The following is a 138,095-nucleotide window of genomic DNA, read 5'->3' as shown; positions in this document are numbered from 1 at the left end:
GCCTAATATATAGCATTAGCATCGTCGCAGTCCGTAAAGGTCGCGGACCCCCCATTACTTATAGACGGAACCGACCCTATATTTAATAATTAGAAGCTTTAATTATAGGATAAGCTTAAAGTTAATATAGACTACTTCCCTACTACTTAGGCTAAAATGGCCTACGTCTTTGGCCGTACCGGCGGGGACGTATAGACGCACCTACGTCCGCGGTACACATAGGACTTAGTAAAGCCCTTCCTCTCTAAAAAAGAGATAATTATTTACCTGTCTTCTATTTATAAGGACCCCTTTAAAGTATAAAACGCCCAACTTAATTATAAAAGCCTAAATATAAAAATAACAGAGACCTTCTTAGCCTTTTAGACCCGCTTTCTACACCTAGCCGGCTAGGCTTAAATTCCCTAAGAAGATTTAATACTAGACCTATTTAACAAGCTTACCCTAGACCTACAGCGAGCCATACTACTAGTTTTTACTACTATATAGACGCTAAAGGAACTTATAGACTAGTGCTTAGCTATTAACTAAGGCCTCCGCTAAATTAAGGCATACGCCAAACGGTATAAAGCTAGAAACCCTTTAAATCAGACCATAAGCAATATAAGAACGGCCCGCAATACCCTAGCACGATCAGCAACCCCCGCAGCACTACCCATATAGCCTACCGCCAATTTAGCAGCTAGCTATACGGCTAGCCCTACTATAGGTTTAGCAAATGCTTGGCCTATATATAGCAACCCCTATATACAGGCCCTTAGTAATTAAGGAGCTTGCTTCTCTTATAGATAGAAAGGTTACTATATAAAGGATTGCCTAATAAACGCAAAAGCGGACAAGGTTTTATTAATCCAGAAGGATAGCGCGAAGTTAGAAAAAAAGGAACCCTAGAGGAAGACTCCTCTTTAGGGTTAAAAGGGATTAATATATTAGATGTTAATCTAGGTCGGCTAGTTAGTAGAAGAAGCTGCACTATCCCTTATACTTTATTCCGTAATAAATACCAAGTTTTAACCTCTGCTTTAGCTAACTCTAGAGTAAATACCTTTACCTTAATAGACACCCAGTATGCCGTAAAGCTGGCTAACTTTCTAAATATACCTATTAAAGAACTACCCAAACTAATTCCTATTTGTGGGTACAATAGGCGGATAGAACCACCCATTACGACTATCTTGCGGATTTACCTCCGTGTTAACGGATAAAGGCAGTATAATACCCCCTTCCTTATTACGGACCTAGGTAGCTATAATATAATCTTAAGGCGAAAATAGCTAGCCTATTTAGGCTTATAGCTTAATATATGGAGTAGACGGCTTACCTAGCCCGAAATCCTACCCCCGACCCCTTTCTTTATAAAAGAAATCAGCATTACAATAGAAAACCTCGTACGGCCCTAGATTAATACTATTTACTAGGCCAATGCTATACGTAGGGACCAGGCCTTTAAGAAAGATATATAGCTTAATTCACAACGGATCTATATACTATATTACCCCCAGACTACCTATATTACGCCACCCGCATTAAAGACCTAGGAAGTCAGTAGTGACCTAAAAAAGCCCCCTATGGAGAGCTTAGGCCCTATACAGCCATAAAGAATAGTAAGGGATATCGGACGTTACACTAAACTAATAGATCGGAGAGATAACCTACGGAAGATAGAATAGGAGCTAAGAAAGATTATAAACCCTAAACCGCAAAATACGGTCTAGAAAACGGCTATAAGGAAACCAGCGGACCTCCCACTAGTTAATATCTACTATATTAGTGCTATAGGATTCTACCAGAACTTAGTTTAGCCTAATACCGTCGCCTTTATAACGAGCTTATACAAAATTAATTAAATAATTAAGAAAAAGGGAAATAAGCTTAGCGGATAAGAAAGTAAGCTTATAAATAAGGAACTAGTAGAACAAAAGCTGCCCTATTAATACTAGAAATTTAAGGACGTATTCTCTAAAACAGCGTTTAATATACTTCTACCTTACCGACCGTATAACTATAAGATTAAGATTAAGTAGGGCAAAGAAAACACCCTTAGCTTTAGCCCCCTTTATAAGCAGTCTATTACCAAATTATAGGCTATAAAGTAGTATCTTATCAATAACCTAAATAAGGGCTTTATTAAGCCTAGCTAAGCCCCTTTCGCCTTACCTATTCTCTTTATTAAAAAGCTAAATAGAGGACTCCGCTTCTGTATTGACTACTATAAGCTAAATAACATAACCCGTAAGGATTACTATCCGCTGCCCCTACTTAATAAGACTCTGGCCCAAATAAGTAGAGCTAAGGTCTTTATAAAGCTTAATATCTACTAGGCCTTCTACTAAATTAAAATAAACCCTAGGTCTAAAGATCTTACTATATTTCGGACCTGTTACGGAATATATAAGTATAAAGTGCTCCCTTTTAGACTAACTAATGGACTAGCTACATACTAGCGGTATATAAACAATATACTTTTTAACTACCTTAACAATTTCTATATAGCCTATTTAGATAATATTATAATCTACTTTAAGAATAAGCTAGAACACAAGGAGCATGTCTATAAAGTCCTATAACGGCTCTATAAGGCTAGCCTCTAGGTCAATATTAAGAAGTTAGAGTTTAGTATTAAGCGTATAAAGTACCTAGGTTTTATTATTAGTATAAACAGAATTAAAACTAACCTAGAGAAAACGGCCGCAATTAACTAGTAGGCACCCCTACGGACCGTAAAGGGGGTATAATCCTTTTTAGGGTTTTGTAACTTCTACTAACGCTTTATTAAGAACTACAGTAGAATCGCCTAGCCTCTTAACCGTCTTACTAGAAAAGACCAGCCCTTTTACTTTAACGCCATATATAGGCAGGCCTTTAATAAGCTTAAGAAACGGCTGGTATTAGCTTCCCTACTTACCTATTTTAACCCAGAACGGCCCTTAATACTAGAAACTAATACCTTAAACAGCGCGATAGCTAGTGTTTTTTCCTAGAAGTAACTAGACGGAGAGTAGCACCCTATTATATACTATTTAAAGACTATAATAGATGCTAAGCTAAATTACCACATCTATAACAAAGAAATGCTAGCTATTATCTCTAGCTTTTAGCACTGGCGTGTATAGCTAGAGGGGACCCCTAAGCCGATTAAGGTAGTTTTAGATTATAAGGCCCTAGAATACTTTATAATAACTAAGGCCCTTATAGCCTAGTAGGCACACTAGGCGGATACCCTATCTTAGTTTAACTTCTTAATTATATATAGACTAGGCGCTATAAACCGTGCGAACGCTCTTATAAGGCATAAGCAAGACCTAAATAACTAGATAGCTGTGAAGATCTTACTATAGACCTAGACGCTACTATAACTAAAACACTTTAACCCCTAAATACGGGCAGAACTAAGTACAGACTCCTTAGGCGCCAAGATATATCCTATTAACTCCTCCGAACTTAACCTTATTAATAAACTACTACAGGCCAACCAAACGACCCCCTCTCTACAGGAATACCGTAAAAAGGTAAAGAACGTTACCAGCCTATAGTCCCTTAAAAATGGACTACTTAAGCACTAGGAACGGCTAGTAGTAGCTAAGGAACAGAACTTACGGACCCGGCTTATTACCAAAGCTTATACCTAGGTCTCTACAGCCTACCCTAGAAAAAATAAGACCTATAAGATTATTAGTGACCGCTATTACTAGCCCGGAATAATTATAGATATTAACCGTTATATACGGAACTGCGACAGCTGCTGTAGATCTACAATTCCACGAGATAAGACCCCAGGACTATTAAAACCTCTCCCGATACCTAACCGCCCCTAGTAGTATATCTTTATAGACTTCTATAAGCTACTAATAGACCGCAACGGATATAATATAGTTATAATTCTAGTTAACCGCTTTAGCAAGCGCCCGTTCTTAATTCCCTATTATAAAAATATTAATGCTAAGGAGGCGGCCTAACTATATATCTACTACGTCTACCGCATTTACGGACCACTAGATACTATTATATCTAATTACGGCCCGTAATTTATATTAGCCTTCTAAAACGAGTTTACCCGGATCCTAGGTATTAGGCTAAAGCTCTCTATAGTATACTACCCCTAAACAGACGGCTAGACAGAGATTATAAATTAATATTTAGATTAAAGACTCCGGCCTTTTATTAACTACTTCTAGAATAACTAGGGTAAACTACTACCCCTAATAAACTACGCCTAGGCAACCCTACCCTATAACTCTACGGGATTTGCACCTATCTAACTAGAAATAGGGTATTTACCCTAAATAAGCTTTAACTGGGATAGACTAGAAGGACTATAGACTATACGCGAGAAACTATCTTATAAGGAAGCCTAGTAGTACGCCAAGCGCTTAGAGGAAGCCTAGACGGTAGCCTATATAAATCTAGAAAAGGCCTAAAAATTAATAGAATAGCAGGCAAATAAGTATAGGCGCGAACTTAACTTTACTATAGGTAATATAGTCTAGGTTATAATAAAGAACTAAAAGACGGAACGGCCTAGCTGTAAGCTAGACTATTAGATAATAGGACTATATAAAGTCCTTAAGAAGATAGGTAACTCGTATAAAGTAAAGCTCCCAGATTTAATTAAGGTTTACCCTATTTTCTCGCCGGATAAGCTACGGAAAGCTATAAATAACCTATTACCTGGATAAAAAAACAAACCTCCCCTACTAATTTAAGTTAATAGCGACAACGAATAGGAAATTAAAGAAGTACTAGCCTATAAACTAGTAAGGAAAACGCTAAAGTACCGCGTTAGTTAAAAAGGCTATAACCTAGATCCTACCTAGTACCCTATATAGAACTTTATTAGCAGTCCCTATAAGCTTTAAGAATTCTATAACTACTACCCTAATAAACTAGGACCCCTAAAGTACCTAGACGAGTAGATAGAGTGCTAGTATAGCGAAGACGATAAGCTACCGGAAGAATATAAAGATAAAAACGCCCTATAAGTATAATACGGACTATAAAGCCTAAGGGCAGGCTTTTGCGGAGGGGGGGGTAATGTTATAGCACTGGCAGAACCTAGCAGAACTTGGCAGAACTTAGTTGGCAGAACTTGGCAGAACTTCGCGGTTACGTGACTAGAAGACCGTATAAAAAGAACCCTACTTCAACCAGCGCTGCTCTTCTTCTCCTTTCCTTTCTCTAGCTTTAGATCCTCGTTTATAGACTACCAATCGTACAGGCTTGCGCGTCCCTCTTGCCGTGCTCGTGCCTCGATTGACTAAGTCGCTAACATATTGCTTCCCACCTTATTAAAAGTTAAGTTTTTAACAACTTGTGTTAACTACCCTTTCTCCCTCCTTATAAATACTATAAACACTCTCTCTCTATAAATACCAACACCCTCTATTAATAACCTCTTTATAACTAGATAAGATGGCTATACCTATAGACTAGAAGGCAGAGGCAGAGTAATAGAAGAATAGAATTAATATATAAACTGCGACTAATAATAATATTATAGACTATATTTAGTTTAAGATATAGGAATATAATAATAATAACTCTATTAACAGCGCTTTATAGGACTACTTTTAAGAAGACTTTAAAGAGTTTATTATAGATATATTCTCTTAAGCTAGTACTAAAACCCTTAAGAATCTTTTCCTCCTTCTTTATAAAGGAGGAGTATATATATATAAGAACGATAAACGTACTAAGCTTATATAAGTTTTGGCTAATATACTACTTAAAGAAACTTAACATAAATGGAGCTAAGAAGAATTTAATAAAGCCTATAAGGAGCAATCTAATAGCACCTTTAAGTTTAATGTACTTACTAACGTATTTATACGCGGCTTAAAATATAAGACTATATAAACCTTTATACCTTAATTAATACCTAAAAGTATACCTATAATAACTCCACTAATGTCTTAAATAACTCCGCCTTTAAGTTTACTACTTCTACCTCCGCAGGCCACGACACCTATTACTATTATACCTATTGCCACAGCATCTACTTCTATACTAGGGTATAGAAAGGAACTAGTAAATGTAGCTAAGTTATATATAGACGACTAGAAATATAGTAGTACTAGCGGAAACTTTAACTTTAAGTTAACAATTTTTTATAATATCTATAATAGAGCAGATGTTCTACCTAATGCCTACTTTAAGGCTCTCCTACTTATGCTATAAGGCCTAGCTCTAGATTACTACTATAATGCTAGACTTACTATACTTATATTTGAGGACGCTTATAAGTTACTTTATAGCTTTTTTAGAGGACCTAGTTCTAAACACAAAAGCCTTAATAAATGGAATTTAATATTACTATAGATAGTTATGTAAAAGAATGCGGACAAATTAACTAGTTAATGTCTTTAGATATTAGTTACTAAACTCTCTTAACTATAGTATAGACCGAATTCAGAACTATAAGGAGTCCCATTCCTCTATAATAAGCTTATTATATCTTATTAGGGGATTCCCGCATGTTAAATTGCTATATTAGATCTACTAGATAAACTAGGCCCCCTTATTAATAAACTGCAATCCTTAATTACGGCTTATAAAAAATAGAACTTAGAATAAGTTTAAGCCTATTATATAGACCGCCGATACCTTAGAAGGAGAGACAACTATAACCGAAATTGCAATCGTAATTGACCTTAATTCCCTCCTTAATATAAACCACGTTGCTTTGTATGTAATAAGGAGGACTATTACTTATAGAAGTATAGTAAGGAAGAATAAGAAGAGGCGAAGGCTTAGTTTAGAAGTATTAATAAGGATAAGTTTAACAAGTTTAATAATTGCTTTACTTAACGCCTTAATTAATATATCGCCGACTATAAGGACAATAATGGTATTGACTTAAAAGAAGAGCTTAAAGAAGTCTTTTATATACTAACTATTAATGTAAGTACTAAGATAGTTAACCAGAATAATTAGTTGCACATTAATTACTTCTATATATCCTTTAGTTAAGTTAAATAATAGGAAGTAATTTTTATGGCTGCTAACCTAGCAAACAAGGCCTTTAGTTATTTAGTTATAACTATAGATAGTGTAACTTCTTTTATATAAACACCTTTTGTAACTAATAAAGACCTATTTACTTATAATATAACTACGTCCCACTATACTATAGACCGCTTTTTAGGTATTATAATTAATATAGGAGCCTCTAAACGCTTTATAGTAGGATATAGTTAATTCTTGGTATTTTAAAGACTTAATACTAATGTATAACTTAATATAACTACGTAAGGCATAGTTAATTCTTGGTATTTTAAAGACTTAATACTAATGTATAACTTAATATAACTACGTAAGGCATAGTTAATATATAATTCGGTATTAGATTAACCTTATTAATTAGATCAGCCAAAGTGGCTACCCCTATTGGCATAATCGAGTTTTATATTATTAAGGTTGATACCCTATTTTTGCTTTACTTAGTAGATATAGACTACCTATAAGTATATTTTAACAACTTAAAGAACTTGCTGGTTATATCTCGCAGTATAGTACTAGTTATACGTTATTTCGGCCACCCTTTCCTACTTTAGAATACATCCCTACGTACTTATTTAACTGAGTTATTTAAGCAAAACCCTTACTACTTAACCGATGTGGAACTGAAACGACTATATCGCCGTTTTGGCTACCCTTTAGTTAAGCGCCTTACGCGAGTACTTAAGCGCTTAGGATATAACGTTAACAGTAAGACCTTAGACTATCTTACACGCTACTGCTATTATTATTAAAAACATAGAAAATTACCCGGTAGATTTAGATTTATAATATATAATAATGTTAATTTTAACTACTTAATCGTGGTTAATATTATGTATATTAACGGCGTACCCCTTCTATATATTATTAATAAAGGAATATAATTTTAAGCTAGTAGATAGCTATAAAGCATTAGCGCTAAATATATATGGGATGTACTACGAATGTGCTAGATTAATATATATTTGGGACCTCTTAATATAATTATATATAATATAGGCAAGAACTTTATAAGTAAGGAATTTAAGTAATATACTATAACATTTAGAATGATTATAAAAAGTGTACCCGTTGAAGCCTATAACTTAATTAGAATGGTAGAACGCTATTACGGTCCCCTTTGCCGTATATACCGTATTATTACCACGGAACTACTAGATATTAATAAAGACATGGCTCTATAAATAGCTTTTAAGGTAATTAATGATTTAGTAGGCCCTAATGGCCTTATACCTACCTTGCTGGTATTTAAAGCTTACCCGCGTATGGTGGAATCTAATACACTTAACCCTATAGTTGCACAACGAGCTATAGCCCTTAGGAAAGCCATAGAAGAAGTTAAGAAGATTAGAGCCGAACGTTAAGTAGCAGATGCTCTTAATATGCGTAACAGCCCTAAAATAACCGCAATTTACGACCTACTACTTAACTTACTTATACTGGCATGGAGAGAAGGACCTATAGGCTAGCCTGGTTTCTAGTTAGGTCCCTATAATCTACTTAGTATTAATAATAAGACCTATACTGTATAACTCCCCCACGGCCCTGTTAACTTTTGTAGTATAGTTATAAAACTATACTTATAAGAATCTGGAGATATAGAGGACGTATAACCTAATGACGAGAACAAACTACCTTAGTTAATTATGGAATTACCTTAGGAACCTTAACTAGTTAAGTAAGGATAAGGCAGACCACGTAAGTATCCTATCGTAGTTAATACTGCAAATATATCTATATACCTATAAGATAAGAATAAGACTAATAGTTAGTTTATAGCCTTATAACAGAAAGAGGTTAAAGGACTACTTAAGAAAGGAGTCTTTAAATTGGTTAATATTAAGGACGTACCTTAAGGCAATAGAGTATTTAACTCTAGATTTATTAATAAAATTAAGAATCCCGGTATTAATAAGGCCTTTAAGAAATTAAGACTAGTTGTATAGGCCTATAATAACTTAGAAAAAGACCTCGTACTAACCTAATTACCTATAATTTAACGAGTTAGCTAACGCCTTATTCTCTATATTACGGCTATAACCTAGACTAATAATATATACCTTTACTTACGAGATATCTTATAAGCCTACGTTTAGTTAATTACGAAACTAAATCGAGACTTCTATATTTAAGTACCTCTTAAACTTAGTATAGCACTTAGAGTCTTATAAGGCATAATCCTTAAGGTTATTAGACCTTTATACGGCATCCCAGAAGTAGGTAATTATTGGTTTAAGACCTATTATAACCACTATACTAAGGAGTTGAATATAAACTAATCTACTTATAACCCCTACTTACTCCACCTTAATAATTCTATAAGCTTTGGAATAGTTGGCCTTTAGACTAATAATACCCTCTTCTTAGCTAATTTGGTTTTTGCAGCTTTAAAATAAGAAAAGATTAAGAAAGTAAAGTTTCTAACTAAGGAACGCGAGTACCTTATACTAGAGCACCCAATTAAGTTTAATAGAGGCATTATTTAATAACAGGACTATGTAATTATACTTATATAGGAGCGCTAATGCTAGAACCTAACCCTTGTTAATATTAAGGAAGCTATTATAATAACTAGCTTTAGAGGTACTATTTGTACGGTACTTATACCTAAGGACTAATATGTCGCCTAATGAGCAAGAGGAGCTTATATTGCGTCTATATACCAGCCTAAAGCTTTTTTTAATTTATTCTACGCTGCCTAGGTAATTAACCCTAATGAAAAAGATATAAAACTACTTAATAAGAGAATTTAGTGGCAAATTAAAAACTTAATAAGAGGTTTAAGCTTTGTTAAACTTGATATAGAGATACTTTAACTGCTTGTATTTACCGATTCCTTATTTATAAATAATAAGGACCTTTTATTATAAATTGGATATATCCTAGTACTAGCAGACTTATTAAATAAGGCGAACATTGTCTACTGGTCCTTAGTTAAGTATAAGAGAGTTACTAGAAGCGTACTAGCCTCTAAATTATACGCTATGGCCTATGGTTTGACATTGGCGCTGCAATTAAGGCTATAGTTAAACTATAACTTAATATTAGCCTACTGCTTATCCTTTGCACTGATTCTAAGTTAATCTATAAATGCCTTGTTAAGCTAGGAATAACATAGGAGAAGAGACTTATAATTGATATTATATGCCTATACTAGTTATATAAAAGACGTAAAATAGCTAAAGTTAAGTGGATTAATGGAGATAGTAACCCTACGGACGCTATAACTAAAAGTAAACCGTTATTAGCCCTTAAGCGACTTATTGATATAAACCAAATTAAGTTGGAGACGGTAGAATGGGTAGAACGTTCTACCAATAATAGTGTTAATTTAGAGGCATAGGGTAGGGAAGGAAGGGAGGAGAAGTGCGTATATAGATTTCTTAGACTACATAGTTATAGCCTACTAGTTCTTTATATTTTCTAAAGTACTCTTAGTGTAGCTAGAAGCGTTGGATATATTATAAGGACGGTTAACGCGCTAGTAGTAAGTAAACTAATAGTGTAATAGCAGAATATGGCAGAATATGGCAGGACACAGCTAATACGCTAGTGGTAAGTAAGCTAATGGCGAGGTGGTAGAACATGGTAGAATATAGTAGGACGCGCCTAATATATATATGTGACGTATGTCGTAAGTAGAAAAAGAATAATTTACTAATAACACCGTATAGTATATATTATTGTAATATATATATTCTGTACGTTATTAAAGTATACCAATAAATATATAAAATAGCTAGTAGTAAAGGCTCTAAAGGCTCTATTTCTATATTAGATTTAATTAAATATAAAGCTCTATTAAATATATCTTACTAAGTTAGCCTTTCTACCTCTATAGTTAGCTTATAGCTAATAAGATTAATATTTAAACTTATTAACTAGGGTATAGTTAAAGCTCTACTAGAGTTAATATAGTTAATTAAACCACTTAATAAAAGGCCTTTAATTAACCGCTACTTCTAATATTAATCTACTTTAATTATATCGGCTAATAGTCTGCTATACTTATTAATAATAATTCTTTTATCTTAATTAAAGGCTTAGTTATATATATAGAGTTTATTACTAGTATAGAGAATATATTAAAAGTAATTTTAGTAAGTATTAGATAAAGAATTTAACTAATTTTAAGCTACTAGTTAAGTGTAACGGAATCCCCCAAGAGGTACATATCCAATGAGACGGTAGGAGGTTTTATCTATATCCTATCTATGTTCTAGAAGACATAGTTAGACAGGTTAGGGGCGAAAGGTTTTACTAGCGTCTTAGAAGAAATATATAGGAAGCTAGTTCCCCTCTAGAGAAGAACTAGCGATTAGTCTCTAAATAGAGGTAGTTAGAAGCATTTGTCCTTTAATATGTGAAACTTATTCTACCTTTAACTTACCTTTAACTTACCTTTGACTTACCTTCTACTTACTAGTAATACTATTGATTAGATAATTATATGTTCCGGTTAGGCTGGCCTTTTATAATTCTAATCGCTTATAATCCGTTAGGAATGTACGGCTATTAATTAATAATAACGAACTATACTCCTATACCCTACGAAGCAACGCCCTTACCGTAAGAGGCTTAAAGAGTCTCCCTAAAGGAGCGTATTCCCTCTTCCTATAAAGAAGCTACGGCTGGTCCGTCTAACCTTGCGAGACCCTTAGGAACGATTACCGCTAAGGAGTTATTGGAGTGGTTGCTATATAAGACTCTATAAAAAACAAAGGAGTTAGAGATACAATTAAGATAAGTATATTAAGACTACTAAGAACAATTATAAGGATAATTGGGGGAAGTATAGACACCCTAGACACGAAGCGGACTCAAAGGGGTAACGCTATACTATGCTGTAATGTTAGAAAAACCTAAATTCCGTATAAAGGAACCTGATGAGTACTATAGTGATAGTCTTTAGAACTATAATCGTTTTATCCAATAATGCGAAACTAAGTTTTGGCTAGATCCGAAACGTTACTCTAACAAGTATAATTAGACACTAATTGCTTCTACCTTCCTACGTGGCACTATTAAGAGTTTATAGACACGCTATAAGAAGAAACTTACTATACCCCTTAAATTTAGCGAACTTAGGACCTAGTTAGTTAATTAGGTCCAAGACCCTACTAATTAAGGGATGGACTATAACTAGTGATACCATAATGCTAAACAGCGGGATAGTTAGATTGTGGTCTAGTTTATAAACTACTTAGAAGAACTAGAAGATAATATACCCTACTTAAATTAGTAGGATGACGCTATACGACTTTACTAGCTACTCGCTAAGCTATAACCTAAGATTTGACAGGCTATATAAGAGAAGGGCGAAATTCCTACCTCTTAAGAAAAGCTTATNTNTAAAGCTACTNAGATTAAGAGTACTAAAAGAGACNATNTAGGNAAGTAAAAGGAACGAGACGCTAACGATAAAGAGCGTAGGACTAGACCTAGCTTTAATAATAGGGGTAGATTCCGACTTAACCGCTCTATAAAAGGATAACGCAAGTAGGCCTTATAGCCCTAGAGTAGCGCTAGTTAACCCTAAAATAATAATAGGCAGAGACCTAATCTATAGGAGGGGAACTAGGAGACACGTACCTATTATAACTGCGGCAAAAAGGGCCATATAAGCCGCTTCTGCTGGTAGAAGAAGTAAGAGTTAGCCTAATTAGGAAAAGAGACAGCCTAGTAGATTTTTACTCCCTTATACTAGGCTAGTAAGAGAAGGAGGGAGTAAACTACCGTATAGTTATTCCTGTCTCTATTTAAGTTAATAATAAATAGGTGACGTAAGACTGCCTTATAGACAGCGGCGCGAGTATAGGGTTTATTTCTTAATTACTAGTAAAAGAATTAGATTTGGACCTTAGCGGCTTATAGGTGCGCACTATTTAAAGTATTAGAGGCTACCGGATTTTATACTATAGGGAATAGGCTTTTTCCATGGCCAGCTAGGACCGCGATAGTCTATAAAATACGTAGGAGATGCGCTTCTATGCCGTAGAAATTAAGGAGTACGACCTTATTTTGGGATACCCATAGCTTCACTAAGTTAATCCGGATATTAATTAGCCTTCGGCCTTATATTAACATCGGAAGTCTTAACCGCGCATTATAGTTAAAGATTAAGAGACTTTCTTAAACTATATATAAGAAGAAGGGTAGGCATATGCTATATATGCTACTCTTAACACTAAGAATAGGGACATAGGATATTTATTTTCGGATGTCCGGCTATACGCAGTTAAGGAACTAGAGATTCTATAGGAATATATAGACTTAGAGGATGTTTTCAGTAAAGAGACTATATAAACCTTACCTAACCCTATATTGGTTAAGCATAAGATAGATATAGGGGATAAACAACCTCCTTTTAGACCACTATATAACCTGTTAGAAAATAAGCTGGCGGTACTACGTTAATATATAGTAGACAATCTTTAGAGAGGATGGATTTGGCCCTCTATAAGCCTAGTAGGGGCACCGATTATATTTATACCTAAAAAGGACGGGACCCTTCGCCTTTATATTAACTATTAGGCGCTAAATAAGATTACTATAAAGAATTACTACCCGTTACCTTTAATAGGGGAGCTTATTAACAGGCTGTTAGGCGCAAAGATATTTACGAAATTGGATCTAAAAGATATATACTATTAAATCCGGATTAAAGCCGGCGATAAGTAGAAAACGGCGTTCTAAATACGGTACGGCCACTTTAAGTACCTAGTGATGCTATTTAGGCTTACTAACGCACTAGCGACATTTCAGGCCTATATTAATAAGGTATTATTAGGCCTATTAGACACAATATATATAGTCTACCTTAATGACATTATAGTCTACTCTAATAACTACGAAGCATATACGCACCACGTGTAAATAGTACTAGAAAGACTACGGGAATATAAGCTCTATATAAACCTGAAAAAGTACACGTTCTATACTACTAGTATTAATTTTTTGGGCTTTATTATTAGTGTTAACGGAGTGTTAATAGAGAAAAGTCGGGTAGACGCTATTAGGGAATAGCCCTACCCTACGACATTTAGAGAAGTATAGGTTTTCTTAGGCATGGCGAACTTCTACCAAACGTTTATTATTTACTACTTACAAGTAATACTCCTAATTACTAATCTATTAAAAGGATCTAAGAATGGCAAGAAGTTAGGACCCTTTATATTTAGGGAAGCTGCTAAGTAGGCTATAGACCGGTTAAAGGATTTATTTATATTGGCGCCTATTCTAATACACTTCTACTAGGAGCTATGTATATACCTTAAAACGGATACATCTGGCTTTACCCTAGGGGCAATTATATCTTAATTAAAAGACGGAAAATGGCATCCTATAGCGTTTTGGTTAAGGAAAATAACCCCTATAAAGCAGCGTTATATAACGTATAACTAGGAGCTACTTATAATAATTACAGTAATAAAGCACTGGCGATATTATTATATAGGAAGTAATTATCCTATTAAAGTCCTTACAGACCATAATAACCTAGAATACTTTATAACTATAAAGGTGTTAAGCGGTTAATAAGCGAGATAGGCAGAGGCACTATTATAGTATAACTTTAAAATTACGTACTACCTAGGGAAGACAAATCCTACTAATAGGTTGTTAAGACGTCCGGATTATAAGATAGGGAGGATCTAGAATAGTATAGGGGAAATAATCCCCATATTGCAAAATTTGCTTAAGAAGAAAGAAGACTCTTTCCCTAGAATTATAGAATTTTATAGTAGGGCAAAGGTCCTAGCAATACAGCTATAAAGTAACATAATTATAGAGCCGCAGGATATAGTTATAGACTAGGTTATAGACCAAGCAGACGTTATAAAGTTGGCGTACCCTAGAATTAGCGAGAATTCTACGGGATGTGCTAGAGGTATTACGGCACCTTTAACTTAACGGCGTATTAGCTACAAGTTTTCGGATCTAAGGGGGATAGGCAAGATACCTATCTATAGCATAGCATACTACATAATAGTAAGAGAATCTACTGGCACTAATAGTTTAAAACGTCTTATACTACGCCTTAAGTCTATAATAGCGGTAGGCGAAATAAAAGTAAGCAATCTATACAAAACCTTTCTAGATCTTCTTCTTTAAGCTTAATAAAGGGACGCCTTCGCCTCTAGGGAGAGGTAGAAAGATATAGTAGAGACTAACTTAGCCGGAGTTACTAAGAAGCTATAGTAGCAAGACTAAAAGGGTTTATTACGCTTTAAGGGTGCTTTATATATCCTAAAGGACTAAGCAATTTAAGACAAAATTTTAAAGGTCTTCTATAATAACCCTCTTAGGGGTTACTACGGTGCCAACAGAACCCTTAAGGCCGTTTAAAGGAAATACTTTTAGGATAGAATGTCTAAAGAGGTTAAGGACTATATATTAAGGTGTAATACGTACCAAAGGATATAGATATCCAGGCATCGCCTATACGGCGAGTTATTAGTGCTTTCTATTCCGTAGGGACCTATATTAGAATTAATAATGGATTTTATTATAGGCTTACCCCCTACCAAGATAAGAACTAGAGAGGTTGCTAACGCTATCCTAGTAATCGTTAATAGGTATATAAAGTTTTTAGGATACTTTGCTATTATAATAACAATTACGGTAGTAGAACTAGTAGACCTGTTTTTAGAACGGTGGCTCTTATTTAGCACGCTAAGGGGAATTATATCTGATAGAGGTACCGTATTTAAAAGTATATTCTAGTCTTTATTTTATCTTTTATTAAAAATACGGCGAAGGATAAGTACTACCTTTTACTTATAAACAGATGGGTAAACAGAGCGTCTAAATACGTTGTTGGAATACTACCTCCGCTACTATATTAATTATTAACAGGATAATTAGACATTATAGTTAGCTCTAGCGTAGCATGTATATAACATAAGCATCTATAGTAGTATAAAAATAACCCCTTATAAAGCATTGTTTGGGGTAAAAGTAAATAACCCCTAGAATATTAAGGACATCGTTCCCAAAAGAGAGGTACTAGTAGCGTCTAAAAGAATTAAGCAAATAAGAATTCGTAGAAAGGAACTTAAAAAGCACTTATTAGACGCCCAGGCCGTATAAAAAAGGTACTATAATAATAAAAAATATACCGAAAGAATTTAAGATAGGAGACGAAGTCTTACTATTTATAAAAAATATCTAAATAAAACGCATTAAGAAGAAGCTGGATTACTAGTGGCTTGGACCCTTTAAGGTAGTTAAAAAAAACTAAAGGAAACTAAGCCTATAAATTAGAATTACTGAAATCTTATCTAATATATCCTATATTTTATGTTTCCTTACTAGAGCTATACTGGAGAAGAGATGGTGTAAAACCGCCCCTACCTAGCGAAATTAATGGGGAACTAGAATGGAATATAGAAGATATTCTAGACTAAAGATGGCGCTAGAAGAAGCGCGAATTTTTAGTTTATTAGGAAGGATACTCCTAGATATATAATAGTTGGGAACCTAAGGAGTACCTTCGGCTAGAATATAATACCGTAATTAAAACCTTTCTAAGAACTAAAGGTAAAGACTTAGAAATAATTCCGGATATGCTATAGGTAAAGTAATAGGGAAGACCCTATAAATTAAAACTATAGGATTAAGTATAGGCATTAAGAACGGAAACGTTTCGCTATTATAATAGGGATCCTAGAATCCTATAAAAGGAAGCCTATAGGGATCTATAGGAGAACTACTAGGGATACTATTTAAAGAAGACGCTATATAAGAAGGAGTAGTAGTACTATAAGAAGTGGCCTTGGGGATTTAGAAAGATCCCCTAGGGATAAAAGGAGAGTATTTAGCCTAGCACTAAAGATATATAGTAGAGTTAATGGTACGAAGAGGAGTAAAAGGACAGCCTATAAAGAATTAGAAATTTTAAGGAATTATAAGGCATCTATAGGAATACTACCCGTTTATTATATATAGGGATTATAGTAGTGCACTATATTTATATAGATTATTACTAAAGCTTAGAATAAAGGCATCCCTAAAGTATAAAGTTAATTCCTAATAATAGGGCATCCTAGAGGTACCTAAGAGGCACTATATAAAGCTATTCTATAAGAAGAAGGAAAGAGCTAGGTAATAACTTAAATACTAGCAGTAGTAATAGGAGCCTCCTCTTCCATCTTAATATTATTATTAACGGTATTATCGGCTCCTCTATCCCTAGAAGTATTAGCACTTCTACTAATATTTTTCTTAGAATAATGGGTACTGGAAGGACTAGCACGGGCAGGAGATTGGCGAGGAGAACGTTTATCTTAACGTTTATCGCTATTTTTAGTATTCCTAGGTTCCAAATTAGCGTCTAGGTAGGAATTAGAGAGATATTAGCTAAAGGAGTTAGTATAGTTCCTAAGTAAGTTACTAGAGAAACTTACCTAGCTAAAGTAGCCCGTATAAGAGTACGAATATTATCATTAATAAGGACGAGCTGTTTATATATACGCTCCTAGACACTATATATCTAAGAACGTTGCGTCTTTATAGCAGTGGAAACCCTTATAAAATTAAAGAGTCTATAAGCAAGGGAAGATAACTTCTATCCCCACCTATTACTATTAGGATATTAGCGGAAATCTTAGATGGCGCGTTAGAGCCTATAAGTCTTATATGTATAGATAGTGGGGATCTAGTATAATTAGCGAAATCTAGAATAGGACGGAATGGGAAATACTAGGACGTAGGTCTTTCTCCTACTACAATAATAGGAGTACTTAGATTTATTTTTGCTGGAGTAAGGCATCTTATAAACGTAGAAAGGATCCTATATAAGAGTATAAACGCAGCAATAATAGTATTTTAGGGAAACTACCGTAGAAGTAATAGACGCTGTTTAGGGCGTTACCGGGAGATTAACGACACTACTACCGGTCTAGGGATGCGCAGAAGAACTATAAGCTATTATAAGAGAATACTCTAAGAAGTTAGCATTATTATAAGAGATAAGGTGGGGATCTTATTGCTTATAGACGTGTTAAGAAAAGATAACAAGGCAGTAATAGAAGTACGGCTAGAGATATAGAAGCTAAAAGGCGAGATATAATAAAAACAGCCTATTTAAGAACGAGACAAATAGTGTTATTAATGGAAGGATAAGAGAGAGACAATAACTTATAAATAGAAAGAAATTAAAATAAAAGACGTTATTATTAAGGCCTATTTAGGTAAATGGGAATAGTAGTTAGTTAATATATTACACCGGATAACCTCTAGATCTATTTATAATAAACTCCTAAAATTAGAGAGGTAAATCCCACTAAAATTTTATTACTATTATTAAAATCCTATTATAAAAACACTATAAGAAGCTAGGGTAAAAGAAGAGTAGAGAAATAAAAGATAAAGTAAAGTTCCGCGCTAGTAAAGAGCTGGCGATAAGTCGCATTATAGAGTACCTTTCTACTAAGGGTTTCCCTAGTGGTTTTAGCCGGAACTCTATAAAAGCTTAGTAGAGGCGAAGTCTTAGAGGACTAAGACCCTAAAAGGGGAGGTAATTGTAACGGAATCTCCTAAGAGGTACATATCTAATAAAACGGTAGAAGGTTTTATCTATGTCCTATCTATGTTCCAAAAGATATAGTTAGACAGGTTAGGGGTGAAAGGTTTTACTAGCGTCTTGAAAGAAATATATAGGAAGCTAGTTCCCCTCTAGAGAAGAACTAGCGATTAGTCTCTAAATAGAAGTGGTTAGAAGTATTTGTCCTTTAATACGTGAAACTTATTCTACCTTTAACTTACCTTTAACTTACCTTTGACTTACCTTCTACTTACCGGTGACACTGTTAATTAGATAATTATACGTTCTAGTTAGGCTAGCCTCTTATATTAAGAGGATTAGAAATAATAATATTCCACTTATTACTATTATTAAAATTAATCTTAATAGACTTAAAGTATATATTATAGTAGCGGTTAAGCTTACTAGTAAGCTTAATACGCTTTTAATTATACTTTAAGGAAGTAAAACTCCTATCTATCCCTTATCCCGTTAATTCGCGTCTAACCGTTATCGATAAGATCTCGCCAATCAATTGAACTGAATTCGATGCGCGCTCTGGGCTAAACACTATAGTATTTTAACACATAAGCTCAATCTTAGAGTCGAGTTGCTCTATATGAGGTTGCTAGCAGTTGCCCTTCTTGCAGGACGGTATTTTATATATACTGCAGCCAAAATAAGTCCTTAAAGCACGCTTACGCGTTGTTTTTGATTCTGGGGTTCGCGCACAGGCCACTTACTCGTTGGACGCTAACGGGATAAGGGATAGCTAAGAATTGTATATTTATTATTTAAATTATTATTTAAATTATTATTAGATTTATAAGGAACCTTTTTACATTATTGCTTAACTAGTTCCTTATCTCCCTTATTTATTTATTAATATAGCTATTAAATAGAGTCTCTGTATACCGCTTAGCGTACTTTTATTACTAGGGTTACTATTTCTACTTAGTAAAAGTAGGCGCGTCTAAAAAATAGATAAAGAATTACTATAGTAAAATAGTAAGGGCTCTTTGCCTTTATTTTATTAAGATATTTATTAATCTTTTTAATAGCTATATTAACGCCTAATTTAAAGAAAATGTTATACTTATTTTTAAAGCTTTATATTAGTAATTAACTTATATAAAGCGTTATATAAGCTATTACCACTAGGAATATTAATATTGCCTTTTATATACTTAGTAGCTAATATAAAAGGCTTTAAGATTTTAATAAGCTACTCTAGTTACTACTAATTTTTATTAGTAAACGCGTCCTATAATAGATTATAGCTAATATTAACTAACTTTCTTTAGGCTTAAGGCTAATAATATAACTAATATACTTAAGCTACTCCTTTTTAGCTACTAAGAGGCTTTATATAATAATAATAATTCATTGCTTAATGTCCGATTTAGATCCCTATTGGGCCCACGCGGACTACTCCTTATGTACATATAGGGAGAAAACTCCATTTAAGAAAACCCCGTAATCCATCTCCTTGCCTTTTGGGACTCGCCTATAAGGCGCCTATAAGGTGCCTGCGAGTTACCTATAGTGCTCCTACTACCTTACTTTTTAACCTCCTTAGGAACCACTACTGCCGTAATAAGCCTATAGACGCGCTAGTATTATAAACTTTNCTCTACTACTATAGAGTTATTAGGGGACGCCCGTTGCTCGCCCCCCTACCCATTATTACTATTTCCCTTATAACCCGGAACTGGTTTAGTATATTTTAGCTAATAAGCTACTAGGTAACCGCCTTAAGGCCTTTTTATATTAANAGCAGTATATTATAGTTCTCTATGCTAGCTACTAAAAGTATTACTTTTTAGTTAGTGTGTAAGGGGCATAATAGTATTACGTATTTTGGTGTCTATCTTAGCTAGCTATATTTATATCTTAGGCTACCTACTAGAATATCTACCTAGTAGAGCTAGTCTTTTAGTCCTATTATTCCTATTCTTAAAAGTGTCGCTATTATATTTTTTTACCTTTATTAGGCCTTCTTGGAGCCCTAAAGTATTTACCCCCTATAGCATTAACTATACTACAGCTTAGGTTCCTCTTACCTTAGTTAGCCTCTATACCTTTAACTCCTATATACCTCTTTAGCGTTAGTCTAACCAGTATTATATTACGGTAGATAGTTTCCTAGCATTCTTTTATGCTCTGCTTTAGCTCCTTTTTTTCTCTTATTATTATCTTTACTAGCCTTTTACGCGTCTCCCTTTTTCCTCTATATAGGCCTAGGCCCTAAAGTAGTACTATTTTTCTTTTACTTTCTTTACCTATTTCTCTAATATATCTTCCCTACTTTAGGGTTATTAGTTTATTCTCCTATAGGGCGCTTTAGGGTCCCTCTATAGTTTATTTAGGCGTGTCTTAATAAACTTTATAATATTAGAGTTATATTTATTTTAGGCCCTTTATATTACAGCGGCTTTAATATATAGTTATAGGGGGGGAATATTAGCTTCCTTTTTAAGCAGTGCTGTGGCCGTTCGCTTATATCCGCCTGTTATACTTTAAAGGCAGGCTGTTTAGACCTTTTAGAGTAGTTTAAGGAACAACTTAGGGGGGCCTTTCTTAGATTCTCTAATGGCCTAAATACTGGACCTATATGTTATAGTTAGCCGGACAACTGCTATATATAGTAGGCGTGACCTTTAAAAGCATAGGCCCTATATAGAATTAACGATCCTAGATAATGCGATATACTATACTTAGCCCTTATAGGCCGCTTACGCCGTATATACGCTTTATCGGAGCTTACTATCTACCTATACTCCTAATACCCTTAGGCCCTAAACTAGTTAACCCTTAAAGCCTTAAATGCGGATTATATGCTAGAGATCTATAAATTGGTTACGTTTTCTTATAAAATAGATTAGCTGGTATTTCTCTAGTAAGAATTAGACTCTATATTGTCTTACCTATTTTATATAGGTATTATAAGCTTTCTTTAGTATTCTGCAATTCTCTATAGCTAATAGCCTGTATATAATTAGGTTTATATTATTAACGAAGCCTATTTCTTAGGTCGCCCCTTCTTTAAAGAAGTTAAGCAGGTTGCTTATAAAGAAAAGGAAGAGTATAGGCGAGAGGGGTAATCCTTATAGTATTCCTATTATAACTGTAATAGGAGGGCTCTGGTATCCGCTAAAGACTAGTAATATTTTTTTTAAACTTATAAACCCTTAGACAAATTATATAATCCATTTTAGGAAGCCTTTTGACTTAAGAATATATAGGAGATACTTATAGGGTACGTTATTATAGGCGCCACTAATATTTAGGCTAAGCATTAATACTATAAAGTCCCTTTACATCGCCTATATAGATTTAATGGTGGTAATAAGTAGCGTAAGTGCTAATAGTGTTAAGCGGTTCTTTCTTACCCCTATTTAGTGTTAGCGACTTAATCAATCGAGGTATAGGCACGGCAAAAGGGACGCGCAAGCCTGTACGATTGGATTGTCTATAAACGAGAATCTAAAGCTAAAGAAGAGGAAAGGAAAAGATAAGTAGTAACGCGAGGAGTTATATACAATCCCTAGTCATATAAGCTCTACGTCTACCATAGCTGCCGCTTTCTACCAGTGCCGTAACATTACCCCCCCCCTCCAAAAAAGCCTGTCCTCAGGCTTTATCGCTAAAAGTTTTAGCAAGAGAATCTGACCAATTAGACAACTTTAACCGCTGGTTAAAGTTCCTGGACATCTTAAGACCTTACATAACTAAGAAATTTTTTTAGGGCATTTTTGTCCTTACGTTCTTCTGGTAGCTTATCGTCTTTATTATACTAGCATTCTATCTACTTATCTAGGTACTTTAGTGGTCCGGGTTTATTAGGGTAATAGGTATAAAACTCCTAAAGCTTATAGGGACTACCTATAAAGTTCTATATAGGGTACTAAGTGGGGTCTAAGTTATATCCTTTCCAACTAATATAATACTTTAATATTCCCTTTATAAGTTTATAGGCTAGTATTTCTTTAATTTCCCATTTATTATCGCTATTAACTTAAATTAGAAGGGGAGGTTTATTCTTTTGTCTAGGTAGTAGGTTATTTACAGCTTTCTATAGCTTATCTAGTAAGAAAATAGGGTGAACTTTAATTAAGTCTAGGAGCTTAACCTTATACGAGTTACCTACTTTATTAAGAATCTTATATAGTCCTACCATCTTATAGTCTAGCTTATGGCTAGGCTATTCTATCTTCTAGTTCTTTATTATAACCTAGACTATATCGCCTACAGTAAAGTCAGGCTCGCGCCTATGCTTATTCGCCTATTATTCCATTAATTTCTAGGCCTTTTTTAGGTTTATACAGGCTACTTTTTAGGCTTCTTTTAAGTGCTTAGCGTACTACTGGGCTTCCTTATAAAATAGTTTTTCGCGTATAGTCTGGGGCCCTTCTAGTCTTTCCTAGTTAAAGCTTATATGGGGTAGGTAACCTATTTCTAGTTAAATAGGGGCAAATCCGGTAGAGTTGTGGGGTAAGGTCGCTTAGGCGTAGTCTATTAAGGGCAATAGTTTGGCCTAGTTATCCTAAAAGTAGTTAATAAAAGGCCGGAGTCTCTAGTCTAAGTATTAATTTATAATCTCCGTTTAACCGTCTGTTTAGAGGTAATATGCTATAGAAAGCTTTAGCTTAATGCCTAAAATCTAAGTAAACTTATTCTAAAAGGCTAATATAAACTGCGGCCTATGGTTAGATATAATAGTATCTAGTAGTCCGTAAATTTGGTAGACGTAGTAGATATACAGTTAGGCCGCCTCTTTAGTATTAATATTCTTATAATAGGGAATTAAGAACAGGCGCTTACCAAAGCGGTTAACTAGGATTATAACTATATTATATCCATTATAGTCTAGAGGTAGCTTATAAAAGTCTATAGAGATATTATTCGGATCACGGTAGGGGGGGTTTTTGGTCTTAATTAATTTCTTTCTTTCTCCTCTCTACTTCTATAGGTGGAATTTAATGGATCTCCTAAGCTTGCTTAGCTTACGTAGTTAACCCAGTTAGTTATAAGTAATTGTGTCTACTATATTATAGAACCTTATTTAGACACTGGCAATAACTAGGAAATAAGAAAAAGAAATAAAAAGATACTAGTAAATGGGTCTATAGTCTCTATCCCTATTCCATCCTCCTTATCTCCTATTCTCTCTACCTATTTAGTAGCCTATAGCCTAATCGTATTCGTGCCGTTTCTAGGGGCTTTAGCTACTAAAATTGCTGAAGCTACTATGGTTATTGTGGCTGTTTAGGAGGTCTTATATATGTAGAGTACTAGGGGTACCTAGGAAACTTAAGAGTAAGCCTACGGAGTATAGTTGGGACAGCAATAATATAGGCCTGCTTAGGGACGCCGGCTTAGAGGTAGTAGTTTTTAAAGATCTTAAACTTAAAGTTAAAGTTGTCTTGTTTATTAGAGTACTTAACTTCGTCCGTATAGAGCTTAGCTAAGTTAGTAATCTCTCTTCCGTAGCTTCCTTATAGGGCGAGCTGGTCTGTAGCTTGGGTCGCAGTCGGTAGTGATAGTAGAGCTAGGGTAGGGTCGTCGGTAGGGTCGTCGGTAGGGCCGTCGGTAGGGCCGTCAGTAGGGTCGTCGGTAGGGCCGTCGGTAGGGCCGTCGGTAGGGCCGTCGGTAGGGCCGTCAGTAGGGTCGTCGTCGGTAGGGTCGTCAATAGGGTCGTCGGTAGGGTTGTTGGTAGGGCCGTCGGTAGGGTCGTCGTCGGTAGGGTCGTTAACAGAGTCGTCGGCAGGCCATTTTGAAGGAGTTAGTTCGTGAATAACTCCTAAAAAACCGTCTGTAATTGACTTCCTTGCCTCCTTCCATATATATACCCTATTTTTACGGAGGTAATCCCTAATCTCCTTTAATTAATCCTTGCTAAGGTTATTAAGTATATCCCTTATAAACGACTTAAAATTGTTAATAAAGCTCTCCTATAGGTCGAATCCCTTCTATCCCTTCTCCTTGTATATCGATAAACGCTAATTAACAAATGCCTTAATTTCCTTAATGTTGGTTGCGGTCGTATCGATTTCAGTCTCCTATTTTTTAGTTTTCTATTTTTTAGTATTTAACGCGGAGGTAGCTATTACGTTAGTATTTGTTGCGGAGGTAGCTATCTTTTTAATTCCGTAGTTAATTTAATAGTTAGACTAGAAGCGTAGATATACCTATAAACTAGTTGCTCTAAAGGCGTAATAGACGTAGGTTAAAAGCGCGAGTAACCTTATAAACTGGCCTTTAGGCTTAGTAAGTAATACCTTAATTTTTAGCCTTTAACAAGAGGTCTAGAGAATTAAATAGTGCCTTTCTTTATTATACCTTGCTAATCTATATAGCACTGATTAGTGTTTAGATTACGGTAAAGGGGGTTTTTAGTCTTAATTAATTTCTTTCTTTTTCCTCTCTATTTCTATAGGTGGAATTTAATAAATCTCCTAAGCTTATTTAGCTTATATAGTTAACCTAGTTAGTTATAAGTAACTATATCTACTATATTACAGAACCTTATTTAAACACTAGTAATAACTAAGAAATAAGAAAAAGAAATAAAAAGATACTAGTAAATGGGTCTATAGTCTCTATCCCTATTCCATCCTCCTTATCTCCTATTCTCTCTACCTATTTAGTAGCCTATAGCCTAATTATATTCATGCCGTTTCTAGGGGCTTTAGCTACTAAAATTACTAAAGCTGCTATGGTTGTTATAGCTATTTAGGAGGTCTTATATATATAGAGTACTAAAGGTACCTAGGAAACTTAAAAGTAAGCCTACGGAGTATAGTTGGGATAGTAATGATATAGGCCTACTTAGGGACGCCGGCTTAGAGGCAGTAGTTTTTAAAGATCTTAAACTTAAACTTAAAGTTGTCTTATTTACTAGAGTACTTAACTTTGTCCGTATAAAGCTTAGCTAAGTTAGTAATCTCTCTTCCATAGCTTCCTTATAGGGCGAGCTAGTCTATAGCTTAGGTCGTAGTTAGTAGTAATAGTAGAGCTAGGGTAGGGTCGTCGGTAGGGTCGTCAGTAGGGCCGTCGGTAGGGCCGTCAGTAGGGTCGTCAGTAGGGCCGTCGGTAGGGCCGTCGGTAGGGCCGTCGGTAGGGCCGTCGGTAGGGCCGTCGGTAGGGCCGTCGGTAGGGTCGTCGTCGGTAGGGTCGTCAATAGGGTCATCGGTAGGGTCGTTAGTAGGGCCGTCGGTAGGGTCGTCGTCAGTAGGGTCGTTAACAGAGTTATCGGCAGGCCATTTTGAAGGAGTTGGTTTGTAAATAACTCCTAAAAGACCGTCTGCAATTAACTTCCTTGCCTCCTTCCGTATATATACCCTATTTTTACGGAGGTAATCCCTAATCTCCTTTAATTGATCCTTGCTAAGGTTATTAAGTATATCCCTTATAAACAACTTAAAATTGTTAACAAAGCTCTCCTATAGGTCGAATCCCTTCTATCCCTTCTCCTTGTATATTAATAAACGCCAATTAACAAATGCCTTAATTTCCTTAATGTTAGTTACGGTCGCATTAATTCCAGTCTCCTATTTTTTAGTCTCCTATTTTTTAGTATTTGACGTAGAGGTAGCCATTACGTTAGTATTTGTTGCGGAGGTAGCTATCTTTTTAGTTCCGTAGTTAATTTAATAGTTAGACTAAAAGCGTGGATATACCTATAAACTAATTACTCTAAAGGCGTAATGGATATAGGTTAGAAGCGCAAGTAACCTCACAAACTGGCCTTTAGGCTTAGTAAGTAATACCTTAATTCTTAGCCTTTAATAAGAGGTCTAGAAAATCAGATAGTGCCTTTCTTTGTTATACCTTGCTGATCTATACAGCACTAATTAGTGTTCGGATCACGGTAGGGGGGGTTTTTAGTCTTAATTGATTTCTTTCTTTCTCCTCTCTACTTCTATAGGTGGAATTTAATGGATCTCCTAAGCTCGCTTAGCTTACGTGGTTAACCTAGTTGGTTATAAGTAACTGTGTCTACTATATTACAGAACCTTATTTAGACAGATATATTACTAGGGGCGGTTAGGTATTAGGAGGGATTTTAATAGTCCTAGGATCTTATCTCGTAGAATTATAAACCTATAGCAGTTATTGCAGTTCTATATATAGCGGTTAATATCTATAATTATTCCGGGCCAGTAGTAGCGGTCGCTAATAATTCTATAGGTCTTATTTTTTCTAGGGTAGGCTATAGAGACCTAGGTATATGCTTTAGTAATAAGCTAAGTCCGTAAGTTCTGTTCCTCTGCTACTACTAGCTGTTTATAGTACTTAAGTAGTCCACTTTTAAGGGACTATAGGCTGGAAATATTCTTTGCCTTTTTGCGGTACTCCTATAGAGAAGGGGCCGTATAGTTTGCCTATAGCAGTTTATTAATAAGGTCTAGTTCCATGGAGTTAATAGGGCATATCTTAGCATCTAAAAAGTCTGTATTTAGTTCTGCCTATATCCAAAAGTTAAGGTACTCTAGTTATAATAGCGCTTAGGTCTATAATAAGATCTTTACAGCTATCTAGTCATTTATATCCTATTTACGCCTTATAAGAGCGTCCGTACAGTTAGTAGCGCCTGGCTTATATATAATTAGGAAGTTAAACTAAGATAGGGTGTCCGCCTAGCGCGCCTATTGGGCTATAAGGGCCTTTATTATTATAAAATATTCTAAGGCCTTATAATCGGAAACTACCTAAATAGACTTGGGGGTGCCTTTTAGTTAGGCTCATCAGTGCTAAAAGCTAGAGATAATAGCTAGCATTTCTTTATCGTAAATTGGGTAGTTTAGCTTAGCATCTACTATAGTCTTTAAATAGTAAGCAATAGGGTGCCATTCTCCGTCTATCTACTTTTGGGAGTAAATGCCAGCTATAACACCATCTAAGGCATCGGTTTCTAGCATTAAGGGCCATTCTAGGTTAAAGTAGGCGAGTAAGGGAGCAAAGATTAGTCGTTTCTTAAGCTTGTTAAAGGCCTGCCTATATACGGTATTAAAGTAAAAGGGCCGGTCCTTATAGGTAAGTAGGCTTAGTAGCCGGGTAATCCTACTGTAGTTCTTAATAAAGTGTTGGTAGAAGTTATAGAACCCTAAGAATAACTACACCCCCTTTACGGTCCTTGGGGGTACCCATTAGTTAATTATAGCCGTCTTTTCTAGGTCTACCTTAATCCCATTTATACTTATAATAAGCCCTAGGTACTTTATACGCTTAACACTAAATTCTAACTTCTTAATATCGGCTTAGAGGCCAGCTTCTTAAAGCCATTATAGGACTTTATAGATATGCTCTTTATGTTCTAGTTTATTTTTAGAGTAGATTATAATATTATCCAGGTATACTATATAGAAGTTATTAAGGTAGTTAAATAGTACATCATTTATATATCGTTGGTATGTGGCCGGTCCGTTAATTAGTCTAAAAGGCAGTACTTTATATTTATACGTTCCGTAATAGGTCTAAAATATAGTAAGGTTTTCTAATTTAGGGTTTATCCTAATTTGGTAAAAAGCCTAGCAGATATTAAGCTTTGTAAAGATCTTAGCTCTACTTATTTGGGCCAAAGTCTTATTAAATAAAGGCAGTAGGTAGCGGTCTTTAAGGGTTAAATTATTAAGCTTATGGTAGTTAATACAGAAACGAAGTCCTCTATTTAGCTTTTTGGTAAAGAAAATAGGTAAGTTAAAAGGGGCTTAACTAGGCTTAATAAAGCCCTTATCTAGGTTATCAATAAAATACTACTTTATGGCCTATAATTCGGCAGTAGATTACTATCAGAGGGGGCTATAGCTAAGGGTAACTACCTTATCCGGCTCGATTTTAATCTTATAGTTATATAGTTGGTAAGGCGGAAGTATATTAGACGCTACTTTAGAGAAGGTGTTTTTAAATTTCTAGTATTAATGGGGTAGTTTCTGTTCTACTAGCTCCTTATCTATAAGCTTGCCTTTCTCTTAGGCTAGGGCTTTTTTCTCTTTAATTATTTAATTAATTTTGTATAAGCTAGTTATAAAGGCAACAGTATTAGGCTAAACTAGGTTTTAGTAGAATCCTATAGCGCCAATATAGTAGATATTAACTGGTGGGAGGTCCGTGGGTTTCTTTACGGATATTTATTAGGCCGTATTTTACGGTATAGGGTTTATAGTCTTCCTTAGCTTACATTCCATTTTCCGTAAGTTATTCTTTCTATCTATTAGTTTAGTGTATCGTTTAATATCTCTAGCCTCCTTTATAGCTGCGTAGGGCTTAAGTTCTCTATTAGGGACTTAGCTAGGCTACTACTAACTTCCTAAGTCTCTAGTGCGGGTGGTGTAACATAGGTAGTCTGGGGGCGGCGTAGTATACGGATCCGTTACGGATTAAGCTATATATCCTTCTTAAAAGCCTAATCCCTACGCGTTGTATTAGCCTAGTAAACGGTATTTATCTATAGCCGTATAAGGTTTTCTATTATAATACTAATCTCTTTTATAAAGGAAGGCGTTAGGGGTATAGTTTTGGGCTAAATAAGCTGCCTGTTTTATACGTTAAGCTATAATCCTAAATAGGCCAGCTATTTTCTCCCTAAGATTATATTATAGCTTTTAAGATCCGTAATAAGGAAGGGGATGTTATACTGCCTTCGTCTATTAACACGGAGGTAGATCCGCAAGATAGTTATAATAGGTAGCCCTATTTATCCGTTATAACCGCAAATAGGGATTAGTTTGGGTAGTTCTTTAAAGGGTGTATTTAAAAAGTCAGCTAGTTTTATAGCGCGCTTTATGTTAATTAAGGTAAAGGCATTTACTCCTAAGTTAGCTAAAGTAGAGGTTAAAACTTAATATCTATTACGGAATAAAGTATAAGGGATAGTATAGCTTCTTCTACTAACTAGCCAACCTAGATTAATATATAATATATCAATCCCTTTTAACCCTAGAGAGAAGTCTTCCTTTAGGGTTCCTCTTTTTCCGGCTCCGTACTATCCTCCTAAATTAATAGGACCTCGTTTATCTTTACCTTTATTAGGCAGTTCCTTATAGGGTAACCTATTTAACCGTATAAGAAGCAAGCTCCTTAATCGCTAAGGGCCTATATATAGGGGTCGCTATATATAGGCTGGGTATATACCGGGCCTATAGTAGAGGTAGCTGCGTGGCTAGCTGCCAGGTTAACTATAGGAGTTGCCGATTATGCTAGGGCACTATATGCCGTACTCGCCGTACTTACGGCCTGGTTTATAAGGTTTTTAGTTTTTAGCTAATTAGCGCGTGCCTTAATTTAACGGAGGCCTTAGTTAATAGCTAGGTAATAGTCCATAAGTTCCTTTAATGTCTATACTATAGTATAAGCTAGTAATACGGCCCGCTATAGGTCTATAGTAAGCTTATTAAAGAGGTCTGGTAGTAGGTCTTTCTAGGAGATTTAGGCCTATTTAGCTAGGTATAGAAAGCGGGTTTAGAAGGCCGAAAAGGTCTCCGTTATTTTTATATTTAGGCTTTTATAGCTAAGGCGGGCATTTTATACTTTAAAAGGGTTTTTATAAATAAAAGACAAGTGTTTAATTATTTCTTTTTTAGAGATAAAGGGGTTTGCTAAGTCTTTAGTATATCGCGGGCGTAAATATGTCTGGGCGTCTTCGCCAGTACGGCTAAAGATATAGGCTATTCTAGCTCGGGCGTTAGGGAAGTAGTCTGTATTAACTTTAAGCTTATCCCGTAATTAAAGCTTCTAATTATTAAATATAGGGTTGGTTCCGTTTATAAGTAGCGGGGGATCCACGACCTTTGCTGACCGCTTTAGTGCTATATAGGTCTTAGTAAATCCACTAAGGCGCTAGGATAGGGCCTAAAGGACTATAGTAAGTCTTTAGTTGTCTAATAATAACTTATTATTAGATATAGGGGTATCTCTAGCTTTAAGCAGCTCTTACAGTCGTTTAATTTCGGCATTAGTAGCCGTAAGCTCCGCCTAGGGGGTTAAAACGTTAATTATTTCTTTATCTGAAGTATTTAAGGGTCCTATAGCTGCTTTACCTGCTACTGTGTTTTGTGGCATAGTGGTAGGGGTGTTAGGTAATTCCGGGTAATTTCTTTAGGGGTTCTGGTCTGTGTGTGTCTTATAGGTCCTTTCCTTAGGGTTCTGTTTTTTTCTTTTAGGTTCTGTCCTGTGGTCCTAGCGATGTCCTTAGGGTTCTATTCTATGTTCTTATCCTGTTTATAGTCTTATAGATATATTTAAGTTCCTTCTTAGGAAGAAAGAGTAGAGTGAGCTTTAAATAATATTAGCGACTTAGTTAATTAAGGCATAGGCACGGCAAAAGGGACGCGCAAGCCTGTATGATTAGATTGTCTATAAACGAGAATCTAAAGCTAAAGAAGAGGAAAGGAAAAGATAAGTAGTAACGTAAGGAGTTATATACAATCCCTAGTTACGTAAGAGTTATATAAGCTCTATGTCTACCATAGCTGCCGCTTTCTGCCAGTGCCGTAACATTTAGCTCTATAGTAGTAGGGCGTGTTTCTTAGCCGTGTCTGCTATATAGTCCGCTATTACCTTTTCTAAGATCTTACTAAGGGTGTTTTTTAAGGTAATAGGGCGGTAGCTTCCTAGGATTAAGTAATCTGCTTTACCTTCTTTTTATAGGATAACTATTATTATAGATCTTCCGAGTTATAAGTAGTAGCCTATAATAAAGTATGCTCTAGCTATATCTGTAAGCTAGGGTGCTATAAATAGTCTATAGGTCTTTAAGGCCTTATTTAAAATCCTATCTGGACCTAGTACTATATTATTAAAAAGGCGGCTAATAGTTCTGGCTATTTCCTCTGTTATTATATCGCTGTTAACCCGTAGGCGAGTTACCGGTACTTTACCTATAATATTACTAAGGTTTGCTAAAGCTGGTTAGGGGAAGAACCTCTTTATAAGGATCTTTGCCTTCTTATTGTTATTATTAATAGCCTATAATTCCCCTGCTCTTTATAGGGGTAGTAGGTATAGATCTTCTACTAGTTACCCTACCTTTTTTTTTACCTATTTTACTATAGCCTACAGGCCTTTATTATAGGGGAGGCTTGGGTTAGAAGTATACTTATTTATAAATTGTCTCCAGTTATTCCTTACTTCTTTTTTAGGGTATTCTTTAACTAGTTTCTTATGTCTTTATATTATCTCTCATCTTTAGGGTTATAGCTACTTAAGTATTTCCTTTTTACTTGTCGTTGGCTAGCTATAAAAACTGCGCATTATATAGACTATATATATCGCGTATACATCAGGATTTTTTTTTTGTGGCTGGTTGTTGCGGTTTGCGGCAAATTGCCGCAAACTGTACGATCGCGGTGGTCGTATATGGTCCATAGCGATTCGCGTAAACCGTACGTTTTATAACAAAATTGCAGCATCCGATAGCAAATTGCGGCAAAACGCTTAACTACCAAATAAATGCTAGCATTTTGCTACCTTATAAATAAATAGCGCGTAAACTGTATAAACTATACAAACTGTACGAACTGTACGAACTGTATAAACTGTATAAACTATATAAATCGTAACTATATCCCCACAGGTTGCTATAATATACTTTTAAATATATTTATATTATAACTATATAAAATACAGAGCTATCTACTTAGGAGGGGGAAGCCTTTTGCAAAAGCTCCAAATCGTTAATTGGCGGTGTTCCCGATAATCCGCTAGCCATGTACTGATTTCCTAACTAGGCCTAGTGCCTGCCTGCTTGCCTGCCTGCCTGCCTACCTGCCTGCCTACCTGTCTGTCTGCCTGCCTGCCTACCTATCTGTTTGCTTGCCTACTTACCTGCCTACCTGCCTGCCTGTCTGTCTGCCTGCTTACCTATCTATCTATCTATCTATCTGTCTGTCTATACCTGCCTATGCCTACTGTCTATGCCTANTGTCTGTGCCTACCTATCTATGCCTACCTGTCTGTGCCTACCTGTCTGTACCTACCTGTTTGTGCTACCTGTCTATGCCTACCTGTCTATACCTACCGTCTGTGCCTACTGTCTGTGTCTACCATCTGTGCCTTCTATCTGTGCTACTGTCTGTGCCTACCTGTCTGTAATTTAGGGGAAAGGTTGGCCTGATTGAAGGCTCCGCCTGATTCGATTGATCGATTAATTGTATTAATTTAAATCGTTCTCTACGGCCGTTCGCTGGCTGTATATTCGAACGGTGGTCGTCTGGCTCCGGCGACGGTCGTCTGGTTCTGGCGACGGTCCTCAGCTGGCTGCCGTTCTGGTGCCTCCCTAGGTAGGGAGGATGTAAGGAAGGAAGGGTAAAAAATAAGGTGGCTACCTAGGTATATAGATAAGGGGTACACTTGGCAGAGGCACGTGTAGAGGCTATCGGGAATATAGCGGGGACCCGATGCAGAGCTTCGTGTAGAGCCTCCGTATGTCGCGCAAGCCTCGTGCAGAGCCTCTGTACGTAGAGCTTCGTGTAGAGCTTCGTATAGAGCTTCGTGTAGAGCTTCGTGTAGAGCTTCGTGTAGAGCTTTATAGTATTTTTGTTGCGTTTTTATTGCAGCCAAAAATTAGGGTCTACTTAAGTCGCAATTTGCGGCGATTTATATGGGTAGCCTATGTATTTGTAGCAAATCGCCGCAAGTTGCCGCAAATCGCTAAAATCGTGACTTACGCAGGTTTTGCAGACCCCGATTTTCGCTTGCGACAACGTGCCCAAAAAAATTTTTCCTGATGCTAGGGGCCCAGTTTTAAGACCGGGCAGTACTCTTTTAGCCTATTTTTAATCGCTGCCTAGATCCTTTCTAGTCTTTAGTTGATTTCCTTAGGGGTGGCTAATAAGCCTCGCTTATTTAGTATTAGGTGGATTTCTTCTAGGTCTTAGAGTTATTATTTTACTATATTAAGGAAACTGTCTGCCTTAAGCATCCTTATTATATATCTTTTGCTATTTAGTTACGCCTTAATGTCTAAATCTAGCTATATCTGGATAGGGATATAGTCTAAGGTAAGTGCCTATTTTTCTTTAGGGTTATACCTTTCGAGTCTCTAGTATAGGCCTTTATCTATAAATATAAGGTTAATTATACTTTTAGCGGGTCCTTATTGCTATATAATTACTCTAGGGGTAGCTAGCTTAAGGCCCTAGGTATCTATAGCTTTTAGTAGGCACTCTGCCTATCGTTTAGCAGCGATATAAATACCCCCTTACTACGGGTAGTAGAGGTTTATGTCTCCTAATAGGATAAACTCTATACCTTTAGTTTTAAGTAGGCTTATTACTAATATAATATTCTCTGTTTATAGGACCCCTTTAACCCTAGGGTTATATACATTAATAATTTATACCGGTTCTCTATATATCTAGATTATTATAACTATAATATCTAGATTAACTACCTACTATAACTGTAAGAATAGGCTAATAGTCTTGCTGATTATAAAGCATATATATATAGCTGCTTTTAGTTTATATAGGAGCTAGAATCCTTAGGGGCAATATGTTAATTATATATAGGTATTATAGTACGGCTCTTATATAGTAAGGATATAGTATTTCTTTAGGTCTAAACTGTCTAGTAAGGGCCTTACAAGACGGTAGTTTGTGTTACTATAGTTACACTATATAATAGATAGGTAGCGGACCCCCAGCAAGGGTCATTTGCCTTTTTATTATTCCTTGCTTTTTTTATTTCTACTTTCTCTAGGATATTTAAAACTTTTGTCTCTTATATCTATACCCTAATTACTACTTATTTTATATAAAGCTTTCTATTCCTATGTTTTGTGTTCCTACTAGCGCTTTTATATCTAAATCTGTTATTATCTCCGGTTCTTCCCCTATTCTTACTAGTTAGCTATATACCCTTTAAGAGTTAGCTATAAATGTTATATTTACCGCGTTAAGTCTAATTCTTAATTATCCCGGTTTTAAGCTTACTATAGCTATCTATAAGGATCTTCCTACAGGGCGTCCTCTCTCTTATATCCCCTATAACCTTTATATCCCTATACCTTTAGTTTTAAGTAGGCTTATTACTAATATAATATTCTCTGTTTATAGGACCCCTTTAACCCTAGGGTTATATACATTAATAATTTATACCGGTTCTCTATATATCTAGATTATTATAACTATAATATCTAGATTAACTACCTACTATAACTGTAAGAATAGGCTAATAGTCTTGCTGATTATAAAGCATATATATATAGCTGCTTTTAGTTTATATAGGAGCTAGAATCCTTAGGGGCAATATGTTAATTATATATAGGTATTATAGTACGGCTCTTATATAGTAAGGATATAGTATTTCTTTAGGTCTAAACTGTCTAGTAAGGGCCTTACAAGACGGTAGTTTGTGTTACTATAGTTACACTATATAATAGATAGGTAGCGGACCCCCAGCAAGGGTCATTTGCCTTTTTATTATTCCTTGCTTTTTTTATTTCTACTTTCTCTAGGATATTTAAAACTTTTGTCTCTTATATCTATACCCTAATTACTACTTATTTTATATAAAGCTTTCTATTCCTATGTTTTGTGTTCCTACTAGCGCTTTTATATCTAAATCTGTTATTATCTCCGGTTCTTCCCCTATTCTTACTAGTTAGCTATATACCCTTTAAGAGTTAGCTATAAATGTTATATTTACCGCGTTAAGTCTAATTCTTAATTATCCCGGTTTTAAGCTTACTATAGCTATCTATAAGGATCTTCCTACAGGGCGTCCTCTCTCTTATATCCCCTATAACCTTTATATCCCTATATAGTTTAGTAATATTATACGGCGTTGCTTCTGGCCCGTTAAGGCTTGGGATAGCTAGCCTAGCCCCCTAATATTAAAGGTAGGAAACGCTAAAAAGGCACCTACGCCCCCCTAGCTTATTGCCTATTATTTCTATTTATATAACCTAGCGTATAGTTATTCCCGTAGCTATTAAGCCCTTACCTTCTATCTCCTATATTTAATATAGTCTTCTCTCTCCTACGCCTTATATATACTTCGGTAGCAGTTTACATATTTTATTTAGTCTTAATTTAAGTAGTATTTTGTATTATAGGGGCCTATACAGTAGCCGCAGCATACCTATACTACGCATGTAGATTAGGTATGCCCCTATTATATATAGCAATAACATTATTTTAGGTAGAGTCTGTAGTTATAAAGCCTTACGTTATATATAAGGCCATTTATAATAATACCTTTTTTAATAAGGAGTTTTTGCATTCCTAGTGTATATATGCTAACAATAAGGGAGCTATATATTTAATTAGCGTTTCCCTAGTAAGTCTCTAGCAACCCTTATATTCTTTTATTATTCTTATTATATACTTAGTTTACATTTTCCTATTAAAGCCATTAGATTTAGGTAATCTTAAGTCCTAATATAAGGCGTTTTATATATTTTACTATCTTATATATAGTTGCTGTATTATCCGCCTAGCGTCCCTTTTCTACCCTAAGGCTTAGGGGAATCGCTAGGACTTTAACTAGGTAATCTTTACGGAGCACTTTTATACCAATATATTCTCCTAGCCTATCCCCTACCCTAACAGCTCGTTCCTTTACCTATTAGTCCCTTAGGGTAACTCTAATATCTCCGCTCTTAAGGTATTAAACTATAATAGTATTATAGACCTCTTTACGAATCTCTATAAGGACTTCTATTTCTAATTATCCTCTAAGCCCCTCTGCTTTTTTTATATTTAGTTATATTATAATTATATACCCAGATATTATCTTTAGGGGGGTAGGTTCCCTATACTATAAATATATAGCTATAGCGGCCTAGGTACAGTTCGCCGGTAAGAAGGGGTTTTATTTATTTTTAATTTTATTTAGCCGTTAGAGGATTTAATTAAGGGTTTACTAAAGGGGCGCCTAAGGTTTACTAGACTGGCGGAGCCATTTTACTAGCTATATTAGTTTATTATAGCTAATAGTTACTCCCCTATAACTACGGATACTAGATGCGTCCAATAGGCTTTATATTTTATTAGATGCCTTCTTAATAGAGGTCTTTCCGCTTTATAGTATAGTATTCGCCCGTTCTTGTTATAGAGGGCTATTACTAGGCGTGGTTCTAGTGGACGCGCGCGAGTATAAACCACTGTCGTTCGACGTGTGCCTCCCCTGCGATGCATGCATCTTAGGGGGATTCTCTGGGTGTTTTTCAGGGTTCTTTTAGTTAGTTTTAGTCTTTTTAGGCCAGGTGCAGCAAGAGCTCCTCCGATATTATTCTTCGCGTTAGACGCTCTAAGAGGCTTTATATAAAAGGTACTTATAGAGCTTATTATTATTACTAGTATTATTGGCTATTAGGAGGCTAAGCTTATAATTAAGTTAATGCTTTTAAATTATTAGTACTAGGGCCGTTAATATATTTTTAGTAAAGTATAATCCTTATAGTTATAAAAGGCATAAAAGTGCTAATTAAAGCCTTTTACCTTTATTAATAAAATAGGCTATAATACTAAGTAGTAATATTCTATTTATAAATATCTAAATATTATAAATAAGATTAATTTTACTAAGTATAGTAAGAAGGAGGTCTTTATTATTAATACGTTGCTATTTGTTGGAATGTATGGACAAAGGTTACGTGGCCACGTGCGCCCCCAAACGCCCGTAACCTACGAATAAGACAACTGCCGTGCCAATACGCCTACGGACAACAAGAATTCGTGCCGACACGCCTACGAATACGACCCCGTTGCTGGCATTATACTGCCACCCGAACGACCCTGTCGCTGGTACCGTACTACTACCCGAACGAACAGACCCTCTACTGCTCCTGCCTGCAGTAACCCAATTGACCTCTAGCTGCTCTGCCTGCAGCTAACCAACGCCTTGCTGCCCTGCCTGCAGCACCACATCGACTTTTGGCTGCTCCGCCTGCAGCTGACCCCCATTCGACCGTCGCTGCTCCCCCTATAGCAGACCTACCCTCGCTGCCTTGCCCGCAGCCGACCGACAACTTACTGCTTCCACCTCCAGCTAAACCGACGCCTTGCTACCTTGCTGCCTTGCTACCTTCCTGCAGCACCACAAGCATAAAGAAAGAACTGCCAGTGTCGGAATATATGGACAGAAGTTATGTGGTTACGTGTCGTCGACGTGTCGTCGTCGTGTCGCTGATTAGTCACCCTTATGGTGACTCATCAGCCCCCTACTTAGGCACTGCGATCCTTATGATCCTCTGTTTTCGACACCTATTAGACAAGAATCAATTCAACAGTTAATAGGCCAATCAAGTGCACTTGGGTGATACCGACACTATTTAAATATAGTTTTAATCTGTTTGCTTAGTAATATAGGCGCCTTTATAATATAGTCCTAGATCTAAAAACGGTTAAATATTAGTAGAGCGCGTATAAAAGGACTTATAGCTTAACGGAAGGTAATATCTTATAGAATTATTTAATTAATATAGGCCTAAATACAGCTAGCTGTCTAAAACGGCTAGCGTTTATAACTACTATAACTTTTAGAGTTAATAATAAGGTTATACTTTAATTATGAATAGCTATTAATATAATTATTACTACTAATTATAAGTAAAGCGCGTAGTCTTTAAGCTAGAGCCTCTTTTTACCTAAAAGACCGTATTAAAAAAGGATTACTTTATACTTTTATATTAGTAATATAGGAGCTTTACCTAATAATAACCGCTTATTAATAACTTAATATTTATATTTACTAGTAAGCTTAACTAGATCTTAGCTAAAGGTCTAAATATCCTTAACTTCTAATAAAAGCTTTAACTTACTTCCAAATCTTACTGCCAAGACAGCGAGCTGCCAGCTAGCTGCAGTTTTATAGCTGACTGACTGTCACAACTCTATAAGCTCGCTGACTGCTTACGTTATCAGCCTCTTGGCAGCGAAGCTGACAGCGTAGCTGGCTCTTGGACACACTGCTTTCCGGTCCTCTATCTAGAGAGCGTTCTGAAAGCTTCCAGAGCCATTAATGATACATCGTGTTCATAAGAGTCTGGGAACGTATCGTCTATCATCTGCGATAGATATCTCCAAAGCGTGAAAGCAGTCTCCTCGTAGGCTTTATTGATACTCAATGACATATCTAAGTCCAGTGCATCAGATGTGCTTGTACTCCGTATACTTAGGTATGTGACGAGAAAACGCTGCGTTTTCTCATGTTCTTGGTTTTTGCTATTGCTAAAATCGAAGTAGAAGTAGGCTACAGTAGTTTCTTCACTAAGAACGTGATATTTCAGAGCATTGTCAATGGCTGTGGGGGTTTGAAAGGGCTTGTTGCATCCATGGAATCCATGCAGCCATAGGAAAGAGTTCGGATTTTTTGTCCACTGGGAAGCGGGGCTGTCGTTGGTGCCATTTGTCACTACTCCTGTCTTAACGGTCTCAATGTGACCGGATAATGGATCTTTTCACACTGATCGTCTGTGAACAGATAAGCTTATAGATTAGAGTGAAAATCTAGTAGGGTGAATACCTATCCCGGGCATGAAGGAGTGTAGCAATGTGGTAACTTGCTCTTGCACACTTGATGCGGTGTTCTATGTCTGTTCCACTATACCGTAGGTCAATAAGTTGACACATGGGCAGCTATAACAGCTTGCCGACCGGTGCGTGCTTTTTGGCAGTCACGGTGGACCCTCAAGATGTCCACAAATAGAATCCGGGACGGGTTGTGTTGCTTCACTCTAAGGCCTGCTTCAGCCTTCTCTTCCGGGTTGGCCAGCTGCTTATTCCAGGGCTTAAACGTTGAGCTCCGGAACCTGGGTATCTATTTTCTGACTTTTTTTAAGTGCGAGAGACGGTTTATATTATGTTGGAAAGATAAAGTGGTCGCAGGGAGTGTAAAGATGAAGAGATAGCCGTGGATTGGGATTTGGGGATCGCGGATGGGCTTGCTTACGTGAAAGCAGGGTGAGAGCCTCAAGGAAGCGGCGCAGTTCAGCTAACCGTGGCTGTGCAACTTTCGTTTTAGAATTCATATCACTTTCGTAAGCGCAAAGAAGGAATTAGAAATCTTAAATGCAGTTATCAGCGAGCAGTGTAACTAGGTATTTACTATCTAGACTCCGCCACCCCAACCGCATTGGAAACTACAAACGACACGTATGAATTAAACCGCGCCTCCTAAAACAAAGCACCTGGCACTATTTTTTTCATCTTACCACGCTCTCGCGCCTCACTACCTCCTCGGCCTCCATATGCCTTGTCGCTTGCCCGCGATAACTCTGCTTCCCGCGCACGAGCCAGTCCACTGCGATGATAATCACCACGACGCCGTACACGGCGGACACGTAGTTCATGGTGCCAGCGGTTACCGGCTTATAGTACGGGAAGCTGTACATGACGATGGTGAACAGCGTCCAGGCGAGCAGGACGATGTTGGAGACGAGGCCGAAGGGACCCAGCCAGAAGGGGCCGTGCGGGATGTTGGAGCGGCCGCGGGTGAGGAGGCAGATTACGGGGATGGCGTAGGAGACGTAGAGGAGGACGATGCAGGCCGTGACCATTCTCGGGTCGGAAAGTTAGCAAGCATTCCGCAAAGAGATTGCCGTGGACAGATTCTGAGGGATGGGGGATGGGTTGGGGAGAAAGAAGGGAATAAAGGAATAAGGGGCCAACTCACGAGTTAAAAGCCGTATATGACCCTAGATAAAGACAACCGACAACCGCCACGATCAAGCAGCTGAAGAAGTGCGCGTACACCGGCACGTCGAGTACTGGATGCACCTGCGACAACCACTTGTGGCCCGGCAAGCCCCTATCCCGCGCGAAGCTCCAGCACAGGCGGCTCTGCCACGTATGGCTCGCAATTAGGCAGCCAAAGCCCGTCGCAATGATCAAGACCTCCAAGAAGATGGCGCCGCCCTTGTTGTTCAGCGCACGGTAGAACAGCTCCAGGATCGGCACGAGGGTGGCCGTCGACGCGATTTCGGAGAAGTCGCCCACGATGCTGAAGAACATGGCGATGGAGAAGAACCAGGAGGTCACGAAGCCGATGGCTACGGTGCCCATGATGGCGATAGGGATCATGCGTTCGGGCTTGTGCACTTCCTCGGCCATGTGGGTTGCGCAGTCGAGACAGGCGAAGGCCCAGTTGGTGTTGACGAGGCCGACGATGAAGGCAATGCCACCCTCGCTCCAGCCCGTGTTGTTGATAAAGGTCGCGAAGACGAATTTGGCATGCTGGTGCGTGGGCGCGGTTGCGGGGACGGTGATCAGGATGACGATGAAGGAGAGGAGGGATGTGTAGAGCGTGAATGTGGCCACTTTGGGGAGAGTCTTGCCGTAGCAGTTGAAGAAGAAGCAGAAAAGATTCGCAAGTTGGTAAGCAACGAAGACGTGCCATGATTTAATCGTGCTGGAGATTGTTAGCTTGAAGATCCGAGCAAGAGCATTGGTGCAGCCTTCTGTAGATTGCCATACCGATCTCTAGGCTCTCCCGAGAAAGGCGATCTCATGATGGGTGTTATATAGGAATACTCACAAATCCGGATGTCCCAATTGCCAACATCCCACTAACGCACTCCCCATAGCAAGAGCAACAGACGCAGAAGTAAAGATCGAGCCAGCCCACGCAAACCATCCGGTCAAATACGACGCAAAGTTGGCATACCGCTTCGGCGCCAGCTCGTTCGCCCAGAAATACTGGCCACCGGCATTCGGGAAGGCGCTGGCAAGTTCAGACAGCGAGATACCAACAGCGGTGGAAATGATGGCAATAAGGATGATGCCGTATATAATTAAAAGGGGCCCGCCAGAATTGATACCAGTAATCATGGCGGCCGAGATGCCGAACCACGAGTTGGTGAGGGAGAAACCAACGCCTAATACGGACCAGACTGAGAAGTTGCGCTTCATATCCTGGGCGTAACCCATTTCTGCCAGCTTCATGGCATCGGCGTCGAGGAGTTTGGTATGGTCGACGTCGTCCATGGAGGGCGCTCTGGTGATTTCCTTTTCGCCTTCCATGTTGGCTAAATTATTTCTTCCTTTTTTTTTAATTCAATTTTCCAGATAGAGCCGTGCAGGCACGAATAGATAGATCTCAATTGCCGTTCAGGCGTTTATGCTGACAGCTGCGGGATCAGCTTTCGCGGAGAGAACGCCAAGCTGGGAGGCGTTTGCTTGGGGTACAACGTTTCTTTTCCCCTTTGGTTAATGTTGTTGAAAAGGAACAAAGGCGTGAGATAGGTAGGATACCTCGAGCAACTTGGATGCTTTATATCACCTCGGATTCAGACCTGAAGAGGATCTGTAGTAGGGAACCAGCAGGGCGGAGATAACGGAAAGATAGTGCAATCTGACAGCAAAGACGGCGAGTTATACGACGATCTGGCATGCCCCAAGCAATGCTCGGTCGTACATTCACCTCGGCGGTAGCGCTAGCCGTCAAAAACACAGGCAAAGGCAGCTACAATGAGCTATCTCTCCAGGTGATGACCGCTGGGAGAGGGTTGATCAAAATATGCCATAGCCAAGATGGGTCTAACGCTGTACGGAAAGTGCAGGCTGTAGTGGGGGCAAGTTGCATAATGACGGCTGATAGGGCCGGGTGAACCATGAGGTTGGAATATCGTCTAAACATGCCATTGGGACGATTAAGCTCCTTCCAGAGCGCCTTCTGTAGCCAGTTCATCGCTTGCGCTGCTGGAGGCGGGGTCACCGAGCCCGAAAGCAACGCAGGTTACAAACTGGTACTGATCGTAAAAGGCAGCTCTCATCTTTTGCCCTCGAGATATGGCACACGAGCTTCTGTCTTGCATAACACGCGTCGCTTCCCGCGGCTTTCACATTTGTGGACTGCCCTCCGAAGCCATGCCCGCTGAGATAGACGCATCTGGCCTATCAATTCCACCGCACCCTGGAGCACCAGCTCTCCTTTTCTCACTCACATGTAGAAGTAAACCCGTCGATAAAGGACAGCCCTGACAGCGGCAGTGATCATCACAACAATCTCACACGGCCATCCCAGCATTGATCTCGGTACACACCGGCATTCACATCGGGCCATCCATCCAGCCAGCCGTCAAGTGACATAGCGTCGCCCTTCTCGCCCTCCCTCCCAAGTCGCACAACCGGCGTCTGTTATCTTCTTTTACCGCGCGTGTCCGACCCTGCCCAGATCCACCACACCACACTACACTGCACCAGCCGTCCCTTAAGCCCCTAAGAACGCCACAGCACACAGATAGGTGATGGGCCCTGAAAGGGTAGTCATTTCCCCCCCCAGCTGCAAGCCTCGATCAGCAATCTGGTGAAACACGCGGACTCCGCGCGCTGCTGAGCCAATCGCTTGCATGCTGTCTTTTTTTGGGGGGGGAAGGCGTGAGAGCGACAGATGTCGTGCAGCGTCACGCTCCACGCTTCCTCTTGCCCTTTGATGTTATTGCTGCTGCTGCTTTGCTACTGCCGCCCACTGGCTCGACTCGCACTGTTTGCGCTGTGCACTCCTTACTGTCGCCCGTCCCGCCAATGTCAGACAGCGTTCGCGGAAAAGCAGGCCGCATCTACACAGCGACGGGCTACCATATCGCTAGGGGGGCTCGCTGGGCTATCCCTTCCTAAAGCTTTCGAGAGAGGCGTGTCGAGAAAATGAAACGTATTCTTAGCGCACGGTCTTTCTGCGGCTCTTAGTTTTAGGCTAGCCTCCCCTATTCTATATCCTAGTTAAGGCCCTTCCTAGATCTAGTAAGTCTAAAATTTACTTATATTACATCTTTTAAGACTGCACCGCTACCGGAGATATTGCTCGTGCTTGCCCACGAAGGTGTGGCTAGAGCGAGTCGGCACCCTCCCTACTAGTGCCGGAATGACGTTAATTGGGTTGTCACTTCGCCGCGTGGTTGAACCATTACGCTCAACAATATGACTAGGAAAGTTTGCCATTATCTAGTGACTCTTATATCGCCTATTTTTAAGCAGTAACTTAGGAGACTTTATAGGAGATGCTAGAATCCAAGTGGCGAATACAACGATTATATAGGCACATGCTCCTTGACCCTCTATAAAATAGAGGTGTGAAGAATAATACATTATGTACATAAGACTAATAACCTCACCAATCATCCACCCACCCCTCTTAATTATACAGTCTTTAACCCTGGCTCAAATTCGAGAAATGAAATCCTCCCCGATGAGTGTCCTAGCACGACCATTCCGTCCCAGACAGCTACGCAAGTCGTTCGATAGTCAGGGGGAAGCCAAAGAATACCCTCTCCTTCCTCTAGTATCCAATCATTTGACACAAATAGAGTACGCACCTGCTCTAGAGAATCTAGCGATAAATTAAGAGAGCTCACATGNAATACTCCCCTATCCGTTTCGAGGTGTTGGCCAAAAGCAGAGAATAAAAGGTTTCTGGTCGTTATACCAAGCTCAAGCGTTTGCAGCTGCGCTCCCGTCGCCGGGTCCCAAAGCCTGACGGTTTTATCATTTGATGTGGACGCCAGCTGCTTGCCGTCGGGCGAGAATGCGATAGCCCAGCCCTTGCCCTCGAGCGCCTGCAGCGCCGCTCCTGTCGCCGTGTCCCAGAGCCTGATGATTTTATCACCTGATGCGGACGCCAGCCGCTTGCCGTCGGGCGAGAATGCGATAGAATAGACCGTGCCCTTGTGACCCTTGAGCGTCTGCAGCGCCGTTCCCGTCGCCGTGTCCCAGAGCCTGACGGTTTCGTCCCCTGATGCGGACGCTAGCTGCTTGCCGTCGGGTGAGAATGCGATGGAATAAACCAAGTCCTTATGGCCCTCGAGTGTCTGCAGCGCCGTTCCCGTCGCCGGATCCCAGAGCCTGACGGTTCTGTCCCCTGATACGGACGCCAGCTGCTTGCCGTCGGGCGAGAATGCGATGTAATGGACCAAGTTCTTGTGGCCCTCGAGCGTCTGCAGCGCCGCTCCCGTTGCCGTGTCCCAGAGCCTGACGGTTGTATCATCTGATGCGGACGCCAGCTGCTTGCCGTCGGGCGAGAATGTGATGGAATATACCCAGTCCTCATGGCCCTTGAGCGTCTGCAGCGCCGCTCCCGTTGCTGTGTCCCAGAGCCTGACGGTTTCGTCCTCTGATGCGGACACGGACGCCAGCTGCTTGCCATCGGGTGAGAATGTGATGGAATGGACCCAGTCGTCGTGGCCCTCGAGCGTCTGCAGCGCCGCTCCCGTCGCCGGGTCCCAGAGCCTGACGGTTTTATCATCTGATGCGGACGCCAGCTGCTTGCCATCGGGTGAGAATGCGATGGAATAGACCTGGCCCTTGTGGCCCTTGAGCGTCTGCAACGCTGCTCCCGTCGCCGCGTCCCAGAGCCTGATGATTTTATCCCCTGATGCGGACGCCAGCTGCTTGCCGTCGGGCGAGAATGCGATAGAACCGGACCCGGCCCTTGTGGGCCTTGAGCGTCTGCAGCGCCGCTCCCGTCGCCGTGTCCCAGAGCCTGACGGTTTTATCATCTGATGCGGACCCCAGCTGCTTGCCGTCGGGCGAGAATGTGATAGAACGAACCCGGCCCTTGTGGCCCTTGAGCGTCTGTAGCGCCGCTCCGTCGCCGTGTCCCAGAGCCTGACGGTTCCGTTCCCTGATGCAGACGCCAGCTGCTTGCTGTCGGGCGAGAATGCGATAGAACGGATCCGGCCCTTGGTGCCCTCGAGCGTCTGTAGCGCCGCTCCCGTCGCCGTGTCCCAGAGCCTGACGGTTCCGTTCCCTGATGCAGACGCCAGCTGCTTGCCGTCCGGGCGAGAATGCGATGGAATAGGCCGGGCCCTTGTGGCCTCTCGAGCGTCTGTAGTGCCGCTCCCGTCGCCGGGTCCCAGAGCCTGACGGTTCCGTCCTCTGATGCGGACGCCAGCTGCTTGCCGTCGGGCGAGAATGCGATGGAAAAGACCCGGCCCTTGTGGCCCTCGAGCGTCTGTACTGCGCTAGTCCAATTTTCTTGCACTCTCGACTTCACTTGGATCCAAGTGGGGATGCACTTCTTGAATTGTCTCCGAACGATGCTCTTCTCTGGGGCGAAAATGAGGGCCGAGCAATATATTTGGAGGGGTGCCTGTTCAATCACCGACCGGTTATATAGAACGAATCGCTTCGCATCATGGACGAACGCGCGTAGATTGGGGCTTTTATCGACCTATAGTATAGATTAGTCAGCATTCTTTAGTATGCTATATAGAAGGCTTGCCGGAATTTGAGCCTCTAAGGAGGATATTGCAAGAAACCCTTCCGAGATCTTCCGCATCCAGCTCAGGGACTCAAGCCAGTGAAGGAAGTGCGCGTGGAGGAAGATGCAGAGCTCGTCACTATCTGTGATACGTTTTCCACTGTGCTGCAGGTGATACACCCAGTAAAGGCAAGCGTACTCGAGATCGGGAGGTATGTGGCTGGCGATAATCGCCTTGTCGATCTCATACCTCGGCTTTCCAGGGTCTCGAACACTGCAGATGTCTTTGCTGAGCCCGTTTTCCATCCGCTGGATGCATTTTGACGCGAGCACCGCATGTGATTCTGCAGCGTTTACTCGAAATTCAGCAGTGCCTGTTCCCTCTTGTCCAAGCAAGAAGTCACTAAATGACTTGTGTAGTATCTCCACCGGTGCCTCACGGTCGCCAGGAATATTGAGTACTGCATGAAGATTTCGGAGCCAATGATTGACGCTGGATTCGTCCATGCCGAGGAGAGCCGCTAAAGCTGGAGCTGGAAGCGGAGTGGGGAGAAGAATGATGGAGCCCAGGATCCGCAGTAGTTGCGATTTTTCCTCGCTGTCAAGACCGTCGGAGGATTTCTCATTTTCGACTGTACCAAACAAATCTTGAAGGATCGGCACATAAATCTGGTTGAGTTGTGATGTATTGCTATCACAATCCTTCAGCCAGCGCTCCAGCCGCTTGACTGGGTTTTTCTTTCCCGTCCCATCATCGACGAACCGACAGAGAGTTGCCGCGTAAATAAACAGCGGTGATGGGTTCGTGGCCAAGGTAATAAGACGGTCTAGGTCCTTAGGGTCCGGCCAAGGATCTCCTGTGATCTCGTTATTAGCCTTGATGGTTGCGAACCTTTCTATTAAGAAGGTGGATATATCGGCCTTGGTTTCCTCGGAGAAGTCTTCAAGCAGCGATAAACTGTGCTTGCTTTGGAGACTCCTGAAGGCACCAACGATAGGATAAGCGGATCTGCTTGTCAGAAACACGCGCAAGCGGACCGTACTGAGTTCCTGCAGTTGCGATAATAGATCACAAATGATGCGAATATCTTTGCTGCCTTCGCATTCATCTAGAGCGTCGATGACAATAACTCTGTTCAAGATAGGTTGTGACGTGTCAGTAAACACTTGCGAGAGTGGGGTCAGGATAAGCGTCTTGAACTGTTCCCCTAGAGCCTTCGTTTCTAGTTCGGTATTTCCTGGCTTTTCTAGAGATTCCCTCAGGGATCTCTTGAAGGTAGGGACCGTGGCGATCAGTTGGCTGGCGATAGTCGGAAAAAATCGACTCGCGCTGTTGCGGCCCTCCTTTCCTCTCCTGAAGAAATAGCTAGCCCCCAGCAGGCCGGTATCGGCAAGGGATTGCGCGATGCTGCGACTAATAGTTGACTTCCCAGTGCCAGCAGGACCGTAGACCCAGAAGAGGGTCTCGCGGCTGATGTCGTTTGCCCATGNCGTGATCTGATTCCGTATGCTCACCCTGGTACCTTGCTGGCATGGTTGAATGTGCTGGTCCTCGGCACTGTTGTAAAGGGCACTTGGCACTATTGGGAGGTCATACTTAGAGTCATTTCTCAGCTCGACAATCTCTTGCAAAATGTCTTCGGAGACTATAAGGTGCCGCTCGGTGACTGAAAGAAGCTGGTGCATAGTTTCGAATGATCCCCTTGCGTTCTCGCTAAGTTCTCCAAGCTTTCGACTTAAACCAGCATTATTAATTTTCTTGAAGTCGCCGTCAAGAGTATTTTCGAGTTGTTGGACCTTGGACAACATGCCATCCCAGTCCTCGCGTTGGATTAAATCTCGTCCAAGATTTCGTAGCCCGTTCCGGAAGAATCGTAAAACACTTCTAAATTGGAACTCGAGGATGTGCTGATACAGGTCTACAACATTTTTCTCGAACGCTTCCTTTAAATCTTCGGGAACGATGGCAGTTGGGTCCTGATTCTTCGGAAATAACAGAGGTTCAAGCGCGACGTAGTAGTGCATGCGGGCTGTAACGTAGGCGAATCCAGCCCGGTTGGCCTGCTCTGTGGCGCTGGACTGCGTAAAGAGTGGGAGAATGAGACAAATACCACACCAAGCCATTGAAGCTTCTGGAGAAGCCTTGACAGCCTGATCAATTAAAGCCTTCCCCCATTGCACCAACTTCGCAGATTGCGCAATCTGATCCTCAAGGACAAATTCGTAGCCGGCAATATGATATTTAATCTTCTTTTTATCCATTCGTTGTCGCCCAGCTTCGACTATTTTCTTTAGTTGCTCTCGGCGTTTCTGGAGATTCGCATTCTCAATCCGGTTGTCAGTGTCGTCCAAGTATTCGCTGGCCTGATCGGGGGAAGTGCTGTCCAGTGTGTTCAAATTGGAACCTGCGACGAGGTCAGCGGCCGCGATTTATGCCCTGCAGCTGATACACACTTGTCTTCGACAACTCCCTTGAAAGCACTTTCTCATAGTTCTCCACCAATTTTGGATCTTCGGTTCCGAGGGCGTCATACGCACGATCCCAGAGTGACTGTGGGGTATCTAACCTACCGTCCCTCGGTAGATTGCGGCCAGGAACAGAGGTTCGCGAACCATCTTCACGGTGTTCCGACTGCTCTGGGCCATCTACGGTAGCGGTGGCAGTTGACCTAGGCCCTTCCTGCGCTGTAGACCTGGAGATTGGGGACGGCTTATGCGTGTCCCATTTGACCTCGTTGCCAAACCCTGTTAGGGTAGAGGAGGCCGGAGGAGGAATTGCAATTGAGGGAGTGAGTTGCTGAGGATGTTGGAGTCCAACATTCGCTGGAGCCTGTGAGCTTTAAGAAGACTGATAACCTCTCCGGTGTCTAGGTCTCGATATACCTATAGACGGCGTCACGGGTAAAGCGGGTGAGACTGCGCCGTCTTTCGCGCCGCGATCCAGTTCCCTCCTAGATTCCACAGAGTCCCTTATGCCAGGACCTTTACAGGAATTTTTCAATTGCTTGAAGAATGACATTGAAGACCTGACTTCCACGAGAACTTTTGGCGGGAACAATAGATGTGGTTGCGACAGCAGTGACAATGGAAAGGTGAAGTTGATGCCTGCCTTTCCAAGTGGATATCACGGGGCTGAAGAAGCTGAAGATGAGGTTAACATGTAGGACAGCCACGCAGGGTGCCGACCTGCGCTAGCTGCGCTCTTGTGGGTAAGCAGGTGGCGGTGCAGTCTGTAAGTTTCACACTTGGAGCAGATCTGGGAAGGGCCTTAACTAGAATAGGGCAGCAGAGGCTAGCCTACAGTAGATATGGCATAGACAAAAGCCAAGAGCTGCAGGAAGACCGTGCACTGAGGATTTCTGGAGTGCGCACGGCGGAAGCCGATTTTGCAATCGACTACGAATTACACACGCCCGCACGGTACGCCTTGTATGCTACGTCGGCTCTTTCTAATGCTTTCCCCCTGCTAGGCTATCACGCAGGTACGCCGCAGGAAGCTGAGGTGCAGTGTAGAGTCAGATCTGGCTTTGATGAAGTTATCTATGTGAGTGAGGTAGGGCTGGTGGGTATCTACGGTTGAAGCCATGGATGCTTTTCAGTGTTGACGCGTGATACCCTGTATTGTAGACATGACACTGGTATTTTGGGGTTCTTGGAGCGAAGAGAGGTATCAATTGGCATTACTTTCTTATCTTGAGCTTCTGGTAGAGAACATGATCGTGCGTAAGCTATGGAGCCGGTCTCGTAGCTAGGTAGTGCAGATTCTAAAAACGCGCGGTTGTAATAGTCGTAGTGTGGGGATAATGGGTCAATAATGGCAGGTGATGATACCAGGTATAGATGACAATCAGGTTCAGCAATTGCTCGTTCGCCATTTGTGACACGCCTCCTGCAGGAACAAATCCACAGCAGATGTATCGAAGTCTTAATTCTCCAGCACCCCTATCTAACGCATCACCTCTAACGTATCACCACTTGAACGCGCCGAGCAGAAGAATTATTTTAGAAATAATTATTTGTATGACGCAGCTCTGACTGGAGGGGTAATTTTTGGAAGCTCGGAGTGCACAAAAATACATACTTCGTCCGATCAAAACAGCTGAGAGAGAAGGAGAGACACAACAAAGATACTAAGACTCCACGCCGTCCCCCGTTTGACTCCGCCAAGACACCAAACCACCCAGTCCGACTTTGGCCATCCACAGTTAAATCCCCTATTTCTCGAGCGCGTTGGCCCGCGCACGGTAAGCCATCGCCCGACCCCTCCCCGTATAACAACCTCTTCGCAATTACATTTCGCAGCATTAGGAGAGGGTATCCATATTCGACTGAACCAGACCTTCGCAATATTCTACTTGTGGGGATTTGCAGAACATCACAGCGCGATATTAATATATTCAACTCAGTTTCTGATCGGGTTGGTAATGCTGTTGCGGGTGGCGGGGCATCCCACCCTGTGGCGGCATGGGGTATTGGTTCGTCGCTTGCTGCTGCTGTTGCAGATATGTTTGGTAGTGGAGAGCTTGTTCGGGAGTCATGTATGCGGGAGGCATGCCAGCATTGCCGGGCATGCGCGGCTGGCCAGAGGGTACTTGCGCGTGGTTGTCTTCCGGTGAGTCAACAGGGTTGTCGCCATCAACGCCGTTCGCGTCGCCGGACGCGGGCTCGGGCGCGTTCAGGCAGGCCTGGAGTTATGTTAGAGAGGACAATGGCGGTCAGCTAATTGCACGCTTGGGTCGTACCTGGATGAGGTTCTTTCCTTCGGGCTTAGTTACGAGAGGTTGTAACTTTGGTGTGGTGAACGTATACACGAGTCCGGTCTCGGATACGACGAGCAGTAAAACTTGGGTGCCGGTCAGGACGGAAAGCTCATATGCCTAAGGTGGACGCGGGGTTAACAAGAGTCAATTGGTTTTCCGGGGAATGCGACGCGACCTAGTCGCGCCGAGGGTTAGGCAGATGTGCGACCGGAGACTTACCTTCTTCATGATGCCGGCCTTCCGCTTGGAAAAGGTAATGTGTCGGCGCGACTTGTCCTGAATGAACTTGATCTCAATCTTTCTCCTCTCGCGGCCGGGCTTGTCGTCATCGTCGTCATCATCGTCGGCAGCAGGACGAGGCCGTTTCGTGCCTCGATTGGCATCGCCGGCGACAAGGGCACCATTGCCATTGCCAACGCCTTGGTCATCGTGAACCGAAGGCGATGGGTGCTGGTCGTGGTCGGTGATTTCGCTGGCCATGATGCGATTCGTTGTCGGAAGTGGTTACGACAGTTTGGGTAGAGTGTTTGACCTTACTCTTTGTGGTCGCGAAGATTGTGTGGGGATTTCCTCTTTGGAGGGCAGCCGGTCGGAGAAATCAAAGAGCGGATGAGGCGATGTCAAGTGGGATTAGGCCTAAACGATGCTGTTAGGGAACAATCAGGATCAATCAGGCAAAGGCTAAAAGTAAAAAAAAGGTGGCAGCTGGCGGAGAGGGGGCCTGCACAGAGAAGGAATGGGTCAAGAACGGGTCAAGAACTGGTCAAGAACTGGTCAAGAACGGGTCGGGGGCTGGTGGCAGGTGGTATGCTTGCCTGCTTTTGCCTGTGGCGGCGTGGAATGCAAGGAAAGCGCAGGAGCAAGCTCTCGTCGCACAGCGGTCGAGGCGAAAAGAGGCAAGCTCGCTGCTTGAGGGAAGCCAGGAAAAGCCAGGAAAAGCCCGCGTACCTTGCGTTTAATGGAGGAATGCCAGAAGCAGCAAGAGAGCGTTAAAGCCCTTATTTGAGAATGGGCCGTACTTGGCCTGCTGAAGGCTTGTACCGACCAGGGATGAATCTGCGGAGGACTCTGCAAAAGTGTGAGAGGTTCTGTCTCAGAGAGGGAAAGTGAAGGAGAGATTGGGGAAAGTGAAACGGGCGGAGGGCAGTATTTCGGGTGGTTTTTGGGCAGTGGAGACGGGGGCTAGAGCAGACGGTTGGCTGCGCGCGCGGAGCGATAGCAGACCCAAACCCTGGCCCCCTCGAATCGCTGATCGGATGGGGAGGCCACATTAGGCGCGTTTTGGGGCTTTTTTTGTCGCCTTGTGTCGTTTGGCGGTGCGCATCATGACGACTACCGAGTCGACAAAGCCTTCTCAACGCGCCGCTCTTTGGTCTGGGGGTGTTGGATACACGCACAATACGCCCAACTATACAGTGACTCGGGCCAATTTGGGTAGGATTCGCGGATACAGAGGGAGACGGTAAGGGGGTGGGGCTTACCTCGAAGGTCGTGGGCTGTCACTCCAAGCAGGGAATGGCGGTTTCGATGGACGCCGGAGAGGCCTAGCGTGGGAGAGAGGGAAACGGGCAAGGCGGAAATTGTGTCCCGTGTAACATCAAAAGTGGGCCAATTACTTGGCATCGCGTATTCTGGCCAATCACCCACCCTTCGGCTGACTCATCCTGACAGGCGCTGACCGCCTGCCTTGTTCGGACAACTGCCTACTGCCTGCTTTCTCTGTCCGCTGCACGGCTTCCTCCGCCGCCAATACAACTCAAACGCCCCTCTCGAGGCCATCCAAACCACCATTTCATACATCACCAGATTACCACATCCAATATCACTATGAGTGTATTCGTAGCAATAATGTTATCTTTTCAATATCAGCGCTTGCGCAACTCCAAACCATCTCCTTTCCCCCTGTGCTCCACCAAGCCGCCGTGATCCGCACATGCAGCCTTGTCACGACGTTCCTGAAACGCAATGTGCTTCGCCTATCCAGACTTTTGCGACACGCCTACGAGGCCTCTTATGCTAAAGAAAACCCTCCCGGCGATCATTTTTTCTCTCTCCTCACCAACTTCTCTTCTGCTTCCTGTACCTATTTTTCTTGATCGTCTTGTTCCGTCTGCGAGAGTTGCGGGACGGCTCTGCTGCAACGACATCTACACTCCTTTCTATACCTCAAGTCTCTCCTTGATTGAAGAGCTTTTATCTTCTTCCCTTTTCTCGTGCTTGAAGTGCTCTACAAGTTTTTTTGAACTCCCTAGTTTGACCTTAAGATACCCATTAAACCCCGCCCGCGAAACTTTTAAGAGCCGCGATCAAGATGCCGAACAAACTCATGATGGTCTTCTTCGGGACCGACTTCCTCTTCGCCTGTTGCGGTGGACTCCTGATAGGCTTCTCGTTGATGGCAGAGAATGCGATACACAAATCTCCCACCACTTCCAATGTCGCCCAACATCTGCTCCTCAAGCAGTGTCCTCTAACCAGTAGGCAAATTCCATGTTCCGCTTTACCACGCAACCCAATATAGTCCAACCCACGAAATGTTTGGTCATGCTAATCAATCTGTCCATCTAGGTGGCGTTGTAAATGCCATATTTGTCTTTATTACTTTCCTGTTGTCTTTCCCGGCGCTCTTCCTCCCGCAAAATCGGGGCTGGCTTCGTGCCCAAGGGTGGCTTGCCGTGTTCTGCGCCACGTTCACTCTGGTGCTAGGTGTCGTCATCTGGTTCACTACTCTGCAATCGCGCGCGAACCTGGGTGCGATCTGGGCTAAGGAGACTCCGTTGACCCAGAGTCTGTTGCAGCAAAAGGTATGACAGGGCACTTCTCTATCAAACTTCAATAGCCTTCCCCTTTCCTCCAAACTTTCTGCTGTTTCCCAAACTCTCTCCCACCCCACCCCTCATCAACCTCAACACCCCGCGAAATCTCCCAGGTGTGATTCCACCGCCATCATTATCCTCACAGCCCACCACCCTCCTGCGCCTCAACAAACCCAAACACACAGCCGCCCTACCCAACCCACACCACCACGCCACCCTAGCCCGCACCGCCAAACTAACACCTCCCAGTTCTCCTGCTGCGGTTACCAAAACAGCACCTCGCCAATGTTCATCCAAGACAGCACATGCACGAACTCGCTGGTCGCCGCGCAAAAACCGGGCTGCATCAGCGCCTTCAGCAGCTTCGCGAACGGCTACATGGACCTGATCTTCACCGCCGCGTTCGGCATCGTCGGCGTCGACGTCCTGCTGGTGCTGTGCGTCGCCATGGTGCTCAAGTACCGCCAGGAGCAGGAGCGGTACCGCCACATCGACGAGAAGAACAGGCTCGGCGGGTTGTAGGGGTGCGTTTGCGCGGCGCGCGCCGAAACCCCCCCCCCCCCAAAAAAAAAAAAACTCTTTTTCTCTCTCGCGGATTTTGCTGCGCATCCTCGCTGGCTTGGTGGGTTCGTGGCGGCTGGGTTACCTGACGCTTGGAACTTCTGTCCTTTTCTACCTTTTTTGGGGGGTTGCTGTTGGTTGGTTTGGGGGATTTTCGGGAGTCGAGTCATCAGCCGTGCTGGGCTTGGGGTCGTCCGTCTTTCGTTTCGTGTAGTCTAGGTAGGAGGGATGGGTGGGTCTGCTGTCCGTATCTATGAGTGTAGCATGGCGGTATACGCAATTGATGTGATGAGGATATGAAACCACGTGTGCTCTTTGAGGTTGTGAGTGATGACACGACTGTTTCATGCGTGATTTCGGCGTACGCGCAGTTTAGTCTGAGGCGCGCCCTCGTAGATTGCTTTGGACGCCTAAGAATTCTTCATGTTCGTCTACTGCGGTTTTGGAGTGCTTTGGACCTTCGTTCAAAATTTACTTGGCAGGGGACAACCAAATTAACGACCCTTGCGCCCTCGCCTTGATGCATTGGCGCATGGGATGGGATGGGCTCCTGCAGCCGTACAAATATATCTTAATTTCAACTTTAATAAGAACCCAGTGGCATATGTGGTATCAGCGGCATATCAAACGCCGTATCGAGACAAGCATGCCAACCCGCCGCGAAACATCAATCCCGAACACCAGGAACACCAGGAACCCGCATCCGCACCTCTATGTAAAAACCCATAAATCATATCTTAAAACTAGCATCCCTAAGCCCCATCAACCACCGCCTCCGAACCCGTCGTAGAGTTCTTGAACCACCGCCTAAACAACTTCCTAGCCCCCTCATCATCATCATCATCGTCATCACCGCCAAACACGCCGCGCTGCCGCCGCCCGCGCGTGCGCACCGCGCTCTCCAGCCGGTAGTACAGCCGCTCGCAGACGCCCTTGGCTTCGCAGCGCGACATGTCCGTCGCGCCGGCGTCGATGATGCGGTTGCTGAGCCACTTGACGCGGGAGGCGAGGAGGTCGACGGATTCGTTGAAGGCTTTTTCCTCGGGTACAAGCGGGATTGCGGGGGTGTTTGGTGGGGGTCTGGACGGGAGGAAAGATAGGTCGGAGAAGCCGGGGCCGATGGCGGTGTCAAGGAGGGAAATGATGGCGCCGAGGGCTGGGTAAGAGGTTCGGGGAGTGATTTGAAGGGAGGGCGAGGTAGTGAGGTGGGTGTGGATTAGAGAAGGGAGAATGGGCGAGGTGAGGGGGACGCCCAGAGGGGTGGGGGAAAGGAAGAATGAGAGCGCAAGGTGCCGTTGGAAGTGGTGGGTAAGGGGGGAGTGAGTGGGGAGGGAGGAGATTAGTTGGTCTTGCAGGATGGGGTCTTTGAGGGTTGAGAGGATAGTGTTGGTTATTTGGTCGATCTGGAGTTGGTCAGTATGTGATGAAGGAGGTGGAGGATAAGGCCTACTGATATGTCGAGGTCGGAGTCAGGGAGGCTAGATATTAAGGCTTCTATCGAATCTTGGATGGTAATCTGGAGAGTGGCGTCTGCGAGGACGCTGTCGTCGAATGACACGCGGAGGAGGACATTGATGGCGTGGACGCTACATTCCAATGGAAGGCTGTTGTTGCGAGCCTTAGTTGCAGTCTCGAATTTGAATAAGGGTGCTTACGTTGAAGCTGCTTGTCCAAGCAGAAGAACAACCCATCTTAGACCTGATGGAATTGGTCGTTTCGGCTCTGCGCTGGTAAGCTAGGGCCTCTTTGGATTGTTCGTTTTACTCACTGCTGGGCGCTTCAAATGAAAGAGCCATTACGCTCGCAGGATTAGCTGCTTCATCCTTGGCCCCTAGCCGACCGAACAGCTCAGTAAGCTTACTAGGTGTAAGAAGCATCTTCAAAGATCTCGGGCAGGACTGCGAATTGTTAGGTCTAGACGATATCATAAAATTGCTGTCAAATACCTTGAGTGTCTGTAGATACTCAAACTTCAAGTCTTCTCTCGGATGGTAAATTACTTAATTAGGTTAGCGAAGAACGCGAGTAATATTTTAGAGTTGGCCCTACACTCGTCAATCATCCAGGATGCCAGTTCTTCCGGAAGCTCTTGGTGGCGAAAAATAGTTCTAGCATAGCCGGACAGAAAAGCTTGATCCCTTGCCGTTGGATCTGAATAATATTAGTGTGCAGATCGTTTTCACTGCGAATTGACTGACCTTTGAACATCGCTGCCCAACCATACCTTGGTAGACTCAACGCGGGAAACGGCTGGCGTGATTTGTTTTCGATGTCATCGTAAAAAAAGTGCCAAGTAGGGTCCCGATGAAGGGCATTCGTTCTCTTCATCGCTAGCAGTAGCCTCTGCGCTTTATCCCCATCTTCCTCGTCCTCAATGATTGAGGTAAGAATTGTCTCGTCAACATGGACATCTTCAGATTGAGCCGAATCCTCGATTGGTTTATCGAGTTCTATCTTTGCCTCAGCAATCTTTTTCTCCGCCTCAGAGTCGTTGTTGGATGCGTCAACTAGTGAGCTTAGTGAGAATTTGTACTTTTTCGCAGGTGGTGCTTGTGGCACTGCCCGTTCCTTTTGGACACTGTCACCTGAGCGCGTTTGACGGCCTGATAGGCTTCGTTGTGTTCCATCCACTGCGCGTTTCTGAGCGGCAGCAGGTGAAGGTTTGCGTAGGAATTTGTCCAAATCTTCCAGCTCATCGTCCGAACTGTCCGTTTCGGAGTCCGAATTGCACACAACCTCGTCACCATTTTTGACCATGCGCCTGCTGTTATTAGAGCTTGGGGGAGTCTGAGACGCTGACGTGAGCGAGGAAAAAGATGCGTTTGTCGAGGCATTGTCAGCTTTTGGTTTAGCCGTGACATCGGTGACTCTAGGATTGCGGCGAGGAGCAGGCGAAGGCGCGGCTTCACGCGTCGCTGTATTTGCAAGGCGATTTGGAACACGAGGTGAAGGCCATGGGCGCGCTGGATTCGAATCTAATTTTTGAGGCACAGAGTTAGGATATTGTCTGAAGTCGAGATAGTTTGTGCGAGGCTTGCGGACCTGGGTGTTGCACCACTATGTTATCCCATATCGGCCGACTGTTTGGCGCAGCTGGCTTGAAGAAGTCGGTGATGCTTCGATTGGGAGGCATATTGATGTTGTTGGATGACAATAGGGCGGAGCTGCCATGTCCCGTTGAAGTTCGTACCTACTTTAGTGAACCGACGACACGATAGCACGTGCGACCGGCTGCCCGGCGTCTAGATATACCCCCCTTATTATCTGAATTATCTAAATTATCAGATGGTTGATAGACTACAATGGTCTATGACGAAAGAAATTGTGCTTGCCATTCCCAGCCATGCCCCTCACCAAGAGGCATTCCTCCCAGGCATTGGCCTGTCGGAGCTTCAAAAGCGAAACGTAGAGTATTGGATTCGCGTTGCTTTCATACATGTACGTGTCTCCTGCATCCACTCTGGGGTTTGATCTGGCGCGAATCCCTCGGATCGGGCCTTATAAATTCCAATATTGCTCGTAATGAACATGTGTACAAAGTGTGCAGTCTGCCGTGCATCCCGCAGCGTGGTCGCGTATTTGCAAGGTCGCTCACTCTGGCTGCCATCTGATTCGTAATTCGATGCGAGGCATAAAGACCTTCAGTGCTGAGTCACGGCGGACCCAGGGCATGTCCGTGCTCAGCGCTGACAGGAGATACGTCCAAGCCACGAGGGTGTTATAATAATAAAACAGCAATGCATCACCTCGCCGCAGGCTGACGAGAGTGTTCGCAGCGTCTGAAAGAGACAGGTGAAAAAGCTTGTGCTCGGATCTGTCGGCCATTGATATATCCATTGATTATTCTGCGCCGTCGTTCCCCGGCCACTCGTTGTCCGCCCTTAGTTCGCGCCTTTCCAATCTCCGGCTCTTCCACCTGCGCCTTGTCCCTCCAGAGTTGCTCCGTCAGCAACAACCTCTGCACCGCAAAGAAGCAAATCTTTCACCCATACCCTTTCCCTTCCTTACCAATGATGCGCCCTCACTTCTCTACCTGATCCCGCCGCTGCTTCCACCACGACTTTCGGAAGAATCTCCCCGCGCTGCTGCTGGTCGTCGTGTAATCCCTGGAACGTACCCTACTCCCATCTGGCCTCATCAGCCTTAACCGAAACGACCCCCGTACGGACCCTTTCAAAATCTTTCTTCACGACACCAGGCCCATTCCAGTATCATTAAGGAGAAGTCGCCACAACCTCCAATCGAGGTGAATCGCTTTTCTTTGCGGCGTAGAAGCCTTTCCGGCTGATGCCGGCAGACTCAAAAGCCCAAACAACCCTCCACCAAGCCTGTCACGGCCCCGCGTTTGCAATGGCCATACAACCTTATCAGGAGGGTAGTGAGGTCTCGAGTCCCATAAAACGGATTCGATGGGCAACCCACAGAGCGAAAGGCACGAAAGGAGACCAGAAAAGACAGTCGTTGCTTGACCGCCTTCACAAACGAACCGGTTCCAATGAAAAGAAGAGAGACTCTTCGGGTATGGAAAGTAATGGCCTTGAAGGCAAAGACGGTAGTTCCGAATATGAGAGTGATGGGCTGGATACAAGTCGGAGGATATTCTTCAACATACCCCTCCCACCAGACGCCAGGGATGAAGAAGGGCATCCGAAAGCCCATTACGCGCGGAATAAAATACGAACAGCGAAGTACACACCCATAAGCTTTATCCCAAAAAACCTGTGGTTCCAATTTCACAACATTGCGAATATTTACTTTCTGTTCATTATTATACTCTCGGTGTGTCCTCCAACTCATATGTCTTGTAAAGTTATGTTCTAATGCGATGTGTCCTTTAGATATTCCCCATATTTGGCGCAACGAATCCTGCGTTAAACTCCGTCCCTTTGATAGTCATTATTTGTATAACTGCTATAAAGGACGCAATTGAAGATTGGCGGAGGACTATCCTGGACAACGAGTTGAACAATGCACCAGTACATCGGCTAGTTGATTTCAATAATGTTAATACAGCAGAAGATCAGGTTTCGCTCTGGCGACGGTTCAAAAAGGTCAATACAAGACTCATTACCTGGATCTGGTCACTCTGGAAATCAAAGAAGGCTCCCAATGGAGAAAAGGGAAAAGGTTGGAGGGAGAGAGCCATGGACGAGTCAAGGCCCTCGATCGAAACCAGGCGTGCATCCGTTATGTCACGCCGATCTTCCTATCTCTCGGCGCAGAGCGAGCCTGGGGAGGATGGGATTCAAATGACGCCAGTCCCTTCACCACTGTCGGGTCAGAAATTGCCTAGCGATGTTCTTGATATCGAAGGGCACCCAAAAACGACTGTCACCTTCGAGGATATCCGCCCTGGACCAAAGAGGCAAGCAGAGGCCGCAGATTCTAAAGGCAAACCAAAGAAATTCTACGGCAGCATTATAGACCCCTTCAAGTCAATTCCTGACAAAGCTAGATTTAAGAAAGACTTCTGGAAGAACGTGCAGGTTGGCGATTTTGTTCGTCTGTATAACGATGAGGAAATTCCTGCAGATGTAGTTGTCTTATCCACATCGGAATCTGATGGGGCATGCTACGTTGAAACCAAAAATTTGGACGGTGAAACGAATCTAAAGGTTCGACAAGCATTGCAGTGCTCCCGAGGTGTGAGGCATGCCCGTCATTGCGAGAGGTCGGAATTTGTGATTGAGAGTGAAGGCCCGCATGCAAATCTTTACGCCTATAACGGAGTTATTAGATGGAACCAGCGCGATCCAACCGACCCGGAGGCCCCTGGTGTGGAAATGGCAGAACCTATCACGATCAACAATCTTCTCCTGCGAGGATGTAACCTTCGGAATACTGAGTGGATTCTTGGAGTCGTGGTTTTCACTGGAGACGAAACGAAAATCATGATCAATTCTGGAATAACTCCTAGTAAACGCGCCAAGATCTCAAAGGACTTAAATTGGAACGTCATATATAACTTCATCATTCTTTTCTTCATGTGCTTAATCTCTGGCATAATCCAAGGCGTGTATTGGGGCAAATCGGACACAACTCACGCACTATTCGAATACGGGTCGTACGGCAATAACATCCCATCTTTGGACGGATTCATTACCTTTTGGGCTGGAGTGATCCTGTTCCAAAACTTGGTGCCGATCTCGCTCTACATTACTCTTGAAATCATCAGAACTTTACAAGCCGTTTTCATCTATAGCGATATCCTAATGTACTACGAGAAGATCGACTATCCATGCACTCCGAAATCATGGAACATATCGGATGACGTTGGTCAAATTGAGTACATCTTCTCAGACAAGACAGGCACATTGACACAAAATGTAATGGAATTCAAAAAGGCGACAGTGAATGGTGTACCCTACGGAGAAGCATACACCGAGGCACAAGCTGGCATGCAACGACGACAAGGCATCAATGTGGAAGAGGAGGGTGCTCGTGCTCGTGCACAGATCGCGCGTGACCGCGTCCGCATGTTGGAAGGTATCCGGAAGATGCATGACAATCCTTACCTCAAAGACGAGGATCTCACTTTCGTGGCCCCCGATTACATCGCCGACTTATCAGGGGAATCTGGCGAAGAGCAGCGACTTGCAAATGAGCAATTCATGTTGGCCTTAGCACTTTGCCATACTGTTATTACGGAAAGGACGCCGGGCGACCCACCAAAGATCGAATTTAAAGCCCAGTCACCCGATGAAGCTGCGCTTGTGGCAACCGCCCGTGACATGGGATTCACCGTACTTGGTCGAAAGCAAGATGGAATTAACCTCAATGTCTTGGGTCAGGAAAGAGAGTATACTGTTCTCAATACTCTTGAATTCAATTCGACTCGCAAGCGTATGAGTGCAATCATGAGAATGCCTAATGGCAAGATTATTTTATTTTGTAAGGGTGCGGACAGCATCATATACTCGAGGCTTAAGAAAGGAGAACAACCTGAACTTCGACGAACTACTGCCGAACATCTCGAGATGTTTGCACGGGAAGGCCTGCGAACACTTTGCATCGCACAAAGAGAGCTTGGTGAAGAGGAATACCAGGAATGGAACAGGCGGCATGACCTTGCTGCCAGTGCCGTTACTAACCGCGAAGAAAAACTTGAGGAAGTCGCCGATTCCATCGAGAGAGAGCTCTTCCTCCTGGGTGGCACCGCCATTGAGGACAGGTTACAGGACGGTGTTCCTGACGCGATCTCATTGCTTGGCAAAGCCGGTATTAAGCTCTGGGTGTTGACTGGTGATAAAGTTGAAACTGCTATCAACATTGGATTCTCCTGCAACCTGCTGGACAATGATATGGACCTGATTGTCTTCAAGGTCGAAGACGACAGTCTAGAGACGGCTGAGGCCGAACTTGACAAACATCTCGCAACGTTCAATATGACCGGATCAGAGGAGGAACTCAAGGCTGCTCAAAACAACCATGAGCCTCCGGATCCAACGCACGCTATTATCATTGACGGAGATTCTCTCAAGCTCGTCTTAGATGAGTCGATAAAGCGGAAGTTCCTGCTCCTTTGCAAGCAGTGCCGGGCTGTCCTTTGCTGCAGAGTTAGTCCAAGTCAGAAAGCAGCTGTGGTACATATGGTTAAGACTGGTCTTGATTGTCTCACGCTTTCCATCGGCGACGGCGCAAATGACGTTGCCATGATTCAGGAAGCACATGTTGGTGTGGGTATTGCTGGTGAAGAGGGCAGACAAGCTGCCATGTCATCAGATTATGCCATTGGCCAGTTCCGTTTCCTCACCCGTTTAATTCTCGTTCACGGAAGGTGGTCTTATCGCAGACTTGCGGAGTGCATTGCCAATTTCTTCTACAAAGTAAGCAGATTCTGAATCCATACAGTGAGTTCATTCTAACCACGCACAGAATATTGTGTGGACATTTTCCTTGTTCTGGTATCAAATCTACGACAATTACGACTGTTCCTACATATTTGACTACACCTATGTTATCCTATTCAATCTTGCCTTCACGTCACTACCAGTGATTTTGATGGGCGTCCTTGATCAAGATGTTAGCGATAAGGTGTCGCTGGCTGTTCCGCAATTGTACCGAAGAGGTATTGAGAGGAAGGAATGGACCCAACCCAAGTTTTGGTACGTGTCTAGATTTCTTCTGATGTAGGTTCGCGTTCTAATCGTAGATAGGATGTACATGGCGGATGGATGTTATCAATCCATTGTCACGTTCTTCATGGTCTACCTACTATTCTCCCCTGCAACTTTCAATACCGAAAATGGACTTGGGATTGACGATACAAAACGCATGGGCGTATTCGTTGCCACCATTGCAGTCCTCGTAGCCAATCTCTATATCCTGTTCAATACCTATAGGTGGGATTGGCTGATGCTTCTCATCGTCGCTATCAGTACTCTCCTGACTTGGTTCTGGACTGGGGTATACACTTCTACCACTGCCAGCACCACGTTCTACAAAGCAGCTCCTCAAGTGTATGGATCCCTCGCTTTCTGGGCTATTTTACTCATGACTACGATCGCCTGTCTCCTTCCGCGATTCACCATCAAAGCGATACAAAAGATCTACTTTCCCCGCGACGTAGATATCATACGCGAAAAGGTCCGACGGGGCGAATTTGATTACCTTGATGAGACAGATGCATTCATTCCCTCACCTCCAGAAAAGGTCTCTTCTCTCTCCTTGTCCGACGTTTCTAAGCTCGCGAAACAGCCCAACAAAGCATCCACGGTAGACGAGGACATGCGGCCCATATACCCGCCGTCTGTCGCTCCCACTGCAACGACTCACAATCCGAGAAGCCAAAATGGTAGCAACAGCACTGACCACACTTTACGGCGCTCACTTGATGGCACAGTAGAGCGCCCCTTTCCTCCTCGAATATCACTGGACCGACCTCGCCCTTCTTATGAACGTGCACGAGTCTCAATGGACCGTGTCAGGCCAAGCTTTGAAGCCAGCAATGACTTCACATCTGCCGCGTTACTCACGCGGTTAGAATCAAGCCACAGTCAGTCAGGCCAGCCAGTCCACACAGGACAGTTAAGTCGATTAAGACACGCTCTAGGCTCGCGGAGGCCGACGGTTTCGCGAGAGGAGGAGCCGGAGTCGCTGTGACGCACGAGTTCTTAACACATTTTTACGATAGCTAAATCTTTTGAATATTGATACACACTCCCTTGATGATGGCTGTACATAATAATGCCCGCCAGGCTCACGGCCCTTACGTGTTTGGTTTGGCTTCTCACAGAATCATTTGTTTGCTATTTATTTAGTTGTCTCGTCCATCGCCCGGCGTTCGGTAGATTGGAGAAATATTGGTTGGTTGGGGTTTATTGCATTTTTTGTCACCTTTGGTGGTTGAGGATTGTCATCTAGTCTCATAGGTGGAGCACGGCGTACTCCACAGTTTGTTTTCTACGCCACTGCGTTGTGGTATCGCCCTATTTTCTTTCTTGTTCGCATTGATCGGTTTCTTTCACACTGGAGACGGCTGTGTGGGGGACATCCGCATTTGTCCGAGTCTCGTCTTTGTTTTCCCTTGCGCAGGGCGTGTAGGAGATGAATAGGGGGCTTGTGTAGATATATTGTTGTCGGAACTGGCGGTGCACCACCCCCAAAACATCTGGTTAGTGGTTGCGCTGGAAGGCGAACGCGGCGCGGTAACCCGGAATTCAGCTAAATAATGACTTCGAACTCTGAAGTGTGTGTAACGTACTGTGATTGCCTCTTGCTAAGTGATGCTTCCTACTTTGAGCCGAATATCAAAATCGAGCTCCAGAAGCGTTTGCCTAATTAATTAAACGCTTACAAGTCATTTAGATTCTGGTGGGCTAAAGTGGATATCGCGCCAAGACTTGTTCGCCAGGACGTGTCGCGTTTCTCTAATGACGGAAGTTTCCACAGCCGTCCTGGGTTGTTGCTAGCTTTTTCTTCCTGCAAAATTTAGACAACAAAGATACTACCCAATCTCGCTGTAGTCCAAGAGATTCTGCGAGCGTGCAAGTTGAAGACCCCAAAGTCTTAGCCACCGCCTTCTAATCTGACCTCATCTTCCCGTTCACTTCGCATCGGTCATTACTGTTGCCCGTTCACCCCCGATATTTTGCTCCCGCAGAACCCTACGATCTCAAACCTGAGGCCACAGTGATTGCTTATTCTCTTGACTCAGCCTCACATACGAAGGAGCGGGACATAAAATGAGAATTTCGAGAGCCATTCTTGAACTCCGGTAGTCTGGTCTAGAGAAGCATCTGCACACTTGCGGCACCTGTAGAGGATCTCCTCTGCATGACTGTTTGCAAGCTCCATGGCAGAGCTAGTAAGGAAACTACAGTAAGATGAACAGTTGCGATTTGCATTGCCCATGCCTTTCCTGAGATCGAATTCTAATCGCGGCCGCTAGAGAACTCCAGCGCCTTCCCGAAGACGTCCACCTATTCTGCCCCCGAGTCGGCGACGATACATCAATATATTACGAGGAAGATCTTGCTGGGTTTCCACAAGATGAAGATGATGCGATAAAGGAGGACAGGATAAAGAAGCTCAAGGAAGTCGAGGAGAGGAAGTGGTTGACATTGGACTCGTTACAAATACTGGCATTTGATGGGCCGGATGCTGCCCCATATATAGCATGGCTGAAGGAACGTTTGGACACCCAAATGACCTGTTGCGATGTTTGCATCCGGATCTTTCACAAGGCGAGGGCTGAACTTAAAAATAATCTGGAAGAGTAAGTTAAGTTTCAAAGAGAGCTTGTCAAACCATATCCTAACCTGTTCAGGCAATTCGATGAAGAAGAAGTAGCTCACTTTCTAGATGTCTTCGATAAGATGAACATTGAACGAATCACGAGAGGTCTAGAGAGTGCAACCAATGTTTTACTACAAACCGACCCACGACAGCGAGGCATCGGTGTCCTTCCAAATGATGCCATGTACGCCATTTTCGAGACATTGAGTTGCGCCACCATGCTCAACAATAACGACCTCCTTGAGCGCCATTTTGACACACCCTTCCGACTCGTGCAGACCAAGCGGGCTCTCAAACTTACCACGTACGTCCCCGCCATGACGAGCTTCGTATTCAGCGCGAATGAGAAACGCCTGGAATGGGCCCTCTACTCTTGGTCCAAATTTCGGAGGAATCTCACAAGCACTGAATTTGACTGGGCGGTGCGTGGACATCTTGTCCATGCCATGCAACGAGTTCACATATCCGCACTAGATGTTAACTTTGTTCCAACATTCTGGACCGGATTTAGATTAATTGTCAATAAGCTTGACAAGGATCTCATTACACATTCACTCCGAGCTATTGACATCGACATCTACAAGCTATGTTTAGAACATCTCCAGCTGGATTCACCTTGCTTCCTTGACCTTATTTGCACAATGCAGCAGCTATTGGAGAAATCTCCGAGCGATTTCTGGGATGCCATGGGTGCTATCTCACCAGTTACCATTATCGAACAAATTTTCGGTAGCCCGGTACTCCGAAGTATCCTCCTTCAAGCCGGGGGAGAGGATGATGTGGATTTGAACATTTTAGATGATGTTCTTTCGTGGGTAATGCCTTTATTCACGTCGATCAAAGCTTCAAATATTGCCCCACCATGCAGAGCGCTTGTTAATCAATTCTTGGGTCGTCTTCAATCGAGCAAGTTTCCCTCTCCATCAAGGGTATACTGCTGCAGAATTGGGGTACAGGTGCTTGATCATGCGTTTCGAAAGCTCAATGAGACTAAGACACCGATGTCTTTCGTTGGACAAGCCACGGTCGCCGAGATCATGGAATTGCTTGCCAATCACATTGACACAGTGATAAACGACCTCAAACTCTCCAACAGTTCACATTTATTAGGCGGACACGCTAAAGTTAGCCTTTCTCTTATCCAGAATGCTCTTGCTCTTGACTGTGCCTCTTTAGAAATTGAAAGAGAGATGGTCGCCAGAGGAGAGCCTATTCAAAGTGGGGCAAGCAAATCCAACGCAATATGGAGCGATGTTATCAAAGCCATCGACATCGAAAATTTGGAACTTGCTATCCGGATTCTAATGAGCGCAAAGTCTCTAGTTGGGCTGGAGAGAATTTTTGTGAAATCCACTGAAGCAACAGTATCACATGCTGTGAAACACTTCAACAACAAATATGACGCCCTTTCGCGATTTGTCACTGATACGGTTGAAAAACTAAACGATTTTGCTCCGGAACAGCTTGATGCACTTTTTGAGACTCGAGCTTCTGCTTCTGCCGTGATTTACACCTTGCTTTCTTCTAATATTGAAACTCGGCAGGCAACGGTTGAATTGCTCAAGGTCGTAAGTTCGCAAGATGGCAGAAAAGAAGCAATTAACCACATTTTGGTCTCATTTTACTCCAACACTCTCCACTCCCTTTCGGAATCCATTCGGCGCGTTTCGCGGAAGAAGATATTCGCACCTGCCTTGAGCATGATAAAGACGTGCGCCGATGTTGTGGATCTCCTGTGCAACTCTCAAGATGGGCTCCTCCGCTCTCGAACCTTGAATTCGATAGAAGCAGAAGTAACAGAAGCCTTCTGGCAAAATCTTTGGGAAGCCCTTACGGCCATTTTCGTGGCGACGGAGGGATGGAGCGTCGTAGGACACGACAAAGCCGGAATGATGGATTTCTGCCGCGACACTATGCAGTTCGCCGATCAGTTGTTTGATCAATGCGGCATTTTTGCTACCGCTCTTAACGAAGCCACGACGCGCAGTAGAAATAGCAAGGACTGCTCTGATACCCTCAAGAATCTACTATCTTCTCCGGCCAAAACGGTAGATGGTATGGTCAAGTGGCTCAGACTGCGGGACGAGTTCCTCTCTAGCAAGTCCGTCACACTGATCAGCAAGCTTCTTGTTCGGTTGCACGATGTGTCTATAGAGGTTGTAGAAGAGACTCTGTTCTATATCGAGGATGTCCTCAAGGGAACGGTCCGAGCAAAGCTTAGCGGTCAACAACAAGCGGAACTTGAGCGAGCTCTCGAGATTCACATGGGCCATTCTATAACAAAACCACCAGAACCCACAAAGGCACCAAAGCAAGGACTGCTAAACAAATGGGTTACCGCCGGTTCTTCAAAGCCAGAATCGAAAACGACTTCTGCGTCCAGCTCTGATGTTGACTCGGATTATAGTAAGCTCATCTCCAGCACCACTGCTGGTGCCCAGGCTTTCAAAGCCAGGCAAGCATCGCTCAAGGCCAAACAGGCTTCTGTAGGTCCAGTTACACAGAAAATAGCTGGCAGAAAAGAGATTGATCGTGAGGAATTCATGCGGAGGCGAGAGCGGGAAAAACAGGAAAAGAAAAAGAGGGACGCCGAGGCCATTGCACTGGCAAAGAAAAATAGTGCTCTTAGAGGCTGGTCAGATTATACTGCCGAAGCAGGCTCCGGATTGCAAGGCCTTGGTGTCTTAGGCAAAGAACATACTGTCAAAGGAGAAGGCATGATGGTATCATCTGATGAGAGTGATGATGATGCTGATCCTCTTGATGCTGAATTGTTCGGACTCACAAAGACCTCAAAGAAGGGTTCTGGGTCAACGGGCATTAAAACTAACATTTTCAACGGCATACCCCAAGGCCCTGTCAAGAAGAGAAGAGTCATCCGAACGGCCAAGGACATGCGTGCCCGGCTAGCCCCAGACCTAACACAACTGCACAGAACATTACTCGCTTGGGATTATTTCCACAACGGAGACTATCCGCCAAATTCCCGAACGGATATCTATACTGCAGTACCTAATTCCTTCCGTACACCAAACGAATACCAAGAAACTTTCACACCATTGCTCACGCTTGAGGCTTGGCAAGGATTTGTCAAGGCTCGGGAAGAAAGCAGTCTTAAGACGTACACGATCAAGGTAGTGGCCCGTTCAAGTGTCGATGCTTTCCAGGAAGTTAGCAGCACGATGACGCACATAGACAACAAGGATCTCAATATTTCAGAAGGCGATATCATCCTCATGAGCAAAACACAAGACCCCTCAGCTCAAGTGCCCCATTGCCTTGCCAGAGTATTCCGCATCACCCGGAAGAAGAATCACCTCGAGGTTGCATACCGAGTGGTTCCCGGCAATCCGCTATCACCTTCACTTGCTCCTAATGCTACAATCTATGGTGCGAAGATCCAATCACTTACCCCACTGGAGCGCGAGTATGGTGCTCTGGTAGGATTACAGTTCTACGACTTGTGTGATGAGATCATTAGAGCGAAACCGTCACCGCTACTCAAGTACACCGACAAGACGCTTGAGCCAATCATCAGCAACTATAATGTCAACAGAGCACAGGCAAAGGCTGTCAAGTCTGCTATAGACAACGATGCGTTCACTTTGATCCAAGGGTAAGCATCAGTTTGCATCTCGTTGTGACTATTGAATATGTCACTAATACTTTCCCAGTCCTCCCGGTTCCGGAAAAACCAAGACTATCGTCGCCATCGTTGGTGCGATACTAACCGATAGTTTGCGTCAGCAGGGAACAGCTATTGGCGCTCCAAGGGGTCTGAACCAACGCGCGGATGATTCTGCTCCTAAGAAACTCCTTGTTTGTGCGCCCAGTAACGCCGCTGTCGATGAATTGGTCATGCGTTTCAAGGACGGTATCAAGACGCTGGGGGGACAACATCGTAAAATCAACATTGTTCGAATCGGTCGCAGCGATGCTATTAATACGAATGTGGTTGATGTTACGCTGGAAGAGCTGGTTAATAAGAAACTCAACTTGGATCCCGCGAACGGGGCAAGCCAGAAGGAACAGATGCCGAAGCTCTTCCAGGAACATAAAGAAGTGTCAGAGAAGCTCCGCGAAGCACGAGAGAAGCTTGACTCGGGTCAGTTCAAGGGCGAAGAAGCTGTCAAGCTGAAGGAAGATTTTGATGCATTTAGGCGGAGGAAAACACAGCTTGGCACGCAGATCGACAATGCTCGTGACAATGAGGCCACGATGAATCGTCAGGCAGAGCTGAATCGTCGTCGAGCACAACAGCAAATCCTAAATGACGCACATGTCATTTGTGCTACACTCAGCGGTAGTGGTCACGAGATGTTCCAGAGCCTGAACATTGAATTTGAGACTGTCGTTGTTGACGAAGCAGCTCAGTGTGTGGAAATGAGCGCGCTTATCCCTCTCAAATATGGCTGCGCCAAGTGTATCCTCGTCGGTGATCCTAAACAACTTCCACCAACCGTCTTCTCGAAAGTAGCAGCACGCTTCCAGTACGAGCAGAGCTTGTTCGTCCGTATGCAAGGCAACCATCCCGATGATGTCCACCTCCTTGACACACAGTACCGTATGCATCCTGAGATCAGCGTCTTCCCAAGCCAAACCTTCTATGACGGTAGGCTTTTGGATGGCGATGACATGGCCGCTCTCCGCGACCGGCCATGGCATTCTAGTAGTCTGCTTGGCCCGTACCGGTTCTTTGACGTTCAAGGCCAACATCAAGCTGCGTCGAAGGGCCATTCACTCATCAACATTGCCGAAATTGATGTTGCTCTGCAGCTTTTCCATCGATTGACGTCCGACTTCAATAGCGTTGACTTTAAGGGCAAGATTGGTATCATCACACCGTATAAGAGTCAATTACGTGAACTGAAAGATCGATTCTCTCGAAAGTATGGGCAATCGATCTTCGATGTTGTGGAATTCAACACTACGGATGCCTTCCAGGGCCGTGAAAGCGAAGTCATCATCTTCTCTTGCGTCAGAGCTTCTCCAACAGGTGGTATTGGTTTCTTGCAGGATATCCGCCGTATGAACGTCGGCTTGACTCGTGCGAAATCCTCACTTTGGGTGCTCGGCAACTCGCAGTCTTTGATCCGTGGAGAGTTCTGGAGGAAGTTGGTTGAGGATGCTCAGAGCAGAGATCGGTACACGGAAGGAAATGTCATGGCCATGCTTCAGAAACCCTCGTCAACATTTCCGAGAAAGAGCAGCGCCCCAAAGCTATCCAAACCACCTATGAAGGCACCAAATGACCCGACGCAGAACTTCAATTCAGGGCAAATAAAGCAGGAAAATCGAATACAGCCCGTGGGCCTTCAGATGAATGTCAAACTAGCTAATATCACACGACGAGCTAGCTCGTCTAGTAATGGCCCCATATCTGTGAAGCGAGAACTAGTGGAATCAGCTAATGAGAATGGGAAGCGAAAGGGATTCTTCAGCAGCGATGAAGATGTGGACATGAAAGATGCGCCGTCCGACTCTGAGGATGCTTCTAGCAAAACCAGTGGGCTCTCAACCCCAGTTACCATTCCGGGTGGCGCAGCCAACGGCCCAAAGAAAGAAGCTATTGAGGAGGATTCGAAGAAAGGCACAGGGCGTACACTCGGAGGTAGTAGCGCGCCAGCTCCAGCGCCGCGTCCAAAGATGCCGGTTCCAAAGCGGAAAAAGGAGGTGGATCCCTTCATCAGGCCCAATCGGCCCAAGAAACCGAAGCCGGGCTGATTGGAAAGAAGGCAGCGTTCGGACGTTTACGATGGAAGATTTCTTCAGCGGCTGGCATGCGTGCTTTTTGGTTCGTATCACTACCCTCTGGCTCTATGTCATTGGGCGGGTTCAAGTGATGGTATGGATTGGTCCGAGCTTCGTTCATGGTTCGGATGTTTCCAGGCTATACGTGGACGGGGATATTTTCGCATGCATCTGGATTGAGCTTTATGTCTGTCTTGGTTCAAGTTGGGCCTTGGTGCGAATGGGAGCGCTTTTCTTCAGCGAGTCAAGCATTTTACGGTGTCTGGCTGGTCGTGTCTAGCATTTCCTCGGCGCTATTTTCTTTTATCTTGCTTCGGTAGTCTTGCGTGTAAGATGGATTGATAGCGTAGCGGTTGGCTGCTTTGAGTGGCTTTCTGATGCAGCTGAAGCTGGAGACGTAGTGGTATCGATGGCGGTGAATGTGTTCAACGGGTGAGATGAGCGAGCTGCCCCTGGGAACATGCTCCTTTTGGGGGTGGTATGGCTTCTGGTATGATTAATTGAGTGACCTTATACCCGTGATGTTTGCTCGACATCCGACGTCAGTTCCTGGGGAGACCCTAGAGAAGGTCACGTTTGGAAGTTCTTCCGGGAGCAGTGCTTTTGATGAAGTCCGTGGGCAGAGTGGTAATGGTCGGATGTCTGCCGCACATTTTACATGGGCTTTCCGGAATAGTCAATTCGCACGACGTCGATATGTCCCCTCGTTCTTGGTAATACAACGTCAGGTCCACCGAGTAACCCGAAAGCCGCCGTCTCCTTGAAAATCTTCCGATCGTCCCCTTCCTTTTGACCTAATTCATTCTTGCCCTCCAAGACCAAGCACCGCCAAGTTAAAATTAGAGTGAAGTGAAAACTTTCCTCGAGCGTTCACCACAATCATCCTACAGTTCTTATTTTCGTGTCCTACTCCCACGCTTCTTCTGTTTCAACCTTCCTATCGTATCCCTCCAGCTCCTCCAAGGCCCTGTAAATAATGCAGTAGCCAGGTCCGTCATCCAGTTGGTATCTGTCAGCTTTAGCGCCATGCAACTGTCCTATCTTAAGATGGTTTGATAGGTAAAGAAAGCTAACGTTAAAAGTAAAAATATAAAAAAAAAAGTCAGAAAAAAGAAGACTTTTTTGTTAAACCCCTGACCCCTTGCCAGCATTCGCCTTCTCGAAACAAGCTACGCACCTACTTCCCCCTAGTGATATTTAATTTAATTTAGGGCTTGGTACACGGCAGTTCTCTCGGCTGCAGCAAACTGCAATTCACTTCAACAGCACTTTTCTGTAACCACCCGCATGACTTAGGCACGCCTCCATGAAGTCTAGCACCTAAAGCACCTCTCTCAATCCGGTCCATTATAAAAAGAGAAGTTAACAAAACACAAGTTCGATCTGTTATAAATTAGGGGCCGCACCCTGTGCACTCGCCACTGGGTCAGCACCTAACCCTTCATCCCGTCTCGCGCTGCACCACGAAAACGAAAGAGTGGTAAAATAGTTCAGGCTCGGGCACCAAGAAACCAGCCAATGCAACTTACCGTCCATCCGTCACGCCGAAGCCCGCCGTTCATCAATCACACGCCTCGCGCCTTCGAAATGGCGGTTCAAGATGCCCTTGAGCCCTCATCTCGCTCGCACTCTCGAGCGTGTACACAGACCTCACGCGCCTCTCCCAACCTCAGTCCTTTCAATTCCTTCGACCAACACTCACCGTTCCACAGTGCTTCATTCGCCGACAGAAGCACCCCGCCATACGCCTACTACTCCAACCTAGACAACCGCATCCACCCTCCCAGCACCTCAACCAGCCGCAGCCACGGCTCCGACAGCTCCCAGCTCCCCACGGCCCCCAGCTCGAGCCCAAGTCCGACAAACGCCAGCGATGCAACACGAGCAACGTCGCCAGTGCGCCCGACGCCATACTCCTGGGCCTCGAACGACTCCAGCGACTTCAAGTGCGCCGTTGCAGGCGAGTACTCGCCGTACGCGCGCGACTTCCCCGAGCAGCAGCAGCAGCTCCGCGCTGCGCCCACGAGCGCAGCACCACCCGGCGCGCCGAAGCCCGAAGCGCTGGCCATGAAGCCGTTGCCGATTTTGCCGCCGCATGAGCAGCATTGCGCCGTGCTGCCCGTCAATAATCCGTCGTTCGATATCGCGTATTTTCTCAAGAATACGGGTCCCCCGAGTCGGCCTGGAGCGAGCCCGACTGAGCTGGAGGGCGGGGTCATGGGGAGGAGGAAGAATAGGCTTAAGAGCCCGTTGAGGTTCTTGAGGATGGGTGGGAGGAAGGGTCCGGTGGCGAGGGGAGGGGGTGTTGAATGGTTAGTGTGATTTTTGTTTACGTTTTTCTTTTTTGCTTTGGTTAATTGCATTTGGAGACTTCGCTTTTCTGGTTCGGTGGGGGAGCTCGTCTTGATTTGATGTTGTGAGCAAACAAGCCTGCTTGAGAAGTGCCGGGCTACCCGGAATGGGTTAATCTATTGAGGGTATTCTTAAAGGCAACCTAGAGCGCGGGGTGAGCGTTTGCTCTTTGAACATTTTCCATGTTCAAACCATCAACCGTGGGCTAAGAGGCGTGAGAAGGATGGAGGGACCAAGAGATGATGGCATGGATAGATCACTAACGTGTCGCTCATCAGTACCCCTGACGCTGACAAAAACGCTCCGCCGACCTTCTTCAAGCCACCTGGTAATGTGGTTCAGAAGATATCGAAGGATGGTAAGTGATGCGATACCAAGGCCAGGGTTCTTACTCATCTGGATGCCTTAGGAAAGAAATATTTGCAGATCATCGCAGATGAAAAGACTGTACCCACGAAACAGATTGAGGTTCCGAAGAGGTACGTTTCATTGCCACACGACTTCATTGTTTCACATGTTGAAGAGTTAATTAGGGTCTCGAGCAAAAACCAACATCGCAAGCAGCGACTCTCTGTTACATTCTCTGATACAACCGAAACTGCGAGTACTGATGAGCTTGACGCCTGGCTCTTGACCCTTAGTCTGCACAAGCAGAGTGAAGAGAAATTGCAATTCGAGAAGAGCAAAGAAAAGTCGATCAAATTAGTAGAAGAGGAGGAGCATAGAGATACTCAAAAGGAAAGAGACAAATTACTGAACGAGAAGCGTGAGGGCTCCAAGGGAGGCTGTGACCAGAAAGCGCTGAAATCATCGCACGCACTTTTTGGCTTGAGTCCTGTCGAGCAGCCCAAGATTGCGGCTACATACTCTGAGGCACTAGATGCCATGGCGGCTCCGTTCAGCAACCCTCCATCAATGCGTCAATCGACTGCAGATGCTGTGGATGTGTTTTCTAATACCGAGGATGGAGAGGATAGTGACGACGATAGTCTTCCCGACTTCCCTCGGCCACCGTATTCGGAAGAAAGCCGAAACTCTTTCAAACGAGGTAAGGAGCGGCTCGCCGGCCAAGGCATGCGTAGACCTTCTCTCGAGCAAGGCAAGTCGGCCACAAGCCATTCAGACTCCCCTTCGAAAGACTCCACGAGCGGCAATAGCCATAACCGTGAGGACTCTGGGGTTGGCAAGATGCCTTATGCTGATCCCAGTGTCTTTGGGCTGGGAGCTAAAGACTCGATACGGAAGGGTCGTGAGGAGAGGATTCGAGCGAGGAAGTTGCGTGATCCGCGGACGAGGAATAATATCGGTGAAGTGCTCGAGCAGCATGTTAATAGGACGACGCCACCAGAGCTAACCATTAAGACTGCTTCCACTGTCACACCTACCGAGAATTGTGAAGTGGGATTAGAGTCTCTAAACGAAACGCAACCCCAATCGCAGCTCGAATCCCAAACCCAGGACAACTCAGATACTCGGCACCTCTCTGTTGATACTTTTTCAACCATACCAACCCTAGGATATTCTACTGGCTACACTCCTGTGTCTGGCCGCATATCTCTTACTCCCATCATGCTCGTTGCGGAACAAATCCCCATGTCAAAACCCAAAGTCGCCAAGAAGCCAGCCAGACTCGTGCTGCGTGAACACCGCACCCCCACGACCCTAGCCGTAGCTGTGCGCGAAGCAGCGGAATCAGCAGCAGAAAGCGCGCCTGCGACTTCCAGTGGCCTTGAAAATGAGATAAGAGAGACGGACGCGGCCACATCACTCTCAAACACCAGAACTATAGCAGACGCCCGCAGAGCCGAGCAAGAGCGCAAACCAGCAGACGGACCCATCCCATCCCTCGTCTCCAGCCAAACTTCCCTGCAGGCTTCCGAACTCGAAAAGGCGATGGAGCAGCAAGGCGGCGCGAAGCACCGCTCCGCCCTACGAGCTCTCTCTAGTCCCACACCCGGCACCGCCGCTGCTCAGAACTCCGCGATAGTCGAAGTAGCGAACTCGGCGCCTGCGGGTGCGGGTGCGGCGATCAGGCACAAACACGCCCCTAGCCACGCCTCCCGCGCCGGCATCGCCTCGAGCCTGCTCCCCCCCTCCTCCGCCTTCATCTCGGCGAGCAGGGAGACGAGGCTGGAGGCCCGGGTTGAGACGCTGGAGCGCGAGAACAGGCTTCTAGAGGCGGCGCTGATGGCAGTGCTGAAGAGTGGGGGGAGGCTGAATAAGTGTCCGTGTCGGTTGAAGAGTGTGCGGGAGGGTGGGGCTGGGGCTGGGGCTGGGACGAGGGCGAAGGGGGGGAGGGAGAGTGTGGATAGTGTTGGGACGGTTGGGGCGGAGGAGAGCAGGGTTAGTGCGCTCAAGGTGTATTTGGGGACGAGGACGGGGAGGGGTAGCTGGGAGTAACTGGGTCTTGAGGGGAGAGATTGGGGATATGAGAGGAGGCGGGGATTTGATGGATTTGTGTGGGCTTGTGAGGTGGTTTTGATCTCTGCGATTTAGGGATGGGGCGGATGGTAAGATATGGCTAGTGTGGAAAAGGGATAAAGGAAAAGTATACTTCAATACGTGCTCCTGGCTGGGTTGGCGTTGTTAGAGGCTTGTGGTATCTACGATGGGCATCTGTGTCGATGTGGTATAGGTTGGGTCTGGGAATGGCGGTGGGGTTGTCGTCCATAAGGGGAGTTAGCGGGTTGAGTACAGAACGAGAATGTAATGAATACTACTGTCCCAATACAAAATAAAAGAATTGGCTACACTCCAAACCATTGGCGGTCTCGGGCCATTCACGGCCTTTCCAGCTATCCAATGCCACTTCCCCTTATTATTTCTTCTGGCCTACAAGGTTCACCCAAAAAAATAAAAATAAAAATAAAAGTAGCTCGTTGCCCTGCATTTCCAGTCTTGACGTCGCGAAACTGCGGTGGAGTTTTCGGCGCGTTTTGGTTCGCCGCACCTATTTTTGGCACCGCCGATCCCTAGGAACGCCTTCTCAGGGTTTAGCCAGGGCGGGCAGAGAAGCTTCAGCCGTCAGCGACTAGGGTTCGGGCCGGCTTTGCGTGGTACTTAAGGCCTTCTTTTTTCTACTCGGGGTTGCTGAGACCGCTCAATTGCTCTTTCACGTCCAATTGCTTTTTGCGACAGCCGCGTGTGCGGTTTGAAGGTGAGCCGGTTTGTGCTGTGCTGAGCTGTGCTGTGCGGTGCGGGACACTTGCTAACGGAGAGGGTGAACGCAACAGAAATAAATCCTCGATTGACTGCCTCCGAGTGCCCTGCACAACCCCCCGGGTCGACTGCTTGCTGCCAATTGCCTCGAACCTCGCCACCGCTTCTCGAAGCTGTCACCGCTCAGCACGGCAGTCATGTCTACTGCCACGGCTTCTGCAGCCCCTCTCTTCGCGCCCTCGCTCATCTCTCCCGATGTCCTGGCTGCCCTGCCCGAGGGCTACTCCTGTCGCCCGCTGCAGCGCACCGATTACCATGCCGGCTTCTTGGATGTGCTGCGAGTGCTGACGACGGTGGGCGATATTAGCGAGGAGAAGTGGGACGAGCGGTTCGAGTGGATGGCGAAGCGTGGGGACGAGTATTTCCTGCTGGTTATCGTGGATGGGGAGGGGAAGATTGTTGGGACGGGGGCCTTGATTGTGGAGAGGAAGTTGTGAGTGGCTCTCCTTTCCATTCTCCTTTCTTTGCGGCTGTTTTCTGCTGTTGTGGTTGATGGTTGGTGGGGGAAGTGAGAAGGGGATAGGGTGCTGATGAGCGGTGTCGCAGCATTCATAATCTGGGTCTAGTGGGCCATATTGAGGATATCGCGGTTGCGAAGGATCAGCAGGGGAAGAAGCTGGGGTTGAGGATTATTCAGGCGCTGGATTATGTTGCGGAGAAGGTTGGGTGTTATAAGGTGCGTTCCACCCAGATATCTCACGTTTTCCCCTCCCGATATTGATTGTGTACAGACCATCCTCGACTGTTCCGAGGCGAACGAGGGATTCTACGTCAAGTGCGGCTTCAAGAGGGCTGGGTTGGAGATGGCGCATTACTATGAGGCGCCGAAGCCAAGTGTGTGAGGAGTGGTAGAGAAGCTGAGGAGTTGACGTTTTAGAAAAGTCTGGTTTGAGGAATGCTGTTATGAGACCCGATTACGTTTATATCATGGACTTTGGGCCTGTAAAATTGTGGGTGGAGAAGACTCATGGTATGCATTTCGGCAAGGCGTTGTGTATGGACGAAGGGCCCTGTCGGAGGATATATAGAATACAAGCTAGATATTTGGATTCTAAGAATATCAGTTGTCACATTTTTATTTATCGGCCCATTGTTAGCTAGGAGTTGTAACTTCCTGTATTCGTGATTATATACGTTATCACATTAAACGCTCTAATCGAGAATACTAGCTGAGAAACCCGATCTGTCGCCATTTCCCATGAGAGCCTTTAATCAACTTCCCGTATTTCTGATATGACTGTTTAAACAAGACACTATTCATTTCATTTCTGCGGCAAAAAGGGAACCTATTCCTTAATTCGGGTCCTCAGGTTATCGATAAAAATCAACCAATCAAATCAGCTAAATTTGGTGCCCGTACTCAGGAATATGAGGCTGCCATGTGTGTTTAAATCCTTCTAGTAGTCTTTAATAGCCGGCTCTATAGTAATTCCTATATGAATAAGCACTCTGAAGTACGCGTAGAGTTCCTGCCTATTGCGTAGGTACCCTTATCTAGCGGATAGAGCTCCGAGTGCTTATTTATCCACTCTACAAGCTTATCCATAATCTCATCCGTAAAGGATAGTCTAAATAACTCGAAAGGATTGTGTATATCAACGTTAGAAGGGATGTTTGGCCATGGTCGTCCTAATTGTTAATATGGAAAGATTCGAATTCGGGCAACGGCCAGGGTTTAGGGGGAGCTGTTTTCGCCGCCTTATTTGGGGGAATGTTATATCGAGTCTTCTAAACAAGGTCTACACCAATGCTAGCACGATTGGAAGGCATGGTGGCGGTATAATTAATGACCGAACCCCATACAGATATACTCGTTTTGCAAAACGGCGCTCCGTACGGACCACTTACTCTGAGGACCCTACGTATTGAGATAATCATTCATGAGCATATTGTGCCCTTCGCTCGTCATTCTGTTATTGATCGTGTTCATTTGGCTGAGCTGAGGCTCCATTTCTTGCTTGGTCAATTGTCACGATCACGTCTCTCTTTTCATCAAGGTGGTGGAATTTTGATTTTCGAAGAGATGATCGACGGCCGGTGCTAACGAAAGAGAAGGTCTATTATATATTCCTCAATAGCTTCGTGCAACGGACTTTTAACGCAATGCACTCGCCAACCAAACCCACGTCTTGCCCAGACGGTGGTCGTTCAGATTCCGAGAGTCTCATATTAGCCCAGTCCGAACCTACATTACCAAAAAGCACAACACCTCACTTAGAAACCAGACCTGCAACGCCTTCAGATGCACCTGCAGAGTCCACTATCCCAGGGCGACGCTTCGAACCCACGGATCTTATCAAGTCGCCTTCTAATATTATCTCAGGATTACCTCTAGAGCTATGGACACCAATCCTATCCACACCGTCTGTATTTCCGCTAAGTTGCTTCCTTCAAGTATCAAAAAATCTCCTCAAGAACCCTAACCTGACCTCCTCCCATCTTTTCCGTGCGGAGATCTTTTATGACAGCCAGAACGATGCGTCCTTCAATTCTTCTGCACAGGTCGCTGAGAATCTAAGTGATTTTATCCAGCACATGAAGGCTGAATACCGGCCGTTGGTCGTCCCTGGTGGATTTCCAGGATATGAGCTTACATGGACGGTTGTGCGGAAAATGATCCCACGTAATCCACAGTTGGACAAGCCGCTGGTCCAGACATGTCACCTCTTTACCTCCACTAATGAAAAATCGGTACAAGGAGTAGACGGAGCAAAGTCAGAAAAACTTGCGAATGTAAAGCATACTTTCACCGAAGATCGCAGCCTTATTGTTTATCTACCTCACGCAAGATGTCCGGAAGATATTCCATGGTATCACCCACCCGTACGTGCCCTTGCAACTTTATACTTATGGTCGCCTGAATATCCTTCTCCGTCGCCTCCTGGAAATCTCTCACTCTACTACAACCTCTTCCCGGGCATCGAGCTCTCTAACCGAATGGAACGGACGGCACTTAATCTGTTGAAGATCATCCACAAGCATGGTCACGGGGATCAAGAAGGCTATACTAAGCGTGTGCACCATGACATTGTAGTCCCACAGAAAGGATTTCAGGACACTTACACGTACCTGAAGGGTAAATATGCAAAGACTTTGATACGGGACTGGGTGGAGCAGACGCCAGCCACAAAGCACGTATTCGAAGATTTGGGTATTGCAGCTTTTCTGATTGAATTGTGGGCGGAGATGTACGGGGATTCGGAGAGCTTGAAAGAAAAAGAGCGTCACAGGGAGCTCGGGACTGGGTTGAATGATGCTGTCAAGGCTGATGCACAAAAAAAGTTCCCTGGGTTCGTGGATATTGGCTGTGGAAATGGTCTCCTAGTTTATGTGCTGCTGAAGGAGGGTTGGAATGGGTGGGGCTTTGATAGTAGGAGGAGGAAAACTTGGAATACCTTTCCCGCAGAGGTACAAGAAAGATTGAAAGAGATGCTGCTGGTACCAGAAATCTTTCAGTCCTCAGAGCCCCAACCTCTTTCGGAAAACCCGTCTCGATCATCTACACCATTTAGGCCAGCTACTGCAGCATCCTCAGAGATTCCGATGTCGCCAAATTCTATGGCCACGGTTGGTTCTGATAGAGAATCCTTGGGCGCACTGTCTACTCCACCTCTTGCAACTTCTTCAGAGTCTTCAACTTCTTCACCGGCCTTTCTTCCGCCGCTTCCATCCCCACATCTTCCAAACATCACAACCACACCAACATCCCCAGCTGCTGTTATCTCCTGCGGGACTTCATCGCCTCCAGTCATTGCTCCTACCTCCAGTCTCCCTGGAACACCGGTGCACAAACCTTCTCAAGATCCGTTAACATCTTCAACCCCTGCCAGCCAATCAGACTTCTCGCCATCTTCACCTATCGTATCCACTACAGAACCTCCCGCATCGATCAAGTCACTCGCTCCGTTCATAAATTCCGAGAAAGAATTAGTGCCTTCAGCTGACGGGCCAGTGGAAAGTCCTGATATCCGCGCTCCCAACACCGAGCCCCCTTTCCACAACGGCATATTCCCAACAGGAACCTTCATTGTCTCGAACCATGCCGACGAGCTGACACCCTGGACGCCTCTCCTCGCCTCGCTCTCCCACTCCCCTTTCATTGCAATCCCTTGCTGCAGCCACAACTTCGCCGGTGCTAGATTCAGAGCGCCCTCCGCACCCATACCTATCCCTAGAGCGCCCACCCACACCCACACGCATAGTCATTTCCAATCCCATTTCCACCACGAGAGGCACCACGAGAGGCACCACCCCTCTTCCCCCTCCCCCTCCTCCACAGACTCCGAGGACAGCAAGCTCGACCAGGCCGACGGCTCCCCGGAAAGCAACACCGAAAGCCCCGACTGCGCCAGCCAGAGCGACGGCGCCGCGGAGAGTAAGCCCAAGCCCGAGCCCAATGCCGCCAGCCAAGCCCCAACCAAGCCGGCGCCCGGCGCCCCCGCCCATGAATGCAACGACCCATATTGCAAACCCAGCCTCCTCAAAGCCGCGCCAAAGCCGCCAAAGCCGCCCTCGGCATACGCGGCGCTGTGCGCCTGGGTCGAGAAGCTGGCGGCCGAGGTTGGGTATGTGGTTGAGAAGGAGATGCTGCGGATTCCGAGCACGCGCAATGCGGCGATTATTGGGCGGAGGGGGACGGGTTGGGGGGAGAAAGGGGTTGGGGAGCGGGAGGAGAGAGTTAGGGGGATTTTGGAGCGCGAGATGGGGGTTGGGGTTGAGGTTATGGGGAAGGAGTGGGTGGAGAGAGCGCGGAGGTTTTGGGAGAAGGGAGGGGTGAGGGGGGCAGATGCGCATTGAGTGTAGGGACGCGGGGTGGAAGGGAAAATGGGGTTGGTATGGAGGAGGTTTCTGGGGTAATCGTTCTTCTGACCAAAAGGCAAGTTTGAAATAAATCCAGAACTGTCGTATTCTTCCTGTGGACGAGTTGGCTCATCTCGAATTAATGTTCCACTACTTCTCGAACTTGTGTATAGCGGCTTTGATATATGAGATGAGAATGGCTGGCTTATGAGCTGTGGTATTGAATAGAACGTACTCGACATTAATATCTGTGAAGGACTCCTGGGTTTGCTGAGAGCAGAACACATATAGGGGTAAAACTAGCCGAAACTTAGACTGGCAAGAAAACTTGATATCTGCGAATGTGATCCTTAGGTTATGTGAGACCAATACCTTAGGACTGACACTCAACATTTCTCAGACATGAAGACGGCGCTATGTCATAGATGGATGGTGGCTGGATATGGGTGAAGGGGCCAATTTCACCCAAATAATGATCACGCTGCAATGTCAATCAATCCGAAGGAAAATGCATACTTGCCCAACCGATCAAAAGACGCGGCACGCCGTCTGGGTTACGGATACACCTCGCTCTATGCTACACAGGACCCAAGCCCAAAATTTTTCAAACCTACAGGGCCCCCGACACGCAGGAGCCGAACAATCATCGCACCGTCTTTTCGACAAACTCCCTCTCCAACCGTCCCACCTCTCGTCTGAATGTTTCAACCTCTTTCCAGCAATCCAGCGGCCGTCGGTCGTTCGTCCTTAAGCAAGTGACAACATCCTCCTTCGCCTTCTCAACGGCGGGGTCCACCTGCTCGAGCTTCTTCCGCGCCTCAAGCTTCTTCTTCAACTCCACAATCTCTTTCGACACGCTGTTGTGGCTGATATTCTGCTTGCGCTGCTTGTCAGCGAGCGCCGTGGACGAGGTGAGGGTGTCGCCGATCTTCTCTGCGAGCGGGCGTTCCTCAGGCGCAGCCGGTTCATCGGAGAGTGCTTCAGAGATTTGCGAGAACTTCGCTGCCTCTCGGGCCTGGAGTTTTTCCAGCTCAGACTTTACCCGCGCTTGGATCTGGAGTTCGAGGTTCTTCGACCGTGTGGAATCGGACTGCCGGGTGTGCTATCTGTCAGTCTCCTCTGCTTCAATTGCTGCTGTAACCGGACGGGAAAGCTGACCTGCGTGCTGTTCTGCAACGAATCGACCAGCTCGTTCGAGAATCGCACGGGAGCATCTCTGTGATCAGACCGGGTCAGCTCCATCGATCTTGAAAAAAACAGACTAAGGACAGCGCCCAATTGGGCCGATCAAAGCACAAACTCACGCCGCAAAGACATGCTGCGAGTGCTCCGATGTAGGTTTCGAGTTGCCAGCCCCCATTTTATTCGCACAGCAGCCGGGAAGGGGATTAGAATGATGTGGTTATCGGCTCTCTCAGGCGCGCAAAGCAGGAATTGACGTTCCTCGCAACGCAACTGCTTGGCATGGTCAGGACCCGCTGATTAACGGGCTTCCGCCCGCGCTAACAGGAACCTCAACACCATTGCATGGAAGCCTTGATCAATCGAAGCCAGAGCCTCGATCAGGACGTCGCCGTCGCCGTTGCCCAATTGAATTAAGCCACGAGATCAACCGGCGATAGTCACGTGCGTTAGGCAGCAATAGTAACTTCAACATGCATGTCTGCACCCACCAGGTCAGCTTATGTGTTTACTTTATCATCTCATCTACGACACTATACTTGTCTGAGAGCTGGTCCTGGACTGTTTGGTTTCTTTAGCAGGTCTTGTCCTTACTGCGGTGTACGTCTGCCTGCTCGAGCATAGAGCTGTCTGACTGCTGGAACTGTTCATCCTATTTTTGCTCGCAAACACCATATATACCCCTCTGCTTTCTAGCTCATGTACTTATGTGCGAAACTTGCAAAATTCACACCTCATCAGCAAGATAGCAAGAAGTGCAAGACTCCCCTCGTCCAACAATTGTCGACAGCATTCTAGCCTATTATACGAGATCCTGACCGCCGTCTTCGTCATGGCAGAAGCCTTTACAGTAATCGGCCTTGCCTCTTCCATCGTCACTTTTGTCGATGTCAGCACTAAGGTGCTAGCGCGTCTCCGCGAGTTTCATTCAATCGCTAAGGAGACGCCCAGAGTCTTTCGACATATCACAACACAATTGCCACTCCTCATCGACATCATGAGGCGGATCGAGAGAGGACGCGCAGAAGGCTCTTTTTCAGCCGATGCGCAGTGTGCATTATCGCGCATAGTAGAAGGCAGTCTCAGCCAAATCACTATGCTTGATGGACTTATCAAAAAGATACTACCTACCTCGACTGACTCCACATTGCAGCGGGGTTGGAAGGCGATCGCAAGTGTTCGCAAGGAGAAGGATGTTGCGGTAATCCTAAAACATCTGGAGGCATACAAGTCAACACTTACACTTCACTTCAGTCAGAGGTCCGGAGCAGTCGATTCTGCGAGTATAGCGGCAAGATTGCAAAGATCCGAAGAGGTTTATATAGGTAAAACCTATAAATTAGATGCCCACCTTCCCTTTAACTAGTTAACAAACCACTAGAGACGGCGTCGATGCATCAACAAAACATGAAAATTTTGTATGCAAGCTGGCTGAAGCCATTAGGTGATTGTTTCCCTTATCAAACCAAGTTGCAGGGAACTTGTGACTGGATCTGGAGCGAACCCACTTTCATGATATGGAATGAGCCATCGTCCTTATCGGGCTCGGATCGACTGTTATGTATCTACGGAACTCACGGCTGTGGGAAATCCGTCCTGGCTTCATCCATTGTCAAGGGCCTAAAGAGTAAACAACAACAAACTTTGTTCTTCTCTTTTTCCGGCACGGATGGCAAACGACAAACCGTAGACAGCTTGGTTCGTACTATTTTGTGGCAGTTGCTGGAGGAAACTACAGACCAACAGTGCTCTGAAATTATGAACGACCTAATGCTAAGAGGCCCCTCTGCCACACCTAGATTGTTGAATGCCTTTGAGCAAACCGCGAAATTGATGACGGGATCAGTCTACTGCATCATTGATGGAGTCGACGAATGCATCGACGAATGTGATGGCTCAACTCGGGGACTAGTTAAGCACGTTCTTGATCTCCTTAACTCTCTCGCAAATTTCCATGTCGTTCTGCTTGGTCGACCATATGCACTTCAAGCGGCGATTCGTGCAACATCTCTAAAGATCGAGATGAATTCCGATTTAATCAAGCAAGATATCAAGACGTTTATTTATGCCAAGATAGAAAGCTCTCCAAATCTTAGGATCCCGGAATTGCAAGATTTCGTGTTCAAAGCCCTTCAAGAAAAGTCGGATGGCATGTTCCTCTGGGTAAAGTTGATGATTGATGACCTGCGTAAGTCGGCCACGCAGTTCGAAGTCATGGAGAGGCTGCGAAACCTGCCACGTGGGCTCGAAAGAGCCTACCGACTTCTCTTCTTAAGACTTGTCGGGAAGCTAGACAACCTGGAGTTGATTCGTGCCAGAAAAGTCCTGGCTTTAACGATCGCCTCGTGTCGCGCACTGAGAATTGATGAGCTGCGATATGCCTATGCTTTAGACTCCAGATCCGGTTCCACTTTCGAGGAGCATTTATTTCTACAGCCAGATCAAGGAATTCTGGACGTTTGTGGCGATCTCATCAACATAAGGGGTGGCCTTGTGCAGCTTATCCATACTTCCGTTAAAGAATTTCTAACCCGGCCAGAGGAAAAATGGCTGTGTGGCGATGACCGCGAAATAGCGTGCTTCCGAGTTGATTTAGAAACTACACATCGGTCTTTGGGCTGTATTTGTATTGACTACTTGGGAATGAACGAATTTGGCTTTCCATTGCACAACCCAGACGCCTTTTCAATGCTTGGAACTCAATATCCGTTCTTAGAATATGCATCTAGGCATGCGATTCCCCATCTCATGCGGTCCGGGCCCCCTTGCTCGATGATTACAGACAAAATAAATGACTTTTTCGAGTCTGGAAAATTTGCCCATTGGGCTGAATACCTAGCTATGCTCTGGGTAGACGATCCATCTAACAGCATACTAGCGGACGAGTTCCACATATTCGAATCTTGGTTGAACAAAGGAAATCATTTGTGCGAGCCCTTTGAAGACAAAGTCCGAATGTCTTGGAGACAGGAACTTGCAAAGCGAACTAGAAAGTTTGGGGAAGACGACTTGCGCACAGAGCGATGGCGAAACTTGCTAGACCTTACCGACTATGCGGAGCCAAATCCCGACCCTGAAGTTGCTAGCATCGTCTTCCGCAAAGATCCGAAGGAGTCTTCTGATGCAGTTTCCCAAATTTTAAACCTCCTTAACAACCATACGATACTGCCGTTGCCCAGACAAGTTGACATGATCCTCAAGTTACAGTCTCACCTACGAAGGGTTAAGATTCTTAATGATCCCCTTAGAATGCTGTTCGGGGTCATTTTACGGGTGGCTGACAAAATTCCTGTCCATGTGCTTTTGGTTATTGGCATGTTTTATGATAGACTGGACAAGTTGGAAGACGCGCTCAAGGTCTATTACGCCGCACTGACTAAGGTGGAGAATCAGGAGGCACATATCAAGTTTGTTATCTTACAGAATATTGGCGATGCGCTGTACGATCAGGGCAAGGACGAGGCGGCAGAGGAGATATATCGACGGGCTGTAGAGGGGAGAGAGAAAGTACTAGGAAAAGAGCATGCTCTAACGCTAGATAGCGCTATCGGCCTAGGCAATACGCTGTACAACCAGGGCAAATACGAGGCGGCAGAGGAGATATATCGACGGGCCGTAGAGGGGAGAGAGAAAGTACTAGGAAAAGAGCATACTCTAACGCTAGATAGCGCTATCGGCCTAGGCAATATGCTCTACAGTCAGGGTAAGCACAAGGCGGCAGAGGAGATATATCGACGGGTCGTAGAGGGGAGAGAGAAAGTACTAGGAAAAGAGCATACTCTAACGCTAGATAGCGTTATCGACGTAGGCGATGCGCTCTACAGTCAGCGCAAGCAATACGCTGTACAACCAAGGCAAATACGAGGCGGCAGAGGAGATATATCGACGGGCCGTAGAGGGGAGAGAGAAAGTACTAGGAAAAGAGCATACTCTAACGCTAGATAGCGTTATCGACGTAGGCGATGCGCTCTACAGTCAGCGCAAGCACGAGGCGGGCAGAGGAGATATATCGACGGGCTATAGACGGGAGGGAGAAAGTGCTAGGAAAAGAGCATGCTGAGACGCTAGACAGCGTTAATAGGCTAGGTAATACGATCTACGGTCAGGGCAAGTACGAGGCGGCAGAGGAGATATATCGACGGGCTATAGAGGGGTGGGAGAAAGTACTAGGGAAAGAGCATATTAAGACGCTAGACAACGTTAGCGGGCTAGGTAATGCGCTCTGCGGTCAGGGCAAGTACGAGGCAGCAGAGGAGATATATCGACGGGCTATAGAGGGGAGGGAGAAAGTATTAGGAAAAGAGCATACTCAGACGCTGGATAGCGTTAATAAGCTAGGTAATACGCTCTACTATCAGGGCAAGGATGGGGTGGCAGAGGAGATGTATCGATGGGCTATAGAAGGAAGGGAGAAAGTACTAGGAAAAGAGCATGCTCAGACGCTAGACAGTGTTAACGGGCTAGGCAATGCGCTCTACAGTCAGGGCAAGGACGAGGCGGCAGAGGAGATATATCGACGGGCCGTAGAGGGGAGAGAGAAAGTACTAGGAAAAGAGCATACTCTAACGCTAGACAGCGCTATTGGCCTAGGCGATGTGCTCTACAGTCAGGGTAAGCACAAGGCGGCAGAAGAGATGTATCGGCGGGCTATAGAGGGGTTGGAGAAAGTACTAGGAAAAGAGCATGCTCTAACGCTAGACAGCGCTATCGGCCTAGGCGATGCGCTCTGCAATCAGTGTAAGCACAAGGCAGAGGAGATGTATCGACGGGCTGTAGAGGGGAAGGAAAAAGCACTAGGAAAAGAGCATGCTCAAACGCTAAACAGCGTCGATATTAGACGCCAAACAGCGTCAACGACCTAGGCTATGCACTCTACCATTAGGGCAAGCACGAGGCGGCAGAGATGTATCAACGGGCTATAGAGAGAGCATGCTCAGACGCTGGACACCATCAATGACCTGGATAATGTTAATATTCTTATCTATAACGGGAAGAGCTGAGGAAATGCTGCTCTGGACCTGCTTTACCCAGCCTTTAAATTTGCGACTGCAGGCAGGCAGGCACTAAGCCTATCGAGGAAATGAGTGCACGGTCGGTAGATCGTCGGAAGCACCGCCAATCAACGCTTGAAAGCCTCGATGCCCGTTTCCCCCTTGTTCGACGCCCAGATGCAGAGACCGATGTAGAGCCACGGGCAGAGCCTTAGTACGGCAGGGCCTTGATCGAACGACCGCTGCATCGCGCTCCGCCACTACTGCTGCGTAGGGCCATGCCGCAAACGTNGCTGACAGCATGGCTGCGGAAGCCCAAAGCCGTGACCGACGCGCCTGCCGCAACGCAGGCCAAGCCGCCCGCCGCAGCAGGACCCGTCGCGCGCGACGACATCTCCGCCTTCACGCCAGCGCTACAGCAACAGCAGCATGCTGCTCCTGCTGCTCTGCCCTCGTCGACTCCTCCTCCTCCTCCCCCAAACTTCTCGAACCTGCGGCCCCTCGCGCCAAACGTCGAGCTCACGCCCCTCACGCCCGCCCTCGTCCCCGCGTTCAAGCGCCTGAACAGCCTCCTCCCCGTCGCATACCCGTCCTCCTTCTACGACGAGAGCATCGCCGACGCGACCATCAGCAGCATCACGCTGCTCGCGCTGTGGCACGACAAGCCGCACACGACCTCTACAGCTCCAGCTCCAGCTCCAGCTCCAGCTCCAGAGGCCGCCGCAGAACCCGAAACCGACCCCAAATCGAAGACGACCCCGCCCGCCCTCGTCGCCGCCGCCATCCGCTGCCGCCTCGCCCCCTCCTCACCCAACCCAACCCTCTACATCAGCACCCTCTGCGTGCTCCCCTCGCACCGCCACCACGGCCTCGCCGCGCACCTGCTGGCGCGCGTGACGGCGGTCGCGATAGCACGGCACGGCGTCGGCGGCGTGACGGCGCACGTGTGGGAGGCGAACGCGGACGCGCGCGAGTGGTATGCCAAGCGCGGGTTCAGAGAGGAGGGAAGGGAGGAGGCGTATTATCGGAAGCTGAGGCCGGCGGGGGCGGTGGTGGTGCGGAGGGGGGTTGGGGTGCGGGATTTGGTGGGGTGGGGTGGTGGGGGGAACGGAGGCGGGATAGAAGGGGTTGAGGTGCGGGATTAGGATGTGTAGTGGGATTTGGGATTTTAGGCTGGGGACGATGCGGGTGTTGTGGCTGCGGTGTCGTGCTCGGTGGGTGGTGTGTATGGCTAGATGGATGGAGCTGTGCTGCGATTTGGGCTGTTCGCGAGGAAGATCCGAAGCGATGAGGTCTAGGGATTAGGAATCCTCCCCGGGATAAGCCCAGTGGCAGCAGACCTGCGCGAAGAAGCATCATATAGGATAGAAGGGCACCAATCGCCCCAGCGTCCGGCATCTTTTACGATTCGGACCACATCAGCATCCTGGGGAACAGGATTTCAGGGATAGAAAAATGCATAATACACAAAACTAATTCCCAATGCGAAGAGCACCACATTTTTAGCATCAAAGATTGAACATGGTAGTCTAAGCTCGCCAATAGTAAATGCCGACCAAACTTCATGACGCATTCCATCATGTTATCCTCTTATATTGCCCCTCTTCCCCTCATTCGCTCTTCACCCCTACTCCACCGTGTCCAAAGGCTTCTCGGCAGTGCCAGCCACAAGAGCAATCAGCGCAGCACCGACACCAGACCCGTCCTTCGCAATGCCAATGCGGATCCGCCTCTCACCCTCCACCCCGATCTCATGCACCTCATGCAGCGCCTCGCGGATATACTCTTCGAAGCCGGGGTAGAACTCGACTAGAGACCCATCAACACCGATATCGATGATATCCTCCTCCGGCACCTCCCCTCGGCCCTCACTCCCCACCGCGCCACGCGCAGGCTCGACGCCCTCCTTCTGCGCCGTAGTCTTCGAGCCCGTCGAGTTATCCAAACGGCCCGTCTCGATCACAATAGCCGCGATGGCAACGGCAGCGAGACGGGCAGCGCGCCTGCCAACAGCGCCAGCGATGATGCGCACCGCCTCCGCGTCCTCGGCCGACGAGGCGCTGATGCCGTAGTCCATGTCGAGCGTCTGGCGGGTGATGCGGAAGCCGGCGCTCTGGTCGCCGGCGCAGATGCTCAGGAAGCTGGTGTCGATGCCCCACTGCCTCCAGAGGCCCGAGGACTCGGCGATCTGCGTCGTCGAGTGGATGTCGTTGGTTGCCGAGTTCTCGTCGCGGAAGAGCGTGATCGTTGGGTCCTTCAGCATGCCGACGAGGGCGAGCCGCAGGATCTCGCCGAGGAACATGCCAGACACGCGCTTCTCGAACATCTGGATGCCTGGGTTCACGGAGTTTTTGTCGAGTGTCGTGTCGTACGGCGTATTGGGCAGGGTGCGGAGCGAGTTGTCGAAGGAGCCCCATTCGGTGTTGATGATCATTTCGCCTGTTGATTTGTCGAATTCACCTGCGTCTTTGTCGTTTACGAGTTTCGTCACTTTGGATAGCTTTTCGACGTATGCACCGTTCGTGCCCGTGCCGAAGATGGCTCCCAATAGCGTGCCTGTTTTACCAGGGGAGGTGTAGGAGCGGGCCATGAGCGTACCAACAGTGTCATTGACGAGAGCGGCGACGCGCACAGGAAGGTGCAGCTCGTCGATTTCTGCTTGGAGCAGCGCGCAGACGTCTTTGCCTACAGCATCCTGGATGTCGAAGCCTTTTGTCCAGCGCATAAGCAAGCCCTTGTTGATCCCAATCTGGTGAACAGGAAAGCTGAATGTGAAGCCCAAGTTGAATATTTCCTCGTCTTTGAATCCCGGATCCTGCGAGCCGGTTTTTCGTCGAATGTGGGAGAAATAGTGCTCTGAGTGATGTGTTTTGAGGAAGAGTTCGATCTGCTTAGCCAGGAAAGAGAAGAGTTCTTTCGAGGTTTTGGCCACCATCAGTTCGCGTGGAATGGCGACTTTGCTTTGGGTTAGGGAGAAAGTCGTGTTGCCATGAAGCTGGATTGAGCAGACTCTGAAGTTGGTGCCGCCCAAATCCACTGCCATGTACAGTCCCTAGTGAATAGTTAGAACTGCAATTGAACGCGCAGCACGGTAATGGAATAGGTTGAATTTAAGCACCTTCTCAGTACCATTAGGCACCGCCGTGACATATGTAGGAATCTGGCTCATTTCCGTGCCATTCTTTTGCAATCCCTCATCTAAGAAAGGTCCAGTAAAGTCAGTAATTGCCCAATTGAGGGCGCATTGCACGCAAGATAGACAAGTCTAACCCATTTCCCGAATGAATTCCTTGACTGCTTTCCTCACACTCTCGGCGGGGAATTCGAACTCAGCGGCAACCCGCTTTGCTTCATCTGCCAATTTCATGCTGGGCTTAGTCTGCGTGTAGAAGGTGTGGGAGAATTCCAATTGCTGCTCTGCCTTGGGACAGGTCTTGGGGCTCGAGGAGAGGATAGGCGATGCGGGACACGAGGAAGTTGCAGGCCAGATATACTTGGTACGTGAAGAACTGTGGAAGGTATTGTGAAGTAGGCGCGGAAGGAAGAATTGGACGAGTAGTAGTAGTAGAACTACAGCGAGGCTGAATAGGTGACGGGGTTTGCACAGTTGTCGGACAGGAGTAGCTCGTCGGCCTTCCGCGGAAGTTGAAGCTGAAGCGGAAGGTGGGTTTTTGGATACACAGTTGGCAAGGCTAGGTTGTGATGAGCATGCCCGCCAACTGGTGGTGACGTTGGAGTTCAGGGCTGGTGGTGGTTGTGGGCGAGAAGCCCGTTTTAGCAGGCGGGGTTTATAGCGGGGTTGTGAGGTATTATCGACGTTGGTACGTGGGCGCGTGGGTCTCCTATGGTGGGCGTTTTTTCTTTGTGCTGGTGGCGTGCGTTGAAGGCGGTTGGGCGTCAATGGAGAAGAGCAATTAATGAGAACATGCACATTACGGCTGGAAGAAGTTCCCTTTCTGTCGTAGGCGAACGTCTGCGCGGCGTGCCGGGAAGGGCAATTGAGACGAGTGAGGCCGTTTAGCTCTTCTATCTGCTTGACAAGAGAACTCCTCACTCCAGTTACGTCGGCGGCTGAACCGCTTCGATGCCCATGCCCTATGCATTCTCACGTGCTTACCATGCACCTCTCTTGCTGACCCGCAGGGTAGCAGGGAGGAAACTCCCATTTAGTCGTAGATCTATCTTTAAGTCCATCTACACCAATCAATCCAAGGTTAACCATTCGAGTACCTGCAAATCGGTGATTGCGCTGACAGCTTCATGCTGCCAATTCCCTAGCCATATCTACTTCTGCCCAAGCTCCGCCCTAGGTAATAAGCAAATGCCCTGGAATAAAGGCCCCAAGAACCTTCAAGCCTATCATTACCAATTCTTCTTTATTAGTACGGGTTGCAGTCAAGGCTTTCCTTAGCTCCATCAACATTAAAACTTTGCAGCCAGGATAGGATGAGAAGAATTCCTACACAAAATTCTTTTGTATCCCTCAACCGACTTGTGAAATAGAGCCAGGTCATGCCAATCGCTTTTCTTATCTTGCCGTGATGCCCCAGGATCCGAGGAAGCCCTCAACACTAGGAGGTCGCGTACATCTGCCCTAACAATGTCTGATACAACAACCCTTAGTCCTTCCCAATGTTCGAGAAACCTCATTGAAAGGTGTCAACCAATAAAATATGTCCTATTTGACTTCGCCAAAGAGACCGGTCTTTTTGAGCCAATTGGGCGATCGACAAAAGCATCGATGAGCTCCAGCGCGTGGTCGAGGAATCTAACACCTCAGAAAGGGTGAAGAAGTGCCTTGTATAGATCTGGCCCGATCAAGGGAATATATTAGTACACCCAATACGCTGTAGACGTTGCTGTGTAAAGTACTTATGAGCTCGTATCATTACAACCAAGATTTCTGTTCAGCGTGAGTCTACCCGGGAACTTTCAATAAACCACAAACAGGGGACAAAACACGTGCCAAATCGTCAAGCTTACGGGTCGTTGCTGGCCAGTCATAAAATCTATATCTCAATAACTGAATAGTCATAAATCGTATATTTAGCAATCTCACAGAAAAATGTAGCGAAGGGGAGACAGTGAGGGCTCCTGGTTTCTTCATGGCGGAAGTGTTTCTCTTGTCTTTGCGTTCTAGATGCTTCAAAAAGCGAAGTTGTGGCCCAATTGCTCCTAGCTATCTGACAGCCGTTGACCATCCGAAACAGGGACGAAAAAGCAGGAGGATCAACGGCGAGCCGATGGGCGGATTCACGGATCAGCAGTGATGACTTTAGGGAGGTCTCAGATGTTGCGAATCTCTCAGCCTCTGAGACAATTTGTAGTTCATCCCCTAAAGTGGCGCACACAACATTTAAGCACGCACTTCACTAGTGTAATTACTGTAAGACAGCAGCAAAACCCTCCGGCGAGTGAGACATGCGTCGTTCCATCGCTTATGCAACTACAAAACGCGTGTTGGTCTTGGCGATTAAACGGCACAATTTTATACCTTTAAAGTGATAAGCACGACCATTTTGACATATTTTAACGCATTTTAGGGTATAAATCAGCGTAATTTGATCTGCGCGATCAACACGCGCCTTCGACTGGATGCGCCAAGGTGGTGTAGAGTTCGTACGCTATCACTGAAGCTTCATCCGAAAGTCCCGAAAATCCGAAGATCGAGTCTAGCTTCATCACCGTCACAGTTATCGTGCTGATCAAGATACTCTGAATATGTGTACTGCCTGGTGAACCAAAATCTTTTTTTGTCAATATTTATGTATGCTTTGCTACAACCCCCTGTCAGGGAGCCCGTGGCAACCACAACCCCGTGACACGAGCTGCCTTTCTCTTCCATCACCCATTTTTCTTGCCAGCAAAAGTTATAGATAGTACAGACACTTGTTGGCCAGTAAAGCCAACTACACAGGCCATGAATAAATGCCCACTCAGATGCGACGAAGCCAAAGAACATATAGATGTGTGAAAGGTGAGGCAAGAAACACAGAACCAACCAATAATTGTCGCGCCCCATGCAAGAAACAAATTAGTTGGTGCTAGTTGTACAGCAGGAAGACGTTGTCGTTTAACGTCTGCAGTATATACAGGATTTGAAAACCCAAACAAAAAACTAACAGAGCCATCCTTTCGCGAGGAGCGTGTGTGTACGTTCAAGTATCCCCCTTTAGCCACCGTCTATTTCCCATCATTAAGTATCTGCCGATAAGCCCTCCGGCGCTTATTTTAGCTCATAAAATTGTCCCAGCCAGCTTATTACCAATAAGCAAAATATAAAGATTTCGGTCCGTATACGAGAACCTCGGAGAAAAGACAGTGGGTGTGGTGTGGTGTATTGTGGTGAGTGCCGTCAACGGCAAAAAGCGGTAATGGTGAAAGTGATGGGAAAGACATGCCGGGCCGTGTGATTTTTGGACCCGTATAGTGTCGTCAATGTCGCTGGAAAGGAAAAAACGGTGTGCTTGTAAACTCCCAAAATACTCCAATTCGAATGCCGCAAAGCGAAAATTCCCTTCTATTATCGAACGCCGATAGGAGGACGAGGTCCTAGACTACTCTGGCTGCTGTGCGCAGAGTTCTCGGAATCTAATTGAGCGCTGGCGCCACTATCACCACTCTCCGCGCTAGCGCTCGCACTGCCAGTCAGACTGCGCACTTGAGGACCGATTTTGGGCGGGTAAAGGTTGCTCACCCCAGCATGTTGCTCGACTTGTTGAGGCGCCACTGCATTTCCGTGACCCATTGGGTGTCGTGGCACGGGCTGCCTCACTCCTGGCGGCGATGGCCGTCCATTTGGTTGCGGATAGCCGTTGGGAGGAGATGGTCTTCCTCCAGGTCGAGGTCCCGCACCGAGCGGGTTACCGGGTGATTGGCTTATTCGTCGGTTAACGGGAGGATAGCCACCGTAGCTGCCTCCCTGCTGAAGTTCGTCCAAACGAGCAGTTGTTAGTGAATTTGTTCTTGATTCCTGTCCCATAGCTTGTCGATCCACAGTGCCATATCGATTAGACGAATATCCCATCAAAGCGTTGTTCATCAGAGAATCGTGAAGACCTGGAACGTCTGCCATCAATCTGGCACTGGTCCTATTCTTGTTCATACCAGGCCGGCTGAAAGGGTTCCTCATACGGGATTGGCTGCGAGGGTCGAGTCCTGGATCTGGATTGTTTCGAATTTGGCTGGCACTTGGCACTTTGCGATTACGACGAGAGGTAACACTCATCATGTCGAAGTTATCGGGGTCGATTTTAGGACCTGGCCCACGGGCATCTGCAGGATCAAAATACTCCTCGTCATCTTCATCAAACCCATTAACGTGGGATGGAGGTCCTCTCCTTTGTCCACGACGCATGTTGTACTCCTGTTCCCTTAATTGAAGCTCCTTCTGTCGTAGCATCAATTCTCGCTCTCTGAGAGCAATGTCGCTCGATGAAGCCATCATCTGCCCATCGCCATAAATACCGTTCGGGCCATCTATAGTACCCTCGGGAATGCTGTCGTAAAGCATAAGATGGCTGAATTCTTCAAGATCGTTTCCTTCAAAAGAAGATGGCCTTTGCATCGGAGGGCCTTGGGGAGGATAGCCATTTCCGTTCATAGGTCTTGGTCCATACCCGTTGATTGGGGGAGGGCCACGACGCATCATCGGATGTGGAGGTCCAATCATTGATGGTGTCCTGCTACCACCTGGACGTGGGCCGTTCTTCATGGGGCCGTTCATTTGCCCGTTCATCATGGGCCCTGGCCCTCTTGGTAGTGGAACGGATGATAACCTTGGAGGTGGCGGTCCACCAAGTGGAGATGGGGCTGGTCCTACGGGTCGGGTTCGATTTACGGTATTAATGTGATGTAACATCGCGTATAGTGTTTCGATGCGAGGTACAGGAATATTGAGCTCTTGGGCCAGTTTCAGAGATGATCCCAGGTAAGTCTCGACTTCCATAGGTCGTTTGGCTTCAAAATCCATATACATAGTACTGTTGGTTTCTTGTGGCCGAATCATGGAATCTACTGTCTTTTCACGAAAATCTGCTGGAAATTCACAGCCTTGAGCAGTTGCCACTTGAATCAACTCATCGATGGTTCCTAGAATTAGAGGCCTAACACCAACTTTCTCGATTAATTCAGCGTGATTTGGAGTTTCCAATAAAACGCTTGCGGGATGGAATGCAATGTTTCTAGGAAATACAAGTTAGTGGGTTTAATGCTAAAATTAAGGGTTAAGCTAGTTAACTAACCCAATCATTCTGTCAAACTGTTGCTGTCGAATGTTTGGAGAAACCTTGCAGTTTACTTGACCTGAACTGAGAGTCATAGCCAAAGCCTCCGCCATATCGGTTTGAATTGATGTTGGAATGGAAGGATTTTTGTTCGCTGATCCGACCCAAACGTCGGTTGCCCCCCTATGTTCGAAATCGCTCGCACCAATCTGCATAACTTCTGCTCCGGAGACTAATGACAAGACAATGTTTGTAGGAAATCTTTGCTCGAGATATGTCTCCACTCCAAGACTGTGTGTCGTGTTCATAAGGATGCAGGTGTGTTGAGGTAAGACGACGGATTCAATAATGTTGGCAATATCGTATACATCAGGGAGAGCTTTTACACAGAGAAGAACGTAGTCGAACGGCTGTTTAGAGGAGTGTGAAGCGTCTTCTGGTGTTCGAACAACTGTGAAGGAATCTTGTTAGTCACGGATTTCCACTGTTGATTGAAATTTAGGTGATGACGTACCCGCATGTGGTTTGAATCTCTCATTACCGAATATTCCAGATCTGAAGATGCGTTAGTAGCAAGCTCATTCATGAATAACTGTGCAGCATGCCACATACTTGAAAGATATTCCGTATTGAGCTACTTGATCGAAACCGGATTTCCAGACCAGCGTCACATCACAAGCGTGGGTTGCTTGAAGCCGCCATGACAAGAACGCCGAGACAGCATTACCGCCAACTACAGATGACAATGGTCAGTATATGTATCCAGATGAGGTACCAACGTAACGTGGTGGGATAAGAACGGTAAACTTGGCTGCGACGATGTGGGCGGCGTCGTCACAAGCCGGCGGGGGGAGCAATTGAATGTCGCACGTGCGAGTATGGTGAATGGATTCTACGAACCTGACAGTATCCGCAGTCGAGGTACAGCGGGAGACATGGTGGAGCCTTTCTTCGACTTTTATTGAAGAGACGGGCGACTTGGATGGTTGGAGGTGCCAAATGTTGGCGTAAGTGCCGCGTATCCAGGTCGTGCGCGATGTCTGACGGGCAGAGCGAACACCGTAATTAAGTGATTAAGATAAGTGGGAACGAGCGTGCTGGAGTCGACGGCAGCTCAGGACGTCGGCATGTAACGGCGATAAAGAGAGACTTAGGAGAGAGACAACGGAGGGCTTTCAGAAAGATTTCTTAGCGGTCGCGAGAGACGCCAAAGTTGGAAGCGGAAACTGCCACCTCGTTCTAGGCGCGACGAAGATGCTAGGGCCGAGCCACAAAGAGACTACAGGAAGCCAACACCGCTGGGCTGAACCGTGCCGCAGCTACCGCGACGTGCAAAAGCGAGTAGATTGCGTCGCTGGCGGATCGGATCTTGCGAGGGGTGGTAATTAGGGATGGCTGGCGGAAGAGAGAGAAGGAGGAGAGTGAACTGATTTCCTATCTTAAACCTTGATGTTGCACACCTCCCGCCGCGTACCTAGCACGTCCCGCTAGGCCGCCGCACGGCAATTGATAGACAGGAATATGTATTATTATTATTGTTCAAGACAGATCAAGACAGCAACTGCACCTAGCTTGCCCGCATCGCCCTCGTCTGCCACGCACCAGTGAGCCTGCTCATGCACATGCTGCTGCTTGTTTGCCCCCCCCGCGCCTGATCACGCCTGTCCAGCGCCCGCCATGGAGACGAGCAGCTCACAAAAGTGCCCTAGAGTGCCCTATCTACACAGCTCGGTGGGATTCCTGTATGGCGTCCACCGCAAGCACCGACATCCGGGCTGCCGCTGAACCTTGCTTGCGTGGCCATCCGGCGGACATGGAGATCCAGTCCAGTGCTAGTCCACTCCCAGTCCACTTCCACTGCTAGTCCGTTCCAATCAAGCGCTGCTGCATATGTTAGGAGGCCTGAGCGGCGCATCCACCTATCGCGAAACATCACCGGCAGCAATTGCATGCAGAGTAGCTCCCTTAATGTGCTGCTCATACGAGCGGCCCCTCCAGCGCCGCGCAACCGCTGAAGAAGGGGCCTTGATGTCGACCATGTCGGCCATGTCGGCCAACCTCTCGCCCTCTGCCAGGCTCTCACCAGGATGCTTCCCAGTGGAGACTCACCAAGCCCTAGAGCAGCCGGGCAGACGATGGCTCGCAGCCAATTCATCATCGACACCGGGACCGTGCGTAGAGCAAATGTCCGCATCCTTGAACTTAACCAAACGGCGTGCAATGTAATCGTTGCATGGGGATAGCCCCATCACGGCCGTACGTTGAACCTGGGAAAGCCAATTGATCTCGCGATAAAGCGGTTCCCGCAACGCGCGCCCGAACGTTCCTGATGTCCTGACGTTCTGACGATTGACTTGCTCGTGGGTCAGCGCCCCTTTTCTCATCTAAATAGATCCGTTGGGCTCCGTCATGGTTTAAGCGAAAACGCGGGCTGCACAGCGACTGGATAACTAAAGACCATACGTAGCACAACAGCACACCAATACATTAGCCCAGCAGTGCCGAGCGCGGTGAGTTTGATGTTGAAATTGTCATTTAGTACCGAAGAGTAATAATAGTATCGATCGCTTAACGCCACACCTAGTGTTCAAGATCGCTGTTTTGGTCCCTGTCTTTGAGCGTTGATCTTTACCCTATCGTCGACCATCTGGCAAAGAAAAGTCGGTTCCAGCTCTCTCAGCAGCCCCACTGATTGCTTTCGCCATCTGTTGAGAATCCTTAGGCTGTCTAGATCCTCTGTATTATTATTAGCAACAGTTCATACCTTTACAGGCCAATTTACACTGCAACGCCTCATAATGACCGATACCAGCGTTTCAGGAACGCAATGCCTCACCATCACACTCCTTAATTGATGAATTTCTTCCGTATTTTTAATTCCAATTAAGGCAACTAAGTCTTATTCAGAAGGATAACCTTCACTCTCTGTGAGGCAATAAACCTTATGTCCGAACTACTGGCAGCAGCTTTTCTTTTTTCCTTTTTTTTTTTTTTGCCCAAGGTCGACGCCGGATCTGCTTTAAGCCGCCCGAGACAGCGTGCCACGAGAGTGGTGCTAACCTTCCTCCGAGACATGCAGAATCAAAGTATCTCTGGGTCGAATCGTCGAAACCTTGTGCAACCGGGCTTGCCGTAAGCCTCAGACCCCTTTCATTGTGACCCCAGAATTTTCTTCGAAAAGCAGGGTCCCGCTTTTCCCGCAACCACTCTCTTATCTCTGGTCTTTGAAGCCTCGAAATGGCGAGTAAACCTGCAACTATTTCAGCGTGCTGCTGCCTGAGAAGGCCGATGACTAGCGCCGCCCTGGTGGTGATGGCCCCCGGCGCCAACGTGACTTGCGGTGAACAGATATGCGAGAGTCGAAGCCTTTTCGGTTACGAAGCTTGGGGACAGCGCCTTGACACCTCTATGCCGGGTTTAGGTCCTGTAGATCGTGAAGCTGGAGAAGGCGAGAGGGCTGTGGCAGACGTGGCAGTGGCTGCATCTGAAGACGATGCGTCAAAAAGCTGTCACGCCAAATCCAGGACTACCGGAATGCGCCAAGCAGACAGAACCTGTCAGAGGATGGAAGCGAGCGATCCTGAAGTCGTTCCTGACATTGGCGCTTCCCAAACCAACCGGTCTAACACACTTTCAGCAATCCCCCAAAAGCCACCGCTTCGTCCCATGCAGGGTCTGTGTGCTGCTGTGGGTGAGATCCCCCCTTCATATCGTAAGTGGCTGAAGATAGCAATTTCCTCATTCGCCCGTGCTTCAAAACATCTATCGAAACTTCGAAATATTCGATATCGTGAACTCGCCATGCCACATCGCCCGCTTCTTCCACATCCCCCATCTTGGATCAAACCACCAGCTCAATCACCAAATCCCACATCGATCTTCGGTCCTCCAGATCCCAGATACTTTGTCAATCTCACGCGCATTTACACGCTGGGAAAACCGGCAAGGACTTTCAAGCACGCCATCCTTCGATAAAGTTCTTACAAGCAAGATTGGTCAATCTTCGTCCGAAAGCCTTATCCTATCGTTGCTAATGGTCGAGCATTCCGCCAAGTTTCAGATCTTTGGGGGCGCCTGCTGCAGTGTCAGCGCTTGCACCTTTTTTCCACGTCCGAACTAGGCAGAGACGAGGGGCTCTGCGGCCTGCGGGAGAACGAATCCGACTGCAGGCGGATGGGTACGAGCTTGATTAAAATCTGTACCCACTCGTCTGATTCAAATCCTTCAGGCCGATTGGTAATGCGTCCTGTTCATAGTAGATATCGCAAAATCATAACATGAGCGTCGTTGTGGATACCAATTCAATGTCAATTGATACTTCCATCTAAAGTACAGCAAGTAACTAACAACACACCGCAAGTTGCAACGCCAGATAATTTTGTATAGTAGCTCAACACGCCATTGAAGATGAAAACCCGAAAAGATCAACCCATGGCCGAAACCGCGGATCAAACTGCCATCGAGTTGTCAAAATCCCATTCCGAGACGCACGCAATGCCTGCCCACCATAGCTTCATTTCATTCGTCTTAGTTGGCCATGTAAGTACTAGCGTCAATGCCTTCCTCCGGGAATTCACTGCGCAGATCATCAGTATATTTTCAAAATGATTGCCAATATAACTTACGGGAGCGCCACATCAAACCGCTTCTCAATAGACTTTAGCACCTCTTGGTCCTCTTCGCTACTCACGAACGAGATGCTCAGACCCTTTGTACCAAAACGTCCAGCGCGACCAACACGATGCAGATACGAATCGGCATCTGCGGGGAGATCGTAGTTGATCGCCAAGTTGATGCGCTCGATATCAATACCACGTCCAAAAACGTCGGTAGCGACACAAATTCGCTTGTTAAATTCTTTAAACTCTTTATATCGCTTAATCCTGTTCGGCTATCAGCAATCCACGATAAACTCAAATGCTTGAGGTCTGTGGCTTACCGCTCCTCTTGGCTCACACCTGAGTGAACTGCGATGCTGGGGAAGTTGCATTCTCTGAGCAACTTGTCGAGCTCAGTAGCACGTAAGGTACTCTTCACAAAGATGATGACCTGGTTGAACTCGAGCGTATCAAGAAGATCGTTCAGTTTCCTGTTCTTTTCGCCTTCGCTGAGCTTGATGTAATACTGCTGAAGACCGTGGAGCGTGAGCTTCTTCTCGTCATCCACGTAAATTTCGAGAGGATTCTGCATGAACTTCTTGCAGATAGGCCGGGTGGCCTCAGCGAGAGTGGCACTGAACATCATGACCTGCTTCTGGGTCGGTGTAGCTCGAAAAATCTCCTGCACATCGCGGCGCATGTCTTGAGGCGAATGTAAGCATTATTCATCTTTCAATTTGGCAGCTTGAGAGGTAGACTCACCAATTTGGTCCAACATCTTATCGCATTCATCAAGAACGAATCGCTGGATGTTGCCAAGACGCAACTTCTTCTCTCGAACGAGAGCATTCAATCGGCCTGGTGTGGCAACAATGATATGCGGATGAGTGTCTTTGTTTGCAAGAATTTCAATGTCTTTCTGCATTGGAGTGCCACCATAAAAGACAGCAGTCTTCACTTCGGGCATATACTTTGAGAAGCGATTGTACTCATTCTTGATCTGATATGCCAATTCTCGAGTATGGCACATGACAAGAACAGAGGTTTCGCCGGCAACCGGCTCGATTTGTTGGAGCGTTGCGAGGACAAAGACCGCAGTTTTACCAAGACCAGATTTGGCCTGGCAAACTACGTCGGTTCCAAGGATTGCTTGAGGAATGCAAGCTTGCTGGACTGTATCGGATAACCGAGGACGATGTTAGATATTTTTTCAAGAGAGTTTGAGAACAAGAACCAATCCAGCGTAGCGTCCGTCCATCTCACGGTCAGGTTGCTGTCGAACTAGGCCAGTAGATATGAATCGATGCTCAAAGCATATCCGTCCCAATATATATCCAAAATGGCACAAATCCACCGCTATCTACCGTAGTATATTAAGGTATGTGCGGCCCCAGAAGTCCCCAGCCACCTCCTCGTATTTTCAAGTCTATTGACAAGAGTGAGAGGTATAGATTCCGGTTTCGATAAGCACGATGGCTTCATGCCAACACTGCAGCCGAAATACAGTGTGGCGCACCCTTTTCCGGTGCTCTTATGACTTCTTCGGGGCCGCCATTGTATTTACATGAAAGGCCGAGGACGCGTTGCGGAGATGGACGGACGCTTCAGGAATGATACTGGAGGAGTTTGTGGGGAAAGGTTAACTGACCCTCCGAAGGATGCTCGAAACCGCAATCGGTGATAGCACGTAGAAGCTCGGGCTTCAATAGAAAATCCCGGAAACCAGTTGAGTGTATGCCGACATAACTGCCCTTCTTATCTGCTGGTCCACCGGTGACGGTCAGGTCTCCTTTCTTCTGATCGCCGGACGCAGCTGCGCCGTTAGCGGGAGCATCCGTGGTCTGAAGCTCCTCGTCAGAGTAGTCGATAAGGTCCTCCTCGTGAGACATGTTGAAGCTGTAGTTGGACTGGTGATAGTCGAAAATGTAACTAGCGAGATAGTGAAGGTTGTTAAATGAACCTTCAAAAACGCAAAGGTTGGGGAAACAAGGCTGAGTCTCTCAGATCTTCAAATCGGGTGCCGGCTCTGTCGCGGGAGTGAGGTCTAAGAGAATGGCGCAAACCGTGGATTTAAATCGCTCGCAGTAGATGGAGGGATAGGTCGCTTGCAGATGAGAGACTAATGAGGATAGCGATGTAGAAGGTGAGGTGAGGCAGAAGTAGGGAAGGACGCGAACGGACAGAATTAGGCTGCGAATGGGGCGCGCTAAACAGTCACGTGTTTTGTTGATCCATGCTGACTCTCAGATTTCGTTTGAGGCTCCACCTTTTACAATGGACACGATCGGCCGTTGAGCATGCTTGTGTAATCAGCGAATTCTTCTTTCTCAGACACCTTCTAGAACCGTGTTTCTCATGGCAAAAATCAAGACAGCAAAGGGTTCGAAAGGCGTACCCAACAAACATCTCCATTCCCGCATCTCATACCTATATCAGGCCGCCGTCTATCTATCGCTTCAGCAAAATACTGAAATCTTTCAGAAAGAATCAAAATCTGCAGAGGACACCAAGGTTCTCGAAAGTGCTGGCACGTCCTCTAAAGTCGCCACCGCCTCTGATTCAAAAGTCGCCTGTGCAGACTTAGATGGCTCTGTTCTAGAATCTTCAACAAGTTCTGTGGCACCAAAACCCACCAAAACCGCCTCTTCAGGGCTCGCGCTGCAACTGAGCTCTCACCTCCGTGGCGTGTCGCTAAAAGGCCAAGTTCGACTTTCCCGTGACCTCAAACGTTCAATCTGCAAGTGCTGCAAAACTATTCTAATACCTGGCCGCACCTCCACTACTACGATTGAGAACCAAAGCCGAGGTGGGAGAAAGCCTTGGGCAGATGTTCTTGTTATTGAATGTAGCACATGCGGTTCTAAAAAGCGCTTCCCTATTGGGAGCGAACGCCAGACTAGGAAGACAGCCCGACCCAAAGCAAAAGAGGGCTCTTCAACTAAGACTGAGCTTCAGACCATGATTTAGAAGCCCTCTGGAACCAAAACTTGTGAGGAACAAGAGTAAAAATATGCGTAGAAAGCGAGAAGTCCGCTAAGAAGTTCAAGTCGCCGGAAGTTTAAGGTAGCCAGCAGATCGCCAGAAGGGAATCACCCTCGTCTGCTCGACATGAATATAGACCAACGTTCTACTATTCGACAATCCATGGACAGAGAGTGGGATGTAGAGGCTTGAGCAAGGAGCCATGCAAATACCTCACATAGACCGATCATATGGCGCCGAACCCTTTAGGAAATGCGTAACCTATCAGCGCAGCCCAAGAGAAGAATTCACGCTTAGTGAGATTCGATTCAGCTAAGCGTATACTGGATGGCATGATGCCCAAGAGCAATTTTCAGAATGTGAACTGGGTTCGAGCATGCGGGTTATGTCAGATTAAATTCTGGAACAAGTCATGTGTAGCTAATTAGACATGCTACCACGACCGCTATGAGCCATTGAGTCAAATATTCACCGTGAAATGGTACGAAAACTACGTCTCAAGCCTACCCACTTCTGTACACCAATATGTTCAACTAGCCATTTCGTCCATCCAAAAACCCTAGGACCTACACCGTGCATCAGTACACATATTCTCCTATTAGCAAGCAACCACATCAACATATCCATACAACCCTCTTCAATGCTGGTTTTAGTTCCGTTATCATTGATCTCATTCCTTCATACTATCATACATATGTCTGTCATCCGCCAATACCAATCCAAAAAGAAACGGGCATTCTATTTCATCTTCATCATCCATAACTCAAGACAGTAAGGAGGAAGTAGGAGGCAGATGCAACGATACTGCTCACTTGCTCGGGTGCGGGTACAAAATGCCGCCTAAGGTTTGTGCAAAGAAAGGCGAAGAAAGACATTTATATAATGGAGCAGTAAAGACAGAATTATGGCCCTTACAGGCTGATGCATTGTCTTTTTTTCTTTTTTCGTCGTGATTCATAATTCGTCAAACGAGCAAAAATGAGAAGGGGGATTTGTGTAATACAGAAGAAAGAATGGAGTAAGGGCAAGCCACCGTAGGAGCATTGACGAGACCAGTAGGAGAGGGATAGAAGATGAAAGGAAAAATATCCAAAGCACCAACTCCACCTCCACCACTTCTAGCACATTTAGAAGCTATCAGTCAACGGATCGCGGTCCCTGAGACTCTTCCCACTGCTACGCCTCCTTCTATGGTCATCGTCCGACACTGAATCGTTGTCGTAGCTGTCGTAGTCGTCGTCACGATAACCGCGGTCCTTATCCCGCCTGATCCCATGTAGCCGTCTACTGCCGCCGCCAGTGCTCTTCGCGATCCCTGGACTGCCCGTCGGACCCACCGCCTGCGACCCTAGCTTCATTATGCCTATATCCACCGGAAGGAAAATCAGTATACCGCCAAATGCAACCATTCTGTGCATCCCAACTCCCTTCTGCTATATACATATCTTTCAACTACACAGCGCTAAAACACTGAAAATTCACTCACTTCTCATGTTTCTTCTCCAGCGCGCTTCCTCCAAGCCCTCCGATGGCGGCCCCTACAAGCGTACTCAGTGTCCCGTGACCAACCTGGTTCCCCGCAAGCCCGCCCGCCAACGCACCTACAGCGCCTGCCGCCAGCTTCTTGTCCGTCTCATCCAGGTTCAGCCGGTCGAGCCTGTCGCGCACCTGGTCACTCATGCGGCTGCGGCTGCGTCCGCCCCCCACAGACCTGGTTCGGTGCCTGAGGGAGTGGCCGTCTCCGTAGTGCTTGTGCCTGTGCGAGGACCGCGTGCTGTCATACCTGCTTGGCGACCCTTGGTAGGCGAGCTGGTTGTTGGGTGGGTATGCGTATTGGTTCAGGGACGGCTGGGAGTGGGAGGGTTGGCGGTAGAAAGGGGGTGGAGAAACGTAGGTGCTGCGCGGTGCTGCGTAGGGCCCACCAGTTTGGCTAGGGGATGCGTAGTCGGCTGGGTTGTAGGGAGCGTAACCCGTGTTGACGGGTGTGTAGGTGGCGGAGTTGGGAGGAGAATATCCGGCTGGTGTGTACCGTGCTGCAGTCGCCGAATTGGCGGTAGTGGGCCGCACTGTGGGTGACGGCGCATAAGGCTGAAGCGAGTTAGGTTGCTGATACCAAAGTGCAAATGGCGGCTCGAAAGATGAATAGAGAACTAAATTAAGAGAGTTGCATGACGGACACGAAATTTCTTCCTTAGGATATTTGCTTGACAGATAGGAAACTGCATTAAGAGGAGAACTGCACATGAAAGGGGTATTTACCTGTGCTGGGTACTGGTATTCGTGCCCGGCTGGAGGGGCCTGGCGATCGTAGTATTCGTTAGCTACAGCCGCCCCTGCTGCTGCTCCTGCAGGTGCGTAGTCTGCAGGATTGTACGGCCTAGGCGGCGCATACGACTCCGATGTTGGAAGTGGCGGGTAGCTCGTCTCAGGCTCACCACGCTCTACTCTCTCTATTTCCTCCCACTCTCTTTCCTTTTGCTCCTGTTTTGATTGTCGTTTGTCCCCGCTCCTGCTCAAGCTTCCGCTCAGACTATGTCGTCGGCTACGGCGTCTCTGTCCGCGGTCGTCGTAGGCGTCACTGTCCTCGGAGGGGCTGTAGTCTGAGAACTTGTCCGGCGGGGTATGTGGGCGATGTGATCGTCTGCCGCTGCTGCTGTCTCTATGCTTGTCTGCCCGCTTTTTCCTCTGCTTCTTAATATCCTTCTTCTCTTGAGGGGTGAAATATCCACCTGGGATGGCCTCGAAAACCCGGTCGGGGATCCGTTCTGCGCCGTAGGCGATGGCTTTTAGAGCCAGACTGGCCATCTTAGTATTTATGGGGCCTTAGGCCTTATAAATAGGATAAAGGAGCTGGGAGTAGATTGACGTAGGGTAGGAGGGCGATTAGGAGCGGTGATTGGTGAACAGGTCCTGGCAGGGAATTAGTGTGGCTAGTGTCGATTACTAGCAATAGTTTGATCAAAGTCAGGATAAGCAGTTGAATAAATAGGTAGCTGTGAGATAAATAGTGGTTTCGAGGTGGAAGCGTTATGGATGAGAAATTTGCCGCATCAAAATCGCGAGCACATACATAGTTATTTTGCATTACTTAGTGGCGTGAGCCTTCAATGGTCGGCATCATGCGGAGTGTCTTCAACCCTGGAATGATGTATGTCATACGCACCGTTTCGAACACTCGACACCCTCACCGCCTCCACAAAGAGCCGCAGCGATGAATCCTCATGATCGCCTACGCGCACAGGAATAACGCTCGTCAGTGCTGAAAAAGCACCTTGTCGCGAGGATTGTCCGTCGTGGGGCTAGTGACGTCAACAGCAAAAAGCACTCCAACAATGTTCGGGGACGGCATCTTCGTTCTCCCCAATCATCTAGAACACGTATCTGCAACTCAACGCCCTGACTGCCGAGGTCCCGGCATGCTTCTGCAATCCCAAAACAAAAACCCATCTTGGACCCTGGCATGCACTGTGCCTCGAAAAGTTGGTCGTTACCCTGATTATCCGGCCTGTGCCGACCCTAAGACTTCTCCACAAAAGCCTTGGTTATGTTCAGCGAGTCACAACCGCAGTATTACTGCCACGCCGCATGCTCTTGGACGAGCGGCTGCATAAGTATGCCTGATGACGACAGCGGGTCGTTCTCAACCATCATGCAGCCATCGTGGAGCATCCAAATAATGGCAAGGGAAATCGAGCCCAGTATCTTCCAGAAACACAAGAGGCTACGCAAGGCCTTCCAACGAAACTTGCTTCAACCAAACTTTAAAGGTTGCCCTCAGAAAAGACTAAGCATACGAGGTTCTGGGTAGGAATCCGTGCAAAGAGACTTCAGTGGCTCTAGATCTCACAGATTTTCATTCTTGCCTGACCCGTAATGGATTTCCTATACCGACTTATGAGACTTCATCTTTTCATCGGAACCTAATAACGCGCAGGTAGCTCTTATCGTCTTTGTCTTCTCCTGCTGCATGGATCATATTTCCGGTTTGCGGTGCTTTACACTAGGATACGATATGCAATTCCAGATATGCGATTCTATCTCACACGAAAGGAAATTCCAAGCAATAAGTGAGTGATCAGATGTAGCATGTGGCCTCGAGTCGGAACGCGGGAATCCTAGGGCAAAGTCGTATCTCAACCCGTTAGGAAGCTCCGTGCACGAACATTACGCGTTGTTTGGCCCTTGATCTGATTGATCCAATTGGTTGGCCCTTATCGATAAACCGTACGACCCATTTTGACGGGTTAAAGGATACCGATGAAAATGGCACAAGGATAGTGAGGCCTCCATCGCAGAACTCCTAAAGATGTGTTCGTTAACTTTTATAAAGATAGCAATAACGATCATAGAAAAAGTAATCTACAGGCACGAGAACTCAGGCCTACTATTCGTTATCTTGCCGTAGGTCCCCGTGTTTAAGACGAAATTTGGCGGCGTCGTAACGTAATTCGAGTGCCTAGGCACTCCGAGCTGCACTACGTTTCTTTATGGCTTCGGTAAAATCTCAATTTATGTGTAAAATGCAAATGGCTTCTAGAGACCATAGCCCTTTTTCCGTTCTCGACTCTGACCCACTGCCCCCTAATTATACCCAAGAACAGCAAGAAAGTGATAATTAATGTGCCACATGTTCGAAACCCTACAGCAAGATGTTCCCGCAAGGTAGCAAGGCTGGGGCTCAGCGTTTCAGCCTCTCGGTCTACCTTGGCCGATACTCAGCCCATCCCCCAGGTTGAGACAGCTCGCTCTCTTGATTCTACATCGACCATCTTAAAAGATTCCAATACACCAGCCAGCGGGAAACGGTCTCCTCATGGCCGAAGCTTTGTCCATTGCCGCGTCAGCCGTCCAGTTTGCGGATTTGGCCTGTCGTGTCGCAAGAGAATTGTATACCTTCGTTTCAGCGCTCAAAGATGCCTCAGACGAGCTCCGCAGACTAAATCAAAGGATCAAAGAACTCGCCGGGATCTTGCTTAGCGTTCAGAAGCTCGCAGAAATATATAAAAATTCGGCTCTTCTCTTGGGCAACGAGGACGCCTTTAACACTCTCAACGAAGACCTCAAATCGTGTATGGGTGACCTAAGATTGCTCCAGAAGATAGTGCCAGGATCTACTAAGACATCAGATAAAAGCTTCATCCGTCAACTGCAGAAGAGATTTAAGACCGTTTTTAAAGAGAAAGAGATCACGAAAATCTCCCAGAGGTTGGAGAGTCATAAGGCCTCTCTCTCAAACGCATTATCTGTCATTGGAAGGTAATTGCAATCTCATATGCGCCATTCCTTCGGCAGCATTTCAGCCTAGTTGGCGTGAATGTCTATTTCCACGAGGATGGTTAATCAGCGTTCATATCTTCAATCTACTACAAGTCTAACCTCTCCCAGGCGCAATGACCTGCAAATCTACGAGGAAATTCGGTCCACAGCCGCTGAAGCACACGGCTTCCAAACCAATTTGGTATCTCAGTCAAATGTTATCAAAGGGCGAGTGTCAATCGAGGCCCAGCAAGCTAAGCAGAGGCACACTATACTACGCCAAGACATCGCCAAATCCAGCAGCGATATCAATACACATCACTCGAACTTAACTCAACGTCTCGGCGAGTTCATCCAAGAACAATCGAACACGGAAGCTAAAAAATTTCAAGCTAATACGCAGACTGTGCGTCGACTTGATGACATTAGTCAAAGCCAGCATCGTTTCTGTACGGACCTTACCCAATCAATATCTGACACCAAGGAACAGTTGGCGAGCATAAGTAGCTGTCAGGGTGGTATGAAAACCGGCATTGAAAAGATACTTCGCCTGAATAATCTTCAAATTAGCGTTGCTGGAGAAAAATCCGCACCATCGATCTCATTCCTGGGCTCTCCAGTTCAAGCTATCCAGTCTTTAAGCCACATGTGTCCTCATGTTTATGAGGTGCTTTCCAGGATTTCAGTTGGAAGCCAGTCAGGGCAATCTCTCGACCTGGCTCGCTGGATTGATTCCGAACTCCAAAACCTATTCCAATGCGCAATTACTACGGCAACTCAGAACCAATCCTACGACCTTGCGAATGGATCCCTAGGCCGACAGCCTCCTCACAGGAGAGACTCATCAACACGAATAAACACAGCACCCACGCTACGTGATCAGCTTCATCGGAGCTGGCGCCTGAAGAAACTAGCATTTCACCGAGCCCAAGCTGCGGAAAGAATATTATTGGCCGAAATTATTACTGAATTACTATTACCCACGGGGAAACTCATCATTTCCATCACTGAACACTACGTGGAAGATGCCGTATTATCACAGGATAACTTCTTAACTATGGGCGGGCGGGTTCTTTTTATCCCTGGTGTAAATTTTCGGGTTTCGGGGCTCGCGGCGTCTTTCATACAGACTCCCGATCAATATTCCGTAATTTTACCGTCCATTTCTGTGTTTGGGATTCTGCCCAATGACTCTCCGATATTCTCATGCATTAAGGATCGAAATATTTCCGGAGTTCAAGACTTACTCGCTCGAGGTCAGGTCTTACCAAAAGACCGTGATCAAAATGGCAATAGCCTTCTTGATGTATGAAAAGTGCCAAAATTCCTATAGCTTTGTGAATGCTAATATATAATAGTGGGTTTTATGGTATTTCGACTACGATATCTGCAGCCTTCTGCTTAGAGAGGGGTCTGATGCTTTCAATTGCGATATATACGGCAATTCTGTCCTGACCGCTTTCATTTATATCTTGCCAGAAATGATAAAATGTAGAAATCTGAGTGAGGAACAAATTATTGACGCTACCCGTCTGCTTATCAGGTACTGCGGTCTAAACGTAACAGCAGCAGTAGAAGTAAGGAAAATTGGCAGCCTCAAATACTTAAAAAACACCGAGAGTCTAGTGCTTGGCGCACTCCACAGGTACACGAGAATTTATCGCAATCCGTTGCTGTTGATGCTCCAAAGCGGCTATGATATCGAGGAGCAAGATTACTATGGTAATACCCCACTTTTAGTCGCACTGTCTGATGTCCCGCAGCGGGATGTTATCTCTGTCGCCCAACTTTTCCTAAATGCCGGGGCAGATCCACTCGCAGCAAATTCCGTAGGTTTTGGTTCGTTGCTTTCACTTTTACGGAGACTCTCTTCTTGCAACGACTACACTATGGACCCTATCCAAGTTAAAGCTTTCGTCGACCTCCTCATACGGTTCCTCGGCGCTGGCTGCGATCCCTCCGATAATTCTAGTGGATGGATGCCCTCTGATACTGCTCTTTCTCCAACATGTTGGGTAATTTGGTGTAACGCACTAGAAGGCGCCGGCTATAGTATCGAGTCTGTATTACGAGAAGACGACATCCGTGATGGAGTGGCACAATCTGATTGTGATATTAACGAAAATTTCTTGAAAGCTTCTGAATGTATCGCCGGTTCCCTATCGCAAGCCTCAATCAATCCCAACCTCGATTTAAGTTGCGAAATGTGTTGTCGAAATACCCACTGGAAACCGCGGAAAGCTCCTTTCGATAATCTTGGATCGTATTTAATATATTCCGGCAACAGGTTTGCGGCAGCTCACCAGATTAGAGCAAACCACTACGGCGGGAGTTGGTGTGAAGACGCCCAAGTTGGAGGCAACTGCTCTCATCGAGAGCACAGGGAAAGTGAGGGCGCAGCAAATATTTGGAGTGTAGAGGAGCTGAGCTGGAGGAAGCATATCGCATATAGGCTGTGGCGTGAAGGAAAATTGAGTACTCCCTTGGAAGCTGAAATATGGGCCACCGATTTCGGAGACGACGAAGATGCCATTCTGGATCCTGAAAGGAATGCGGACTCCTTTGGTGGTGATTTCAGTGGCTCGGATGTTTCCGGTTGATATCGAGATTGAGGAGAACTAGCGGCCAGGGTCCGGGCAGTAACTCTTGGCAGTAACTTTACTGCCCGAATCTCTTGCCAAGTTTCATTCTGCCGGTGTAAAATCAGTGGCTTAGAGCTTGTTTTAACCGTAGTACATATAAAATACTATTCTGTAAGGAGGACAACTACTAGAGGTCTTATATTAAGCGACTTAATTCCAAAGATTAAGCCTAACGTCCGTCCCTACGTCGCGGAAAACCCATAGTATCGGAAAATATACAGCCTGTTACCGCTCCGGTGTCTCCCCCCCCCGTGTGCGCGCGCGACACACCTAATTTCGCTACGTCTGCAGCTAAATTAGTATGTAGAGCTAGCAGGAAGGGGTGTAGTACTTGGCCAGGGCTTAAGCCACGGCCCACATTAAATTTGGAGCTCGATTTTAAAGCTCTTTTGAACTTCTCTCCCTTACTAAAAGTCGTGATATCTGTTCCAGATTGTGGTGTTTTACCCTATTGCTTTTTAATATGGCTCCAAATATAGGCGACTAGCAGCACGCCTTTATTAAAATCCTCTTTATAGCCGGCGCTAGTAAGCGTATATACGCCCGCTAAGCCAATTGCACTCCTAGGACAATTTAATATATTTAGAAGAAGATAAGGCTTAGTTATAAATATAAATTAAGACGTCTACTAAGCAATAAAATAATTATTGTATTACTCTACCGACTAGATAAGGCTCTAAACTTATATCTTAACGAGATAACATAGTTTATCTATAATCGGTTTTAGGTAGTTATAACTAAGAAGATGCTTAGTATAAAACTAAGAGTTACTAGCTAGAGTCGGAAGCTAGTAAGGAAGCTTTTATAGCCGCGCGTAAGGAAGTTACTAATTATATATAAGGCTTATTAAGTTGCCTATAAGTGAAGCTAGGAGAATCGCACCTTATTCTAGGCCACGATCTCACAGTTTACTATTAATTAGTTAGTGTTTATAGACGAATCTAAAGCTAACTTAAAAATAGGTATATAAAAGGCGTTTTAGTTACCAGTAGGAGTTATACTAGTTCTATATACACCGTATAATTATAGTAAGTAGCGAGTTAATATACTACCTGCCTACACCATTAATAGTATACTAGTATTGTTAGTATATACTAGCTTAATAAATTTAGAGGGCTATGACTACTAGATTAAGCACGTCCTCTTACCTTATTATAATTCTTATCTAGTACTAAGATTAGTAGTTATTATAGATAACGCGAGCTTCTATTACTTAGCCTATATTAGCTCTCTCTTTAAGTAAGCTAGTATAAAGCTTATATACTTACCCATATACTTACCCGATTTAAATCTAATTAAGGAGTTCTTTAGTAAGCTAAAGGAGTTTATTTAATAATACTTTATTATATAAAAGGAGGCGCTAGAGTAATAGGGTAATAGCTTTAATAGTTTTCTAAGCTAGTGTATAGAGATTGTAGGAAATAAATCTAGTAGCGTAAGAGCTTATTTCCGCTATAGCGGGTATATTAGTAGGGGAAAGTAGGGTATTATTATTGTATAAAGGAAGGTATAGCTATACTTCTAAGCTTATAATATTTAATTTATATAAGAATTACTGCTAAAGAGTATATTAAAATATGTGCCTATAAGCAGGCGTATACTAAAGTTAAAAATTTACTACTAGCCGAGCCTAAGGCTCTCTAGATTACCACTAAGTACGCTTCTTAAGCTCCTCCACTCCTTAATATCTACTTATAATCTCTTAGCAATTGCCTCTAAAACGCCTGCCTTAATTATTACCTTAGTTAGCGTCTTTCTTTACTTATCTAGCTTCTGCTCTCTAATTGTCTTTAAATTCTACTGCTTAGTAAAAGCAACTTAATAGGTAGCTTTAATATCTTCCTTTTAGGCCTCTAAGTCTTCTATCGCCTTCTTATACTACTTAAAATACTCTCGCAAATCTGCGAGCCGATTAACGCCTTAAGGACGCGGTAGAGGAGCAACTGGTAATAACTTTAAGCCTAAGAGCGAGGCTGCTAGAGGTATAAATAGGCGCCTATAGTAACTGCTAATTGGGTTAATATAGAACTAGTTTATAATACCTAGAGTACTTAGTATAGAGGCCTTAGAGGTAAGCTAATCTTTCTTCTTATTGCCCGTCTTCCTCTTAAGAAGCTTTTATATTAAGCTAACCGGAGGAGTATATTTAGTAGTAAGGCCTTAATTAATCGCCCAACCCTATTCTCTTACGTCCTTCTATATTAGTTTATAGTCGACTTACTAATATACCTAGCACCAGTTACTACCACAATTCTTGCAATACTACTACCGTTAAGATACCTTTATAAAGCTTGTTTTAGGAATTATAGAGGAAGTAGTAATATTACTATCTACTATAGGCTATGACGTATTTAGTAAAGAACTCTATAAGGATTTTAGAGCCAATTATAAAACTAATTATATTATTATAGAAGAGTAGGTAGAAGCATAAGTAGCTTACTACTTAATTGTCTTAATATAATCTATAACGAGTTTAACTTTAAGCCGCTTAAACGAGCCGTTATCGCGATTATAATACCCTTTTGCTACCCTTAAGAGTTCTTCTTTAGAATTAATCCAATTAATTATATGGCTTGGATTAAGTTAGAACGTAGATTTAGTGGAGTTTAATCGCCTAGTAAGCTTTACGGTGGCATTATATAACTTCCTTTAAAAAGTATAACTAGCGAACTTCTGCTATAAAGCCTTATTAATTTTAAGAAGAACTTCGCAATTATATATTACTAAGAGGCTAAAGTAAGCCTTAGGAAATGTATAAGCCAATATAATAGTTAAGCGGCTTAACTTTTAGAGCTTTGCTAATACCACTAGGCGATACTTAAAGAATAAGCCTTCGCCTAAAGGCTTTACTATATATCCCTCCTGTTCTATTTAGAGCCTTAGAGCTAACTCCTCCTTATTATTAACTGAAGCCTTATATATTGGAGTCTCTGGCGATTAAGGCCTCTTAGTATACGGCTGGCTTCGCAATATAGGGGGAGCTACGCTTACTCGCTACGGAGCCCTCACTATATTCTATTCCGGCGGTAAATAAAAGTGTTAAATTTCTTTATTATTGTACTCTTTAGCAGCTACTAGATTACTTAAGATCTTATTAAGCTTACCTATAGCTAAATAGGCAGCCCGTTATAATATATACGGGGTGCTATAGTTAAGCTATATATTAAGTTAGCTACTATATACGGGTGGAAGATTTACGACCGTATTTATATTTAGGCTCTGTATAAAGGGGGGTAGATGACCGATTACTAAGGGAGGCGGTACTAGTGATAATTGAAATCGCTATATAGGTGGGCGAGTAGAGGGACTACCTGCAGAGGTAGGAGTAGGGCGTTTAGAGCTTATATTGATGAGAGAAAGAAGTCCTGTAACACTACAATCTGGAACAGATATCACGACTTTTAGTGAGGGAGAGAAGTTTAGAAGAGCTTTAAAATCGAGCTCCGAATTCGATGTAGGCCGTGGCTTAAGCCCTGGCCAAGTACTACACCCCTTCCTGCTAGCTCTATATACTAATTTAGCTGCAGACGTAGCGAAATTAGGTGTGTCGCGCGCGTATATGGGGGGGGGGAGACACCGGAGCGGTAATAGGCTGTAAGGGGTACTTTACGGAGGTGCGTTTTAAAAGTCTTTGCCGCCAAGAAAATTGACCGCTTTGGCTCACCGCCTTCCAAATCTAGATATCCTCCCATTCGTCCTCTGCCGCTTTAGGTGCTTTTAAGCGTCTTGGTACCTCTGTAGCACCCTCCCTATACTTATTACCTCCTTCAAGCTCAATAACCTTCTCGATATGCCTAATAATCCGCTTAATCCAAGCCTGAATCCTCCACTGCTCAAGATCTCTCCATGCCGCCTGCCATACCTTCCTTGCAACCTCCCTTTTCTACAGCGCTCCCTTACTGTTGGAATTACAAGGTCATGGGGTCACAGCGGAGCTATCTTGAGGGTCTAATTGATGATAGAGATGACGCAGACGATGAATATTGATTGATTCGTGATGCAGTAGATGCGGTTGATGTCTATATAGATTGCATGCGGACTTCGTCCTCGCAATGTGTCCAGAGCTTAGTCAGCACCTCTCGCTTAACGTGTTTTATCACTCATCCGCCAAAATCAGTCATCCGCCAGCCCCAAAAACCACCAAAAATTGGAAAAACTGCACCTTGATATCTCAACAACGGCTTAATAATAAATTCTGAAATTTTATAATTAGCCTTTTATACCTATTTTAAACCTTCTATTAGATTTAAAAAGTAATCTATTAAGTAGCTCTAGAGATATCGCAATTTAGCTTAAAATTGGGGGCCAAAACCTAATATCTCAATAACGGCCAGGCTTATTACGCTAGAATTTTATTAAGTGTCTTAACGTAGGCATAAAAGGCTAATTATAGAATTTCAGAATTTATTATTAAGCCGTTGTTGAGATATTAAGGTGCAGTTTTTCCAATTTTTGGTGGTTTTTGGGGCTGGCGGATGACTGATTTTGGCGGATGAGTGATAAAACACGTTAATTCTGACACCATGCTGACAACGCTCTTCTCGTCTGCTCGTCTGCTTCCTAAATAGGCAATTATGAAGCTATTCCCAAATACCTTGCAAGTGCCATTCGGCCTACGTACAGAGGGAAAACCTAGTAGGCGAAAAACCTCTGTCACTTGCTCCGTCAGTTGCTCCGTCAGTTACCGATTCCTAGCGTTACACAGTGCTTCGTAAATTGGTCGATTGGTAGCTGCTTCGTGAGCATATCTCCAGGTTGATCTTTACCTGGTATATGTACCACTTTAAGTCGATCTCGCTGAACCATGTTGTTTTGTACGAAGAGGTATCGAGTCTCGATATGCTTGGCTTTCTGGTGGTGTTTCGTGTCGTACGAAAGATTAACCGTGCTCTTATTGTCGCAATAGAGCGTAGGGATAAAAGGGTCGTCGTCGTCTCTCTCTCCCAGATATCTCGTTAGCTTCTCAAGCCATACTGCTGACCTTGCTCCTTCTGATGCCGCCATAATCTCTGCTTCTATTGAACTTAATGCCGTCGACTTCTGCCTTTGAGCCATCCAAATCACGGCTCCCCCATAGCGTATGACTGCTATGCCTTGGAATGATATCCGATCGTGTTCGGATTGCAGTTGTCCATTTTTTTAGCCGTTCAAGTAGCTTCTTGGTGTACATCGTCTGATGTAGCTTAAGGGTTCGATTCGTACGATCTCGATCGATTTGGAAGCCTACGAATACCTCTGCAGGGCCTAGGTCTTTGCATCTCCATTCTCTTAAAATTCTTGTCTTCGTGATATCAAGGTCTTGGCGCTTTCCTGCGATCAGCATATCGTCAACGAATAACAAGATATATACTTCATTTCCTATAAAGAGATTAGGGTTAGCTTCAGCCGATTTTAAACCTATACTATTAAAGAACTTCTTAACTATCTAAAACCATTCTCTTGGTGCCTGCTTTAGGCCGTACAGTGACTTATTTAGCTTTAAGTAGGCGTCTTTTACCCCCTTAAGGCTAGGTTTAAAGTCTCTTAATTAGTTAGGAATCTACATATAGATCTATTCTTATAACGGCGGGTTTAAGAATATAGTTTCAACGTTAATGTGGTCAAGCTTAAGGTCTTCTGCTACTACCTTTGCTATTAAAAACCTAAAGGTGTTGTATCATATAACTGACGTAAATATCTCAAAATAGTTAATATCGGGGGTCTGCTTATCTCCCTAAATGCACAGTCTTGCCTTCTTACAAGTTACTTCTCCCTTGGCGTTATACTTATGCTTTAAAACTAGCTTACTTAGGAGTAATAACCTTCCTTCTGGTACTCTCCCCCTTATAATAGTATAGGTGTGCATTCTCTTAAGAGAGAGAAATTTGTTAAAGATAGCTTTCATCTAGCCAGGAGCGTCCTCCCTTAAGGCCTGATCTAGCTTAATAGCATTAAATGGTGCTATAGGTGCTCCTAAGAAGGTAGTGTTCTTAGCTTCTAGGTGGATAGCTTTTATAGCTATTACTAACTAAACCACCATATCGTTGAAAACCCTTATATTTGGTAACCTTTTAGACCTTATTCTCTACGCATAAGGAATGCGTATCGATGTGCTCCGTATAGGCGTCCCACCCTTAGCATTACCTTAAAGATTTAAGTGTCCCACTTAATCTTGACCTAGGCTTCCCACTTAACTTAAGCGGCCCACTCGGTCTTGACCTGGGCTTCCTACTCGGCTTAAGCGGCCTACTTAGTCACTATCTAGCCTACTCGTAGTTCCCGCTACTAGAGTCTCTATTAGCACTTAGTCTTAACCTAGGCTTTTTACTTAATTTAAGCATCCCGCTTAATCTAAGCGGCCTACTTGATTACTATCTTACCTACTTGCAGTTCTCGTAACTAGAGTCTTTGTTAGCGCGTTTAAGGTAGTAGGGGGAGGTCTAGGTCGGTTCGCGGCTTAGCTTATAGCATAATTTAAGCATTCCGCTTAATCTTAATCTAAGTATCCCGCTTAATCTTGACCTAGGCTTTCCACTTAATTTAAGCGGCCCACTTAGTTACTATATCTTATAGCTTAGCTTATAGTATGTACCTAACGTGCTCTATAAGGGAACCTATACTTATTATAAGTATAGCATATTTAGGGTTAGGGGTAGATTAAATCGCTATCAAATTCTTCCTTAGCTATTGTTATATTCCCTACTTCCTCTGCCTTAGGAGCGCCTTAATCTTTCTTTTTAGCGTTATTAAATTGGAATTATTTAAGTAGGGGATAGTTTTCCTGGTAGTGGCCTTCCTAATAGTATACTTTGCACTTATTTTTCTCTAGTAGCCTTGGCTCTTTGCTATAGCTATAGCTCTTGCCTACTTAAGATAATAAGCTATGGCGATAATATAATAAGGAATAATTAAATTTACTAGTACGGCCTCTGCCCCTTATGCGACCTCGGTTTCCCTTTCTCCCCCTAGGTTTGTCTTTCCTTTCTTATACAAGTATTACATTTTATACCTATATAGGGCGAGCAGTTTTATACTCCTAAAGAAGGGTAATGCAACTTTTAAGGTCTCGTTTGTCTTGTAGACACTAGGTCTTTACATTCTGCCACGTAATATCGCTTAGTAGGGCTAAGAGAAGTTGCTCTTTAATATCGTTATTGGTAAGTAGTTAAGGTATAAAGGCTAGATTTATCTTAAATCGATTTAGTATATAGATGAACTTAATAATTTACATCTTTATAGGGTCGAATATAGTGCTATCCCTTGTATAGATAGTGTGGATGCGATTATAGCCCATGCGCGACATTAAAGAACATTAACTTCTTTAATATTAATATAAATAATTAACTTTACTTTATAAAATAGGGCTATATTAGGAGACCCATATTAAATAGGTTAACGCCATAAATTAAATATAGATAGGTCTTTTCTATATATATTTAATTTATGGCGTTAACCTATTTAATATAGGTCTCCTAATATAGCCCTATTTTATAAAGTAAAGTTAATTATTTATATTAGTATTGAAGAAGTTGATATTCTTTAATGTCGCGTACGGGCTACAATCGCATCTACACTATCTATACAAGGGATAGAACTCTCTACGAAGTCTAGAGATATAGACCTCGTTATTAGCCTTATTAAACTTCTTTATTCCTTCCCACATTCCCTAAATATTATACGCCTTTATTATTGTACGCATCTCTTTCTAACGGTTGTCTCCTATTAAATTATAGATAATTTTGTTTACTTCCCCTTGTCTTCTTCTCCTATTAGCTAAATTAACTTAAGCTAGGTCTTCTATACTAGTAATAAAATCCTATCCTTCTACTATAATTAGGGCTGCCTTATAGGTGCGCTCCTAGTCTACAAAGTTATCTCTATTAAAAATGATAATTTTACTGGCTTTGTGATTATACGTAGGTGTCATTAAGGTTAAGGTAGAGGAGGTTATTTTAGGGGTCGATTTTCGAGTTAGGAAAGGTATTTGTCACGGGACGGGGGCAGTGGCTATAAGACGTATGTATTCGAGGAGTCTATAAGACGTTACGCGATCGATTGTAAGGGTCAAGGGCGTAAGGAGGTGATATACCTACGCGTAGCTAATATAAGCTATACGCGAGGTATACGCAAGAGCACGGGGCTCTCCTATGGAGGCCCCTGCGGTGGGGTTCTGTAACACTACCCCCCCTCCTATAGAGGCGGAGCTCCGGCGACGCTGTGGTTACTATATATATATAGAAGGGACACTTAGGGTATAGAAAAGAAGAAAGGGGGGTATTGCTAAAGGCTTAAAATAACGTTATATAATAAGGCTTGGCATCTAAGAATCCGACTAATTAGATAACTTTAACCGCTAGTTAAAGTTCTTAAACATCTTAATAATATTCCGGTTACGTAATCGCACTTTACCGCAATCTAACGGCAATCTAACGGCAATTTACCCCTACGTGGCAATGTATAACGGTTTAACTCTATAAGGGCTCCTATAGAGGATTAGGTATAAAATCTCTGCTTAGGCCCGGTTTCTGTGGGTTCGCGTAGTAAAAGTTGCTAATTAGATCCTTTGCATTTTTAAAGTCTTCCTATAGTTGCTATTCTGGCTAATCTATGTCAAATCCTATATATATAGCTCTGTAGTAGAGCCGTCGTCCTCTACCTTTACTAAAGTATTTAGAGTTAATAATTCGTTTAACGGTCCACTCCTTATAGTTCTCGTCTTTATTCTTGTCTTAGATTAATACTAGTAGGGGTTTAGGCTATATCTGCCCCAGTAAGGGGTTAGGCTAGTAAAGGTGTAGTAGCTATAGGTAAAATATAGGCCATATCCTACGGGTGGCTAGGGTAGGCGGAAGCTCTAGCTCGTATACGGCTCCCCTATTAATAACTCGTTTAATTAAGTAGGGGCTAAGGTTCTTATAATTAAGTGACTTTATAGGCCTCTACGTAGAGATATTACGTGTATTTAGCTATACCTAGTTACTAATACGCATCTCCAGTGGTGGCGTTTTATAATAGTTAGCGAAGTAGGCCTACTTTACTTAAGCCTAGGCCATTTCTCCCTTATAGTAGTTAAGTAGATTTTTTATGCGGTCTATATGCTAGTTAGTAAGTAGCATCTTAAGGCGTTTTCCATATGGCAGTTTCTTATTAATAGGTTTTGGTAGTTCTATACCGGATTAGGGGTAATATCCCTTATTTGCAAAGAACGGGGTAAGTCCTATAGTAGTTAAGACGTAGTTATTCGCTGCGAATTTACCTAGTAGGAGGTAATCTACCTAGTTATCTTAACTATAGGCGACTACCTATTATAGGTACGCTTTTATGCTAGCATTAGCGTTTTCCGGTTACCTAGTAGTTTTATAGTAGAAGGATATAGATATCTTAATAGAGATGCTAAGGCGTTAGCAGATTCGTCTCCATATATTAGAGCTAAACTATATGCCTTAGTTAGACGTAATTAAGTTAGGTAACCTATATAATCGGTAAATTTTATAAAGGAAGGTGTTAGTAACGTCACTAACAGCTACGCCTTCGGTTAGGACGTAGTGGCGCTCTTTTATAAGTCGGTATATTATTATAAGGATGTTCTTATAGGTACGGCTATATCGCTTATAGGGTAGTAGGTTAACAACGAAATCTATAGCAATATCTGCCTATTATTATATAGGTACTAGTAAAGGGTATAGTAGTCCTTAGTACTTTATATTAAAGGCCTTAGCGCGCTTATAACCGTAGCAGGCGCCTATAAAGCGTTTAACTAAGTTTATCATTTTAGGCTAGAAGTAGTATTGGCTAAGAAGCTTATAGGTTCCTCTTTTACTTAGGTGGCCGCTTAATCGGAGGTCGTAGGCTATTTAGATTAGTTGCTGTTATAGATTTTCTAAGTTAGGGATAAATAGACGGCCTCTATAATAGAGCCTATTCTCTTTTACTTCTAAGGCTGCTATATTAATCTAGCCTAAGCTTTAGAGTTTAGTTGGTAGTATACGGGCGCTAGCAGTCTTTGCGGCAATAAGTTAATATAGTAATAGGTTAATAGAGGTGTTATATACCGTGGTAATAAGCTTATTAATTTTAGGAGGTAATTCTAGTTCTATAGTATAGAGCTAAGGTATAGTTAGCTCTATTATAGGTAGTATACCTAGGGCCAAATTCCATGCTTTTAGGATTGTCTATTATTGGAACTGGTTATAAGGGTTATCTTTAGACTAAGGAAGGTTTTATAAGCAGCGTATTAGGCTATTAGGCTTAGTACCTTATACTCCTAGCCTATATATAATTTTAAAGTTAAAACTAAAGAGGAACTTATTCTAGTATGCTTGGCGTTAGTTTAGCTATTTTATAGTTATAAAGTACTTAAGGTTACAATAATCCGTAAGGACTTTAGTTGGCTAGTTAGGTTCTGCTAAAGAGAGTTCTAGTTAAAATTTCTTAAACGCTTATATAATCGCGAGAAGTTCCTTATTATAGATCTTATAGTTATATTCTTATAGTATAAGCTTAGACGAATAGAATATAACTAGGTAGAGGAGACCATTATTACTTATCTAGAAGAGGACGCCTGCGTTAATGTAGTCTAAGGAGTTAGTCTTAAGATAGAGTTGTTGTCCTAGTATAAAGTAAGCTAGGATAGGTGCTTTGGTAAAAGTATCTTTAAGGTCTTAGAATGCCTTCTCGCATTTAGGCATCTAGATAAAACGTAGATATATTTTTCTTCCTTTTACGGAAAGGCCCTTTGTTCGCATTATTACTATAAGTGGTGCTATAACACCTAAGAAGTTATATATAAATTTTTAATAGAAGTTAGCAAAACCAAGGAAAGCTTATACGTCTTTAATGCAGTTAGGGGTTTACTATTTAGTAATTATACGTACCTTCTCAGGGTCTATATAGATACCCTTAATAGTAACAATTAGTTTAAGGTATTTTACTTCTATAACTAAGAATTCGCACTTCTTTAAATTAATATAAAGTCCTGCGTCCCTAAGGCGCTATAGGACCTTTTAAACGTGCTNNGTATGCTTANAAGGGTTATNNCTNTAAATAAGTATATNNTCNAGGTACGNAGAGNAGAAGTNNTNAAGGTAGTCCTATAAGGCGTTATTAATATAGCTTTAGAAGCTGCCTGGGCCGTTATATACGCTAAAGGGCATAACGGTATATTTAAATTAGCTAAAGCGTAATATAAATGCGGTTTTCCATTTGTCACCTTCTTATATTTAGAGGTAGTTAAAGGCGGCGATAATATTAAGCTTAGTATAGATTTTAGCTTAGCTAAGCCGCTTAAGAGTCTTACGTATAAGCGGTATAGGGTATTAGTTCTTAATTATAATAGCGTTAAGTCCTCTATAGTTAACGCAGAATTAAATACCTCCTCTTAGCTTCTTAGTAAGAAAGATAGGGGCGGCTGCTAGGGATATACTAGGGCGAATAAACCCTTTATTAAGGTGCTTGTTAATATACTTTTTAACAACTAAAAGTTTGTCTTTTAATATTAGGTAGGATCTCTTATAGGGTAGCGTTTTTCCTTATTTAATATTAATGGTATAGTTATTAGGTTAATATAGGGGGAGTATATTTACGCTCTTTTGTAAGTGTCGGTATCACCCGGGGGGTACTGCAATTGCAATATAAGGTAACAGGTTCTTTAATTCATTCGTGTCTTTCCTTCGCAGAGGATCGTAAGGATCGCAGTGCCTAAATAGGGGGGGGTTGATGAGTCACCATAAGGATGACTAATTAGGGACACACAACTACGCAACCTGTCCATACATTCCAATATATACATTCCAACACTGGCGACATTTACAAAAAGGGAAAGAAGGTAAGAAAGTATAAAGGAGAAGTATATAGGTCAACAGGTACTTAGGGTAGGAATCACGGATATCTTAGGTGTTGTAGGCGTTGCGGATATTATTACGGATATTGCGGATATTATTACAGATATTGCGGATATCGCTGCGGATATTGCGGATATTGCGGATATCGTAAATATTGCGGAAGGTGTTGTAGGAGTATCTAAGTATCTATAGTCCTATCCGTCGTCGTCGAAATAATAGTTAAGGAAGTCGATATTAAGAGTAAGGTTCTCAGATTTCGTACCACTAGGTTCCGTACCACCAGGTTCCGTACTACTAGTAAGGCTATAGGCAAAGGCATTATTATTCATAGACATAACCATATTCTTGGCGGTTTCAATTAGTATTAGTCCATTTAAAGTTATAAAGTGTTTAATACCATAGTCGTTGTAGAAAAAATTACCGCTAGTGATAGTTGGAACTATGTCCTTGTCAAAGTCGTCGTCGATATTATTGTCCGCGAGGTACTGGTGGACACATCTCTTAAATCCTTCTCTTGCTTTGTCACGTTCTTCCTTAGTATACTTAGTTAACCAACAGTCTCCTTTCTTACACACAAAGCACGTCCTAGCATTATTACCGTAATAATTATTTAATAAACTTGGTCGGGATATCGGTCGGTGGTAGCAACGGTCAGTAAAGAACACGTCCGTAGGCTGTTCTATAGGCTATAAAAACACATTAGCAGGTTGTCCTATAGTACTATTAATCTTCTTATAAGTGACGATTAATAATCATAGGCTGTTTATAAGGCCAGTAAGTGTAGTAGGTGGGTTCGAGCAAGCTGCCTGGCAAGCAGCGACGTCTTAATAAGCGACGATGAGCTTATTATATAGGAAATCGTCGTTACGGAGGTTAGCGTCAAGACCATGCTGTAAATAACGGAGGTCGTTAAGCAGTAGCTGTAGGCAGTCCTCTGTAGACTTGCCCTCGCTCTTTATCATTACTATCTTAAGAGTTATAGCGTTCCACTTTGTTAGAACTCCACGCTTGTATTCTAGTCCTTCAAAGTAGTTGCGTATAGCGTTATAGATGCTGTTAAAGGTGGTATAGGTTGCCTTATTCTTATAGTAGAAGTTAAGAGTAATACCACGTAGCATTATCGGAAAGCCTTTAATCTTTGCCTCTTACGGTATACCAACTCTGTCACAAAGGTCGTTGAAAATCGTAAGCTTACGGTCGAAGTTGTCATCCTCTCCGCTATATTTACTTTCCTCCGTGTACATCTTTACCAGGGTTACTAAGTCTCTGCCGTAGTTAATGGTGGCTGTAACTTTTGTAGAAGGAGCTGCGGCGTTTGTAGGGGAAGCCGTAACGTTTATAGAGAGAGCCATAGCGTTCGTAGGGGGAGCCATGACATTCGTTAGGGGAGCCGTGACGTTCGTGGGTAAGGGGGGCTTAGCCGTAGGGAGGTCATTTAAGACAGCTAGGGTTGGGGTAGGTGACGTTAAGGGGGTTAATAAACGTGATTTAAGACGGCGGTTGATAACGTACGAATTAAAGGGTCCTTCATTATTAATATATAGCTTAATTTCTTCATCTAACCATTCCGTAGGGTCGTCCTCGTGGGCGACATTATACAGTGCTTGTGGTACTAACTTACTCTTTTTATTAAAGACCCATACTCCATTACGTCGGAGTAGTTATTTAAGTTCCTTAATTGCGGACCTGTGAGCGTCCTTAAATGTCTGTACCTCAAAATTGTCAAAGTCCTCTTAGTATAATTCCCATAAGCTTTTATCCTTAAAGTTACGCTTAGTATACTCATTAATTTTAAAGTCAATGTAGTTGGTAATGTCTTTTGCGGTAGTCTCATTAGTTAGGGTAATCCCATTGCCCCAGTCCGGACGTTAAATTCCTATATCGGACATAATTAACTAGTGTAGATCGTGGTGTTCGTGGCTTACAAAGGCCGTAGGAAGAAAGGGGATACGCTGGCGTTTAGGGCGTGCTGTTGACGTGATTTTCAACATGGCAGATCTGCAAGGTAGCAGACGGTGTCGGGATTATAGGTAAGTAGGTGCTGCTGACGCTGCTGGGTTGCTATGGTGTACTGGCGCTCAGTAAAGAGGTCATACTGGGTATTAATTTGCGTGGTGGACGCGAACCGGACAAAGCCTTGGTAGGAGCCAGTTCTTTAAGTTCCCAGGGCCTTAGTAGGAAGGGTTCTCCTTATCAAGTGGTTAATTTGCGTGATGGACGCGAACCGAACGAAGCCTTAGTAGGAGTCGGTTCTTTGAGTTCCCAGGGCCTTGGTAGGAAGGGTTCTCCTTAGCAAACGCGACGAGATCGACGGGCCTTAGTAGGAGCGATCGCGTGTTGTCTCTCGAGTAGTTGTTTGCGTATGGCGCGAACCGAACGAAGCCTTGTAGGAGTCGGTTTTTAAGTTCCCAGGGCCTGGTAGGAAGGGTTCTCCTTAGCAAACGCGACGAGATCAACGGGCCTTGGTAGGAGCGATCGCGTGTTGTCTCTCTTCGTAATAACACCTAGCTGATCTGTGATATCCACTGATCAGTGTCGGTATCACCCGGGGGTACTGCAATGCAAATAAGGGTAACATGGTTCTTTTGTTTGATCATTCGTGTCTTTCCTTCGCAGAGGATCGTAAGGACGGCAGTGGCCTAATTAGCTTCAGAAGCTCAGCCTAAGAAATCGATTGTGCGGATAAGGAATATCGCACCTGTCCGACCAAGCTGATTAGGACGGCAATCGTTTTCTTAGTCTGAGGGACTTTGGCGAGATTTGTAGAAAACCTAAACATCGTTTATATGAGAAGACCTCATCAACTTAACAGAATTGATCTACCCTCCCACAATACCTGTCGACATAAAAATTACACAAATTATAGAGAAAAAGCCTACTCTAGTAAAGCTATAAAGATCTTCAGCTCCTTATACGCGCCGGCGACGTTAAGAGATTCGGTCGCCGTAGAGGCCCTAATTTCTACCTCCTGCGGACCGCCGAGCCGCGCAGTAAAGCACCAACGCTGAAACGCTTACGCCCACGCCGCCAGCCCTCTGCGTAGAGCGTTGCGAGGCCTGCGGGAACGAAGGCTCAGGGAGACCTGCACGGTGGCTCTGCAAATAGCTTCTGCAGATCGAAGCCCCGCAACGAGGCTCCGCACGAGCTCTGCTCGAGCTCTGCTCGGGCCTCTGCTCGAAGCTCTGCCGTCGAAGCTCTGCTCGAAGCTCTGCTCGAAGCTCTGCCCGAGGCCTCTGCTCGAGCTCTGGTTCGAAGCCCTATATAGAGCTCCAAGCTCTACTACACGCAGCGCTAATATACTTAGGAGGTTCACTACAATTGCCCGTACGAACGCCCGTACGAGCGCGCCCATACAATCGTCTCTACAAACGTCTCTGCAATTAATCGCCCGTACGAACGTCTGCACGTCTGCACAGTTACACGTCTGTACGCCTGCACGTGGCTCTGCACGAAGCTCTGCACGAAGCTCTGCACGAGGCTCTGCACGAAGCTCTGCACGAAGCTCTGCACGAAGCTCTGCACGAAGCTTTGCACGAAGCTCTGCACGAGGCTTTGCACGAAGCTCTGCACGAAGCTCTGCACGAAGCTCTGCACGAAGCCCCACACGAAGCTCTGCACGAAGGCTCTGCTAAGGTTCTGCACGAAGCTCTACACGAAGCCCTGCATTAAGCCTCTACACGAAGCTCTACTAAGGCTCTGCACGAGGCTCTGCACGAGGCTCTGCCCCCTAGTAGTAGCAGAGACACCCGGGCCAAGGGAGGGATATTTTTAAGGAAGGACCCAACTATAGCACCTACTAGGTGTTGCAATAGCTTTAAGTAGTAGATATCTATTATATCTGTATAGTTTATCTATATTAGTAGACTATTTAATAAGATATAATATATATGCTTACGCTTTTAACAACGCGTTTTTTAACTTTAACGAAATTAATGTCAGGACCAAGCAATAGCCGTATAATAAAATTAATACCATTTAGAAGCCCTAAGTCTTAAAAAAAATGTAACTATGGGGTTTAATAATAACGCGTTGTGTGAATGAATAAATTAGATATCCGCAATATCCGTTTTGCGGATTTTGCTTACGTTTTTAACAAAACTCGCCAAACCCTCTCAGACGTGATTTTGCAATTCGGAAGACGGCGTAGGTTATTCCGACGCTAGCTAAAAAAATCACGTCTGAGCTCGCTGAGGTAAAGTGCCTAAATAGGGGGGGGTTGATGAGTCACCATAAGGATGACTAATTAGGGACACACAACTACGCAACCTGTCCATACATTCCAATATATACATTCCAACAGTAAGCACATGTTAATAAAGTTATAGTACCTCTTAGGGAGGAGCTTGCGGAGTTCCTTATTAGTAAGTCCTTTTTTAAGCTTTATAAACTTCTTAAAGTCTAAAGGTGAAAGTCTATAGAGTTCTACGGGGGCATTATTTTCTAGAAGGTTAACTATATCTATCCTATTACTATAGAGGACGTAGTTTTATTCTTTATTAAGCTTATATAGTTATAATTAGGAGGCTGCGGTAACGGTCTAGCCTTTCCTATATGCTATACGGTAGAAGGCCACAGCACTTATATAGTGGTAGTTGGTCGTAGATAGGGTAATAAGGGGTTCCTTAGGTTGGTATCCTGGGGAGTAGATAGAGGTGGCTAGGCTATGTCCTAGGCAGGTCTCTCTACAGTATTTAGAGTTAAAGGTTACTTCTTTCTTTTTCTAGTTAATGGTGGGGTTGTATTATTTAAGCTAGTTTATTTTAAGAATAATAGGGTAGTTAGCAAGTGGTGTAATATAGGCCTAGAGTTCTTCCTGGTGCCTATTTATATCTAGGTAGAGTTGTGCCATATAGGTAATCTTCTATACGGTATAACTACCGTTAGCGAGTTATAGGGCGCGGGCTTTAGTAAGGGGTAAGGTAAGTAGGTTATAAGTACGCACAAATTAGGTATCTATAAATTTATTAGTAGCTCCGTAATTAATTATAGAACGGCTTTTATATTGTTTTTTAGCAGTAGTTCCTATTACGGGTAAAACTATCTATTTCTGTCTATTTATTTTTACTAAGTTATCTATTAAGCAGGCTAATATATAGATCCCCTTATTATTAGGGCGTCCTAACCTACAACTTAGGGCTAGGACTTAGCGTTTTCCGTTTCCGTATCTAACTTTACTACTATTACTACGTCTTTATCTTATATAGTAGTGGTACATAGTAATATATTTAGTGTTTAAGGTACTAGGTTAGGTATTAGGCGGTAACTACTAAACCTAGCCATTAGGTAGTTTAGGCTATAGCTATAATAGCCTTCTTAACAACATCTATAGCAACGCTTTAGCTTTTAGAGTAGCTTACATTCTCCGTCTAGTAGCTTTTACGGGAAGGTTAGTATAGAAAGGTTAATATTAGGACCAGTAGTATTGCTTAGGGTAGTAGGCGTTAGTAGTTTAGTAGGTCCGGAGGGCTTTTATAAGGAGGTCTTTGGGTAGAGGTTTATAGTAGCAATCTAATTTAGTCGTTGTTTAATCTTCTATATAGCTGCTACTATATTATAAATATTATTATAGTTATAGCTGGCGGCTGCGTAACTAAGGTAATAAGTGACTTTTTTAAGGAGATTTTTCTAGTCTTTAGTATTGTCTCGGGTAAGGGCTCTAGTGTATTCCTAGAATTTAATATAGAACTCATTAAATAATTCAGTAGGGCTTATCTTTAGGGCACGTAGTTTAGCTCAGTTAGTAGCCAGTAGGTTATAGTCGCGGTATATTAGGTTAAAATTATTAAGGACTTCTTAGTAGGACTACTACTTCTAGGGGCTATTAGTCTCCTATTAGGCGAAGAGTCTGTTAAATAGTATACCCTTTATTCGCCTAATAATATAGCCAATCTTAGTGTCTTCCGTAGGAAAAAGGTAGGCGCTCTAAGTTAGTTTCTTACGGATTTGCATCTTTTAGTGGCTGTATTTTTTGCGGTCTCCCTAAAAAACTAGGGGATTAGGGTAACGTATATTAGACCCTATAGTGGTAGCTTAAGTTCGGTTATTATAGCTTTCATTATTACTTTAGTAGGGGTTCCCGTTAGGTAAGGCTGCTTAGCACTAACCCTTTATTAAGCGTTAAGTAGGTAAAGTTGCCGGGGGCGTAAAGACTTAAGTAGCGTTATATACAGTAGAGAGGTATCTAGCGTTATTACGAATATGCTTATTAAGCTAAGATTATAGGTATTTAATTATGCCTTCTCTTTTAGTAACCGTAGCAATAAGTATAATCTCAGCCTTCTTTAACTATTAGACGTCGCGTTTAGACACATAGAGGTTATCTTCAGTTTCTTAACGCATATTATTAGCGAGCGCCTCGCGAGCTTATAGGTCTTAGATAATATTACAATCTTAGGCAGTACGCATCTTGGCTTGTATAAGCTTTAGGTAGTAGTTCTATAGAAGGCGGTAGTATTTATTAGGTTCTCGTGCTACCATTTTTACAAACGTCTCGGCGTCTCGTATTTTAATTTTAATAGGTAGTAGCCCTTCTGCTTGCTTGTCCGTAGTTATATAGTCAATAAAAGATAAGACATTATTAGTGTCTATCTCTTTAAGGGTTAAGGCTAGGGCTAATAAATTAAATTCTCCTAGGATTAATTGGCGTCGTAGGTTAAGTATAGGTATTAGATTGTTCTTTAGGTTTAATATAGTGGCTAGTAAGGAATATCGTCTTACTATTATAGGTTTTTTAGAAGTATAAAGTAAGGTAACTTATAGGCACGCTGCTTCTAGCAGCACCTATAGTATTATAGAGACGTAGAATTAGTTATAGGCTAGGTATTGGTAGTAAAAAGGCGCAACGTAATGTTATAGGACAAGGGCAGTGGCTATAAGACGTATGTATTTAAGGAGTCTACAAGATGTTGCGTAATTGATCGTAAGGGTCAAGGGCGTAAAGAGGTGATATACCTACGCGTAGCTGACATAAGCTGTACGCAAGGTGTATACAAGAGCACGGGGCTCTCCTATAGAGGCCCCTACGGTGGGGTTCCGTGACATATTGCTACCTAGGCTTATAACCTGTTGGAATTATAAGGTTATGGGGTTATAGTAGAGCTATCTTAAGGGTCTAATTAATAATAGAGATGACGCAGACGATAAATATTAATTGATTTGTAATGTAGTAGATATGGTTAATATCTATATAAATTGTATACGGACTTCGTCCTCGCAATATATCTAGAGCTTAGTTAGCACCTCTCGCTTAATTCTAATACTTACGCGTAGTAACCCTCTTTATATATGGCCAGTAAGGCTCTATTATATTTAAATTAAGAGAGTTATCACACTAAAGAAGGTATTAGATATTCCATACGTTATATACAGTTAATTAATATTAGTAGGTGTAAGCTAGAGCCTTATCCTCCTAGATAATAGTACTAAGCCTCTCTTTAAGGTACTCTTTATTAGCGACTTAGTTAATTAAGACATTAGTATAGTAAAAGGGTCGCGTAAGCCTATATAATTAGATTGTCTATAAACGAGAATCTAAAGCTAGGGAAAGAAAAGGAGAAAAAGAGTAGCGCCGCTTAATGTTATATAAGATCTTCGCGTCACGTGACCGCAATATATAGCAATCTGTGGCAACTTGCTAGTGCGAAAATCTGTTAAGTTCTACTAACCGAGTTCTGCTAGTGCCGTAACATTACCCCCCCCTTTTAGTAAAGCCTGCCCTTAGGCTTTATATATCTATATTACTCCTATAGGGCGTTTTTATCTTTATATTCTTCCGGTAGCCTATTATCTTTACTATACTAGCATTTTATCTACTCGTCTAGGTACTTTAGGGGTCCTAGTTTATTAGGGTAACGGCTATAGAATTTTTAAAGCTTATAGGGACTGCTAATAAAGTTCTATATAGGGTACTAGGTAGGGTCTAGGTTATAGCCTTTCTAACTAACGTGGTACTTTAGCGTTTTCCTTACTAGTTTATAGGCCAGTACTTCTTTAATCTCCTATTTATCGTCGCCACTAACTTAAATCGGTAGGGGAGGTTTGTTCTTTTGTCTAGGTAATAGGTTATTTATAGCTTTCCATAGCTTATTTAGTAAGAAAATAGGGTAAACCTTAATTAAATCCAAAAGCTTTACTTTATATAAGTTACCTATCTTCTTAAAGACCTTATATAGTCCCACTATCTAATAGTTTAGCTTACAGCTAGGCCGTTCCGTCTTTTAGTTCTTTGTTATAACCTAGACTATATTGCCTATAGTAAAGTCGGGTTTACGCCTATGCTTATTTACTTACTATGCTATTAATTTCTAGGCCTTTTTTAGATTTATATAGGCTACCGTCTAAGCTTTCTTTAAGCGCTTAGCGTACTGCTAGGCTTCCTTATAAGATAGTTTCTCGCGTACGGTCTGTGGTCCTTCTAGTCTATCCTAGTTAAAGCTTATCTAAGGTAAATACCCTATTTCTAGTTAGATAGGTGCAAATCCTATAGAGTTATAGGGTAGGGTCGCCTGGGCGTAGTTTATTAGGGGTAGTAGTTCGCCCTAGTTATTCTAAAAGTAGTTAATAAAAGGCCAGAGTCTCTAATCTAAATATTAATTTACAATCTCTATCTGGCCGTCTATTTGGGGGTAGTATATTATAAAGAGCTTTAGCCTAATACCTAGGATCTAGGTAAACTCGTTTTAGAAGGCCAATATAAATTGCGGGCTATAATTAGATACTATAGTATCTAGTAGTCCGTAAATACGGTAGACGTAGTAGATATATAGTTAGGCCGCCTCCTTAGTATTAATATTCTTATAATAGGGGATTAAAAATAGGCGCTTGCTAAAGTAGTTAACTAGAATTATAACTATATTATATCTGTCGCGGTCTACATTAGGAAAATTTTTTTTGGGCTCGTTGTTGCGGTTTGCGGCAATTTGCGGCAAACTGTACGATCGCGGTGGGTGTATATAGTCCTTAGCGATTTACGTAAAACGCGCATTTTGCAACAAAATTGCAGCATCCTATAGCAAATTGCGGCAAAATACTTAACTACTGTGCGAAATGTACGAAATGTATAAAATGTACGAAATGTATAAAATATATAAAATGTACGAAATATACGAAATGTACAAACTGTATAAATTATAACTATATAAATTATATTATATAATACCTAGATTATTGCATATTCCTATAGATTACTATAATATTCCTTTAAATATATTTATATTATAACTATATAAAATATAAAGCTATTTACTTAGGTATTAAGGGGGAAGCCTCTTATAGAGGCTCCAAATTATTAATTAGTAGTATTTACCTACCTGCCTACCTACCTACCTACCTACTTGCCTACCTACCTACCTACCTACCTACCTACCTATTTACCTACCTATCTATCTATCTATCTGTCTATACCCACCTACCTATACCTACCTATTTATACCTACTGTCTATACCTACCTATCTATACCTACTATCTATACCTACCTATCTATGCCTACTATCTATGCCTACCTGTCTATGCCTACTGTTTATACCTACCGTCTGTACCTATCTATCTATACTACCTCTAAACGGTAGTTATCCGGGGTGCCTCCATAGGAGGGCTTAATTCGATTTAATTCGGTAATAGACTAATAATAAGGCTCTAGTTTAATTCGACCAATTAAATCGTTTAGTGTTTACTGGCTGGGTCGTTCGAACGGTTAGCGGTTATCTAGCTCTGGCGACGGTCGTCTGGCTCTAGCGACGGTCGTCTAGCTCTGGCAACGGTCGTCTAGCTCTAGCGACGATCGTCTAGCTCTAACAACGGTCGTCTAGCTCTAGCGACGGTCGTCTAGCTCTGGCGACGGTCGTCTAGCTTTAGCGACGGTCGTCTAGCTCTAACGACAGTTGTCTATACAGCCTGTTACCGCTCCGGTGTCTCCCCCCCCCTATATGCGCGCGCGACACACCTAATTTCGCTACGTCTGCAGCTAAATTAGTATATAGAGCTAGTAGGAAGGGGTGTAGTACTTGGCCAGGGCTTAAGCCACGGCCTATATTGAATTCGGAGCTCAATTTTAAAGCTCTTCTGAACTTCTCTCCCTCACCAAAAGTCGTGATATCTGTTCCAGATTGTGGTGTTTTACCTTATTGCTTCTTAATATAGCTCTAAATATAGGCGACTAGCAGCACACCTTTATTAAAATCCTTTTTGCAGCCGGCGCTAGTAAGCGTATATACGCCCGCTAAGCCAATTGTACTCCTAGGATAATTTAACATATTTAGAAGAAGATAAGGCTATATAGAAAGATAAGGCTTAGTCGCGAATATAAGTTAAAACATCTACTAAGTAATGAGATAATTATTACATTACTCTACCGACTAGATAAGGCTCCAAACTTATATCTTAATAAAATAACATAGTTTATCTATAATTAGTTTTAGGTAATTATAACTAAAAAGACGCTTAGTATAGAACTAAGAGTTGCTGGCTAGAGTTAGAAGCTAGTAAGGAAGCTTTTATAGCCGCGTGTAAGGAAGTTGCTAATTATATATAAGGCTTATTAAGTTGCCTATAAGTAAAGCCAGGAGGATCGTACCTTATTCTAGGCCACGATCTCATAGTTTACTATTAATTAGTTAGTATTTATAGATAAATCTAGAGCTAACTTAAAAATAGGTATATAAAAGGCGTTTTAGTTACTAGTGAGAGTTATACTAGTTTTATATATACCGTATAATTATAGTAAGCAGCGAGTTAATATACTACCTACCTACACCGTTAATAGTATGCTAGTATTGTTAGTATATACTAGCTTAACAAATTTAGAGGGCTATAACTACTAGATTAAGTATATCCTTTTACCTTATTATAATCCTTATCTAGTACTAAGATTAGTAGTTATTATAGATAACGTGAGCTTCCATTACTTAGCCTATATTAGCTCTCTCTTTAAGCGAGCCGGCGTAAAGCTTATATACTTACCTATATACTTACCCGATCTAAATCTAATTAAGGAGTTCTTTAGTAAGCTAAAGGAGTTTATTTAATAATACTTTGTTATATAGAAGGAGGCGCTAGAGCAATAGGGTAATAGCTTTAATAATTTTCTAAGCTGGTATATAGAGATTATAGAAAACAAATCTGGTAGTATAAGAGCTCATTTCCGCTATAGCGGGTATATTAGTAGGGGAGAGTAGGGTATTATTATTGTATAAAGGAAGGTATAGCTATACTTCTAAGCTTATAATATTTAATTTATATAAGAATTACTACTAAAGAGTATATTAAAATATATGCCTGCAAGCAGGCGCACACTAAAGTTAAAAATTTACTACTGGCCGAGCCTAAGGCTCTCTAGATTACTACTAAGTACGCTCCTTAAGCTCCTCTACTCCTTAATATCTACTTATAATCTCTTAGCGATTGCCTCTAGAACGCCTGCTTTAATTATTACCTTAGTTAGCGTCTTTCCTTACTTATTTAGCTTCTGCTCTCTAATTATCTTTAAATCCTACCGCTTAGTAAAAGTAACTTAATAGGTAGCTTTAATATCTTCCTTCCAGGCCTCTAAGTCTTCTACCGCCTTCTTATACTACTTAAAATACTCTTATAAATCTATAAGCCGATTAACGCCTTAAGGACGCAGTAGAGGAGTAATTAGTAATAACTTTAAGCCTAAGAGCGAGGCTGCTAGAGGTATAGATAGGCGCCTATAGTAACTGCTAATTAGGTTAATATAGAACTAGTTTATAACGCCCAAAGTACTTAGTGTAGAGGCCTTAGAGGTAAGCTAATCTTTCTTCTTATTGCCTGTTTTTCTCTTAAAAAGCTTTTATATTAAGCTAACCGGAGGAGTATATTTAGTAGTAAGGCCTTAATTAATCGCCTAACCCTATTTTCTTACGTCCTTCTGCATTAGTTTATAGTTAACTTGCTAATATACCTAGCACTAGTTACTACTACAATTCTTATAATACTGCCACCGTTAAGATACCTTTATAAAGCTTATTTTAGGAATTATAAAGGAAGTAGTAATATTACTATCTACTATAGGCTATAACGTATTTAGTAAAGAACTCTATAAGGATTTTAGAGCTAATTATAAAACTAATTATATTATTATAGAAGAGCGGGCAGGAGTATAAGCAGCTTACTGCTTAATTATCTTAATATAATCTATAGTAAGATTAACTTTAAGCCGCTTAAACGAGCCGTTATCACGATTATAACACCCTTTTGCTACCCTTAAGAGTTCTTCTTTAGAATTAATCTAATTAATTATACGGCTTAAATTAAGTTGGAATATAGATTTAGTAGAGTTTAATTACCCGGTAAGCTTTACGGTAGTATTATATAACTTTCTTTAAAAAGTATAGCTAGCGAACTTCTGCTATAAAGCCTTATTAATTTTAAGAAGAACTTCGCGATTATATATTACTAAGAGGCTAAAGTAAGCCTTAGGAAATGTATGAGCTAATATAATAGTTAAGCGGCTTAACTTTTAGAGCTTTGCTAATATTACTAGGCGATACTTAAAAAACAAGCCTCCGCCTAAAGGCCTTACTATATATCCCTCCTATTCTATTTAGAGCCTTAAAGTTAACTTTTTCTTACTATTAACTGAAGCCTTATATATTGGAGTTTTTAGTAATTAAGGCCTCTTAGTATACGGCTAGCTTTATAATATAGGGGGAGCTACGCCTACTTATTACGGAGCCCTTACCATATTTTATTCCGGCGGTAGATAAAAGTATTAAATTTCCTTATTATTATACTCTTTAATAGCTACTAGATCGCTTAGGATCTTATTAAGCTTACCTATAACTAAATAGGCAGCCCGTTATAATATATATAGGGTACTATAGTTAAGCTGCATATTAAGTTGGCTACTATATACGGGTAAAAGATTTATAACTATACTTATACTTAGGCTCTATATAAAGGGGGGTAAATAACTAATTGCTAAGGGAGGCGGTACTAATAACAATTAAAATTGCTATATAGGTAGGCGAGTAGAGGGACTACCTATAGAGGTAGGAGTAGGGCGTTTGAAGCTCATATTAATAAGAGAAAGAAGTCCTATAACACCACAATCTGGAACAGATATTACGACTTTTAGTAAGGGAGAGAAGTTCAGAAGAGCTTCAAAATCGAGCTCCGAATTCAATATGGGCCGTGGCTTAAGCGTTAGGAAAACGGGAGGGTGGTAGGGGCTAGCTAGGGGCTAGCCCGGGGCTGGCCCGGGGTCATTTCAGCTGGATCCGCTGATCTGCTTATATATACTTATTTACGCTAGCCCAGGGCTAGCCCNGGGCCATATTAGCAACATTAGCACATTTTATANNTTTTATACGTTTTATACATTTTATACGTTTTATATATTTTATATAATATTTCCTATAGCTGCAATATATATAATTATAATAAAATTCAAAATTTAAAATTTAAAATTTAAAATTTAAAAATTTAAAAATTAAAATTAATAGTAGCTATAAGGGATATCTCTCGCAGAGTCTCTAAATCGTCAATTAGCGGCGTTCCCGATGATCTGCTGGCTATATACTAATTTCCTAACTAGGCCTAGTGCCTGTCCTACCTGTCCTGCCTGTCCTACCTATCCTACCTATCCTACCTATCCTACCTATCCTACTTATCCTACCTATTCTACCTATCCTACCGTCTAACTGTTCTACTTGTTCGTGCCTACCTGTCTATGCCTACTGGTCGTGCCTACTTGTCTATGCCTACCTATCTATATCTATAATTTAGGGGAGAGGTTGGCCCGATTAAAGGCTCTGCTTAATTTAATTGCGATTAATTATATTAATTTGAATCGTTCTCTCTAGGCGTTTGCTGGCTATACGTTTAAACGGTAGTTGTCTAGGGTACCTCCCTAAAAGGCCTTAATTCGATTTAATTTGGTAATAGGATAATATTAAGGCTCTAGTTCGATTTAATCGATCGATTGAATTGATCGTGGTATTTACTGGCTGGTCGTTTAAACGATTATCGTCTGGCTCTGGCGGCGGTCGTCTGGTTCTGGCGACGGTCGTCTAGTTCTGGCGACGGTCGTCTGGTTCTGGCGACGGTCGTCTGGTTCTGGCGACGGTCGTCTGGTTCTGGTGACGGTCGTCTGGTTCTGGCGACGGTCGTCTGGTTCTGGTCACAGTCCTCTAGCTACCGTTCTGGTGCCTCCCTAAGTAGGGAGGATGTAAGGAAGGAAGGAAGGGTAAAGGTGGCATTTAGGTATATAAGGGGTATGCAAAGGTACGTGTAGAGGCTGTTGGGAATATAGCGGGGACCCAATGGTATTTCGGACGATTTAGATAATAAGGAAAATTAAAGTCCTGCTAGGAGCCTACTAGGAAGCCTACTAGGAGCCTGCCTAGAGGCCTTTAGGATTTTAATACCCTAATAGCAATAAATACAATAATAGTAATAATATTTATTTTATAGCTATAAGCTAGTATAGTGCTAGCGTATAGCTCTAAGGCTTAGCTAATATGGCTAAAAGCTAGCCCTAGGCTAGGGGGGGTCAGCTAATATGGCTAAAAGCTGGCCCTAGGCTAGGGGGGGTTAGCTAATATGGCGGAAAGCTAGCCCCGGGCCCTAAAAACACTTTTAGCGAAACCAAATTTCCTACGCCACTTCTCGTTTTCCTGACGAGCCCTAGCTAAGTACTATACCCCTTCCTACTAGCTCTACATACTAATTTAGCTGCAGACGTAGCGAAATTAGGTGTGTCGCGCGCGCATATAGGGGGGAGGAGACACCGGAGCGGTAATAGGCTATAGCTCTATGCACGACCAGCTTCACCCCCCCTTTGGCGAGATTTTAAATTCGCTACGGGCATCTAATCTCGCTTGGTTGCCACTAACTGTATATAGTAATTATAGCGAGCGCCTATGCCTGCACGCAAGGGCCGTCCTAGTTATAGGGACAATCGAATTAAAGCTATATAGAACTTGCTTAACCTACTAAAGCCGTAATATCCACCTAAAATCGTGTTATACTATTATTAATTTGCCCTTAATATGCATCCTTCTTTAAAACGCGCAGCGGCTTAATTAACAGGCAAGAGTCCTCCTTCTTAACGAACTCAACGAAGCTACCTTCCTCCCTCCTTATTACCTAGACCCCTGCTGCTGTTAAGCTATTACCCGAATATAATATAATAGCCGCTAAGACGCGAATATAACACTGTTCAGCTGGGTTTTATATTGGAGGAGCTTAAGGAAATAGATAATAATCTAGAAGCTATAGCGGAGGCTACTAAGGAGGAGGCAGAAGATTGGCGTGTATACTGCCAAAGTTAGCTTAGTAGATTGCCTCGGTTAAGATCTTATAAGTTACCGTATTCGACATAGGAGCCGCTAGTATTAATACCACGATATCAAGCTACGCCCTCTTAGGAAGTCGCTCGTGCTCCTTAGGCTTATACTCCTTAGGCTCGTCCAATTACTCGCTTAATGTTAGCCTCTTACTTACCCCTAAGGGCTCGTTTACGCTTACTTAGTAAGTATAAAGATAAGCTAATTCCGCCGCCGCCTCGCCTGCGTTTTAAGAGTAAGATTGGTAATATAGAGAGGAGAAGCGGCGGCGTGTTTATTACTTATAATTATAATATAGTAATTTGATACCTAAAGGATTTGCCTTTTACTAAAACTCTTATTGGTATAAGCCTTCAGCTTTATAATCTTTAGCGACTTTAAGTCTTTCCTATTTATAAGAGAGAGCTATATTATTAAGAGCAAGGTATTCGCATTAA

The 138,095-nt window shown here is 44.2% G+C and overlaps 23 protein-coding genes across 23 annotated transcripts; 12 read left to right on the top strand and 11 right to left on the bottom strand.

The window, feature by feature from the left end:
• Positions 1-39,493: 39,493 nt before the first annotated feature.
• K441DRAFT_681256 (choline transport protein) lies at positions 39,494-41,487 on the bottom strand (the record flags this gene model as incomplete). The annotated part of the gene is made up of 4 exons (XM_067651455.1): positions 39,494-39,532; positions 39,681-40,026; positions 40,142-40,876; positions 41,003-41,487. The coding sequence occupies 4 exons, from the start codon at positions 41,485-41,487 to the stop codon at positions 39,494-39,496; spliced, it is 1,605 nt and encodes a 534-aa protein (XP_067498768.1).
• A 2,114-nt stretch (positions 41,488-43,601) lies between these two features.
• Positions 43,602-47,923, bottom strand: K441DRAFT_690137 (uncharacterized protein; the record flags this gene model as incomplete). The annotated part of the gene is made up of 7 exons (XM_067652361.1): positions 43,602-43,792; positions 43,889-44,814; positions 44,879-45,033; positions 45,072-45,224; positions 45,326-45,620; positions 45,720-47,241; positions 47,404-47,923. 7 exons carry the CDS (start codon positions 47,921-47,923, stop codon positions 43,602-43,604), a joined length of 3,762 nt encoding a protein of 1,253 aa, XP_067498767.1.
• A 2,135-nt stretch (positions 47,924-50,058) lies between these two features.
• On the bottom strand, positions 50,059-50,901 carry K441DRAFT_681254 (SRF-TF-domain-containing protein; the record flags this gene model as incomplete). Its single annotated transcript, XM_067651454.1, has 3 exons — positions 50,059-50,346; positions 50,404-50,538; positions 50,641-50,901. The coding sequence occupies 3 exons, from the start codon at positions 50,899-50,901 to the stop codon at positions 50,059-50,061; spliced, it is 684 nt and encodes a 227-aa protein (XP_067498766.1).
• Positions 50,902-52,732: 1,831 nt separating this feature from the next.
• Positions 52,733-53,759, top strand: K441DRAFT_681253 (uncharacterized protein; the record flags this gene model as incomplete). Its single annotated transcript, XM_067651453.1, has 3 exons — positions 52,733-52,898; positions 52,990-53,225; positions 53,487-53,759. 3 exons carry the CDS (start codon positions 52,733-52,735, stop codon positions 53,757-53,759), a joined length of 675 nt encoding a protein of 224 aa, XP_067498765.1.
• A 342-nt stretch (positions 53,760-54,101) lies between these two features.
• On the top strand, positions 54,102-54,664 carry K441DRAFT_667890 (uncharacterized protein). Its single transcript, XM_067649914.1, has one exon. It carries the CDS (start codon positions 54,336-54,338, stop codon positions 54,525-54,527), a length of 192 nt encoding a protein of 63 aa, XP_067498764.1. The 5' UTR covers positions 54,102-54,335; the 3' UTR covers positions 54,528-54,664.
• K441DRAFT_681252 (uncharacterized protein) lies at positions 54,551-56,931 on the bottom strand (the record flags this gene model as incomplete). The annotated part of the gene is made up of 8 exons (XM_067651452.1): positions 54,551-55,201; positions 55,249-55,402; positions 55,454-55,520; positions 55,567-55,696; positions 55,745-55,797; positions 55,848-55,949; positions 55,997-56,773; positions 56,841-56,931. The coding sequence occupies 8 exons, from the start codon at positions 56,929-56,931 to the stop codon at positions 54,551-54,553; spliced, it is 2,025 nt and encodes a 674-aa protein (XP_067498763.1).
• Positions 56,932-58,148: 1,217 nt separating this feature from the next.
• Positions 58,149-62,900, top strand: K441DRAFT_681251 (phospholipid-translocating P-type ATPase; the record flags this gene model as incomplete). Its single annotated transcript, XM_067651451.1, has 4 exons — positions 58,149-58,577; positions 58,637-61,624; positions 61,674-61,903; positions 61,955-62,900. 4 exons carry the CDS (start codon positions 58,149-58,151, stop codon positions 62,898-62,900), a joined length of 4,593 nt encoding a protein of 1,530 aa, XP_067498762.1.
• A 1,192-nt stretch (positions 62,901-64,092) lies between these two features.
• On the top strand, positions 64,093-70,259 carry K441DRAFT_690132 (tRNA-splicing endonuclease-like protein; the record flags this gene model as incomplete). Its single annotated transcript, XM_067652360.1, has 4 exons — positions 64,093-64,118; positions 64,189-64,515; positions 64,567-68,151; positions 68,210-70,259. 4 exons carry the CDS (start codon positions 64,093-64,095, stop codon positions 70,257-70,259), a joined length of 5,988 nt encoding a protein of 1,995 aa, XP_067498761.1.
• Positions 70,260-72,262: 2,003 nt separating this feature from the next.
• On the top strand, positions 72,263-75,193 carry K441DRAFT_283657 (uncharacterized protein). Its single transcript, XM_067640945.1, has 4 exons — positions 72,263-72,598; positions 72,917-72,996; positions 73,048-73,117; positions 73,172-75,193. The coding sequence occupies exons 1-4, from the start codon at positions 72,354-72,356 to the stop codon at positions 75,036-75,038; spliced, it is 2,262 nt and encodes a 753-aa protein (XP_067498760.1). The 5' UTR covers positions 72,263-72,353; the 3' UTR covers positions 75,039-75,193.
• A 456-nt stretch (positions 75,194-75,649) lies between these two features.
• K441DRAFT_667887 (glucosamine 6-phosphate N-acetyltransferase-like protein) lies at positions 75,650-76,943 on the top strand. Its single transcript, XM_067649913.1, has 4 exons — positions 75,650-75,795; positions 75,872-76,290; positions 76,404-76,533; positions 76,589-76,943. The coding sequence occupies exons 2-4, from the start codon at positions 75,995-75,997 to the stop codon at positions 76,697-76,699; spliced, it is 537 nt and encodes a 178-aa protein (XP_067498759.1). The 5' UTR covers positions 75,650-75,795; positions 75,872-75,994; the 3' UTR covers positions 76,700-76,943.
• A 787-nt stretch (positions 76,944-77,730) lies between these two features.
• K441DRAFT_699973 (DUF1613-domain-containing protein) lies at positions 77,731-80,977 on the top strand. Its single transcript, XM_067653210.1, has 2 exons — positions 77,731-77,854; positions 77,913-80,977. The coding sequence occupies exon 2, from the start codon at positions 77,961-77,963 to the stop codon at positions 80,652-80,654; it is 2,694 nt and encodes an 897-aa protein (XP_067498758.1). The 5' UTR covers positions 77,731-77,854; positions 77,913-77,960; the 3' UTR covers positions 80,655-80,977.
• Positions 80,978-81,222: 245 nt separating this feature from the next.
• K441DRAFT_667885 (DUF1690-domain-containing protein) lies at positions 81,223-82,033 on the bottom strand. Its single transcript, XM_067649912.1, has 3 exons — positions 81,962-82,033; positions 81,816-81,873; positions 81,223-81,747 (listed from the first exon to the last, which is right to left on the bottom strand). Exons 1-3 carry the CDS (start codon positions 82,015-82,017, stop codon positions 81,301-81,303), a joined length of 561 nt encoding a protein of 186 aa, XP_067498757.1. The 5' UTR covers positions 82,018-82,033; the 3' UTR covers positions 81,223-81,300.
• A 165-nt stretch (positions 82,034-82,198) lies between these two features.
• Positions 82,199-86,701, top strand: K441DRAFT_619841 (uncharacterized protein; the record flags this gene model as incomplete). Its single annotated transcript, XM_067645897.1, has 3 exons — positions 82,199-83,154; positions 83,223-85,598; positions 85,958-86,701. The coding sequence occupies exons 1-3, from the start codon at positions 82,672-82,674 to the stop codon at positions 86,699-86,701; spliced, it is 3,603 nt and encodes a 1,200-aa protein (XP_067498756.1). The 5' UTR covers positions 82,199-82,671.
• Positions 86,702-87,324: 623 nt separating this feature from the next.
• K441DRAFT_645230 (acyl-CoA N-acyltransferase) lies at positions 87,325-87,918 on the top strand (the record flags this gene model as incomplete). Its single annotated transcript, XM_067646788.1, has 1 exon — positions 87,325-87,918. A coding segment is annotated over one exon (594 nt), but the record flags the coding sequence as incomplete, so codon positions are not given.
• Positions 87,919-88,475: 557 nt separating this feature from the next.
• Positions 88,476-90,419, bottom strand: K441DRAFT_439270 (uncharacterized protein; the record flags this gene model as incomplete). The annotated part of the gene is made up of 3 exons (XM_067641664.1): positions 88,476-89,882; positions 89,949-90,028; positions 90,101-90,419. Coding segments are annotated over 3 exons (1,806 nt in total), but the record flags the coding sequence as incomplete, so codon positions are not given.
• Positions 90,420-92,418: 1,999 nt separating this feature from the next.
• Positions 92,419-93,155, bottom strand: K441DRAFT_283504 (uncharacterized protein). Its single transcript, XM_067640944.1, has one exon. The coding sequence runs from the start codon at positions 92,850-92,852 to the stop codon at positions 92,469-92,471; it is 384 nt and encodes a 127-aa protein (XP_067498753.1). The 5' UTR covers positions 92,853-93,155; the 3' UTR covers positions 92,419-92,468.
• Positions 93,156-93,353: 198 nt separating this feature from the next.
• On the bottom strand, positions 93,354-95,992 carry K441DRAFT_681243 (uncharacterized protein; the record flags this gene model as incomplete). The annotated part of the gene is made up of 5 exons (XM_067651450.1): positions 93,354-95,013; positions 95,074-95,506; positions 95,570-95,610; positions 95,668-95,788; positions 95,956-95,992. The coding sequence occupies 5 exons, from the start codon at positions 95,990-95,992 to the stop codon at positions 93,354-93,356; spliced, it is 2,292 nt and encodes a 763-aa protein (XP_067498752.1).
• A 2,300-nt stretch (positions 95,993-98,292) lies between these two features.
• On the top strand, positions 98,293-99,030 carry K441DRAFT_681242 (uncharacterized protein; the record flags this gene model as incomplete). The annotated part of the gene is made up of 1 exon (XM_067651449.1): positions 98,293-99,030. The coding sequence occupies one exon, from the start codon at positions 98,293-98,295 to the stop codon at positions 99,028-99,030; it is 738 nt and encodes a 245-aa protein (XP_067498751.1).
• A 378-nt stretch (positions 99,031-99,408) lies between these two features.
• K441DRAFT_667881 (ATP-dependent RNA helicase sub2) lies at positions 99,409-101,801 on the bottom strand. The gene is made up of 5 exons (XM_067649911.1): positions 101,302-101,801; positions 100,416-100,826; positions 99,995-100,355; positions 99,681-99,938; positions 99,409-99,631 (listed from the first exon to the last, which is right to left on the bottom strand). The coding sequence occupies exons 1-5, from the start codon at positions 101,540-101,542 to the stop codon at positions 99,583-99,585; spliced, it is 1,320 nt and encodes a 439-aa protein (XP_067498750.1). The 5' UTR covers positions 101,543-101,801; the 3' UTR covers positions 99,409-99,582.
• K441DRAFT_283463 (Rpr2-domain-containing protein) lies at positions 101,776-103,062 on the top strand. Its single transcript, XM_067640942.1, has 2 exons — positions 101,776-102,642; positions 102,701-103,062. Exon 1 carries the CDS (start codon positions 102,009-102,011, stop codon positions 102,618-102,620), a length of 612 nt encoding a protein of 203 aa, XP_067498749.1. The 5' UTR covers positions 101,776-102,008; the 3' UTR covers positions 102,621-102,642; positions 102,701-103,062.
• A 702-nt stretch (positions 103,063-103,764) lies between these two features.
• K441DRAFT_283465 (uncharacterized protein) lies at positions 103,765-105,704 on the bottom strand. The gene has a single exon (XM_067640943.1). The coding sequence runs from the start codon at positions 105,438-105,440 to the stop codon at positions 104,118-104,120; it is 1,323 nt and encodes a 440-aa protein (XP_067498748.1). The 5' UTR covers positions 105,441-105,704; the 3' UTR covers positions 103,765-104,117.
• Positions 105,705-107,595: 1,891 nt separating this feature from the next.
• On the bottom strand, positions 107,596-107,799 carry K441DRAFT_667878 (uncharacterized protein). Its single transcript, XM_067649910.1, has one exon. The coding sequence runs from the start codon at positions 107,772-107,774 to the stop codon at positions 107,616-107,618; it is 159 nt and encodes a 52-aa protein (XP_067498747.1). The 5' UTR covers positions 107,775-107,799; the 3' UTR covers positions 107,596-107,615.
• Positions 107,800-108,354: 555 nt separating this feature from the next.
• Positions 108,355-110,656, top strand: K441DRAFT_283454 (uncharacterized protein). Its single transcript, XM_067640941.1, has 3 exons — positions 108,355-108,409; positions 108,462-109,197; positions 109,250-110,656. Exons 2-3 carry the CDS (start codon positions 108,538-108,540, stop codon positions 110,489-110,491), a joined length of 1,902 nt encoding a protein of 633 aa, XP_067498746.1. The 5' UTR covers positions 108,355-108,409; positions 108,462-108,537; the 3' UTR covers positions 110,492-110,656.
• The last annotated feature ends 27,439 nt before the right edge of the window (positions 110,657-138,095 follow it).

This window comes from Cenococcum geophilum (assembly GCF_001692895.1).
Source record: "Cenococcum geophilum 1.58 unplaced genomic scaffold K441scaffold_58, whole genome shotgun sequence".
NCBI classification, from domain to species: domain Eukaryota; kingdom Fungi; phylum Ascomycota; class Dothideomycetes; order Gloniales; family Gloniaceae; genus Cenococcum; species Cenococcum geophilum.
This window is presented reverse-complemented; position numbering and strand designations above follow the sequence as displayed.

Coding starts and splice junctions, on each gene's coding strand:
- K441DRAFT_667887 (XM_067649913.1), top strand. CDS start 75,995: ATGTCTACTGCCACGGCTTCTGCAGCCCCTCTCTTCGCGCCCTCGCTC. Junction 76,291..76,403: donor TTGATTGTGGAGAGGAAGTT/GTGAGTGGCTCT, acceptor GCGGTGTCGCAG/CATTCATAATCTGGGTCTAG. Junction 76,534..76,588: donor AGAAGGTTGGGTGTTATAAG/GTGCGTTCCACC, acceptor GATTGTGTACAG/ACCATCCTCGACTGTTCCGA.
- K441DRAFT_667885 (XM_067649912.1), bottom strand. CDS start 82,017: ATGGGGGCTGGCAACTCGAAACCTACATCGGAGCACTCGCAGCATGTC. Junction 81,874..81,961: donor TCGCAGCATGTCTTTGCGGC/GTGAGTTTGTGC, acceptor GTCTGATCACAG/AGATGCTCCCGTGCGATTCT. Junction 81,748..81,815: donor CGTTGCAGAACAGCACGCAG/GTCAGCTTTCCC, acceptor CACACCCGGCAG/TCCGATTCCACACGGTCGAA.
- K441DRAFT_667881 (XM_067649911.1), bottom strand. CDS start 101,542: ATGTCTCACGAGGAGGACCTTATCGACTACTCTGACGAGGAGCTTCAG. Junction 100,827..101,301: donor TTTCGAGCATCCTTCGGAGG/GTCAGTTAACCT, acceptor TATCCGATACAG/TCCAGCAAGCTTGCATTCCT. Junction 99,939..99,994: donor GGTGTGAGCCAAGAGGAGCG/GTAAGCCACAGA, acceptor ATAGCCGAACAG/GATTAAGCGATATAAAGAGT.
- K441DRAFT_283504 (XM_067640944.1), bottom strand. CDS start 92,852: ATGGGGCGCGACAATTATTGGTTGGTTCTGTGTTTCTTGCCTCACCTT.
- K441DRAFT_283463 (XM_067640942.1), top strand. CDS start 102,009: ATGGCAAAAATCAAGACAGCAAAGGGTTCGAAAGGCGTACCCAACAAA.
- K441DRAFT_283657 (XM_067640945.1), top strand. CDS start 72,354: ATGAAGCCGTTGCCGATTTTGCCGCCGCATGAGCAGCATTGCGCCGTG. Junction 72,599..72,916: donor AGGGGAGGGGGTGTTGAATG/GTTAGTGTGATT, acceptor GTCGCTCATCAG/TACCCCTGACGCTGACAAAA. Junction 72,997..73,047: donor TCAGAAGATATCGAAGGATG/GTAAGTGATGCG, acceptor TGGATGCCTTAG/GAAAGAAATATTTGCAGATC.
- K441DRAFT_699973 (XM_067653210.1), top strand. CDS start 77,961: ATGCACTCGCCAACCAAACCCACGTCTTGCCCAGACGGTGGTCGTTCA.
- K441DRAFT_283454 (XM_067640941.1), top strand. CDS start 108,538: ATGTGTCCTCATGTTTATGAGGTGCTTTCCAGGATTTCAGTTGGAAGC. Junction 109,198..109,249: donor ATGGCAATAGCCTTCTTGAT/GTATGAAAAGTG, acceptor AATATATAATAG/TGGGTTTTATGGTATTTCGA.
- K441DRAFT_667890 (XM_067649914.1), top strand. CDS start 54,336: ATGGGATGGGCTCCTGCAGCCGTACAAATATATCTTAATTTCAACTTT.
- K441DRAFT_667878 (XM_067649910.1), bottom strand. CDS start 107,774: ATGAAGCTTTTATCTGATGTCTTAGTAGATCCTGGCACTATCTTCTGG.
- K441DRAFT_283465 (XM_067640943.1), bottom strand. CDS start 105,440: ATGGCCAGTCTGGCTCTAAAAGCCATCGCCTACGGCGCAGAACGGATC.